The 103563-nt window shown below is 32.7% G+C and overlaps 21 protein-coding genes across 29 annotated transcripts; 8 read left to right on the top strand and 13 right to left on the bottom strand.

The window, feature by feature from the left end:
* Positions 1-3915: 3915 nt before the first annotated feature.
* Positions 3916-6937, bottom strand: LOC130512541 (uncharacterized). Of its 2 annotated transcripts, XM_057010636.1 has the most exons (11): positions 6827-6928; positions 6520-6601; positions 5794-6067; positions 5621-5711; positions 5384-5508; positions 5222-5303; positions 5031-5148; positions 4780-4937; positions 4566-4680; positions 4300-4485; positions 3916-4222 (listed from the first exon to the last, which is right to left on the bottom strand). In XM_057010636.1, exons 2-11 carry the CDS (start codon positions 6550-6552, stop codon positions 4043-4045), a joined length of 1362 nt encoding a protein of 453 aa, XP_056866616.1. In that variant the 5' UTR covers positions 6553-6601; positions 6827-6928; the 3' UTR covers positions 3916-4042. The 2 variants fall into 2 exon arrangements, with proteins under 2 accessions (XP_056866616.1, XP_056866615.1); XM_057010635.1 differs by having other exon boundaries at positions 6520-6937.
* An 8482-nt stretch (positions 6938-15419) lies between these two features.
* On the top strand, positions 15420-18300 carry LOC108857424 (uncharacterized). Its single transcript, XM_057010921.1, has 10 exons — positions 15420-15438; positions 15783-15870; positions 16081-16192; positions 16869-16905; positions 16988-17057; positions 17179-17283; positions 17377-17527; positions 17637-17719; positions 17829-17922; positions 18018-18300. The coding sequence occupies exons 2-10, from the start codon at positions 15840-15842 to the stop codon at positions 18100-18102; spliced, it is 768 nt and encodes a 255-aa protein (XP_056866901.1). The 5' UTR covers positions 15420-15438; positions 15783-15839; the 3' UTR covers positions 18103-18300.
* Positions 18301-18721: 421 nt separating this feature from the next.
* LOC108860972 (late embryogenesis abundant protein 7) lies at positions 18722-23726 on the top strand. The gene is made up of 3 exons (XM_018634803.2): positions 18722-18936; positions 23135-23278; positions 23379-23726. The coding sequence occupies exons 1-3, from the start codon at positions 18880-18882 to the stop codon at positions 23589-23591; spliced, it is 414 nt and encodes a 137-aa protein (XP_018490305.1). The 5' UTR covers positions 18722-18879; the 3' UTR covers positions 23592-23726.
* A 661-nt stretch (positions 23727-24387) lies between these two features.
* On the bottom strand, positions 24388-26031 carry LOC108859151 (uncharacterized). Its single transcript, XM_018633009.2, has 8 exons — positions 25752-26031; positions 25448-25560; positions 25297-25368; positions 25173-25208; positions 25054-25099; positions 24889-24976; positions 24746-24803; positions 24388-24635 (listed from the first exon to the last, which is right to left on the bottom strand). The coding sequence occupies exons 1-8, from the start codon at positions 26014-26016 to the stop codon at positions 24585-24587; spliced, it is 729 nt and encodes a 242-aa protein (XP_018488511.2). The 5' UTR covers positions 26017-26031; the 3' UTR covers positions 24388-24584.
* Positions 26032-26904: 873 nt separating this feature from the next.
* LOC108860669 (RHOMBOID-like protein 5) lies at positions 26905-28676 on the bottom strand. The gene is made up of 5 exons (XM_018634530.2): positions 28289-28676; positions 28045-28205; positions 27790-27959; positions 27268-27527; positions 26905-27187 (listed from the first exon to the last, which is right to left on the bottom strand). The coding sequence occupies exons 1-5, from the start codon at positions 28561-28563 to the stop codon at positions 27115-27117; spliced, it is 939 nt and encodes a 312-aa protein (XP_018490032.1). The 5' UTR covers positions 28564-28676; the 3' UTR covers positions 26905-27114.
* An 887-nt stretch (positions 28677-29563) lies between these two features.
* Positions 29564-32689, top strand: LOC108861740 (phospholipase D alpha 2). Its single transcript, XM_018635686.2, has 3 exons — positions 29564-29662; positions 29871-31776; positions 32093-32689. Exons 1-3 carry the CDS (start codon positions 29564-29566, stop codon positions 32524-32526), a joined length of 2439 nt encoding a protein of 812 aa, XP_018491188.1. The 3' UTR covers positions 32527-32689.
* Positions 32690-35754: 3065 nt separating this feature from the next.
* On the top strand, positions 35755-36788 carry LOC108860793 (uncharacterized). Its single transcript, XM_018634646.2, has 2 exons — positions 35755-36251; positions 36330-36788. The coding sequence occupies exons 1-2, from the start codon at positions 36104-36106 to the stop codon at positions 36569-36571; spliced, it is 390 nt and encodes a 129-aa protein (XP_018490148.1). The 5' UTR covers positions 35755-36103; the 3' UTR covers positions 36572-36788.
* A 4001-nt stretch (positions 36789-40789) lies between these two features.
* On the bottom strand, positions 40790-42208 carry LOC108858739 (F-box protein DOR-like). Of its 2 annotated transcripts, none has more exons than XM_057010996.1 (2): positions 41418-42208; positions 40790-41335 (listed from the first exon to the last, which is right to left on the bottom strand). In XM_057010996.1, the coding sequence occupies exons 1-2, from the start codon at positions 42178-42180 to the stop codon at positions 41325-41327; spliced, it is 774 nt and encodes a 257-aa protein (XP_056866976.1). In that variant the 5' UTR covers positions 42181-42208; the 3' UTR covers positions 40790-41324. The 2 variants fall into 2 exon arrangements, with proteins under 2 accessions (XP_056866976.1, XP_056866975.1); XM_057010995.1 differs by having other exon boundaries at positions 40800-40955; positions 41154-42208.
* Positions 42209-45735: 3527 nt separating this feature from the next.
* LOC108856978 (PTI1-like tyrosine-protein kinase At3g15890) lies at positions 45736-47625 on the top strand. The gene is made up of 4 exons (XM_018630895.2): positions 45736-46050; positions 46302-46449; positions 46539-46801; positions 46871-47625. Exons 1-4 carry the CDS (start codon positions 46007-46009, stop codon positions 47475-47477), a joined length of 1062 nt encoding a protein of 353 aa, XP_018486397.2. The 5' UTR covers positions 45736-46006; the 3' UTR covers positions 47478-47625.
* LOC108856979 (uncharacterized) lies at positions 47579-49287 on the bottom strand. Of its 2 annotated transcripts, XM_018630896.2 has the most exons (3): positions 49189-49258; positions 49033-49086; positions 47579-48618 (listed from the first exon to the last, which is right to left on the bottom strand). In XM_018630896.2, exon 3 carries the CDS (start codon positions 48614-48616, stop codon positions 47657-47659), a length of 960 nt encoding a protein of 319 aa, XP_018486398.1. In that variant the 5' UTR covers positions 48617-48618; positions 49033-49086; positions 49189-49258; the 3' UTR covers positions 47579-47656. The 2 variants fall into 2 exon arrangements, with proteins under 2 accessions (XP_018486398.1, XP_018486399.1); XM_018630897.2 differs by lacking the exon at positions 49033-49086 and having other exon boundaries at positions 49189-49287.
* A 307-nt stretch (positions 49288-49594) lies between these two features.
* LOC108857497 (protein FAR1-RELATED SEQUENCE 6) lies at positions 49595-52318 on the bottom strand. The gene is made up of 2 exons (XM_018631487.2): positions 52046-52318; positions 49595-51869 (listed from the first exon to the last, which is right to left on the bottom strand). The coding sequence occupies exons 1-2, from the start codon at positions 52073-52075 to the stop codon at positions 49821-49823; spliced, it is 2079 nt and encodes a 692-aa protein (XP_018486989.1). The 5' UTR covers positions 52076-52318; the 3' UTR covers positions 49595-49820.
* Positions 52319-52450: 132 nt separating this feature from the next.
* Positions 52451-55931, top strand: LOC108805153 (uncharacterized). Its single transcript, XM_018577126.2, has 11 exons — positions 52451-52757; positions 52920-52995; positions 53080-53165; positions 53274-53367; positions 53439-53515; positions 53607-53734; positions 53843-53914; positions 54019-54089; positions 54174-54393; positions 54475-54541; positions 55696-55931. The coding sequence occupies exons 1-10, from the start codon at positions 52488-52490 to the stop codon at positions 54512-54514; spliced, it is 1134 nt and encodes a 377-aa protein (XP_018432628.1). The 5' UTR covers positions 52451-52487; the 3' UTR covers positions 54515-54541; positions 55696-55931.
* Positions 54486-57116, bottom strand: LOC108805152 (formamidopyrimidine-DNA glycosylase). Of its 3 annotated transcripts, XR_008946285.1 has the most exons (11): positions 56811-57116; positions 56637-56688; positions 56500-56557; positions 56344-56412; positions 56126-56251; positions 55964-56014; positions 55717-55794; positions 55488-55587; positions 55324-55426; positions 55144-55178; positions 54942-55046 (listed from the first exon to the last, which is right to left on the bottom strand). XR_008946285.1 is itself a non-coding variant. In XM_018577124.2 (10 exons), the coding sequence occupies exons 1-10, from the start codon at positions 57037-57039 to the stop codon at positions 54675-54677; spliced, it is 1170 nt and encodes a 389-aa protein (XP_018432626.2). In that variant the 5' UTR covers positions 57040-57115; the 3' UTR covers positions 54486-54674. The 3 variants fall into 3 exon arrangements, 2 of the variants coding, with proteins under 2 accessions (XP_018432626.2, XP_018432625.2); XM_018577124.2 differs by lacking the exon at positions 55324-55426 and having other exon boundaries at positions 54486-55046; positions 56811-57115; XM_018577123.2 differs by lacking the exon at positions 55488-55587 and having other exon boundaries at positions 54486-55046; positions 56811-57115.
* Positions 57117-58065: 949 nt separating this feature from the next.
* On the bottom strand, positions 58066-61307 carry LOC108861899 (uncharacterized). The gene is made up of 5 exons (XM_018635882.2): positions 61179-61307; positions 60990-61084; positions 59653-60682; positions 58793-59556; positions 58066-58514 (listed from the first exon to the last, which is right to left on the bottom strand). Exons 3-5 carry the CDS (start codon positions 60614-60616, stop codon positions 58215-58217), a joined length of 2028 nt encoding a protein of 675 aa, XP_018491384.2. The 5' UTR covers positions 60617-60682; positions 60990-61084; positions 61179-61307; the 3' UTR covers positions 58066-58214.
* Positions 61308-62030: 723 nt separating this feature from the next.
* LOC108861898 (TSK-associating protein 1) lies at positions 62031-66438 on the bottom strand. The gene is made up of 22 exons (XM_018635877.2): positions 66209-66438; positions 66072-66129; positions 65953-65994; positions 65741-65865; positions 65570-65639; positions 65329-65400; positions 65168-65215; positions 65021-65077; positions 64886-64933; positions 64699-64767; positions 64563-64610; positions 64399-64467; positions 64275-64322; positions 64114-64182; positions 63994-64041; positions 63861-63920; positions 63732-63779; positions 63509-63556; positions 63364-63423; positions 63241-63288; positions 62979-63163; positions 62031-62909 (listed from the first exon to the last, which is right to left on the bottom strand). Exons 1-22 carry the CDS (start codon positions 66296-66298, stop codon positions 62220-62222), a joined length of 2100 nt encoding a protein of 699 aa, XP_018491379.1. The 5' UTR covers positions 66299-66438; the 3' UTR covers positions 62031-62219.
* Positions 66439-70801: 4363 nt separating this feature from the next.
* On the bottom strand, positions 70802-73748 carry LOC108856394 (beta-D-glucopyranosyl abscisate beta-glucosidase). Its single transcript, XM_018630175.2, has 12 exons — positions 73478-73748; positions 73305-73374; positions 73158-73213; positions 72940-73015; positions 72772-72849; positions 72604-72691; positions 72251-72515; positions 72047-72156; positions 71706-71958; positions 71488-71590; positions 71293-71404; positions 70802-71210 (listed from the first exon to the last, which is right to left on the bottom strand). The coding sequence occupies exons 1-12, from the start codon at positions 73637-73639 to the stop codon at positions 71003-71005; spliced, it is 1581 nt and encodes a 526-aa protein (XP_018485677.1). The 5' UTR covers positions 73640-73748; the 3' UTR covers positions 70802-71002.
* Positions 73749-76515: 2767 nt separating this feature from the next.
* On the bottom strand, positions 76516-78811 carry LOC108856245 (nuclear pore complex protein NUP50A). Its single transcript, XM_018630009.2, has 2 exons — positions 78660-78811; positions 76516-78094 (listed from the first exon to the last, which is right to left on the bottom strand). The coding sequence occupies exon 2, from the start codon at positions 78056-78058 to the stop codon at positions 76751-76753; it is 1308 nt and encodes a 435-aa protein (XP_018485511.2). The 5' UTR covers positions 78059-78094; positions 78660-78811; the 3' UTR covers positions 76516-76750.
* Positions 78812-78991: 180 nt separating this feature from the next.
* LOC108862889 (coatomer subunit beta'-2) lies at positions 78992-85505 on the bottom strand. 3 transcript variants are annotated; one of them, XM_057010252.1, is made up of 25 exons: positions 85375-85505; positions 85179-85199; positions 85012-85073; positions 84802-84856; positions 84552-84588; positions 84101-84426; positions 83879-84010; positions 83638-83786; positions 83390-83458; positions 82947-83097; positions 82785-82850; positions 82422-82610; positions 82158-82298; positions 81953-82027; positions 81674-81850; positions 81510-81601; positions 81308-81424; positions 80921-81035; positions 80764-80835; positions 80372-80568; positions 80201-80294; positions 80008-80114; positions 79780-79909; positions 79502-79700; positions 78992-79354 (listed from the first exon to the last, which is right to left on the bottom strand). In XM_057010252.1, exons 1-24 carry the CDS (start codon positions 85375-85377, stop codon positions 79548-79550), a joined length of 2730 nt encoding a protein of 909 aa, XP_056866232.1. In that variant the 5' UTR covers positions 85378-85505; the 3' UTR covers positions 78992-79354; positions 79502-79547. The 3 variants fall into 3 exon arrangements, with proteins under 3 accessions (XP_056866232.1, XP_056866233.1, XP_056866234.1); XM_057010253.1 differs by having other exon boundaries at positions 79502-79697; XM_057010254.1 differs by having other exon boundaries at positions 79502-79694.
* A 1141-nt stretch (positions 85506-86646) lies between these two features.
* Positions 86647-87684, top strand: LOC108857022 (uncharacterized). The gene is made up of 2 exons (XM_018630940.2): positions 86647-86927; positions 87173-87684. The coding sequence occupies exons 1-2, from the start codon at positions 86705-86707 to the stop codon at positions 87682-87684; spliced, it is 735 nt and encodes a 244-aa protein (XP_018486442.2). The 5' UTR covers positions 86647-86704.
* Positions 87685-91315: 3631 nt separating this feature from the next.
* On the bottom strand, positions 91316-98003 carry LOC108857023 (uncharacterized). Of its 2 annotated transcripts, none has more exons than XM_018630945.2 (3): positions 97322-98003; positions 97105-97204; positions 91316-91674 (listed from the first exon to the last, which is right to left on the bottom strand). In XM_018630945.2, the coding sequence occupies exons 1-2, from the start codon at positions 97883-97885 to the stop codon at positions 97130-97132; spliced, it is 639 nt and encodes a 212-aa protein (XP_018486447.1). In that variant the 5' UTR covers positions 97886-98003; the 3' UTR covers positions 91316-91674; positions 97105-97129. The 2 variants fall into 2 exon arrangements, with proteins under 2 accessions (XP_018486447.1, XP_018486443.1); XM_018630941.2 differs by having other exon boundaries at positions 91316-91713; positions 97322-98002.
* On the top strand, positions 91440-91858 carry LOC108857024 (uncharacterized). Its single transcript, XM_056986450.1, has one exon. The coding sequence runs from the start codon at positions 91440-91442 to the stop codon at positions 91689-91691; it is 252 nt and encodes an 83-aa protein (XP_056842430.1). The 3' UTR covers positions 91692-91858.
* Positions 98004-103563: the final 5560 nt, after the last annotated feature.

Here is a 103563-nt window from a genome sequence, read left to right as displayed (position 1 = left end):
TAATCCAATTTTGGAATTCCATACAAACATCGCTAGAACATACTTCATACGACTTCCATTTTTTTTTTTTTATTCTTTGTTTAAATATGCATGAAGACGACTTATAGTTTTATCCAAACACAGTTGACGGCCATGGTGAGAGATAAGTATTTAAAGACAAAGGCAAACTTGGGTTTTTTTTTGGTTGGGCAATTAAAATTGCCTCTTTTTGTTTTTTTTTTTAATTTTTTTAAAAGAGAAAAACATGGAACATTGTTTATGGGGATGAACCCATCAACAACGCATTTAGGGAAATTTAAAGAGAAACATCAAGATGAAACAAAGAACACAATTAGGAGTCTAAACCCACTGCTGTGACTCAATCGGCTGGTTGATACCCATCATCATCTCAAAGAACTCAGACATCAGGTAGAAGTGGAAGCACTGGTAGCAAGCCGTGCCTGGCTCAGGAGGATGACATCCATGAGGAGGCTGCATCTGCACATATGACTGAATGAACACGTCTCTCATGTTGGGTGTGAAACGCCTAAGCGAGATCTGGACGTTGTTCCAGCAATCTTCAACAACTTCAACCCCCTTATCATCGGCCAGTTTGTTGAGCACCTTCTTCCCTTTCACGAAGTTCCCCATTGCCATCGAGAGGACACCATAGATGTATGTCCCCTCCTTATGACCACTTTTGTGAGCAAGGCGGAAGTGGTGCATACCTAGGAACTGGTTCCGGTGGTGGAAAAACTCGAGAACGCCCTTGACATAGTTTGCCATTGGGTTATTGGCACGTAGGCAGCTGTCCATCACTTTCTGGTATCTGCGAGACCGGAGAGGCTCCTTAACAAACGGTGCTAGGTTGAGCTCCCTCGCAATGAGGTAAGTATCGCAACCAAAGCCGAGGCTCTTGCAGGAGACAACTGTGTTGAAATAGTCAATTGGAGAGCTTGCCCCAACCTTGGCAACAATACACATTAGCATGTCATCAGGCAGATCCACCAAGCTCGACATCTTTGGCTCAACTGGATCCATGAGAGGAGAAGAGTAGAACGTGTTTTGTTTTTTTTTGCTTTCTGTTTTTTTTTTCTTTTGCTTTTTCTTGTTTCTGTAAGCTTGCAGCCTAGTTGATGATGTATTCTATATGTATATATACTGGGCAGCTCCTATGAAAGAGAACGACTTAACTTCCCACTCCACACCTCACGACGCTTAGAGTAATAACGTAGTAATAATGATGCTGCATTAATGTCAATTGTGATAATTGCAAGAACTACGCTTTTACGTGCAACATAACATGGGACTTTTTAGATCCATGAAAACCGAGGTAAACCAACAACCAAACCGAGCCAATTCAAAAGGTTCTCAGCTATATTTAAAACTGTTATTTGAACAAATGGGTTGATAGGAACAAATCAGTCCGATATTCCATTTTTAAATTGCATGGGTAGTCTTATTATTAGATGTAATAATGGTTTTGGTAATCTTAATCAGGTAATTGAAATTATATTCAGTTATAATTTTTTTTTTAAACGTATACTTGATAGCATTTACTGTTTTTTTTTTAAACGTATACTTGATAGCATTTACAGTTTTTTAACTTGTTAATATTTTCTGACGTATACTTGATATCATTTAATCTTTTTTTTTGGCCGTCATCTACATGAATATAATTCAAGTTTGTTTACATCTATGTGTCCAAGATCTATCTATATATGTATAAATAAATAATTATTACCAGGAAAAAGGTGTAAAAGTATATGGTAAAAATGTATATTTATTTGGAGACTAAGTATATATCCCTCACCAACCTATTTAGACAAAAAAAAGGGTTGAAGTTGGACAGACGTTACGGATCCGGAAAATGTATATGCATGTTTTGTTTTTTTTGTAATATATTTATTATTGTTTCAATTGCATTGCATGTCACTTTTACCAAGTCATAACGCCGTTATGTATTTGCGTGTGTCCGACGCAACGCAAATAATTTTATACCGGCAATATTATCGAACCAAACTTACAATTTTCTGAAACCGGTTTACTATTTTTATTTTTTCTACCAAAACAACCGAGTAACAATATACGTCATATATCGTCAATGATTGTAATTTATACGTGATTTACCATATTCAGAGTATGGATGGACCGTATATTCATTTTAACTAATTATCTTAGTATGAGTTAACCGACCAATTACATATGTTTTCTATAGAAACATAAACAGCAAGCTCTGAGAGTAAAATTCAACGTAATATTCAAAAACTCATGAAACCGGTCTCAACAGAAATAATAGAAGCAGAAACAAAACCAAAAAAAACAAAGAGGAAATCGAAAACAGAAACAGAAAGCAAAGGCACTCAGTAGACCGGTCTCAACATATAGATTCTGAGCGATTATTAGAATCAGACGGTTTATCATAATCTCACCCAACACGCCCTTTCTTCACCATCTCAGGCGACGCCACGAAAACAAAACGGAAATCACTTTCGATAAGCAATATAGTCCACAAACATTTGGACCCTTATAAAGTAGTAACATTTTTTGCACAAATGCGTTTTCTTATGGAGATCGCAGGTTGGGGGGGGCTTGAGCTTGGCCAGGTTGGTCAGATACGTGTCCTCTAGCATAATACCGTAAACGCTTAGTACCTTCTTAATCTCTCGCCAGCATCTGTTTGTGGTGATCAGTGTATGTTTCCATTTTAGGGTGTCTAGAACCTTTCTTCCCCTTTTCATCTTTCCGTTGCACAGCAGCAGTATCCCATAAAGGTAAGTACCCTTATCATATTTCCCAACAGCTGAAAGTCTTAGATGTTCTAATGCGGTGCTCGTGCTCTTATGGAAAAAATACTGGTTTATACCTTCAATAAACTGCGATTCGGGGTTATTGCTCTCCAGACATGACTGGATTAAGTCTCGGTAGCCATACACCATCCGTAGTGGTTCGGATGCAAAGTACTCCAGGGTCAGGGTTTTGAAATATGACGCCGGTGATATGTCAGGAGTTTCTTCGTCGTCGGAGGTGTTCATGCTGCTGTTAACCGCCGGGTCAGGGCCAATAGCATCCGTGACGTCATTTGAATCCTGCTGAGATGAGACGGCCGGGAGACCCTGGGGGCTATTCATGTTGATGTGCTTATTTTATTTTTGAATCAGTGTTTGGTAGTGTGGTATTCGTATGCAGCATCAATTGGGTCAAATTTATACAGCAAGGATCTTTAACATTTGAATATACGGTTCGATATGCATTTATGAGATATACTTGTGTACTTATGTAACGTCGTAATGTCCGTAATCATGGATTGTGTATCACCACATTTGATTTCATATTCTTGAATAGTAATTTTATGTATTGAATGAATAATACCAAATCCATCATGTTATACGCTAATTGAATGTTTTATATGGGAAGAGTATTTATTCGTGAAAGGTTGTAGGCGAAACAGAGATTGCGAGATGTAAAATAAAAAAATAACAAAAGAATAATCTATACAAAATAACAAAAAAAAGTTTTTATACATAAAGACATATATATCTTTATATAAAATGAAGCAAAACTATTTTATTTTTTTTTTTATTTTTTTTTTTTAAAACAAACACACCATTTTCATCATCATTTGTATATATATAAAAAAATAAGACAGTATAACAATCAAAATTAATGGAATCTGTTTATAAATTGGTTCTAGATGTATAAACAATTTCTTGCAAAATTGGTTCTAGATGTATAAACAATTTCTAGCCTATTCTAAACAGGAAATTAATAGATTATTTCTAAAGCTTTATTAGCAAGCTAAACACTATAAGGACTCGAACCAAAATGAATAAACAAAGCAAAATGAATATTCCGGATCTATTCTAAATAACCGTATGTAATAGGGATTCACTAAACCAAAGCAAAATGACTAAACCAGAATGATAGAAAATCGGAATTAAAGTTCAAACTGAAATGCATTAACGGGGATGACCCAATAAAATATCCGAATCCGCGGGAATTTCAAACAAACATCCATAATAATAATAATAATAATATGAGCCTTATTAGGAGCTCATACATCTCAGACAACACGTGACTTCTTCACACCCTCGGAGGGTCCTGCACCAGTGTTCCTACGCGCCTTGCCGGACGAACCCGTACCACCAGCAGACGCTGAATCGCCAGCATCCTCATCACCATCAGGAGCTTTACCCCCAGTCTCGTCAGACGGATCATCATCGTCCTCGTCATCATTACCTCCCTATACATTGAACTTGCGTTATAAGTACAGAGATTTGCACGCGGACAGATAGATACCATTTTTCACATTATACTTACATTATTGATCACGGCATCGACTGGCAGACGACCATGCTCCTCAGCAACTCGTGTTATGGTGAAGGTCCTGTGATGCTCGGTGAAATTAAACGCAGTGACTCTCACTTGGAAAGTGTACGTTTTACCCTCCATCTCTGCAATGAAGGGAGGAAGGCCAGTGTCTTCAGGGTTCACCCCGTCCTCAGCCTATTTGACAAAAGATGAGGTGAGTAAGCAGACGCCGCTCAACGGGTGATATCACACATGTAGTCAAATATTTATCATACCAGCATCTGCGCAGCTTCACTTGCCCTGAGACTATGCAATTTCGCCATCACACCATCGAACCAAACAAAGGTTGCTTCTCCAGTATCATCACATATTGCCATCTCCACGCGGTAACTATAATTAGTAAACATTAAGTCAGCCAAACAACGGTCTACGATCTTCATATAGCAAAACACGAAGTCGGACAAACAACATCCTAAAAGTGCAACCTACCGAAGGGCCCCAACAGCATGTGAATTGTTGCATCTAACACATGTAAACGCAGAAGCAGACCGTTCCAGTTTCTTACTGCATTTCGAGCAGGCAACATAGCACCACCCCCGCCCTGCGTCTACGTGAACAACCCTTCCAGTGCACAAAAAATCAATCTCCTGCATCCAACAACGCTCGTATGAAATCCAGAGATATCAAACCTAAGTCGACAACGAAGAAATAAATAGTAACAAAGTAACCATAAATATGACCTGGGTTGCAGCTGAAACGATGAAACTGGTAAGCTCGGCAATGGACATCGTCTCCACCTTCGCATACGATCTTAATAGCGGAGCGACTGACGGCAGTCCAGTATCTCGAGTGACCAACCTACACATGATTTACCGATTAGCCAGACAAATATAAAATATTACACAATCGTGCTCAGTGACGTCAGACATACTGGTAGAACAGGACTTCTCCTGCTCTTGTCGCCTTATCAAAATACACATGGGTGCCCGACGTTGCATTGAGAAACAGCCGCCCTACATTGAGCAATACAAATAATAAGGATCGAGTTGCTATGACAGTACGCGATGGTGCAACAGTGAAAGATATAACAGACCTCCAACCATCTTCGGGTTGATGCTAGTAGCAACCATGACCTTCGGATCAACCTGCATGGCCTCAAGTTGCTTGTGGAAAGCAACAGCTTGCGAATCAAATAAGCTCAAAGTGATGGTCTCGTCACTGCACACATCCAAAAAGGAGAAAAAAGGAGAAAAGGAATTATATCAGATTCACGCAACACGGTCAGAGCATATGACGAACAAACTACAGATCAACCAGACACGACATCTACCTATCCAGCTTCATAGTCACCATGACTCTGTTCTTCTCCTCTGGAGGATCACTAACTGTGCTTTTCACACAAAGTATCTCACCTACAACGTCTTTACAAAAAAGCAAGCTCATCAGAATTCAGTACACATACTATAACAATATAATAAACATGACTCATTGTTACAGTTATACCTGGTAACTGGGTGCTCGTATTAGCTAGCCCAACCAGCTCCGACTGGTTACGAAACCTGAACGCTTCCTCTGGCAAAGGTGAGACCGGCGCAGGTAGCTCCTTAAAGGAGGTCATATCGCTGAAACGGATCATCAACGACGAATCTGTGAGCCTGAAGTTTTGTGCTGCTCTGGAGACATCAAATCCGGAAAGTGTGAACATTGATCCGGCAATGAGTCTTCCCCGGTACTCTGGCAGACGTCCAGCACTGATGGTAGCTTGCATCATGGTCCCCTGTCACATGTTTACGAAATTATCATTAACATAACATTAACATAACACATACATCCAACATTCCTCGATGGGGGAAAGCTAATAACGGTTGCAAAATAATCTGTATACAGCTAACCGGAATAGCATCAAGGCGACTAACATATCGCATTGCCAAAAAAAAAAAAAAATAAATAAAGAAAAAAAATCAAACCAATCGAAACACCTATAACCAAAGATTAAGAAAAATCTAGGGTGGGAAAACAAATCACGGTTGCAAAAAAAAAAAAAAAAAAAAAAACCTGTATACATCTAACCGGAATAATACCCAAGACGATTAACAGATCGCATTACCAAATATAAAAAAAACAATCAAAACAACTATAACCAAAGCTATGTGGAAAACCAAACAACGGTTGCAAGAGTAATATGTATACAGCAGACCGGAATCGAGGGTTCGAATGGAGAACACTCACATTGACATCAACCATGAGTAAGTCCATCCACATGAGCTCACCACCACGCTTGACGTTCCGAGCCTCCCAGAAACGGAGCAATCTGGCCTCCACAACAGACGTGCAACGGCCGGATTTCAGATCAGAGAAAAAAACGATTGAATTAGCCATAGATAGAGATAAACACAAACAGAAGATGAGAGAGACGTGAAAGCTGAGATTGTAAAGCGAAACCGACTGTGAGAAGTATATGCGTATATATATAGGAATACACAGACGAATATCACCGAATTGAAGTGAATTAAAGACATTAAAGAGGTAACCTCACCGTTACAGATCTTAATCGCCTCCACCGCATCAGCGCTCAGTTGAATCGAAGAGGAAGAGATGTGAAACGACTTGACTGATTAGGTTTGGGTTTGGACGTGATAATAATTTCCTCACTACAATAAAGCCCACAAACAAAGCCCACAACGATGAATATGACGTGTCAACACAGAATGAGATGAATTTCCTAGGTGGCATCCTAGGTGGCATCATGGGAGAGATTAGAACTCTTCTTTATATAAATAGATGTGCCATAATTTGACACGCAACACACGTCTGAAATTTTTATACACATTCAGTTTTCCGTAATGTGCAGTGCTAATTTCTTGGAATACCAGAACTTTTTAGCCTAGTGTTTTTTTTTTTTGTAAAAGATTTTTTTTTAACCTAGTGTTATTGGTTCTGTAATAGCATAGAGTAGAAAAAAAAGAAAATAAAGTAAAGGGGGTTGAATCGGTATTGTACTTTTATATATTTTTAGCTTACCAAAAGTCAAATATTTTATTAATAAATAATTTATAAAAGACAAATTATATATAAAATTAAGAAATAGAAACATTAGCTTTTGTGATAATCTTAAATTACTGTAAAATTAATTAGTATACATATTTTAATTAAAATTAATTATAGTATATATATTCAGAATTCAAATATTTTGTAGAATTCTCTTAAACTTATTACATATTAAATCATCAAAATCATTGGTCAAGTCTCCTCTGTTCTGGAGTAAATTATCTTGGTTTGAAGTAGATGAAAATACTTTATTTGACTGGTCTTCCATATTTTCAGTAAATATACTGAAATTTTTACTACCTCTTTTACCCTAATTAACTGAAACTAAGAAAGAACCATTTTTTTCAGTCATGTTCTAGGCCTACAGTTATTAACCAAAACTGAACCGAAAATTTTGGTTTTTAGTTTAGTTCGATTAGAAGGTTCGGTTCAAGTTACCAACTAAAAATGTGACTTTTGGTTCAGTTGGTTTGGTAATCAGTTAGTTTGGTTTTCTAAAAAGTGTTTTTTCCCAAACTTTACTAATTAAAACCTGAAATCCAAACCAAACTAATCAAAATTGAAACCATATATGATCGAAATTAACCTATTTTAAATTTTATTCAATTTAAACCAAAAATTTAACCGAAAACCAAAAAAATTATGTAGAAAATTTTAAACCAAATTAACGAAATGTTTTTTCGGTTCATTTTAGTGAGATTTTGAGTGACCTGAATTAAACGAATTCCGAACTAACCAACCCGAACGAACCAAAGAAATCGAACCCGCATACCTACCATGATCTTTTACCTAATCATAACAAACAATTAGACCCCTAGTAATTTCTTTGGAAATATTGCATCTTTGTATTTATATAATGTTTTATTAACATTTATATAATATTTTGTTATTTTTATACATTTCTTGTATTTTTAAATTTCTAAGTATTCTGAACTTATGAAAAAGTTTAAACCAATTTCCAAGAAAATATACATCCTACGGATATACTCTCTTTTTGAGTGTTCAATATCAGTATAACTTAATTTAGCGTATCAGATGGATCTAACCTTAAATGAATTGACATCCATATCCATTTTTTACCATTCGACCATAAAATCCCAGATTATATTTACATTTTCATAAACAAATTTGAACGAAGAGTCAGAAAACAAAACATAGCGATGCCGATGCAGATATAAGTTCACCGTATACTTTGTATTGAAGTTTTTGTTATATAGAAAAAGAGAGTCCATGAGATTATAGAAATCAGAGGAGTGTCATTCGAAAACGCATAAACATATAATGGCTTTTAATTTGCCCTTCAGTCCTATGAACAAACAAACACTATGCACCTTTTCAATACCATTAAGGAGTTAAACACTATGCCGAAAGCATCACTTATTCTCAAATTTCATGCAATTCTAACAAAATATTAATATTACTATAAATCAAGTTAAAAGATAAACTAAAATAAAATTTACTTTTCTAGTTTCGGCTGATTCTTCACTCCAACTGAAGTTTTATAAAGAAAAGAGTTGACCAACAAAAGCTAATACGAAAAAATTCACTGTACAAATATATTTAAATTGCAAATTGCTTGACTTTTGTAAGGAAATTCCATTAATTAATCTAATATGATACCGCCATTTGAAATTAAATGATAATGTCATATTCTGCTAATGTTTTTTTTTGCTCCCGATAATTTTGTCAACCATTTCCATAATTATTTCCAGCTATCAATTAGTCCAAACATACCAGTATCATATACAGTAGTAATCTATTTATTACCATATGTTCAGATAGTAACCAATCCATAAATATATGCTTGGAAAGAGATATTAAGGAAATATTAAAAATGCAATCATTTGGTTTATCTATAGTATATCTATCCTATTAAAAGTGAAGTACAAATGGGAATTAACCCTCACTTCATTTCATTATTTACAACTGACTGCCACTGCTTTAAATTAAAAATCTTTTGAGTATTTTTAAGCCCATCACATTTTTTTTGTTCTAATTTTTAATGGGCTAGACATTTTTAATTTAACTTACTTTTAACTGGACCTAATTGTATTTTATCTAACCATTTTAACCAGTTCACATGTCTAATTCTAACCATCTCTAACCATAAATTGGACTTATAATCATATTTCACATGAGCACAAATCTAAACTATTATAACAACTGTTTTCTACCAAAAGAGATATTAAAACGATGGTCAGAGATTTACCACAAATCTAAATAACTATATATATCAATATTTTTGGTTTCTTACATAATATACTTCGATGCAAAACCATTTTTTTTTCCGATGCAAAACCAGTTGGTTTGTCAAATTCAGTTTGGAGTAAAAACCATTCGGTTTTCTTATTTATTTAATAATTGCAATATTGCTCGAGAATAAATCTAATCTTTCAAACATAAGATCAAGCTCTAATTCTATATTATTAAAATTGAAGTACTAATTATATTTGTTTGGAAACATGGATAACAGTCTAAAAACAAGTTTGTTTGGAAATATGAATATCAATTAAAAAATAGGTTTGTTTGGAAACATGATTAGCATTATAAAAATATATTGTTGTTTGGAAACATAGATAGCAATATACTAATAAAAATAATGGGTTTATGTTATTAACAAAAATTAGAAGACTTTATATTATGAAAAACTATCTATTTGAGTCAACTTTAAAATATACGAAAATGGACTACTCTAATTACTTAAAAACATTTTTTGTCTAATATAATCATAAAATAAAATTTAAACTTTATATACATATTTCAAATCAAAATAATAATTTAAAGTTGATTTGTATCAGAAATTTATTTAAAATATGCATACATTCAAAATTTTATTTTTACTAAAATATTTTACAATAACCATAATTAAAAATGTTTTCAATATATATCAAAAAAATAATAAAAACCCCAATTTAATGTACCGACTTAAGTTATGGTTTTTATATTTCACATTAAATTTTAAAAATATAATATATGTAAGTATTTATATGATAGTATATATAAAATACTATTAATTATATGACTATTTATGATATATAATAGTGACTTCATAAATAATAGTGACTAGAGGTGGGCGTTAGAGTATCCATTCGGATTTGGTTCGGATCTATTTGGGTTTCGGGTTTCCGGGATCAAAGATTTGAGTCCATTCAGATATTTCTAAATTTCAGTTTGAATTCTATTCGAAACTTTGTGGGTTCGGTTTGGGTTCATATAATCTATTTAAATTAATTTTAAAATTTTAAAATTCATTATATATACTTTAAATTTCTCAAAATCTATAAATAAATAATATATTACATATAAATTTGAATAACAAATGTCTGAATACCTAAACTTAACATATAAATTGGTTTGATTTAAATATTTGGATCGAGAATCAATACTTATTTTGTATTTTTGGTGTTATGAGTATGCTAACTATTTTAGATATTTATTTTTGAATATTTTTATATATTTTAAGCATTTAAACCAACTTAAAAGTATCATATATATTCTGGATATTTTGATATACATTAAATCTAATATATATAGTATATAAATCTTTTTTTCGGATACATTTTGGTATCTGAAATACTTCACTTGGGATCGGATCCGGTTTCGATTCTCTAAAACATCAAATTTTGAATAATTATATATTTAATCATTTTGGTTCGAGTTTGGTACTATTCTTTTGGATCGGAATCAGTTTAGTTCTTCAGATTTATTCAGCCTTAATAATATAAAAATATAAATAGCAACATAATTTTGAAAATACACCCGCACGGGCGTGCGGGTCAAGATCTAGTTACTAGGTTAATATCGACGCCTTGTGCGGGATAAATATTATATATATATATATATATATATATATATATATATATATATATATATATATTACTTTTGTGTATTATATATTTTTACATGTTATGAAATAATAAATATATATTGTAGAATTAAAATTTTAGTAACTGATACGTATGTAATTAAATGGGTGTAAACATATAAATAAAATTCATTAATCCAAACAAATACTTCTTCTATTTTTTCGTCATTTGTGTTTTTATAACACAAACTTTAAATCACTGATAACAAAAAAGTTTGTGGGATGTTTAAAAGTTTAGTAATTTAATTTATAATTTTTAAAATATTCAATGAAAAGTTTAAAATATAAATATTAAGTTGTCAATATTTGTTCAAATCTTTCTCAAAAAAATCAAAGCAAATTTTGAAATTAAAATAATTATGTATTTTATATGGTATATATTTCTTCAAACAATATTAATATATATACATATATATATAATATTATATATATATATATTACTTTTGTGTATTATATATTTTTACATGTTATGAAATAATAAATATATATAGTAGAATTAAAATTTTAGTAACTGATACGTATGTAATTAAATGGGTGTAAACATATAAATAAAATTCATTAATCCAAACAAATACTTCTTCTATTTTTCGTCATTTGTGTTTTTATAACACAAACTTTAAATCACTGATAACAAAAAAGTTTGTGGGATGTTTAAAAGTTTAGTAATTTAATTTATAATTTTTAAAATATTCAATGAAAAGTTTAAAATATAAATATTAAGTTGTCAATATTTGTTCAAAATCTTTCTCAAAAAAATCAAAGCAAATTTTGAAATTAAAATAATTATGTATTTTATATGGTATATATTTCTTCAAACAATATTAATATATACATATATATATTATATATATATATATATATATATATATATATATATTAAAATTTATTAAATAAGACTTCCTACTTATATAAATTTGTATCTTGTTATAACATAAATTTTAAACCGTGGATTACAAAAATTTCAATGTGAGATTTTAACAACTTTAGTTATCTATAGTCGGCTTTAAAATTCAAAATATAATATATACAGAAAAATATAAAATTTTATTATATAGTTTATGTGGTTGTTCAATTTATTTTAATAAGTTATAATTTTAAGAAATGATAGAGAATTGACTAACTTTTATGAAATCTTTATAATTCAAAATCATTAATAGTCATATATACTTAAACCATATTAGATAGTTCCGTTATTTTTATATATGAAAACAAAGAAAATATTAATAATTAATTTATGGTTAGTTTAATAAAAAGCTTATTGTATATTTAGATGAATCAACATATTTTTATAAGGATTTTAAGAATGATTGTGGTGATGACACGTGATTACCAAAATATTGTAATGTTTCTCTTTTAATATATAAAGGATATATTTTGCGCCTGTTATTAGTAAACATTATGTTATTTTTATTTGATTTCACACATTTATTTAAATGTTTAACAACTAAGTTCTTAACTGATTAAACAAACCTTTTGATTATTCTGATTGCAATAGGTACAAATTCTTGTACTATCAATTTCATTTTTTAAAATAAAATCAGGGAAAATGGAAGTAATAGGTGATTGGGCCATGAAGAGTGGAGACTATAGGTGACACATGCATTGTGGTGGCATGTGCTCAGACCCACTCACCTTTCACATTATTCCCTTTTCAGGTCACCTCCACAGTACTTCTCTTCTCTTGAAAAAATGTAGGCTATGAATGGGTAGCAGGAGAGATGCTGGAGAAATGCAGAAGAGATATTAATGCAGGAGAGACTGCAATTAACATCCATTCACAACAAAAATGCAGAACTAAAGTTAATTAATAAAATTTTAAAGTTCTGCATACAGATCAGTAATGTGTTTATTTTTTGGACTGCAGAAAAAAGGAAGGGAAGCAAAGTTGGCGATAGGCAGATGCCCAATAGCATGTCTAGTTTTTTTTTTCTCATGTTTAGCCTTTTTTTTTGTAACTGATGTCTAGCTTTTTTTTTATGGTCTACTATCTATATTTCTTATCATATTTTATTTCTGTTGATTATATTCAATAATTCTTAGTAGGAAATTTACTTATTTTTTAAAATTATATTATGATATATTCAATTATTCTTAGTAGAAAATATATGTATTCTCTATATTTCTTATAATATTTTATTTCTATTGATTTAAATAAATTAAAACTTATATTAAAATGGATTTACTTTGTAGAATATAAGTAGTTTTATAAAACATTTACAAAAATATGTATAGAATATACTAATATAATTAAATAAATTAATACTTTTTAATAATATATTATAATAGTTTGAATAACTTATTATAATGAATATATATGTCGTTTGGTCATTTATATTTCATTTTTATAAATAAAAATTTGTATGTTTTGTTTAAATATTTAATTTTGTTTAAATATTTATACATAAAGTTAGTTTTGTAATCGTATATTCTAATCTTTTAATATTATATACATCTTAATTTCAACTAAAATAATTTTAACATTTATTTTAAATATATTATTTTATTAATTTAGCTTGATCTGTATTTGTTCTGCTTAATCTGCATGTTCTGCATTTGTTCTGCGTGATCTGCTTGATCTGCATGATCTGCATTTTTTTATCTGCTTTACCCATTTAATAAATAACTTATCAGTTTTGCATAGAAGTGTGTTAACTTAATTCTTTCAAGACCTAGATTTCCTAAACATTGTTTTTCCAAATTCAGGTTTCACACGTATAAATCAAAGTACATCTAATCTAACCAACCGTTATTTGACACAATTTGAAATTCAAAAGCCTTAAGTCTCTTACATCTATGTTTTGTCATATACTTTCTTTTTTTTTTTGAAAAAAGAAAAAAATCATATACTTTCATAAACTCTAAAAAAATCATATACTTTCATAAACTCTAAAAATTACTAGTATTTAGCCAAAATAAAAATCTAAAATTAGTATTTAACTAATTATAAACCATTTTCCATTCATTAAAAAGACACAACTAATGTAGAAAAAGTTTTGGAATGAATAAATTGTATATCCAATTTAACAAAATTTTGTAAAAGAAAGTAAATTAAAATTTTCCTTTTGGTTTGATGATTTTTGTTTGTCAACTATTATCACAGACCACTGTTAATATATTAAAACTAATTTAACTAATGTAAATTACATTTTATCATTCGAAATACTTTTCTTATCAGTTTCCTACGCACCAAACTTTGTTATGTTCTACAGTTTTGCAGTTTGATTAAAATCAGAAGCTATCGCAATATTGTTTTTACTGAATTTTTAGCGACACAGTATATTTCCATATATATAATACGTCGATCTACGATAAGTAGGTGTACATAAACGATGGCTATCATAAATTTTATTTGTAATACATGACATCATGAAAGAAAGCGATGTATGGCATGATGAAAAATCCATATAACAAGATTTATCCATAACCTATAAGAAAATTGCATTTTTCAGAAACCGGATTCCGGTGAAAATGAATTTAACACATATGACCACTAGACTAAAGCATTCCACTTCATATATCAGAAAGATTTAGTCATAAGAAGAACTTAAATATTTGTTGATTACAGATAAACAAATAAATAAAAGAGTTAGACGAATTCTAGATTTATTATTTTAAAAACTCTAACTAAAAATTTGGGAGAAATGGGCTCCTCAGTCCTCACTCACTCTTACGGGAAACCCAGAAGATTTGAACCTAATGGTGGGCACTGGACAATAACCATTAACAATGGCAAACAGAACACAGCAATGATCAATGCGTTGAAATTGATGAAAAAGATTTGTGTCTTTTTCATCAATATCTTGTTCACCCCACCTGAAAATCCAGGTTGGTCGCTTATGTTTTTTCCATACTTGTAATCATTACAATACATCAAGATCTCATGGAGTATATATCAAAGTACTCTTAGATAAAACAAAACCCTTAATCGCAATCAAAATCTCTAAACTTATTCTTTTTCTTTTTTTGCTGAACTTTCTGGCAAGCTTTCTAGTTAATGGGTATCCATCGATCACATCATTTTTCATAAAATAAATGATTGAAGAATGGGATTTGTCTTCTTTTTCATTTTCAGATTATGCCTTAATGTTTCGAGTAAATATACATTTTGGTATATATAGAATTAATATTCTTGTAGGAAGAAAAGTTTGTTTGTTTTTCTTTCTCCTTTATTTTTTCCTCCACCACTGCACACAAAGCATTGATTCTCTGTCTATATCGCCTGTGTGTTAAAACCAGTAGCTCTCTCCTCGTTTTTTTTTTTTAATAATTCCGGTGCTTCTCAAAATATATATTTCTTGTTGTATTAAGAAAAAAGCTTATGTTATTTTTTTATATATCTGATTCTCTTTTTATACCATCTTTTTCAATAGACGCATCTTCTATAGCTATGTCCTTCCATTCCCTTTCTAGTAGTTTTGGTTAGCTGTTGTGCACATTGAGCATCCCATAGTGAATGATTCAGATTCACATATTTTCTTTTATTCCACATTTTCGACATCATCCCTTTAATTTGGTTATATAAACACATCACCTTCTCATATATTTATCATCAGTCGTTGTTTGTCTTTGAAACTTGAAGGCTCTCACAAGAAAATCTACACAACCTGTAGAGTGTTCGGATTACCTTTCAGCAACAATGAGTTATTCTCATCAAAGCATGGCTTCTGGTTTGTTTTCTCCGTTCTTGATTATTGTTCATGTTATATGTTTTCTTGAAATCTAAGTGATGCTTCTTATGATCATGTTTCTCTCTGAGATCATTTCTAGAGAGATTATTTTCGGTACCGGACTGAAAATTCTCGAGTTATCATAAAGAACGAAACAAATTATCTGCTTGAAACTGGTTATTGACTTTGTATTTGGTAAAATTATTGAAGGTAGTCGAAATGCAAGGGGATATGAATTTGGAAGGACTTATGTTGTGAGGCCTAAAGGAAAGCATCAAGCCACTCTAGTATGGCTTCATGGTCTTGGTGACAATGGTTCTAGGTAACATTCTTCAGATTGTTTGTTTGTACTATAATGATTTCCGTCTGATGGGCTCAGAGCAATTCTTGAAACCTAAACTCATGCTTGATAATTTCCCTTCATGGTCTCAAGTTTTAATACTTGTAAAAAGCTTCAATTTTTGGATGTATTTAAATGGACGGAAAAAAGTTGGTTAAAGTTGAATTTTGGCATGTTCTCTAATAACAGTTTTTAACTACAAAATTTGTTTGTGCTTCTTCTTTTTTATTTTATTTTCATGAAGATTTATATGTATATAAATGTTTTGCCGCCGCAAAGAACTAATAGATTTTCCATTATACCTTTCCTTTCAAATGTCTTCTCTAATCGGAATATTGAGTTAAGTTCATTAAAGCTTGTAACAAAATACGTTGTACGTATCTTATTTCACAGTGGGTGGACCACTAGCTGACTTTAGTTATATTGCTGGTAAAATGTTAAGACAATTTTCTGGTCTCACATGAGAAACATTATTCTATGTTTTATTTATTAAATATTAATCTAAACAAAAAATCTATTGGAACGTCCATGTGTAAGAGATAGTAATAGAAAGGCCTCTAAGATAGAAAAAAACAGCGAATTCAATACAAGTAACGAAAGTTGTGTTCTAAGAAAGAAACGTCCATGCATTTCTCACATTGTCTCTGTTTCATCGCAGCTCATCTCAGCTCATGGAAAGCTTGCATCTTCCAAATGTAAGAATCCATTAAACATATTTTATAAGGAATCCACCAAAACCACTTTGAGAATGATTTAATCATGTCGTGCTATTCACAGATAAAATGGATTTGCCCGACTGCTCCTACGCGTCCTGTTTCAAGTCTTGGTGGATATACCTGCACTGCTTGTAAGATGATTTGGCTTTCTTTTAGTCGTATTTTGATTGAAATCTTCAATAAACATCCTTTGATGTATCTATATGTAATACTAGAATTGCAAACTTAGAAAAGTTGTTGAATATTTTTCAGGGTTTGATGTTGGGGAAATTTCTGAAGACAGTCATGATGATTTGGAAGGTTTAGATGCCTCAGCTTCACATATTGCTAACCTTTTGTCCTCTGAACCAGCAGATGGTAAGCAAGAGACATAACCTACTTTTCGATTATAAAATACCAACCATTATATTAGACTCAAATCTATAGTTTTTTTCTTTCTGATATTTATAGTTAAAGTGGGGATAGGAGGTTTTAGCATGGGAGCAGCGATATCTCTTTACTCTGCCACTTGCTATGCTCTTGGACGTTATGGAGCTGGCCACACATACCCTATTAACTTACGAGCTGTTGTAGGACTCAGCGGCTGGCTTCCTGGTTGGAAGTAATTATTCTTCAACCCCTCTTGTTGTGTGAACTTTCCTTTGTTTTAACTTAATGTACGTATATTTCTTTTTTTCCACACTGATAGAAGCCTGAACTTAACTTTGTAGGAGCTTAAGGAACAAAATAGAATGCTCGTATGACGCTGCAAGACGTGCTGCATCGTTACCAATCATACTTACACATGGAACTGGTATATATGTGTAAAAAAGTCCTTTTGTCATCTACATGTACTCTCTTTTTTTCTTTAACTAATTAATGACTGCGAGAAGCTGATCTTTACTTATTGTTTCGTGTCACAGCCGATGATTTGGTTCCCTATAGGTTTGGAGAGAAATCTGCGAATTCTCTTGGCATGGCTGGATTTCGACAAACTGTCTTTAAGCCATACGAAGGGTATTCACATTATATAAGAGTTGCAAAAATAATTCGATTTTATCATTTGTTTGAACATACTTGTAAAGAGTTTTTGGGTTTATGCTAATGTGCAGACTTGGTCACTACACTGTTCCAAAAGAACTGGATGAAGTCGTTCAGTGGCTCACAACAAGGCTCGGGCTAGAAGGCTCGCGCTAAACAGTACAGACTGCCATGCATCTAGCAATATAGGCCCTATGGTCGACCACAAATAACTTGAGATAGTATAATGTATAATGGGTGGGTTTCTTTGGCGGGGGGTTATATAGTTCGTTGTTTTTGGGATTTATTTTGTCGCTTGTTCTTTTGTTTGTCCATGTTGGAATATTGATCATGAATAAAGTAATTTTGTCACCACTTTAGCTTGTTTTTAAAGTATTCACCATCTTTGCTCTTATCGGACAGAGCATAAACGGCAGCAGAAGAGGAAAGGGATGCTATGCTCCCAATTGGATTAATCTGGATTAGTAGTGAGGAATAAGTTGGGACTGGGATTGCCCAAAGCAATCAGACTTTGTCATCTCTCTGAAGCCTCGTTAGACCATCTTCAATTGTACCAAATTTTATTTTGATTTCGTTGATGTTTTATGCTCTGATACCCTGTTTTGGAGTTAAATTATTATTAATAATATAAGAATATTTATGAAAATTTGATTACATTTTTTTTTAAAAGAGAGAACAACTAGACATCATCCTCCACTCCTTGACCAAGCAACGTTAGGGTAATATGTCCGAAGTCCGATAAGTAATCATCTCCACAAAATTTAGCCATATCAATCGTCAAATTCTTTCGACGTGTCAGGGAAATGCTTAGATCCAGGATTCTACTAAAAAAACTTTTGAATTGTATAAACACAATTTTGATGCATATCAATCCGCTCACGTATTCTACAATTTACAATCTTAATTAAAGACATTAACAGATCCAGAAAGAAGATGTCGCCAAACCAAGAATTAATCTACAAGGCCGGAGAAGCCACCGGTCAAGTTCAGGTACATACAAAAACACAAAAGGACATTGTCGAAGAATATTATATCTTTTTCTTTTGTATGAATATTAAATTTATTCAAACAAAAAAAAACGTTTTTGCATCAAAAAGATGCGGACAAGAGTTATAGTTCTATTTTTTATAGTGTATGTAACCAAAAACAACCTCAATTACAAACCGAGTGTCTCCCAACTGCCTCAGTGAATTGACTCTGTTTTTCAACATTACTTTTACTTTTTTTTACATTACTTTTTCTTGGCTTGTGTTGTTGTAAGGAGATATGTAAATTTTTTGGTCTTGCGTTTGTTTTTTGATCTGGCAGTTGATCCTAATTTAGGTGGTTAGGTTTGGAGCTTTTGTAAACTTTTTCCGCTGGGGTCTTTAAGCTTGGCTTGTTTCACGAGTTCAGATAATTACTGGAAGTTTTATTAGAAAAAAATGAAGAACAAAAACAAAATGAATAGTAGCGTTTCGATATCGTATTAACATTTTCCATATGTTTTTTTAACTAGGTGTTTTGCCCGCACATGCGGGCATAAATTTCTTATAATTACTTATTAGTTTATGTCTTATTAATCTAAAACCAGCATAATAAATTATTATTTATGTTTTTAAATAGTTAAATCAAACATCAAAATATTTATATATGTCAAATAATTTTAATCAAAATATATACTTATTATTGCGTTAAGTTTTTTTAAAACACTCATATCTTAGAGATAGTTTAGAAAATATATTTATATTTTTTGGTTGACTAATATTTAATAATAAATTGTTTTGTATCTTAATTTTTTTTAACTTTTATAATAAAAATATTTTTTTCAGATAGACACAAAAAAAGAATATATATAGAAGAATTATCTTTTTGAAAATTCTAAAATATTATTTTGTAATCAATTATTTAATATAGCATATAACATATAAACTTTATATCATTAAAATAAATTAGTGAATAGTTAGAAACTAATAATAAATTAATAACCTATCTAAAAGTCTAAAACCTAATAAAATATGACAAATAAGAAAAGTTAATATAACATATTAATTTAATATTAATAAAATAAAATTCGTTTTTATTTATATAGAATATTCATCAAGGCTATTATTTTATAAATTTAATATTAATAAAATTAAATTCGTTTTTATTTTTATAAAATATTCATCAAAGCTATTATATTAAATTAATGATTTAGTGACTCAACTCAATACAAATAATACATCAATGATAATTTAGCTTAAACTTAATAAAAATATGATAAATAAGCAAAATTAGCTAAAATCATGGAGAACATGACAAGTAAGCAAAATCACTTCATAAATAATAGTATAGATATAGATAGAAGGCTATTATTTTAAATTAATGATTTAGTGACTCAGTTCAAAACAAATAATACATCAATGATAATCTATACAATTATTTATGAAGTGATTTTGCTTACTTGTCATGTTCTCCATGATTTTAGCTATTTTTACTTATTTTTTCATATTTTTATTAAGTTTAAGCTAAATTATCATTGATGTATTATTTGTTTTGAGCTGAGTCACTAAATTATTAATTTAAAATAATAGCCTTGATGAATATTCTATATAAATAAAAACGAATTTTATTTTATTAATATTAAATTTATATGTTATATTAGCTTTTCTTATTTGTCATATTTTTATTAGGTTTTAGACTTTTAGATAGGTTATTAATTTATTATTAGTTTCTAATTATTCACTAATTTATTTTAATGATATAAAGTTTATATGTTATATGCTATATTAAATCATTGATTACAAAATAATATTTTAGAATTATCAAAAAAAGATAATTCTTCTATATATATTCTTTTTTGTGCCTATCTGAAAACAATATTTTTATTATAAAAGTTAAAAAAATTAAGATACAAAACAATTTATTATTAAATATTAGTCAACCAAAAAGTATAAATATATGTTCTAAACTATCTCTAAGATATAAGTATTTTAAAAAAACTTAACACAATAATAAGTATATATTTTGATTAAAAGTATTTGACATATAAAAATATTTTGATGTTTGATTTAACTATTTAAAAATATAAATAATAATTTATTATGCTGGTTTTAGATTAATAAGACATAAACTAATAAGCATTTATAAGAAATTTATGCCCGCATAAGTAATTTTGCTTATTTGTCATGTTATCCATGATTTTAGGCTGAGTCGTAATTTAATAAAGGTTTTTAATTTAGCTAAACTAATTAAAGTTTTGATATCTTTCATGAATAATTATATAATAGTATAGATTATAGAAATTATCTCAAAATAAATTAAAAACCGTTTTGGAAAAAGAAAAGTTAATTATTACATGTGTTTATCTACATCTTTCTTTCTTATTTGTTATTTTTTATAATTAATAGTATATATATACACATATAATAATTATTTATCTCTATAATATTATTTGCGAAGTAAATTTTCGCAACGGAGCTCCCACGTTAAAAGTTAGAGCGGTTAATGTCTTTGTTACCCTTAGTGATTTTATATAAAATTTATTATATAATTAAAAACGAATTTTAAGTTAATAATATTATTATTTATATGTTATATTGGATTATAAATTAATATTTTCAAAAATATAAAGATAATGCTTATATATATATATTATGTTGTTATCTGAAAATAATATTTTTTAGTTTAAAAGTTAAAAACGAATTTTAAGTTAATATATAATATTATTATTAATATGTTATAATAGATTATAAATTAATATTTTCAAAAATATAAAGTTAATTCTTATATATATTATGTTGTTATCTGAAAATAATGTCTTTGTTACCCTTAATAATTTTATATATAATTTCTTATATGATAAAAAGAATTTTAAGTTTATAATATTATTATTTATATGTTATATTAGATTATAAATTAATATTTTCAAAAATATAAAGATAATTCTTATATATATTATGTTGTTATCTGAAAATAATATTTTTTATTTTAAAAGTTAAAAACGAATTTCAAGTTAGTAATATTATTATTTATATGTTATATTAGATTATAAATTAATATTTTCAAAAATATAAAGATAATTCTTATATATATTATGTTGTCATCTGAAAATAATATTTTTAATTTAAAAGTTAAAAACGAATTTAAAGTTAATAATAATATATTTAAATGTTATATTACATTATAAATTAATATTGTAAAATAAAAATAATAATTCTTATATATATATATATTTTATTTTCAACAATAATTCTTATATATATAGTGTTGTATCTGGAAATATTTTTTTCAATTTTAAAACTTAAAAAACGAATTTTACTTTAATAATATTATTATTAATATGTTATAATAGATTATAAATTAATATTGTCAGAAATAAAAAGATAATTCTTATATATTGTATTGTTATTTGAAAATTTATCTTTTAATTATAGAAGTTAAAAATTAAGATATACACCAATTTACAATTAAATATTAATCAATGAAAAACATTTGTATAAATATATTTTCTAAAATATTTCAAGTATGTGAGTGTTTTAAAAATTCTAATACAATAATAAATATATATTTTTATCAAAATATTTGATCATATACAGTATAACCTCTTTAAATTAATAATCTATAAATTAATATAATTTCATAGTCTCATACTGAGTTTTTGGTTCAATTAGTATTTCGATAAATTAATATTCTCTATAAATTAATAAAAAATTATAGTTTTGGTGTAGTCCCAACATTATTAATTTATACAAGTTTCACTGTATAAAAGTTTGATGTTTAATTTAGATTTTTTGAAAACATAAATAATAACTTATTATAATGATTTTTTGAATTAATAAATATACATCAATAAATATTTGAAAGAAAATTATGCCCGCATGTGCGGGCAAACCACCTAATTTAGCTTAAACTTAATAAAAATAGAACAAATAAGCAAAATTAGCTAAAATCATGGAGAACGTGACAATGACAAGTAAGCAAAATCACTTTATAAATAATAATAAATAAATAAATAGTATAGATATATAGAAAACTTTAGAAATTTTTGACTAAATATATTTGAAACCCGAAGACTATGGTTTCATTTGCATATGTTTCGGACCATGACTGAAGTACACCTTATTTATTTATGTATCTATTTATTTGTTTTAGTTTCTTGAATTTTGACCATCAATCACTTTTCTACATCGGATTTTGTGAGGAATTATACATTTTTTAATTACAGCTGAAGAAGGAAGAGTACTTGAACAAAGTATCACATGCAATGAATCAGAATGCTGATCATCATCACACTCACTCACAGTCACACGCAGAACATGATCAGAACAATCCTTCCCTAATCTCACAGGCCTCTTCTGTCATTCAACAGGTTTATTCTCTTCTTTTTTCACTATAATTAATGAATGATGTTGACATGGTTTGTTGGTTTATATCCCATTGACATATTTATTGTCACTTTTGGAGTGTAGACAGGTGGTCAAGTGAAGAATATGGCACAAGGAGCAGCCGACGCTGTGAAAAATACTCTTGGGATGAGCCCGGCCACCAACAATCCTAGCAGCCCGGCCGGCAGGACTCACCCGAGCAATCCTAGCAGCCCGGCCGGCAGGACTCACCCGAGCAATCCTAGCAGCCCAGCCGGTACGAACCGCCCGAGCAACCCTAGCTCAAGGAATATATAAACGGAATAATTGAAGGAACGTTGGCTGACTTCTCAATATAAACAAAACTCATTAATGTTGTGTTTTAACTTTTTTTAATGCTTTGTTTGTTCAACTTTCTGATTTTCTGGCATTTTTGTTATGACTTAATCGTATAATAATATCATCCACTTCTTATTTAATTTATATAAATAAAATCAAAAGCCTATATGCTAAAAAATTGCCTCAACAATGAACCATGGTGGGAAGAGATTGTCAGGTTCTTGACTCTTTTTTGAGTAATGTAAAAAGAGATGAAGAAATGATTTCTCTCTCAGAGTGCTCCCCGCTATGGTGGCCTCATTCAAATGAGACGCGATGCTTCAGTCATTTGACATACCAACAAGCACAAACATATACTTAGTAGCTCGAGACGGTCTAATGGAGATGGAAGGATTCACATCCGTCTATACAAATGTCATGTGTTCACAAAGTCTGCTTTACTTAACCAATAGGATTTTCACCAGGAACTTGGAAACACAAAAGCTGCATTGGATTATCATGTGTCCATCAACAGTGACGCGTATGTGGCTACTTACTTTGGAAACACGGATAAACTAGTTGCAGCAATGTATTAACAGAGGCATAATACTCTGTTCCTGAGCAGCAAAGCATTTGCAGAACTCACTACTCAGGGGTTTGAAGGCGCTGGGCTGAAGAATGCTCTCTGGAACATTTTTTTTTTCTTTTTTGAAGAATTGGTAGAGGTATTGATTTGCTTGAATGCTTCTGTGAATTTGAGCTTACCGCTGACTCTATTCTTACTTCTACTCTTGAGTTGAGACACAACATTTGTTCATGCACTATTACATTTTGAGGTGGTCAATATCAATAAAAATTAGCTTGTGATTCTACTGTTTAAAAGTGGTCTAAACCACAAAATGACCAGTCTTTTAAATTGTATTTTCTTCTTAAAACAACATGACCATAAGGGTGTGACAAAACGAGAGTCCCATGCCTCTCCAAAGAAGTCAATCAATCTTTGGACGTTATAACGAGTAAACCCAATGCTCCTATGAGAATGTACTGCAACAAGAAAGAGAAAAGATGCAAAATGTCTCAAGTCACATAACCAAACAGACTAAAAAAAAATTCATTTTAGGTTTCGATCAAAGAGTGAGTTTGTGTTGTAGTACCTTGATGATAGGCTTTTCTGTCATAATGATAGTCACCCATCCAACGTAAGGCAAGAACCTGAAACAAGACCAAACCATTTATGAGTCACACGATAGAGCTTTCAATTTAAAACACATAACGAGTTGTGTAATGGAATTATTACCCAACCGCGCGACCCATTATATGATGTCGATGAAGCCACTGCTGCCCTTCAGCATAGAGAAGTCTATCATCTCCATAGTTATTGTCACCTAGAAAACAATAATAATAAAACTTAAAAGAAAAGCAATCAAAAGGTGAAATTTCAAATCAACAGAAGCAGTAGTACCTTTAGTCAAAACATCGACTTCTCCTGTATTCTCCCTTTCGTGAACCTATAATGTGAATCAAGCTCACTTCACAGTATAAATAACCGAGAGAATTGATGATAATGAGGAAGTCATTTACCTTAATGACACGATGTACAATGGGAATATCACGACCCTGTGGAGTGGAGAAGCAAAATTGGTTAAAGACACCAAGAAACAAACATAATCATGAGACAAAAAAAAACAAGAAGATGGAAACTTACATCAACATTGAAAACAACAATCTCTCCTGCTCGAATAGGGTCCTTACTCATGTGCAAGAAGAGTATATCTCCCTACAGAACCATACACTATGATTTTAGACTATGATCAAAAAGCACAATGTAATAATGCATAGTAAGGACAAGTTAGTACCCTCTTGAAGCCAGGTTCCATACTTCCAGAGAGAACAACAACCACAGGAGATTCGCTGCCGGTGACACACATCAAAGCTTTCCATATGATCAAAGCAGATGTAACAATCATCCCTAAAACACACACAACAACACTTTGTCATATTAGTGCGAAACAAAATATAAAGTCTCCAACTTTAACAATAACGTTTTATCAAATTTGCCCTCAAGATCTACCACTAGTGTAACCCTTTATGCTAATTAATCAAATTAAGGTAAAAAAGAATCTGAATTGGAGCCCAGTTTGAAGGAAGCGAAGAACTAACCAAGACTGATGGCCTGAGTGAGATGCTGACGGATCTGAATTGATTTGATTGAATCTATGGTTTCTCCGACCAAACCCATCTTTTGACTTTCTGATTCTCGACGGGATAGTTCAGATAGCAGACACCAACCTTGTTTCAAGCGAAGCAGAGGAGGAGGAGAAGAAAGAACTCTCAGTGTCAAGGAAGGTCTTGTAATAAAGGCACGATTGAGTTGATTACTCCAAGGCGTTTTCCCAGAATCAGAGAACCGGTTTACAAACGACATCCGGTTCAGTGACGTGGTTTAAATCTTTGGTTGGCTACATTTTGATGACGTGGTTGATTACACATTATTATGACATGGCAATACTTTACCCCTCCCTAGACTGGGACTGAGTCGACTCGGCTGTTTTCAAAATCTCGTTGATTAAAGAACCAATATCAATAGATGAATACATGTAGGCTGGAGAAAAAAAAATGTAGAACCAAATCAAAATATTTAAAACTGTGCCGTAACTCTCAGATATCTAAATGATTTCTATATTTCTATATTTGAAAGAATTAGAACCGAACCCATATCTGAATATATAAATTTATTATACATGTAAATAACTAAATATATTAATTTAAAAATCTATAAAATAATATCAAAAATATTTGAAAAACCTAAATTATTATAAAGGTGCTAGAAAATATTTATTTCTGAAACTTTATCAAATCATAATTTTTTTTTTATCAACATCGGCTTCCAAATTGTAATCTTACAAGAAAGATGCTTACTTCGTGAATATTTTAAAATGTATTTCATTTGGACATGTATATATATCATGTTCAATATATATACACACAAACAGCTCCGGCTGAGTTACGGGGTCAGTGAGTGTGGCCGCCTTGGACCAATGGTCGACCGGTTCAAAGGTTTAAAATGATGTTAAAAATGAAGTAGAGTGGACTTTTTAATTCTAAAATCTATTTTGGAATAAAGATTTAATGTTTTAGAGATGCTCTTGTAAACACTTGTGCAGATGTATGAAGGGATTTTCAGTATGAATATATATATTGCAAACAACCGGTACGCGCTGTATGTTTGGTCGGCCTGATTAATGTGAGATCTAAGAATACATCATTTATTGTGATCATGGTTTGCTACAAGCCTACAACAGAAACTAGATATGAAAAATGTTTCCTACAGTTAATATATGCTTTTCTCATAGAGATTGTATAGTTACAACAGCCTTTGAACATGTATGATACATATTTTTGAATCGTAAAATATATGAACCTTTCTGATGATGATATTTGTATCCAATATGGAAAAATCTTGGGATCTTGTGAAATGATCTTTTACAGGGAATGTGTCATCAGTGGTGCTGGCTACAAGATGCTAATTGACATCCCTGAATGGATCGCTCCCTCTAGTATGTTCTCTGAGAAGCTTAGCATATCCCGCAATGAATCTGCAGAGATTTTAAACGCAAAGGTTTATCATTTACGAATTTCTTGGACGATGGTTCATTGAGTCTTTATGTGAACTTACCCCGCAAGAAGGATGGCTAGAGATGTAAACATGAAGATGTGTTGATAACACTTATGTTTCGATTTCTTGTGTTTCATGTCATAACCAGGAGGAATGTGCTTGGGGCTCACGTATCCGTACTGCGGACGGAGAAGAAGGACAAACCCTAGTAAGAAACCTGCTAGGAACCCTCCACAGTGAGCAGAGTTGTCTACACGTGGTAAGAATCCAACGCTTAGGTTCAGTGCAATGATCAGGATCAATGTCATAAGTGCCGTACACTGCAAAAGTCATTAAGATCAGCTTTCAATAATGTACAATAAACCAAACCGGTCCTGAAATTTGGGAGAAGGGGGAGGGGGTTTAAACAATTTAGTAAGAATTTTAATTAAAAAAATTAAAACAATTTGGCGACCTATATATATATTAACTTGAAAATTTTTTGAGTATCCATTCACAAAGTTTCACTTGGCTATAGTAATGACCGGCTATGACATGGACCGGCTCTGACCATTAAGGTTGAAGATGATAAACTTTATTAACCTTATTTTCATAGATTGTCCAGTTTGTGATCAGCTCTGAGAGCATTGCACCTAGTAACCCGAACAAGGCGCCAGATGCTCCTACTGATACCCTTTCTCCTCGTGAATCTGTCAAGCAAGACATAAGGCTTCCACCAAGACCGGAGAGAACATACAAAGCTCCGATTCTCACTGTAGTTTCCATCAAAAAACTTCAATCAAAATAAAGCAAACTTAACAAAAAAAAAATATATAGAGGGGTTTTAAAGATTCTTACAGAATCCAAATTCTTGTTCAAGACGCATTCCTATACAGAGAAGGCTGATCATGTTAGCCAGAAGATGGAGGAGTCCACCGTGAAGCCAGATGCAAGATATGAGACGCCATCTCTCACCTTCCTCCACAAGTCTCCTCTCGAGTGCTCCAAGTCTTCTCAGCCTAAAAAATCAACAACAAGGATGCTTCCATTATGTATATATAAACCCTAACAGATTCTTGTCCTAATTGTTCATTTTTCCTACGTGGGAATAGAAGGACCGATAAGAATATTCTCCTTCATCGGTTGAAAAGAAAGCCTTCCAAGGACATCAAACAAGAGACACTCATCTGATCTCGCGGGGCAATCGTTCACATACATTGTAATGGCGAATGTGATGAAGTTGGCTGCGAAGATGAGAGGCACGAGCCATGCGTACCATGGCACGGGAAGGGGAGGGCGAAACGGAGGTCGAGCTGGTGGTGGTAATGGTGGTAGTCCGTTTTCGATGTCTGATGGATTCGGCGGTCTCTTCCCCATTTCTGGAAAAGAGTATAACGCGCCTTTGATCGCTGGTCTTGTGGTTGAGATTTGAGGATTAGAATGGTTTCCGACAAATCAGGAAAAATGGGAAGCTGAGAGAGAGTTTCGGAAAACTTGTGGCCCAAGTAAGGGTTCTGACTTTTTATTACATTAGGCAGTTATGTTCGGTAAATTGGTTTGGTCTAAACCAAACGGATGCCAATCAGAACTAGCTTGGAGAAGAATAATTAACCAAACCGAGTCAAACTGAACTTTGTAAAGTACCACCCGAAATTAATATATAAATTGTCATAGAAATATAATTTTTAGAATATGTTATGTAAAATTCTGCAATAATTAAACGAAAATCATGTGTCACAAAAAAAGAAGGTTAATTATCTTACCGATCAAATTAATTGAATAAGAAAAGCGCTTAGTTTCATTGTTTATCGGTAAATCACTTTGATTTGGCCCATGTCTTTAAACTCACAACGCGTAGTTTTTGGAGCTGAATAGTCACAAACCGTTATGTTTAAAAAAATATATATATTTAGTAATTTATTTATTTGTAAAGCTCGTTTTGTCTTTGCTTCAAGTTCTATTAATATCGCACAATATATTCAGCAGCTCCATGCACACAAAGTAGCTCTCGTTCAAAGAGCTTTCTAATCGGATCAAAATCTGTAATTCTTAACAAACCATTTTCTCTCATCTCTCTCTCAGTCTCTGAAAGTTTTGAAAGGTAACACCCCTTCTTGATTCCTTATGGATCTTTGTCTAACTTCAAGATTTATTCACCTTCTTGAATGTCTCTCTGATCAGATCTTGTTTTCATCAATATCCTCTGTTTCTTCAGATTTGAATATCAATCAGTTAAGTTTAAAACAGTTGATGTATTGACTCTGATCTTGAAGCATGTTGTCTAATATCCAACATTTTGTTTTAACTACTTATGTATAAGGAAACAAATACTATCTTTTACTGATGTGAGGTTAGAATTGTTTATAGGTGAAAAACAATGGAAGAGTTCTTGTTACATGGAAGGTTACACGCTACAATCTATGAAATTGATGCTCTCCATGCTACTCTAGGAGGCAGATCAGGTTTCTTAGGAAAGGTATTGTCTCAATTTATAAGATTCTTTTGTCCACAAAAAAAAAAAACCTAGAACAATTTAAATAACCAAATCAATGGTGCATAATCTACATGAACAATACGTGACAGTTTGTATGCAAACATTCTGTGCAATTTATAAGTTTTTAATTTCTTCTTCATTTTTTTAATTCTTGATTTACAATTTTTTTAACTTTATTTTATGTTTTCAGATGCTAGCAAATGTAGAAGAAAAGATCGGTGTTGGCAAAGGAGAAACTCAGCTATATGCTACAATCGATCTAGAGAAAGCTAGAGTTGGAAGAACAAGAAAGATAACAAACGAACCAAAAAGCCCAAAATGGCACGAGTCATTTCATATCTACTGTGGTCACATGGCTAAGCATGTTATCTTCACTGTCAAAGACGATAATCCCATCGGTGCAACGTTGATAGGAAGAGGCTACGTTCCTGTTGAGGATATTCTCCATGGGGAGGAAGTTGATAGATGGGTTGAGATCCTAGATACTGAGAAGAAACCTATTGAAGGAGGGTCAAAGATCCATGTGAAGCTTCAGTACTTTGGTGTTGAAAAAGACAAAAACTGGAACCGTGGCATCAAAAGTGCTAAGTTCCCTGGAGTTCCTTACACTTTCTTCTCTCAGAGAAGAGGATGCAAAGTTTCTTTGTATCAAGATGCTCATATTCCTGGAAACTTTGTCCCCAAGATTCCTTTAGCTGGAGGGAAACACTATGAGGCAGGCCGATGTTGGGAGGATATATTTGATGCCATTACTAATGCAAAGCATTTGATTTACATCACTGGTTGGTCTGTTTACACTGAGATCTCTTTGGTGAGGGACTCAAGGAGGCCTAAAGAAGGAGGAGATGTGACTATTGGTGAGATACTCAAGAAAAAGGCAAGCGAAGGTGTTAAAGTGATCTTGCTTGTTTGGGATGATAGAACATCAGTTGATCTGCTTAAACAAGGTGGACTTATGGCTACTCATGATGAAGAAACTGCTAATTTCTTCAGAGGAACCGACGTGAACTGTGTCCTGTGTCCTCGTAACCCTGATGACGGTGGAAGCATTGTTCAAAACTTGCAAGTCTCTACTATGTTCACTCACCACCAAAAGATCGTGGTTGTGGACAGTGAAATGCCTGGATCAGCGAGAACGAAATCAAGAAGGATTGTGAGTTTTGTTGGTGGTCTTGATCTTTGTGATGGAAGGTACGACACACCGTTCCACTCCTTGTTCAGGACATTGGACACTGCGCATCACGATGACTTCCATCAACCGAACTTCACCGGCGCAGCGATAACCAAAGGTGGTCCTAGAGAGCCGTGGCATGACATCCACTGTCGCCTTGAAGGACCTATTGCATGGGATGTCTTGTATAACTTTGAGCAGAGATGGAGTAGACAAGGTGGCAAAGACATTCTTGTTAAAATAAGAGACCTTGACGATATCATCGTCCCTCCTTCTCCTGTTCTGTTCTCAGAAGATCATGACACGTGGAACGTTCAGCTCTTTAGATCAATCGACGGTGGCGCAGCAGCTGCGTTTCCTGAATCCCCTGAAGCTGCAGCAGAGGCAGGTCTTGTGAGTGGTAAAGATAATATAATCGATAGGAGTATACAAGATGCATACATTCACGCGATTAGACGAGCTAAAGACTTCATCTACATCGAGAACCAGTACTTCCTAGGAAGCTCCTTTGCATGGAGTGCAGATGGAATCAAACCTGAGGAGATCAATGCTCTGCATTTGATTCCAAAGGAGCTGTCGTTGAAGATTGTTAGCAAGATCAAAGCTGGAGAGAAGTTTAAGGTTTATGCTGTTGTTCCAATGTGGCCTGAAGGGCTTCCTGAGAGTGGTTCGGTACAAGCTATATTAGATTGGCAGAGGAGAACGATGGAGATGATGTACAAAGATGTGATCAAGGCACTTAGAGAGAAGGGACTTGAGGGAGAAGATCCAAGAGATTATCTAACGTTCTTCTGTCTCGGTAACCGAGAGGTCAAGAAAGATGGAGAGTATGTGCCTACAGAGAAACCTGAACCGGGCTCAGACTATATGCGAGCACAAGAAGCACGGCGCTTCATGATCTATGTTCACACCAAAATGATGATCGGTTAGTGTTTTAACTCTTACAAGAACTTATAATTTTTTTTATTTGGTAAATCCCTTGGATAGTAGAAAAAGAAATTATGACAAAAAATGGCATACGGAAAACTCAAAATACCATTAAATAAAAACTAAAATAATTAAATTACTCAAAATCCTAAATGTATTTTTTTTTTCAAAATCCTAAATGTATACTTTATCCTAATCACACACCATAAATATTAAACTCCAAATCCTAAACATTAAACCCAAAACCAAATATATTATTTGTATATTTTGAATAAAAACTATAAACAAGATGCTTTTAACATCTCATTTTGCAGTTGATGATGAGTACATTATTATTGGATCTGCAAATATCAACCAGAGATCAATGGATGGTGCAAGAGACTCAGAGATAGCCATGGGAGGCTATCAGCCATATCATCTCTCAATAAGACAACCAGCTCGGGGTCATATCCATGGATTCCGCATGTCATTATGGTATGAACATTTAGGAATGCTTGATGAAACTTTCCTCGATCCATCGAGCCAAGAATGTGTCCAGAAAGTTAACCGTATTGCTGATAAGTATTGGGATCTTTACTCAAGTGAGTCACTCGAACATGATCTTCCTGGCCATCTACTTCGCTACCCGATTGGTATCGCTAGTCAAGGAGACATCACTGAGCTTCCTGGATGCGAATGCTTCCCCGACACGAAAGCTCGTATCCTCGGCACTAAATCTGATTACCTGCCTCCAATTCTTACAACCTAAGGCTCTGTGGCAGAATCTATAGGTACTAAATAACTTTCTCTCCTCTTTTCTTCTGCTGCAATAGCTTTATTAATAAAACCACTAGCTTATAATATCGTTTGGTGTGATGTTTCACCACTATGCTTTTGATTTTCGTTCGCACTCTTTAGGTTTTTGGAGAGAATGTAGGCTTGTGCCTTTTGGTACTTAATTATTTTGATGCTAATTTCTTATGAATTTATATATTATGTCTTTTAACTTTCTGGACTATTTTTTTATTATAATCATTGTTTATGTTTAGTGTTTGATTAAATTTGTTAAAATCATAAGAATTATCTAGTATTTGGTTTTAGATGTTGTGAGGAGTTAGATCACTCTTCCCCACAGTTTAAAATCTTTAGAGACTGTAAAATCATCATAGAGTACTTATTAGTCGTTTCATATACTGTAAAATTATATTCACACTTATCAACGAAATTCATATAGTACCAACCATACTAAAAACGACTGAATCCATAAAACATTTTGTAGACTTTGATGATTTTATTATGTACTCTCTTTTTTTTTGCAAAAAAACAAGAGCACTTAGTAAAATTATCATAGTCAACAAATGCAACCCAAGAAAGCATGTTTAATAGATTCAGTCCTTCTAGTAGGATTTGTACTGTATAAACTGGTGGTGGATAAGTGTGAATATAAGTGGGAAAGAATGAAGTAAACTTGTGCGGTTGATTTTATTTAGGACATCAAAGTCAGTCAACCCATGTGAGAATGTCTTTCGCTCTTTAGGTTCTCTAAAACTTCTTAAAAGACACTTAACTTCTGGTGATCTCTCTCTCTCAAGTACTTAATGTCCAAAAGACAAGTTGCCGTACGATAACGATAGATGCTAAAAATTTTATCTCTTGCTAAATCTATTTGTTATAGGTATATAATTATTGAATTCACAAATGTTTCACTCCAATCATATGGATTTTTAGATATAAATTAATTGAGTTCCAACATCTTGACCACAAATGGCTTCACTGAAAGTTATGTAGAACACGGAAACAAGTACTATAAAGCACAAGAATGAAGAGAAGTTGGTCTAGTCTTTCTATTACTACCAAGAAGTTTCGAAAGAAATACACTTTGACTAGTAGTCTTTATACGCGGCAAAATTAGGTTTTGAAATGAGAAACGTGGCAACAGCCTGTGCCAGGTTCTCCTTTGGCTAATGATAGAGAGATGGAACCAAAACTGAGTGGAAGAGATTCATTGAACTCTTTAGAATCTTTCTCCATCAATAATGTTTTTGTCTTCGTATATCTCTCTTCAACCTATTTTCTCTTGATTTTTAGTTATTTTGAAGTTGCTTGTTTTAAACGTATAAAATGTCTCTAGTAACTAAATAAAGCATATGACAGACCTATATATTTGTAATGATCCAAAGACAAAAACGTGATTCCTCTATATTTATATTCAAAAACTTAAAAATAATACTTTGCAAAATGTCCATATATTTGATAAACCATAAATTTTTCAGTTATATTTTTAATGTTTGTGGTTCTACAAAAAAAGTATCATAGAACAAAAATATGGTTCTCAAATTATTAAAAATGCCAGTGTTTCAAACTATATAGTTTTATCCGCTAGTTTCATGGGCTAAATCTGGCTAGATTTCTGTCTAAATTTGTAACAATTAACTAGTAACATTTTCTAATACATCGTAATAGACTAATTAACACGGCTGAGAAAAATAGCCAATCCGAAAAACCAAACTAAATCCAATCTGAAAAAGTTATGAGAAATTGTTGAAATTCTATAAATTGGATATTAATTTAAAAATACACTTAGTTAAAAAAATATCATAAATTTTGAGTTTAAAATTTAGTGATTATTATTTAGATTTTATATTTAGAGGTGGGGTTAAAATAGTTTATAAATTTATATAAATAATTCTTAAAGTATTTATAAAGTGGTTATTTTTAAAAATAAATTTGAAAAGTGATATAAACTTTAAAGTAAGATTAAAAAATTTCCAAAAATTATACCAAACCCGAATTAAAGATGGTAAAATATTCGAATGAATTTAACAAATTTAGTATCTGAAGAATCACAATCAAACTGAATACAAACTATATCTAGTTTTAACCAAAACATATCGAGTATTAGAAAATATCAAATCACAATTATATGCTTAAAATATATCAGTTATTTTAGATTTTAAAAATATCAAAATATTATAAAATATTCTGATTTTTAAGTTAATTAAAATATTAAAAACTAAAAATAAATCTACAAAAATAGCAAATACTCAAAACACCGGAAATATCCAGAATACTTGCTTGTTCTCCACCCAAATATCTAAACCAAACTAATTTTTATTTTAATTTTAGGTATTTAATTATACATTCTTCAATTTATAAATTTTAACATAATATAAATAGGTAATTTAACCTAAACTGAATCTAAACCAAAATTTATCGTTACTCAAATGGACATACAGTAAAACCTCTATAAATTAATAATGTTGGGACTTTAAGATTTTATTAATTTATAGAGATATTAATTTACCAAAGTTTCCTTTTTTAGTTTTTTCTTCTATTTATGAAATATTTTATTTATAAAATAAGAAAATATTTTATTTTACCGTATATAACATTATTTACATTTGAAAATTTTGACTTTCATTTTTTTATTATATTATATGGTGTATATTTTTATGTTTCATATAATTGTTATGTGGTTTTCGATATAGCTTTACTAAATATTATCAAATATATTAAAATGTTAAGAAAAAAATAGAGGTATTTTTATTGTGAATATAAAACGAACAATATAATGCTTAGTTTGTACCTATATAAAAATATATATAGATAAATTATTAATTTATAATTTTAATGGGACTATATATTTAAATGGAAGTTTTAAAAATATTATTATCTTACTATTTTATTGATTTATGTCATATTTTATACCAGCCCAAATTGGGACTGGTAAAATTTATTAATTTACAGCGATTATAAATTTATAAAGTATCAATTTATAGAAGTTCTACTGTATGGCGAAATTTACTCCCTTCTTCCTGATAATGTGGCACAAGGAAAAGAGAGACAATATGATACGTTTCATTAACCATCACCACAGCCCCCTCCCCCACCCCAAAATGTAACATTTAAATAAGTTCAATCATTTTATAATATATTTCACCTTATAAAGTTATAAGTGAATACATGCAGTGAATCTAATTATAAGCTCATTTTCACTTGATTTTGAGCCTGTGAACCAAACACCAATCTCTCACACTCTTTCTACTTTTTCCAACAGCACACAAAGAAACTCCAAACTTATGATTATTGTCAGAACTTTTTCCCCTTAATTTATTTCAAACCCAAGAAGAGATCTCTCACCGTTCAATTTCACGCAGTACTTTTTGTGTGACGTTGTTGGTACGACCAATCTCTGTGCAACACACACATGCTCTCATTTTAAACTCACTCATTGATCAACAACCTCTCTACTACTCTACCTCTTCTCAGAAGAAAAATAAAGTTAAAAAGTGCAAATTCAAAACTTCATCTCTCTCTCTTTCTTCTCTGATCCCATCTTAATACACATGGCTTGTATACTGAGCTGCTCTCACGGCGTCGTGATCGCTACAGCCATGGTTTTCTCAACCACTGCTCTGTTTCTGACGATTTCCCGCCAATTCTCTAATAACCAAACATCAGATCAACAGATACTCCGTTCATGTCTTTCTTCAGGTACCCTTTTGTCTTCTCCAATCATCCTCCGACAACAATTTTTTTTTCTTTTCTGAACTTCTTGTTCTGTCGATGCAGAGGAAAAGAAGAAACTGAGGAAGAAGAGGAAGAAGGTGAAATTTGCAGAGGACGTGAAGGAGCCGAAAGGGAACGGTGAAGAGTATCGGAAGAGAGAACATCTCCGGAGAATCGTACCGGAAGGGGGGACTAAACCGGAGAAAACCAGTTTGGTTTGTAGAAACGACATGCCTGCTAACAGGATGGCTTTGTACAATGGGATTCTTAGAGACAGAGATCATAGACTTCAGTGTTCCTATTGACTTTTTTTTTTACATCTTTTAGTCAAGAAAAATGCTGAAAATATTGTAAAAATAGTTTTCTTTTAATTCCGGGAGAAACATGTCTGTATGGCAATTATTGTAGTAGCTCACTTTTCCCTTTTACTTTTTTTTTCTGTGTAATTTTCTTCTAAGAACCAGTGTAAATACTGTAAATGATTAATATCTAAAATAGGGGTTTTTTAAAACCTTTGACCCATCTTTTGGTTTATAAATAGTAAGATTCCATGTTTCGCTTATTAATAAAAATATTAAATTTTAATTATAAATATTTTATCACTATTTCAGATAACTGAAAGCCAATAATAATTTAATAAATTCATTTTTATGATTTCAAACTATCACTATAAATTAATAAAATGTTTATATTAAAATGGAGGAGTACTGTTTTAGTAAACATGAATGAGTAAAAACAAACAGATTATTTTACTCTCACATTCTTGGAAAAAAAAGAATGATGCACCAAATTTTAGACCAGAAAAAAAATATGTTTTTCAACAAAATTCATTTAGAAATAAAAAGTTAGTGAGATATGTTTTCGAAAGAAAAAAGAAGAAGATATGGTTTGGATCAACTGTTGGTAAGAGTTAGGAAAAATAAAAGACACACTACTGTTAAAAAGAAAGGGGTTAAACCTCTGTTCAAAAATGCGGGTGCCTAGTCGATTAATCTGCCGCCTAGGCGTTCGGCGTAAGGCAAGCGCGGCGATTTTGACACAGATAATGAACTCGTTGGGACACAGATAATGTTTCTAGAGCGATTGTGAAGACTACAGAATTCTATTTCGGAATTCCAAGTTCAGAAAACTGTTTTTTTTTGTCGTCAAATGTTAAAAACATATATAAATTCAGTAAAGTCCAATCACTCAATCGTTTGCATAAAGTGAAGAGTATAGTGCAAGCATGAGTGTGAATATATATTCCGAATATTCGGCCAACGAATAATCAATGACATAACTCTTGTCTTTAGCATTACCGTATAAAAAGTTTAGGGTCTACAACAGATCAGTCATTTGAATTGATCGATTGTTAGTTAGCATCTTTTCAAAATGGAATGACGTGCCATGACAAATACTATGTACAATTTGAAAGCCAGATCTCCACATGTGGGGGTTTGATGAACCGAAACAAACCATAAGGGCCATACTGTCAACGAAACACAGGCGGTCCGAATCGCAAACTTTGCTGGTAGAGCTAAAACCGAGACCACGTGATGGTCCACCAAAAACACCACCTTTCGTGTCTACTAATTTTTTTTCAGATTAAACTATTGCAATTATATATGAAAATTTATAAAATATGTTGCATGCAATTAATACCACTAACTCAATAGTTTACAACTAATCATTCGCTTTATTTCACCCAGAAGATTTACCCTCTAACCGTTACCTAACATACATACCTTTAGCTTTTGCAAAAGCAGTCAATTTTGCTTTCATTTGGCAACAGTATTTAATTTTGTTTAGTAGTATTGTATTGTAAAGGAGAATAAAACAAAAGTACTCCAAGGCACTAATAAGCCAACGGTGAAAAGGTTGATAAATCGGTCCAAAAGCAAATAATACGACAATACTCTGGACACATGGCTTTCAAGGTCGTTTACCAACCCCATTGTGTTTTATTGGAGAAGAAAAACATAAACGGTTGCAAACCGGAGCATGGATCATGCCTTTGCACACTACGTCTCTTCATTTTATCCCCGTTAAGATGAAACAAACTTAGGTGATGATTGTTTTCTAGGTTTTAGATTTTGGTTTTTCGATTTTTGGTTTTTAGATTTTGGTTTCTAGATTTTAATTTTTGGTTTTTGATTTTTGATTTGTAGTAGAATCCGGTTATTAAAGAAGCATAAATGGTTATTTTAGATTTTGATTTTTAGTTTTTAATTTTTGCATTTAAATTAATAAAATGAAAGTAATTTTTTCATTTTCAAAATAATAAAATATAAAAACTATCATCAAAACACACATAAAAATATTTTAATACAATTTTTATAAAAATATATATTAATACAAAAATAAATATACAAAATAAAACTAACAAAATCACATATTAGTGCAGAAATTTGATAATATTTTTTTAATAGTTAACTAATATGATTTAATTGTATGTGTAAAATTTTACTATATATGCATTACTTGCATATAAAATTTAGAATAAAATAAAAGTACATAAATAATAGTTGCAAAAAATTAACAATATTTATAAAGTTGCATATTAAAATCTACATATATGGTATAGTATAGTAAATAAATATTTTTTTTTTTCAAAACTAAAAGATTAATTAATAATTATTTTTTTCCAAAACTAACAATCTAGATCTACACATATGGTATGGTAAATAAATAATAATATTTTTTTCAAAACTAAAAGATTGATTATAATTTAAAACAGTGACAAAAGAATAAAATTTATATTATTCAACTATTGTATATACAAAAATAATTATTGTATATACAATTAATAGATAAAATTTTAAAATACAAAACTAAATAAAAGAGTAACAAATTTTTACTATAAAAATTATGTTACAAAATATTGATTAAAGCATAATGAATTAATTTACCTTAACAACTTCAATTAATTGTTTATAAAAGTAGTGTAAGTAAACTTCAAATGATTAGAGAGTGGTTTTGGAGGGTTTTTCTTACTAAAATTCTAAAGCTTATGTGTATTTTGTGTGTTTCTGTAGAATATTACGGTAGGTTTTATATAGAACACTATATAATTAAAGTTATTAATTTTTAAAAAGAAGAAGAACATCAATTTTTTTGGACGTGAGTTGTTGTAGAGAAAACCAACAGAATGTAGATTTTAGTTCTTAGAAGGAAGTAATAAAAAGAGACAAAAACTAGTTCCCTAAAAGAATAGAAAATTTATTTGATTAAAATCGTGATTGGACAGAAATAGTTTTTGGAAAATAAAAAACCAAAAAAAAAATTAAAAATACAAACAATCATTAATAATATAAATATGATTCTGGATCTTTTAGGAATGGCTAGTTTAAGACGGTTGGTCTCGTCAACGTGCCATTAATTTATTTGTTCAGCTATTGATCTTTACACAACTAATATATATACTGTAGCTGGGGGAAACCAAATTGTTGGCTAACAAATATTATATTTACATATCTAAATAACGAAATTAATTACTTTTGTGGCTCTTGTATGCTAATTTTTTTGATTGAGATCTCGGCAAATGATCTTCTAAGATAACCCATAAACAAAAAAAATTATTCAACTGTTATGAAAAAGTTGATTTATCATTAGAATAACAAAATGATCAGGAGAGAGAGTGCGAGAGTTACGATCATGAAGAGATGAAGAAGATCCTGAAAATTGATATGATCACATAAACATAGAGAGATGTTGACATCTCAACCGTCGTGAAATGTCAAAATAGCTACTTGTCGTGAATTTTCAAGGTGTGATCGATAATAATGTATAAGATAGGATCAATGATGAATAACATTTACACATGTCTATATATATATATATATATATACATATCCAGATGGATAACATGTGCAAACATTTACCAAATGAGCATCTTTCTTGTAACATTACAGATATATATATTACTCTGTACAAAGAGTTTCAGAAAGACTAAGAAACTTGTGATTTGATAGAGAGTTTCAGAAAGATAAAGATTGTTTTAGCTCCTTGTAGTGTATAGGGGTGGGCATTTTACCCGATACCCGAACCCGTACCCGAATCCGACCGAAAAAACCCAAACCGAAACCGAACCGAAATAGCAAAATACCCGAACGGGTATTGAATTAGGAGAGATTGGATATCCGAACCCGAACGGGTAATATCCAAACCCGAATGGATATCCGAAGATAACCGAACATATGTATACTTAGGTCTATATTCCTAGTTTACTTCTTTAATTTTATTCAAAATGTTTATTTTTATTATGCACATAGTTCAAAATTAGATAATTTACATATAATTGGAAAAATTGTGAAATTTTTACTCACTTAAAATGCATATCAAGATTTTTATTTCATGCATTAACAAAAGTTACATCCAAAATTTAAAAATAATAATCAATTTATTATCTTTTATTTGTAAAATGTTATCTTCAAATTTATTAATCATTCGATTGTCAGAAAATAAAAAAATCAGTTAAGTAAAATTTATATTTTTTGAATAAAAAAAACTTGAGAAATGAAAATTTTAATATTTTTTTCCAAAATCTAAATATCCGAAAAACCGATCCGAAATACCCGAACCCGAACTAAAAAAACCCGAACCCGACCCGAAGTAAAGAAATACCTGAACGGGTATTACACTCCTATACCGAAATACCCGAAAATCTGAAATACCCGATCCGAACTCGAACGGGTACCCGAACGCCCACCCCTAGTAGTGTACGAACCCATTAGTGAATAACATCAAAAGACAAACCAAAGACAAGTAATATCTAGTAAGCAAAAGAACCCCTAGCTATAGAAAGATCAGGGCTCTATTACAATCCTTTTGATGAGACAACTTAAAATCCCAAAACACTTTAAATAAGCTTCATGTCCTTATGGTCTAGAAAAGTGAAAACTTTCTTACCCTTAAACTTTCGCATTCCTCGGATTTCAGATCTTCTGATTGTTTTCCTCTCGAGATTGTAGTAAAAGACATAAAAAGGGTCGGATACATAGTCTGGGAAAAACAAAATTTCACTTTTACCAGTCACGCCAACAGAGTAAGACTCGTCCTTTCTACCTTCACTCCAAGTCTCTATAGGAAACCTGTAATCAAATTTCAACCATACTTGACTTTCGGGGTCTTGTAGAACCCAAATGTAAAAACTTTTACCTGCTTCATCATTACCATAAAACCCAAGTGAAGCCAATTTACCCCTGTAGTTTATCAGATTTGTAGTAAGATCCACTGCTCCACGAGCTCTAATGAACGTGTACTTCTCAGATCTAACATCAAAGCACACAATCATCGAATCCTCTGTAGCTATGTAGTACAAAACACCATTAATGCATACACCACCGGATATAGGAAAATGAGGTATGCCACAATGAATTGTTCTCCATGACATTTTATCAGTTTCTAACGTCAAAACTTGATGCTGGTCAGAGATGGCATTCCCTTCATGTTCCCCTGTTATTGTCAATACTTTGACTTGTTTCTCAATCGCATCACACCCCAAAAAGGTTCTCATCCAACGCCCGTGTGTCTTAATTTCAGGTAAAGTTAAGCACTGTCCCGTACTAGGGTTAAATATCTTCAACGCAAACGCATTATCTTTAAAACAGACCAAACCATTGACATGTCTAACATTATCGAAACGTGCACATGGAAAATTCATATGATAGTTGGCGGCGGCTATAGAAGAGGACTTCTGAGGTGAGGAGAAGAAGAACAAATTGCCATCATCGTTTCCGCAGGCGAACAAGAGCTGAGGTCGAGCTAAAGATCTTGCCAAGAAGGTATCTGTGAAATCTTGACTACGGAGTATGGAATCCCAAAGCTTAGATAAGCAACGAAATCTTGCTATTGGTGTCGACGTTAATCTCGAGAGTATCTCGATAATGAGATCAACTGGGATCGGTTGATGTTCCTTCTGCTGCAGTGATTCCATGGCGGCTAGACTCTTGCGTTAAACCTAGCTTGTGTTCCAAACGTATATATATATATATATTAATATATATATATATTATATATTATATATATATATATAATATATATATATATATAGTAATTATTCATGATATGGAAACAAATGCATATATCCTATAAAAAACTGGAATAATGGAATTAACAAGCTCATGATTGGTTGGACCTATTATGTTATATATGAAAATATATGTCAATACACAAATATTGTCCATAAGTACTTCGAATATGTGATATTTAAGTTGCAAAAATGTAGATTAATATAGAAAACCAATTTCAAAAAAAAAGTAGATTAATTAACCTCAGTATAAATATTAAAAACTAGATTAATTATCTCTATAATATTATTTGAAAAGTCAGTTTCCTATGTGTCACGTTCACGTTAACTCTCACGATGGTTGATAACATGGATACCCTTTATGAAATAAAATTATTACACTTAAATATTTTTATTGATTTTTTATTTAGTTTCTTTTAAAATTTTTGCAAATAACATATATAATAAAAAGGAAACATTTATAAAGTATAAAAGCAAATTTAAAATCGAAAATATATACCTATATAATATGATTTCATTAAAAAGGAAAGTTTACAAAATAGTAATATTCTATTTAAAAAAAGATAAATATACTTTTGAAGTAATCAAATACTTTATTTATATCTATATTTTCTTAAATGAAAATATATATTTGTATATAATGTGATTTCATAAAAGCAAATTTCACATAGATAATCCTAATATTAGAAAAATAAATATTATTTATTTTAAAACATGATTTTAAACAATACAATTTCAAAGTAATAGAAATATTTTTATATAGCTATATATTTCTTAGATGATTACATAAGATAATGATTACATAAAATAGTTAAGTAACATAAAAAATATATGTTTAATTGACTAAAATGGTTTATAATAAGTATTATTGAAATGTTTTAGTTATTTTCATATATTTATTTGACTACAGTATCTTTCAATTACAACATAAAATATCTATAAATTATATTTTACTTATATAATATAATTTATCAAATACAATCACAACTTTTTTACTGTTTATGTTAAAGAGATATTAGAAAATGAAAAATAGATTTTAACCGTAAACATCTTTTGATCAAATAATTATAAAATATTTTTAATTAAATAACATGATATACTTTAACAAGGTAGATATATTATATTTTATTATTACTAAAATTATATGTTTTCTTAATATAAATTTCCTTTTAAATTTTATGTTTTTATGTTTGTGGAACTTAACATAACTATAATCAAAATAAAAAAGCAAATCTGAATTCAGATTTTTAAGATTATTTAAAATAAATTTCAGTTTAGCATTCAATAAATCTAAGGCATAAAATATTTTAATTACTGTAGATATTGATATGTGTTCATAAGCTTCCAATAATATATCAGTTAGTTATGTATGTAACTTCCTCTTGATCATTGATAAATATATGAAAATACATGCACATTAATGGGTAAATAAAAATAATTTGATATGACTTAACTATAGTAAAAATAATTATATTTCAGTATGAATTTGAAACAATATATGAAACTTAATATACTCACAACATGAATAACTCAACTAATCCAACTTATATAAACTCAATAAGAATATATACTTCTATGGTAATAATTAGTTTTATAAATATAAATTATAGGATGATTCAAAATGTATTAACAAATGAAAATAAAATATTAACCAATTGTTACAATTTATTTCTTTTGTAAAATTTATATATGTAGGCATGAGACTTCATAATATCATCGTTATATAAATTTATTTGATTTGGAATCCGACACTTCAGTTTATCTTTTATTTCATTCTAAGCACAATATATCTTAATTTATGAATGATCATCCTAAAATATATTTACATCTATAAGACAACCAACCAACCAACCTAAATGCAAATAAGAAAATTAATCAAATTTTTAATATATTTAGAATAAAAAATATTATAACTAAATTCCAAGAAATTAATGTAAATCAATATATTCGAATGATAACTTAATCGATTGTAAAAACAATAAAACTGATAACCTATAATATATCTAAAATCGTATGTCTAATTAAAGCAATATGATATTATGAATAAAAATTATGCATACAAATATAAATTAATATAAAATTAAAAGTAAATAGCAATTAATTATTATAGTATATTTACTTTATAAATATTTATACCCGTGCATGAGCACGGGAAAATCACCTAGTTATAATTACTAGATAACATTTTTAAACAGTAAAAACTTTTTTTCGGCAAAATCAAGTTTATTTGCCAAATGATAAAATTCAGTCATTTTGCCGAAACCATAAAATTAGGATTTCCTACCAAACTTAAAAATTGAGTTTTTCGTCAAAATAATTTTTTTCAGCCAAAAAACTAAATTTTTTTGTCAAAACTGCAAAATTGAAAATTTTCACAAAAATTCTCAGAATTATATGTTCCTACAGAACCGTAAAATAAAATTAGTTTGTTCTCGCCAAAACTGCAAAATCAAAATTTTATGTCGAAATAGCAACTTAACTTTTTCTGCTAAAACAAAAAATTAGATTTTCTCGCCAGTATAAAATCAAATTTTCTTGTTAAAACAGAAAAAATCGGATTTCTCCAACCATAACCACAAAATTGTTTTTTTCTCTTAAAACAACAAGATTGATTTTCTCGCCTAAATTGTTTTCTGCCAAAATTAAACAATCAGTTTTTTTTTTTCAAAACCCCACAATCGGTTTTTCTTTTAAATTTGGAAAATTATGTTTTTTGATCAAAATTGTAAAATCATATTTTTCGTAAAAATAACAAAATCGTCTTTTGCTATTAATAATTCAATTTGAAACTATTTTATATAATATTAGTTTGTGAGAAATATAAATGATAACATATTTGTTCAAATATACTTATTAGTTCATTATTAATAGTATAAATCATATTTTTAGTTTTTATAACTAGTAGCATTTAAATGTTATTATAAAATAAAAACAAACAATTTAGCATCCAAATATTGTATCATGATATAAATAATATTTGCAAATACAAAAACTAACCTGCTAGCTAAATTGTATATTTTTAAATTGATTAATAATAAACAAATTTACCCATTCCTTGGGATTTTCACTTACAAAAAAGGGACAAAAAAAGGACAAATTTTGTTGATTATGTCATGGGTCATTATTATCTACAGGTCATAAAAAGCAAAGCTTTAAAATTCCAAATAATAATTTTAATATATAAATAACACGTACATGTATAACCTTTATAAATTAATAATCTATAAATTAATATTTCTATAAATTAATATAATTTCATAATCCTTAATTAATTTTTTAGTTCAATTAGTATCTCGATAAATTAATAATCTTTATAAATTAATAAAAGTTATAGGTTTGGTGTAGTCCCAACATTATTAATTTATAGAGGTTTCACTGTATTTTAGTTTAAACAACACGATATTTATTAAAATTTGAATGATACATACAATCATTCAAATTAAAACAGCTCGACACATTCAAATTCAAAGGCGACAAAAGCCAAAAGGTTTTTTAAGAGAGAGAGAGAGAGAGATTAATTACCAAATATTCGCTTCTCTTCTTCAAAAAGTAAAAAAGTCCATTAAAACGAGATTTGAGTACCAAAGGAGTTTCGTTTGCTTTACTGTTACATTCTCCGGGCAAGAAGAGGCGATACCTTTTTGCTTTAACCCTCTCTCTCTCTCTCTGGCATCAACGAGGAAGAGTCTCTACACGAAAAGAGCTGTTTTTTTGTGTGTGGGTTTGTTCAAAGATGCAGCTTTTTTGTTGCTTCTGTTGTGGAAAAGGATCTAATGGGTAAGTATGGGTTTTTATCTTGAGTCAACTGATTTGTTGGTTTATGGGTTCTTCCCAAGTCTTTCATCGGTTTTGAGATTCCTTATATCAGTCTTTCTAGGTTCTCGGATGCTTGAGTTTAGATGCATGTTCAAAATCTCTTCTTTTAGTGTTGGTATTTTCGGACAAGAACACACTGTTTGACTAGCTTCAGTTTCAGATTTGGTAACATAAGGAAGAACTAATGTTTTGTTTGTTTTGATGTCGCACAGGAAAAAGAAGGTGAAGACTGAACCATCATGGAGGATTTTCACACTCAAGGAACTTCACGCAGCCACGAACAGTTTTAACTATGATAACAAACTCGGCGAAGGTCGATTTGGTAGTGTGTATTGGGGTCAGCTATCGTCTGGATCTCAAGTAATGCTCTTTAGAATTCTTATCCTAGAACTTGGTCTGCTTTTGCTATTTCATTTCTAATAATGAGTTCTTGTTGTTCTTGTCTGTAGATTGCAGTCAAGAGACTCAAGGCATGGAGTAGCGGAGAAGAGACAGATTTTGCTGTAGAAGTCGAGATTCTCGCGCGTATTCGGCACAAGAGTCTATTGAGTCTACGTGGCTACTGTGCAGAAGGACAAGAGCGACTCTTTGTTTATGAGTACATGCCGAATCTGAGCTTGGTTTCACATCTTCATGGTCTGCATTCCTCTGAGTCGCTTCTTGATTGGACCAGGCGGATGAATATCGCAGTATCCTCTGCTCAGGCCATTGCGTAAGCCTCCAAGATCAAGATACTTTCTTTTAAATATGGAAAATGATTATTCGTTTTCGTTTTGTACAGATACTTACACCATCATGCAACACCTCGGATAGTCCATGGAGATGTGAGAGCAAGCAATGTGCTGCTAGACTCTGAGTTTGAAGCTCGGGTTACTGATTTTGGATATGGTAAGCTGATGCAAGATGAAGATGGAGCTACTAAAACCACCAAGGGGAGTAAAAACATTGGGTATCTCTCACCAGAATGTATTGAATCAGGAAGAGAGTCATATATGGGAGATGTGTATAGTTTCGGTGTTGTTTTGCTTGAGCTTGTTACTGGTAAGAGACCTATAGAAAGGCTAAACCAAACAACAAACCGGGGTATTACCGAATGGGTTTTACCTCTGGTTTACGAGAAGAAGTATGGTGACATTGTGGATCAAAGGCTGAATGGGAAGTATGTAGAAGAGGAGCTGAAAAGGGTAGTGTTGGTTTCGCTTATGTGTGCTCAGAGTGAGCCTGAGAAGAGACCAACCATGTCTGAGGTTGTGGAGATGCTGATGAATGAATCTAAGGAGAAGATGGCGTATCTTGAAGGTACTCCACTCTTCAATAGAAACAAAGGAGGGGAAGCTATAGATGAAATCTCTGAAGAGAAGGAACATCAAAAACAAGAACAAGAGTAGATAAAAGTCTCTTTGTTCGGTTTCTCACATTCTTTGTTTCTTTTGTAAGAATCTGATTTTGCTTTTGCTTTTTTTTAATCATTTGATTGACAGCTTGTAAGGAAGTGTAATGTAGTACAATAATGGTCTTCACGGAAAGTCTTTCTGATAAAAGCAAACTACTATCACTCATTTAAGATTTAGTTGGAGCCTGGATCCAAGACAGGAAGCCTGCAATGCAAACTGATTGATTTGTCGGTTTGGCGAGTCCCTGGAACCATGAACTGGAAGATGACAGTCAAGCAAGCACCTTGAGGAGCAATCCCATAGAAAGCTGAGTCTGGTTTGGTCAAGTGACACTGAAGGCTCTTTGAAAAGTGCTTAACACTCACCTGCACAGACTGAGCATCTCCTCTTGCAATCGCTCTCTCTGACCGAGCCTGAGCGCTCAAGTTCCTATCCTCAGCAGGAGCCTGAGACTTCTCTCCAATAACCGAAAGCCTCTGGAACTCAGAGCCGAGCCTAACCAAAGTCGTCGAGATCTGCACCTGAAGATCACCATGCTTGCTTATGGTGACGTTAAGAACATCGCCCACATGTTTCATACGATCCACAAAGTTCTGTAACTGACTCGGGTCCTGAACCTGAACAAGAGTGGGAGGCAGGTCTTGAGCGGAGTCAAGAGCCGTCTGAAGCTCAACAACTTGAGACCGAGACAGCGGTTTGGAGATGGGAACATCTTGGATAACCGCAGACTTATACCCCTTGGTCTCAAACGTGAGGAAAGGCATGGGTTGGGTACAGTTAGGAGGCAGCTTCTTCACAAGCTTGATCTGCAATCTATTAGAAGCCAGCCCGCCGCTGAACTCAGTGCAGATGCTGACACTGCTCTTGACAGCTCGGTAGAGAAGAGAGACATCCAAGGAGAAGGCGATACGGTCGTCGTTCTGGCTGGAGACACGGTAGTCGTCGAAGAGGAGGTCGATGCGGAACTGAGCAATGCATTGGACACCGTCGCCGTTGAGAAGGTTGTGGAGGAAGAACAAGTGGTCTTTGGTGAGGAAGAGGTGGCATGTCTTGCCCATTTTGTCAAATGCTGGAAGGAACCTCTTCTCTAAGAGATTCACTCCGTTCTCAGTCAGAAACGCCTTGAACTTCATCTCTGTTACAGTGAAACAAAGACGAAATCGATAATGTGAATCCATAAACATATTAAAGAAAGAATAGCATCTTCTCCTAACTACAACTCAGATTCTATCTAATCTAGGTTAAGATGCCAAGGTAAGCAAAGACCATCCTCAAATAAAATCGAGATCAATTAGTTGAAAACGATTACACCAATAGTAGTTTCCTCAATAGCTACATGAATACATAAACATCTCCTGTGAAATTCCATCTAAAACGCAATAGATTCTCCACACTACAAGCTTAGATTCTATAGAAACAAGGTTAAAATGCCAAGGCAAGCAAAGACCAGTCAAAATCGTGTTTCCCTACAGTGACGTAATCGACCGATTATCATCGGAGATCAATCAGTTGAAAACGATTTAAGCAAAGAGTAACTTCATTAGCCTACCAGAATCTAGAGTTGGTTAGATCTGTTGCTTCTGATCGGATATTTTCCCGGAAACTGAAGAGATAATCGATGAAAATTAAAGAAATCAAACACTAGGTATCACAATCCGCGAGAGAAGATGGTTTCAGAGAAACTTGTGAGTTTTGCCCAACTCACCTCACCGTCACCAGCGAACAAAATATCTGGGATTTTGCGCCAAAAGTGAAGTTGAATTTTATCTCAATTCTGCAAGTGAGAGGGAACCGTCAATTTATTTTAGAGACGTTTTTTATTTTATTTTTTTTATTTTGGTTTTGCAGTTTCGTAAATTATTTTGATATAGGCCCATTAGTCTCGTAAGCTCACAGGCCTATAGCGATAAAGGTCATAAAGTTTTGGATCAACCAGCTAAATCTATCTTATAGAAACATAAACCTTTTGAAAATAACTTTATGGTATATTATAAGAATCATGTCACTAAAATTTTAAAACATGAAAACATAATCCATGCTTTGAACAAAATAACATGTTGCTTTCTCAAAAGCGGTGTCACATTATCCAAAAAGATTATGGTTATATATTTAAATATTCATAAACATTTAGTCTAACTCACAATATTAACAAAATCATGATATGTTCAATACCTTAAAAGGCAACTAGTTCAGTGTTACAACAAATCTATACCTTTTTGGTGGCTTCATGCCTCTTGGCTTATATTATTATTACAGCTCTCTTACAACAAAAGAAAGAACAAAATAGTTTTCTATATACAGATATACAAGTTTCACAAACCCCTTCTTCTATAAACACTACACTTGCTTTTCTTCTACACTATGAACTCTATCTAAAGCCTGTTCAAGAACTTGCATCGCCACTTTATAACGATCCAAAGAAACCGCTCCTTCTTCAACTACCTCAAGAGCCCCTTTATACAACTGATCAAACCTTTGAACCCGGTCCGTGCCATCCACAAAGCCATTATCAGATGCGTGGACACGTTTGTAGTCTTTTCTCCACCGTGGCAGAACATACCTCAGAGGGATCTCCTCAACGCCACTGAAGTTGAGAACACTTAGAGCATGCCTGCACAAGTATCCGTAGAAGCTGAAGCAGCTGCAAATGCACCGTACTTCACCCACCGATCTATTGTACAGAACCTCGAAATCTCGGACTTCTCTTCTGTTGGATTCTCCTTGGACGCGTTCTTTCACGAGGAAGATCACCAAAGGCCCGTCCACGTGGACCTGCGTCGTGCTGAAACACGAGTACATCTCTTCCACCTCTACTTGGAACTTCCTGAACACGTCTCTCGTGTAGACTCTCGAGAGCTGCGTCTCGAAAGAACACTTGGTTTTAAGCTCCGTGGTGCTCAAGGCGAGAGACTCTATGTCAGCTAGAGTCTCTTCCCTGTGCTTCCTATGAAGAGCTAACTCGTACTTATCGAGAAACTCTTTCAACGGTGTTTGTTTATGAACGTACCTCTCGAAAAACGGACTCAACGTCTCTCCAAGACGACAAGTAGCGAGTCCAGCGAAGAAAGTGTCTATGAGATAAACAGGAGCCCACCTAGCTCGGTCTTCGTACAAGGAACGTAGCCACTCATTGTCGATAACACCGAAACTGTGAACCATAAACCCCCAAGCCGCTTCAAAGTCAACAACCTTCAACGTCTCATACACTGCTTTCGTCAAAGCCTTCCTCACGCCATCGTAGTTACCCAACCCACCTAGCTTCTCAGGGACTTTCCTCATTATATGCGCCAGACTAAACCTGTGGTGACACCTCGGGAACACTTGGGAGACCGCAGCCTCCAGAGGCTTGCATCTGTCTGTAACAACGGTTTGAGGAGAACACTTCATCAGACCGGACCATACTTTGAGTAGCCAATGGTAAGACTCTACCGTCTCTCCAGCGAGAAGGCCGCACCCAAGCAACGTAGTCTGTCCATGGTGATTCACTCCCACTAATGTCACCAGAGGAATCTCGAACTTTCCGGAGATATAAGCATTGTCTACGAAGATAACGTCGTTGAAGTAACTGCAAGAAACTCTAGAGAAAGCATCTGCCCAGAACACGTTCCTTAACCGACCTTCGTCGTTTATATCCATCAGGTAAAAGAAGTTCGGGTTCGTCAACTGCATACGGCAAAAGTAGTTGTAGACAGCTGATGGATCTCCTCTTCTAAGGTTGAGCACATCAGGTGATGAAGAAGAAGAGTTCTGAAACTGTTTCTTCTTCAGAGTCGAGTTTGTTGTGTTCGTCACACTGTTCTCAATATCCATCACACGAGCCCTGTACACCTTAACAGTCTTGGAATCTTCTGCTGAGTCTGTGTTGCACTTCCTCTTGGTCCCTGTCCTTTTATACATGGAAGAACCTCCTCCAAGCGAATGGTTATGGTCGAGTGCGACTTCGACCACCCTCCACCTCTTGTTATCAACCTGCCTCATTCTCACCATCGCAGGACAACCGGTTCGCGTCTCTTTCCTCACGCGGTTCACGTCGTTAGCCCTCTTGAACCCTTGGCTGCTGCAGCAGAGCACCGCACCGTACTTCTCTTTGCTGCGCCGCTTGAACCACGAGTTCTTGACTCTCACTCTGAACCCAGCTTCGTTGGCGTAGCAGTTGTAGTAGTTGTAAGCGTCGTCGTAGGACTCGAACTCCATACCAACAGCTGGTGCATCGAACTCTTTCCCCTCGACAACAAGGTGTTCTTCTTCTTCTTCTTGTTCGCTCTTTCTTTGTTCGTTTTGAGTAATGAAAACAACATCGTCGATCTCATGGTCGCTAGTACAAACAAGAGCTTCTCCACCATCATCGTGGGTCTCGTCGTTTTGTAAATAAGCAGATGCTTGTACCTGTTTAAGACCAACATTAATGATGGTAAAAATATTAAACTACAAACTTTATCAATAAATCATAAAACCAAGCTTGTTAAAAAAACACGATCCTAAAAAAAAAAAAGAAAAAAAAAAAAAACACGATCCGTGATGCATAATCTTCACAAACAAAAGAAAGGGTTTAAGACACATACATCGACATCGCCAGAATCACTTCTCTCCATCGAAAATTGTTGTCTTTATTTGATTTGTCCGAGGACAATCGGGAGACTTGATCAGTCCGGGATGGATCCGGTTGGGGTTAGAAAGGGAGATCCGACCCGGGAGTGAGGTTTGCGCGGGTATTGACCGTTTTGTAAGGCGGTTGGGTAGTTAAGTCTTCTGACGGTGAAGGTGTGTTTTGGGGCTCGACTGGTGACTCTAGCATCTCCATAGAACAAGACATCTTAGGGTTTTCGTACAGGTTGGAACGCACGTGCTGTTTAAAACGTTGCCGTTTCGTTTCACCGAAAGAAAAAATTTATATTTTTTACTATCCATGTGGCAAAAACGATGTCGTTTAAAAGATAACGGACATATAAATAGAGAAAATACGCTTTGTCCCACACTTGACGAATAACAAAAAAAAAGAAGAAAATGCCTTTGTCTCTGCTCTCTCCTCTTCCTCTGCTCCACTCGTTCTCTCCGACAAAATCCACCGCCTCTAGAATCAGAGCCACGCCGTATAGACTCCGCTTGTCCGTCGTGAAAGCGACGTCTGATAAGGGAAGCAGCGGAAATGTTCCCGAGGACGATGATCCATCTTTCAACCCGTTTGGCTTCGTCACGGACAATCCATCTAGCCGGAGCGCAATCCAGCTGCCGGAGTCTCCTGCCGAAGACGGTAACGTCGGTCAGATGCTCTACGTGAGTTCCACGAACCTATCGAATTTTTTTGAATACTTTGAGACGATCGAGTTCTTGAGAGTTGCTTTCTCTCTCTCTCTCTCTCTCTCTCTCTCTCTCTCTCTCTCTCTCTCTCTCTCTCTCTCTCTCTATGTGTTTGTTGTTGGTTGGTTCTGTTTTTAGAGGACAGAAGATAAGGGAAGGGAGTTTGGTTCCACCATCAGATCAGGGAAGCTTAGATGGTTTGTGAGAGAAACTGGTACAAAAAACAAGCTACCTTAATGTCATGTCTTTTGCTTCAACAAGAGTTTGAAAATGATCAAATCTTGTTTTTTTCGAACAGGATCAAAGGAGAGTCATAGAGGAACAGTTGTGTTTCTTCATGGAGCTCCAACTCAGTCTTTTAGTTACCGTACTGTCATGTCTGAGGTGCTGCTACATATACACTCAATCTCTACTTCTTTAAAAAATATTAAAATATATTATAAGTAAGCTGAATCTTTTATGGGTGTTTCTCAACAATGTGATGGATGATAGATGACAAAAGCTGGGTTTCATTGCTATGCACCTGATTGGATAGGATTCGGATTCAGTGACAAACCTCAGCCAGGATATGGTTTTAATTACACAGGTTTGTTTCTTGTTATTTTTACCATGTTATATACATGGCCTCATTGTTTTCTAATAAGTTTCTTTGGTCAGAGAAAGAGTATCATGAGGCGTTTGATAAACTGCTGGACACGTTGGAGATCAAATCTCCTTTCTTTCTCGTTGTTCAGGTTTGTATCTCTGTGTACTTCATATCATTTCTGCAATGTCAGAGACTGTTACGTGTGACTTAATGCTTTGCATTCGCTGTGGTCTCCCAAGGGCTTTCTTGTGGGTTCTTACGGTTTAACATGGGCGTTAAAGAATCCAAGCAAGGTTGAGAAAATCGCCATCCTTAATACTCCGTTGACTGTTTCATCCCCAGTTCCTGGATTGTTTAAGCAGCTGAGGTTCGACTCTAAAATGCTAGTAGCTAGTTCTTTGTGTCAGCCTCGTGCTACATATAATGAATATGATTGCGTGTCTCACAGTCATTACTCGTGTGTCCTGTGATGCAGGATCCCCCTCTTTGGTGAATTCACGTGCCAAAATGCTATATTGGCAGAGCGGTTCATTGAAGGAGGTAGCCCGTATGTATCAAAACTTTAAACCATTATCTTTTCTGTGGAGTGTGTTCTCTTACCTCGGCTTCATATGGACAATGGTCTTTACCTTGTATATGTTTAATTTATAGCTACGTCTTGAAGAATGAGAAAGCTGATGTCTATCGTCTACCATATTTGTCAAGCGGAGGGCCTGGTTTTGGTAGCTTTCTCGTTTCTTTTGATGATGATTCAATGAGAGTTTTATCTAAGAGAGACGTCTCATTGTGAGTTTCTGGTGTATCAGCCTTGCTAGAGACTGCTAAAAAGATCAACTTCGGAGACACCTTGGGTCAAATTGCAAATGGGTTTTCATCAGGCAGCTGGGACAAACCCACGCTTCTGGCTTGGGGTATAGCTGATAAGTACCTGTCTCAGTCTATAGCAGAGGAGTTTGAGAAACAGAACCCTCAAAATGTTAAGCTTCGACTCATCGAAGGTGCTGGCCATTTGCCTCAGGAAGACTGGTATTGCAACGATACTACTCTTCTTCACATTCTCATTTATTCCAATTAATATCTTTTACGTTTTGAAACTTTTGTCTACAGGCCAGAGAAAGTAGTTGCTGCCCTCCGATCATTTTTCTAACTTCCAAAGTTAAAACCAAGGTCAAAGGTAAGAGACAACGCCTTACTACACCTAAAGTAGCTAGCAGTAGCAGATCATCACAAACATAGAAGCAACAAGTTATTATGTTTGTGAAGAAAACAGAAAAACAAAAAAAAAACATCTTCTAGTCAGTGGGCTCTTAGCTTTTCCTTCCCTTCGGCTTCTTGTTACCAGCTTTCTCTTCAGGTTTCTTCTTAATCACAGCCTTTGTACCACGCCCTCTGGGTTTCACAACTTTCTCTTCAGCGTCACTATCATCTTCTCCACCATCAGCATCGTCGTCCTCATCCTCACTATCTTTTATTTTTCTCTTCAGTGCAGGCTTCTTACCACGACCTTTAGGTTTTTGATTCTTCGGTTTAGCACTATCATCTTCTTTCTCCAATTCTTGTTCTTCTTCTTCTTCATCGTCTTCTTTTGATTTTCCACCTCTTTTAGCCGGTTTAGCCTTGGCTGCTTTCTCCGCATCTTTCCCAGAGAGTTTCTGCAGCTCTGGTACATAAGCTGTTGTCTACAGGAAAAAAACAAACAAAAATAAACGATTCTTCAGTTCACCACATGAATCAAACACCCAACAGTGGACTAACAATGCATAGATACACACTTACCCTTCCACCAGCAGTGATGAAATCAATCTTCTTCCCTGCAATAACCAAAACAGACTTCATTACCAATCACATAATTGCATCACAAATCACTGTCATGGCATTTATGTGGATTATCAACTAAAGTTGAGAGGTTTCGAAAGATCAAAACAGATCAAACATTATAATGAACCGGGTTCAAACCATCAACAAAAGCTTTTCCTGGCTTCTCTTCCCTAGCATGAAAAATCCAGTTACTAGGAAACTGACTACTGTCTGCATCAACTTCCACAGCTTTTTCTATCACCTGCAAAAACCCAGTTTGACTCTTCATCAAAACTATGCATATGTGGATGAAAAAAGCTTACCATTAACTTTCCCAGGTTTCTTCCCCCACCGAAAATGAAATAACCATTCAACAGGAAACTCTTTGCTATCAGCATTGACTTGAACCGCATGTTTAATGACCTACAAATGTGTGTTTTTTTTTTCTATTTTTGTTTGCTCTCTAAATCTCAAATACACAATGCATCATTTTTAAGTTAACAGATAGTTCTTGATTCCCATGTTTTGTAGGTATTGGTGTCAGAGCCTTACCTCTTTGATGGATGTGTGCAAGGCTTCACATTGCTCTTTGGAGAGGCTAGAAGCAGTCTGCAACGGGTGGATTCTTGCCTGTGAAAGAGGAAGACAAGCAGAGCATTAATCCTACAACATGTAAATTGAGTCGTAAAATGTACAAAATTTCCAAAGAAAAGAGAACACTTTGCGAGTCAAATGAGTGGTTGCAAAAATGATTCGTTTGATCCCAAGTTTTTAAATTAGCTTAAAAGCAAAAACTTACTTGGTACAGCACTTCATCAGCGATCCAGTTCCCAATACCTGAAATGAAACACTGCAAAAGAAGAGGAAAACCCTTAATCAAACTCTGCCATGAAACAAGAAAGCGCTGAAAGAAGCATAAAGGTCAAGAGGAAAGTGAGAAAAAACGAAGTAAGCTCTGAACCTGGTCAAGTAGGAGAGGTTTGATGGTTATTTTCTTTTTAGCTAAGCTTTTGGCAAATTCATCAACTGTCATAGGCTCCAACAACGCATCAGGACCAAGCTCAGATATTGGACGCACAGAAACCGGCTGCAATGGCACACACAAACATCAACACTGAGCAAACGCAAGATCAAACTTAGTGAAAAAAAAGCAAGATATGGGGTTAATGCATGTTATACATTATCTAAAAGTCGAACTTTGGCAAATCTCCTCTTGTCAGTAAATGAAAGCTCTAAACCATCATCAAGCTGTAAAAATCAAAATTAAGAAAGTAGTGAGTAATCAATTAAAAAAAAACAAAGACTTTTTTTTTCTTTTTCCAAATTTATCAAAACCTCAACAAAGAACTTTGAGTACTTAGAAGGCCACTCCTCTGATTCCTTAACAGCAGACCTATATACAAATCAAATACATAATCAACTCCTTTGATACTTTGAGTACTAAGACAATGTATACAGCAAAACCCCTTCACCTTTTATATTTAGTAACAGCAACACCTTTGATATAGATAGCACCAGCCATACCTGAACAAACACCATCAATAAAAGGCTAACACTTTCACTCATTTCTTATGCATCAAAAGTCATAAAGGTCAAAACTTTTTAACCCTAAATTGTAAAGTAAAAAAAAAAACCCTTTAAATTACCGAATTGGAAAGAAGGGAAGGGCGGAGAATCCAACTCGAGCCAGAGGTTTTTGCCCTTCCTGCGAGCAGAGACGATGGTTTTGCCGAGGACTGAGTTCTGGAAATCTGACGGCGAGATTCCATCGATCACTTTGTTGTCGTCGGCGATGATGACTCGGTTGATCTTCTTCCCGAGACAGTTATCCTCTATCGCTCTCCTCGCCGCCTCTACCTCCGGGAGCTCTGGCATGTTCGGCGATATTAGGGTTTTTGGTCTTCGCGCGCTTTTGGTTCCGATTTTAGTGTATGCTCTCAAAAAAAAATTATTGTACTTTTTTCATGTAAAGCCAATTCTCAAATTGATTATTTTTATTTAATCTTTTTTTTTTGTCAAGATGAGTTATGGAAAATTTTGATTTTTCGGGGATTGAAAATTCAGACTTAGTGAGAGTATAATTTCAGGTACTGGGAAGAATAGATTCGTTGAATTTCTAAAGAGTTGCAAAAAAAAAAATTCATATTTAAAAGTTTATCAGAATTTGTTAGTGTAATGATTTTAAGAATTTAATAGTTATATGCAAGATTTTAATTTGAAGTTTTGTTTTATGAATAAAATTGTTTAGAATTCAAGTCCCAACAATAATACTAGGTTTGACAAAATTATAAAATTATTAAAGATTAAACTTTTAAAATAATAAAAAAAATGTAAGTTATTACATAATCATAAAATAAATAACACTAGATTTTTTTTTTGCTAAAATCAGTATATGCTAAATAACACTAGATTTTGGTAAGAATCTTGGAATCAACTAACCAATAACACTAGAATTTAAGAATTTTAATAATCACCGGAAATTCACATCCCTAAATTTCTGATAAATATAAGTCCAACTTTTAAATTAAAGAGATGTTTTAATTACACTATTATTGAAAAACTACTTTTCCAGTAACTCTTAAATTATCTACGACCTTTTCTTTTTGTAACTTGATAAATTGGTTTTTTCCGGTTCACAGGTGATACATAAATTGACCATAAAGTTCTTCAGTCTCTTGCGTTGAACGTTGACACTGAGGTCGATAAGAACAATCCATTTATTTATTTCTTCGTTCAACATGTTAGAGCATCCTCAATAGGAAGTTCTATCTTTGGAAATCTCAAAATACATATATACATACACATATATGTATTTTTAGAATTCTAAGAGGAGAACTTTCCATTGGACATATGCTCTTATGATCTTGTTACTAAGAAGATGTAATTGTGGTCATGACCATATAAACATCACTATGATTTCGATTCGAAGATCAGTGCATGAAATATTATTATAAGAGAGAATTTAATTCAGAGCCTCGGAATAATAACTCCTAAAAAATCCAAGTTGGTAAAAGAATCAATGGGCTGTGATATTAAGATGAAAGTTGTGTTTATGGTCTCATGCATTTGACAAGAACGTCGACGAATCGCTTGTACATATGTTGCTTCATGTACATCTTCTCAACCTTTCTTCGTCCTTCGATCCCCATTCGTAGCCTTGCCTCTTTGTTTCTAAGTAGAAACAAGAGATTGTGAGCCAAATCTTTGTTACCCAATCGTCCCATTGGGTGAAGTAGACCGGTCACGTTATGTTCCACAATCTCTTTTGTTCCTCCTGCATCTGTTCCCACCACTGCAAGTCCATAAGCCATTGCTTCTATCGTCACTCTCCCAAATGTTTCACCAACTCCCTGAACCAAAGATGTGGGCAAAGTGAACATTCCAAGTAACAAGAACCAAACCGAAATTGCTAAAAATCCAAAACCAAACATACATTTGTCAATAAACCAAAACCAATTTGAAATCAGAACCTAAATTTTGAGCAGAAACAAAAACCAAACCGAAATCAAACCGGATTACAAATTGCTCTACTTGGTTTCAGTTCCAAATCGATAAACCAGAAAATCTAAATCATAAACCGGATACTGGAAAAGAATAATGTTAGTGAGGTCTTAGGAGGATTAGTTACCTGGGAGTTTGTGACGTAGACATCTGCAGCAGAGTATAATGAAGCAACACGAGTGGTTGCTGGAGTCCAAATGATTGACTTAGATAAGTTTCCGTTGCTAGATAAGAAGCTTATCATCTCTTTAACGTATTCAACTTTGTTGCTCTTTGAACCCACTGATCCCAAAAGAAGTCTAAGCTCTTGTTTCCGTCTTCCCACCGCATTATCAAGTGTGAGAGGAACACTTTGCACCTGCCGAGATGAGCCTCTTAGACGATGTTTCTTAGAGGGGTTAACTTTCTCTTTCCTAGCGGCGCCCTTGTGATTCCTCTGATGAGCTTCTTGCTCTCTCTCAGCAAGTGCCAAGGCAACAGATTCAAGGAGGAGAAGTTGTCCCTTTCCTGGGTTTATGCTGCTAAGCGACATCACGAGCATATCTGCATCTGTTAATCCTAACTCCGTTCTGACTGATTCGCGTAGTGTTTGCCTCTTCTCCCTCATTTTCTCTGGAGAGAGTGTTGGTGTGTTGAGTGAGGAAGGAATCCCAGCTACAAAGGCCAGCTCATCGTTAACAGATAGAGGAACAATCACTGGTTGTGACCTGAGCCTTATATGCTCCTCTTCGCACCATGTTAACCACTGTTTGCTCTGTGATTCCGATAGAAAAATCAGCATTTTCACTCGGTCAAGCACTGGTTTAGCTCGGTCAAAGTATTCTCTTCGGTTCTCCATTATCCACCAAGCTATTTGACTTCCACCAGCTGGATGATGATTCATGTATTGATCTGCAAGAAAATTGAAAAACAATTAATAAAGAATCTGCTTTTCGTTTGATTGGTTAATTAATAATAGTCGTAACGAATAATGAAATCCTTTATTACCTATCCATGAGGTACATACTGCTGATCCTGCGATGATCAAATCTGCTTTCATGGCAGTCTTGAAGCTGAGTTCTCCTTTGTCTTCAACCACTTTGATCCTTCTCCTATTGAGCTCTTGCATCAATCCACCTCTCCTGCTGAGAACCACCGCACTGACGGTTGCACCACAGCTCAAAAGCTCCGAAGCCATCTCCATCATCGAAATAGGAGCGCCAGTCATGGAGAGCTCGTGAAAAAGCAAGACGAATCTCCTCGACCAAACAAGGCGTTTAAAATCTGATTTCCTGTCGCAAGTCCCAGACCGTCTATGCGGGCTCCACTCAAGAACTTTATCCTCCAGAGATCCGAAAGGACCAAGAAGGTTACCATAAGTAGCGTTTGTCATCGGAAGCTGTGGATCTTGCTCATCCTCCAAAACCTTACTCTCAGCAACCACTTTGGTCGCCTTCTGCTTACCACGTGAACTCCGGCTAGCTTTCCTCGGCTTCCGCCTAGAACTCAAGCTCCGCCGAGAAGCCACGTCATCTTTCTTGCTCAGGCTAACATCCGTCCTCTTACTCACACCAGCATCATCTTTAACAGCAACACTCGACAAAGCATCGGAAGTCTCGTTAGCAACGGAACCCATCATCATCCCTTTGCTCTTCTCCACATTTACGGCAACAACATCCTTTCTCAGCTTGCCTCCAAACCGTAAAAACTCAACCTTGTTTTCGTTATCATGCGCCCACCTAGACTGGACGTAGAAGCCAAGATAGGTCCAAAGAGTAATCAAAAGCAGCCAGTAGACGAGGCGGCTACTACGAAACCACTGGACCGCACCACCACCACCACCAGATCTGGCCTCTCTACGAGGAGTTCTAGCGGAATGAACTCTAGGTGAACCCCTTGGAGTAGACCTCCCAGAGAGTGAAGAAGACTTAACGCTTATCTGCCTCAGCGGCGACAAACGAACCTCGTCCATGATGTAAAGTAAGGGTTACAATCCCATAAAAGACAATGAAAACAATCAAATCCGCGAGCCAGCAACCTATAAGAAGACAATGATGCAATAATCAGTAACTGAATTAATATTATTCACTTGATATTTGTAGATATATATAGGAACTTCTAGATATACGATTTAGCAAAGATTGATATAATAGAAGTAAGTCTACTCTTCTAAATCAAGATCATCAAACTCTCTAATACTAGAAGAAGGTTAAAAGCAGTTGACAATTTAGATCTAAACCCGCTCCGTTGAGCTGCATTTAGGTATCTCTCAAAACTAAATCTGGAGAAAACTCAGCACAAATTCTCAGATAATTAATTAGGATCGATTGTCAGTTAAAACTTACCAGAAGCTGAGTATGGATCCGATGAATACACACGCTAATTGTATGAGAGCTTCCCAAGTTGGATAAACGCAGAGAGCTAATTGACGCGCAGCAATCTGTGATTATAAACACGAAGCAAGCCTGAAGTCAATGATCGGAAGAGTAGTGAAGACGAAGTAGAAAGAGACGAGAACAGAGAGAGAAGCTTACCTTTTCTACTAGTCTTGGTCCTCGTCTTCGGAGCTGAGAGATTTACCGCAGAAGAGGAAGCAGAGAGAGCGGAGGAGTGGTCTGCTTCTAATTTGTTTACTATGTCTATATATAATTAGCCACTTGTTGTTTCCTTTTTCAATTACTTACCTTTATCTCCTTAATTATTATTTTTTATTAATAACCATCGGGATTGGGTCTTTCTTTTTTTTTTTGTTCCTTTCTCCTCCGTTGGTTGGATACTTAAAAAGAATTTCTCTTTTTGTCCAAAAATAAAAGAATTTCTCAATATAAATTGTTATTATTTAATTATGATTAGTATAGGTTATTAAATTTTAGGTTTCTTTTAAATACTAAACTAATTACAACTGGTTAAATTTTTAGGACATCCTCATCAATGAATTTTTTAAAATTAACATAATGAAATAAACAGAAAAGGTATTAATAAAGACGAAAAATAAGATAAATGTATTCATAAGATATATATATATATATATATATATTTAGTGTATAATCAATAATAGTTATCGATTTTGATTAGGGTTCTTTGAATTATTTTGGGGTATGAATTTGAAATATATATCAGGAGTATGGATTTTTTTATGGATTTTTGGAAACTTATTTTTAATAGAAATCAGAAGAAAAAAAAACATTACTTGTTTTCGTTTCTATCTCCAACCATATCCAAAAAGAAGTATAAATTTGAGTTACATATCAGGATCTAATATATTTTTAATTTTTTGAAAAGCTAATTTATTAGAAATCTTAAGACATTATTTGTTTTCCTCTCTATCTCCAATCCTGTTAGGAGTATGAATTAGACTTATGTATCATTATCTAATTTACATATGATTTATTGAAATCTTATTTTATTTGAAAATCTGAAAAGAAACATTATTTATTTTAGTGTCTATCTCCAATCTCTCTCCTGACATAACCAACACACAAAGTCTGAAACAAAACATCAACACAAAATACAGAACAAGAACAAACAAGACCTCCACATTGTCTCTAAACACAACCAAGAATCTCAACTGTTCTCTAAAGAGAACTAAGAAACTTAACCCATATGATCTGTGCACTCTCCATCGCCTCTCTCGCAAACTCCTCAGCCGCTTGCTCCTCTTTCGCCTTCCTCACAGCTCCATGATACTCCTCATAAGCCTCTGAAGCATCAACAAGAAAATGAGAAAGACCTTTCACAACCTTCTTAAACTCCACATCGACAGCTTCTCTCTCTGTCTCAAGCTTCTTCAACAGTTTCTTGATCGCAAAGATTCTAACGTACAACGCGTCTCCTCTCTGCGCAAGCCTTTTAGCCTCCTCGAAGTTAGCGTCCACGAAGGTCTGCTTCTCGGTGGCCGTCTCTTTGAGCATCGTAGCCCGTGCCTTTGCGATGTGGACTCTCTCGGAAGCCTCGAGTCCTTGTGTTATGACGTTTCTGTACTTAGCTAACCTAGAAATGTAACTGATGGGAGCTGAGCTTAGCTCTTCGAAAGCTGCAGCCATGACGAGAATCTTATCAAAGTCTTGACGTGTCACGAGCTGACGAGCGGTTAAGCCACGAAACTCTTTCAGTTTAGCCCTAAGGCTCTCTACAGTCTCTGACGTGGCTGCTGATTCACTTGTGGATGATGAAGTGACAACACTTCTATGAGATTCCTTCTCCTTCCTGTGGTTCTCAACTAGTTGAGTCAAAGACTTAGTGAGACTAGAAGAAGTCTCTGTTCCCTGCAAAGACTTTTGAGATTAGGTTGTGATTTGTTTCTTGCTGCTCAAGAAAGGTCAGTGAATTAAAACCTGGAGTTCGGATTCTTCTGATAAGATATCTTCTATGCTATATTTTGTTGATATAGAGATTGAAGCAACTTCGTCTTGCTTTAAACCAGCATTGTCTTGATTAAAACAGCCACAGACACCTGACTGTCCTAGTCCAAGAAACTCTGGTGTAATGGAACTGCTCTGTTTCATTCCACTCTTAGCTTCTGCAGAGAACAAGAGAGGTGAAATCAGACATTGTCAAACTATTATATTGCTTAATTAGTAGAATCTTGAAGTTTACCTTCAAATTCGCGTTCGATCTCCTCCAACATTATCTTTCTCTTAGCAGCTGTAACAAGAATTTATAAATTAGGGTTTGAATGTTTTGCATGAGAAGATTGTGGAAGAGAAGAAGAGAGTTTACATTGTTCTTCATTGTTTCTGGAATCATCAGATTTTATCTGTTGAAGACCTTGAATAGCATCTGCAAGTAAAATATTGAACATGTTCAAGATTTTTCATGTGAAGAAAATGAGCTAAATTAGACAAATAATGATATGTTGAGATACCTTCAAACTCACGTTCCATCTCTTCAACCATACTCTTTCTCTTTGCATCTGTGACAAAAACATAAAGAAACACAAGTTTATGAGTATATTACATTGATCATCATGAGTGAACTCATTTAGTTGTTTAAGATCACGTGTAGCAGCTGCAAGTAAACATAGATAGACACATTCTTAAAATGATGTTCACCATGTTTGGTTGTATTGCATTTGATCATAAGATTACCTTCAAAGTCACGTTCAATTTCATCAAGCATACTTTGTCTCTTTGCAGCTGTAAAAATACATCAAAACTTGTCTCAGACTGTTACCCTAGAGGGAAAGAAAAGAAGATGAGAAGAGAAGAGTGTTTTACTTTGTTCTGTGTCTTGGCTGGAGCTTTCAACTTGAAGTTGCTTAAGGCTATCTGTAGCAGCTGTAAAGAGAAAAAGCTCTCAGAGATGTAATATGAACTAAGTTAAGACCAGTAAACGTTAAGTGGAAGATACCTTGGAAATCACGTTCGATCTCTTCTAATATACTCTGTCTCTTTGCATCTGTTTAACAGCAAGATCAAGAAAACCATATGCAGGAAAAAGGGTAAATGTAAAGAAGATGGGACAGTGTACCTTGTTCTTCTTCAACTTTGACCCCGGTTGAATCATTAACCATGAGTTGTTCAAGACCTTTTGTAGCAGCTATGAAAAAACAGAACACAGAAACATACACTTTTTAAGTAACATGGAACTTTTCTTGGTGAAAGATAAAACCTGTTTAAGACAGTTAGTACCTTCAAACTCTTTTTCTATCTCTTCAAGCATACTTAGTCGTTTTGCAGCTGTAGCAACAAGAAGTAGAAGCAGCTTCAGAGACAATGGATGAGAGAAATACATAAAAAGATCATGAGACTTTACATTGTTCTTCATCATCCTTGCTTCCGGTAGAATCAGAAACCTTCAGTTCTTCAAGGCCTTCAATAGCGGCTGTAAACAGAAAATGAATAATTACACTCATTTTACCATTACTCACATTTTGTTTAACTAATAGGAACAGAGAGTAACGGTGTGTCGACTCATACCTTCAAACTCGCGTTCGATCTCTTCAAGCATACTTTTTCTCTTTGCAGCTGTAACAAAGAGACACAAAACCATTTACAAAATGCTAAAGCCAAGACAAAGGTTAAGAGCGAATCTAAGAGGGAAGATGTTTAGTACATTGTTCTTCATTATCTTTGTCCCCAGTAAAGTCATTAACCTTTAGTTGTTCAAGATGTTTTGTAGCAGCTACAAGTTACAAGTGAAACAGAGGACAAAACAAACTCTTTTTAGATTCAAGATTCCATAGCAGAGGAATTACTCAAAAAGACAGGAACACAAAGGGTAGGTATGTTGAGAATAATACTTTCAAATTCGCGTTCAATCTCTTCCAGCAAACTTTGTCTCTGTGCAGCTGTGACAAGGACACATATGCTTGCTGCATCAGTGAAGGTTTACAACTGAATCACAAAAACAAAGTAAGAGAGGAAGAGGTTTTTACATTGTTCTTCATCATTTCCTTCATCAGTCTTTAGTTGTTTCAAACTAGTTGAAGCAGCTGCAAGTAAGAGAAGCAAAAGAAGAGAGTTTTATAAGTGAGGTTCATAGAAACTAAACTATAACCATATGGATTGAAGCTATGAGATACCTTCAAAATCTTGTTCAATTTCTTCCAACATCTTCTGTCTTTCAGCAGCTGAAACAAGAGGCAGATAACAATCACCTCAGCAAAAATCAATTCATGAAAAAACAAAGTATTTATATTATTTTTTTTAAAAAAAAAAGAGTAAAAGGAAAAGCTATTCATACATAATTCTTCACTGTCCTTGGATTCATCCTTGAGACCATCAGATGCAGCTTGGTTAAGACCATTGAGATGGGCTGCAATTAATCAAGAAACAATCACTTTTACTAAACACCAACTTCTAACTATTTATGGACTCTAACAAAGATTTGAGTTTCTATCTTTAGAAGGACCTTTCCTGATTCAACCTATAAAACCATAAACACAATCACTATAAGATATAGAGATATTAAGATCTAAACACACCTTCAAATTCAAGTTCTATTTCATCCAGCAGACTCGAACGTTCAACACTTTCATCACTTACAGCTCCAACCTAAACACAAAAGAAGACAAAAGGCCCTTTTAATTCTACAATGAAACTAACTTTGCAGAAGCCTTTTAGGCAAGATTCATCATTCAAATCTGAATCCTAACCTGGGGTGAGTTATCAACTGAATCACTGAGAGCAGTACCCTCAGATTCATCAGACAGAGACAGAGAAATAGTCTTCTGATCAGTCACTGTAGTGTTCTTCTGGTTCTCAGTCACTATATCTGACGCTGAAGACACAAGGAAACACAGAAGCTTAAGAAAACAGAACTGAGAAAGAAACAATAAAGAGGCAGAGAGAGAGAAAGAGATTTTACACTGATCTTTATCTTCCTTTCCTTGAAGAGCATTGACACTATCTGCAATTCAAAAACAAATCAGTCCAAGAAAACAAAAATAGAGGGAGAATCTTGATAATTCTAGGTATTATCTTTACCTTGGTATTCACGTTCTATTAGGTCCAAGTGATTCAATCTACTAGCAGCACCATCATCCTAAGAAAACACCAAATGAATCATTTTTTTCTTTTTTGAAAGAAGCAGAAAAAATAAAGGTACATGGTTTGTGTGTTACCTGACAAGAAACGTCATGGAAGCTTGAAAGAACAAGACACAGAGACAAACTCAGAACAAGAAAATTCATTCTCATGGCCGATATCTTCATTACAGGTCGAAATCGTTTAGCTTGAAGAAAGCATATGGGCAGTGGAAACGTTTTTTTAATATATACAAAATAGTTGTAACTAACTCAAACGTGTGTTTTTTTTCTTTCTCATGGCTCTTCTAGAGAACTCATATGGTGTGTTGGGTGTGCGGTAAGTTGTAAAACTAAACAGATGCATAAAATAATCTAAACTCACTAGAGCTAAACGAATCTATTCACTCACCCTATTGGGATTGAACTTAGAACTTTTTATTCATTTTTAATATTTACATTCAATTTGATATGATAGTTATATTATAAAGTTATTATAACTGTTATAATAACTTTATAAAATTTACACCATGTTCAGGTTTTATGTGATAGTTATAATAACTTTATAAAATTTACACCATGTTCAGGTTTTATGTGATAGTTATATAACTTTATTATTTTATACCTACCGTGTTCTCTGGCATTCAAGAGTGAACAATTAACTAATACCGGTAGAGGATCGTTTCAACGTGGAAAATGTGTCATGTTGTGATACGTATGCATTACTAATTTTACTGGTATATTCCTTGGACATATATGAGACAGAGACAACGCGCGCGTACGTGAGTTTATCACCGCACTCTAATCAACTTGGGTTTTAATCGCGACATCATTAGAATGAATTAAATTTGATGTGATGTCCATAACTAGGAGAAGCTATTGGTAGATTAAATTCTTAGAGGTTTTTAGAATTCTAATGAATTCTTATGTACTTAATTCATGTTGCATCAAAAATATGTTTTTATACTTCTGCCATTTAAATTAACGATCTTATTGTTTAGAGATTTTCATATTATTACTGAAATATTAAAATAAATACTAGTTGGAAAAAATAAACACTAAAAACAAGTGTGTTTTTAACCAAGTATTTTTATAACATGTTTTATAGTACTTATAGAGTGTATCTTAAACGTATAACGAAAAGTTTTATTGTTGATCAACTTATTAGAACATGTATTACTATACCTTTTGAAATAGTGTAGTTTATTTTATAATATTTTTACAACGTGAGTTTTTTGGTTAAACAATATGCTTACTACGTAATATTAAGTAATTTGTGTGCTTGTATGTTGCAGGTCAGATTCAAACCTTTTAAAAAATATTGTAGGTTAGATTGCGCACAAAACATGCTGTCATAGTCCCAGTACTATATATGCAATGATGCAAAAAAATCTATATATCTAAGAAAAACGATAAACCACTCTCCGGCGAGAGAATACTAAATCACCGGTGGCCATATATAGAAATATATGAGTGTAGGCGGATCCAAACTCATCTTACTTAGTAACGCTGGAACGTTATGATACCACCCGACCACTAACACGTGATTAAAAACCTATATATCTAGTTAAAATATCGTGTTTATAAATTTAAAAGGCGGAAAATGATAGAAATTTTGAAACATAAGCCATAGTAAAAATACATTAAAAAGCATAGTACAATTCACCACCGTTCATAAAACGATTTTGTTGTGATTTTAAAAAGAATATTTTAAAATCTTATCAATGATACAAAGAACATTATAAATTATTTTCTGGTCTAAATTTTAACATTATAAATTCTTAGTCTGAACAAATTCATATTTTATCATATCGAGTGGATTAATGTGGATTTGATTTTCGTAATCTTTTTTTTATTAAAAGTCAATTGGTTTGAAACCCAAAAATAATCAAATTAATAAACTGTCCATGATGGAACAAGTTTGGTAACTATTAACCAAAGTATGGTATAAGTTGTGTGTAGAGCATGCAATTTCTATTTTACTAAAACATAATTTCTTAATTATTTGGTTTCTACCATTCTATGGTGTAACAACAGTACACTCGGAATGAAACAGTTGTAATGTCCCACTATGATTCAGATCGACCAAAATCTATACTATTAAAAAAAAATCCTATTGTGTTTTTTACTAAAAATATCATTTTCTTAACAAACATTACATATTTCATTAAGAGCAATTAAGTAATATTAATAACACATCTATATTGGATCATTTTTTTTTATTTAGCCCACTACCGACATCAGATCTTTCTTGGACCGATTAAGAAATCAGCCCACTGCCTTTTTTTTTAAAATCATTCTTAATATTTTGTGTAGTGAACAAAAATTAATCACTTAATTATTATGTTTTTTCTTTTCTTTAACATAATTTAAGCATTCATAAAAAATTTTGAATTTTTCATTGAAAAGTATAAATCTTTATTAAAAGTATATAAATTTTTTATTTAAAAAATTAACCACATAAAATTAATTTATCAGAGTTATACCATTAGGGTACGGATCGGTTCTTTCGAGTATCGGGTTTTTTGGATTTTGAAATTAAATCCCATTCGGGTATTATAAAATTTCGAGTCGGGTTCGAGTCGGATCTTTCCGGGTCCGGATGGGTTCAGTTCTCATGCATAAGAATCTGAAAATTAACCAGATAACCAAAGTATCTAAAACGGGTTCGGTTATTTTACTCAAAGTAACCAAAGTATCTGATTCGGTTCAAATTTTTGTATCCAAATTACTCAAAAGTAACCAAAAATATCTATTCTATACAGTTTTTTGGGTAAACTTTTATTCAAACTATCATATTTTACACAAAAATACTCAAAAGTACCGAAAATAACTACTATAGTTAACTTATAATATTAATTTAAAAATATTAAAATAATTATAAATATAATTAAAACATATATTTTAAGATATATATTCACATTTCGGATATCTTCGGATACTCATTCGGTTCTCGGTTCGAGTCGGATTTGGGACCGGTTCTTCGGATACAACAATTTAGAACTCATTCGAATATCTACCCCGGGTCTAATCGGGTTCGGGATCCTGATTTTTGGGTCGGTTTCGGATTGTTTCTTCGGGTCCGAATATTTTACTCAGGCCTATACTCATTTAAAATGAAACACGATAAAGAAAGATAAAAAACTTAAGTCTTTTATAAAAAACAAATATATGAAAATATGACATTTACTAAATATTTGTCAATTTAGAAAAAATAAAGGAAAATAAATCCGCGCTTTAAAAACGCGGATCAAAATCTAGTATAAACTTAATAATTGAGCTCTCCGCTAGTCATAAAAGAAACGTCCCTATATATATGATGGTTTATTTGACCCTTTTAAGTGGTTGCTTTATTTTTTTTTTTTGACAAACTAAGTGGTTGCTTTATTTGTTTCACAAAAAGAAGTGGTTGCTTTATTTTATTTTTTTGAAAGCTAAGTGGTTGCTTTATTTTGTTCCAAAAAATGTAATGCATTTTATCCAGAAGTCGTGTATAGTGTTTTTTTTTTTGTGTATAGTTCATAATATTAAAATCTTTAAACATATTATTATATCATGCATAATAACAACCACACACTTAAATTAAAACAATTCTCATAAAGGTTATCCAATTAGGATAACGAAGTTTTTTTTTTTTTGTAAAAGAATAACGAAGTTTACACTTGAATATCATGCATTTGTCCAAGTGTTTTTAGTTTCTGGTTCTCTAAAACTAGGGAAATGTAATTTCTTGTAAATAAAAATTAAAAGCTTAAACAATTTTTCTAAAAATCAAAAATATAAAAGTTTCGTAGCAGAATTTAAGTTTTTTTTGTAGTCACCTTCGATTTTCACGAATTTCAACATCGTAGTAGATCCACGTTCACAAGAAAAGATTTACAACCATAAATCAAAATATTATTGCTGGTCAGCTTTTACAGTTGAATTAATTGTTACTGATTTTAGTAAGCAAAAGTATTGTAATATGGTAATTTAAACTAGTAAATAAATACTTTATCTGTTTCAAAAAGATAGATGTTTTAGAATTTTCACATTTTTTAATAAAACATATTAAAATTTAGCTATAAATGCATTGTTTTCTGTAATTTTATATTTCCTATACTTTTAAACCAATAAGATTTTACAAATTATAATTAATATTTTTGAACTTCACAATTTTTCATTATTAATTAACAAAAATTGTATTGAAAATATAAAATATCTATTTTTTTGAAACAAATTTTTTCTAGAACATCTATTTTTTAGGAACGGAGGGAGTATAAGCTATTGATTCACCTTTTGCATTGTAGCCAACTTTGTACTATGAAGGAAATCAGAGATTAATTTACTTTTTAACCTTTCTATATAGCAACACAAGTTGATATATTTTCAATAGTTCTTGAAAGGAATATATAGTATCAGGGGGAGTATTGGATATTGGTATGTAGTGGCTCCATGGAGATCAGGCGATGTGGTTCTATTCGAGATAAACAGCTTCAGTTTCAGCTTGCGAGAGCCATGGAGTTTCAGCATTCATGTTTCTCAACAAAAAAAATCATATACAAGCTTCAATTTTTTCTTTCTTTTCACGATGAGAATTTTGATATTACTTGAAAATAGAGTCACATATCTTGTACATCAGCTTTCTTCTTTGAATTAATTTAAGATTTAAGTTATTATTATAAAACGAACTAAAAAGGAGGCAACACCATATTATTTTGTTGACGTAAACAACATCTTATTAATACGATGACTACTACAGAACCTCAAGCCTGGCTAACATGAAAGAAAACATAGATAAAAACGATAAAGATGATCCATAATACACACAAAACAGATAGTAATCCTCAATAACAAGACCCTTGCAATACGTTAACTTATTCTTCAGAGGATTCAGGATTTGGATTCTTGATCTTAGAGTTCTTCCCTCAATATCTTGGATGTTGGAAATCCCGGCTTAAGAAAATCAGCATACCATTTGCCGGAAACTTTCTGATGACGGGTCAAATTGTTTTGGAAATCGATGTAGTAAAGCCCGAACCTAGCCTTGTAACCATCTTGCCACTCAAAGTTGTCCATCAAAGACCACACGTAGTATCCAGTAACTTTAACCTTGTCGTCGCTACAAAAAGCAATAATGTTCATCTTATTAATTATTTATTTAGTGTGTGACGTTTCTACTAGTTTGCTTTTTTTTTACTTACCATATGGCTTCATGCAAACTCAAAAGATGCCTCTGGAGATAATATTTCCTGTTGTGATCATTTGTTCCAACTGCGACGTCATTGTGTAAGTCTCCAAGATCCTCTCCATATCCTTTAAAGAAAGAAAAAAGAACAAATTAAGTTTTATTAAGGTAAAATGAAATATAGTATTGGGTTTAAGATTTTTTCGCTAACCATTCTCAGTAATCATAATTTCTGGGTCTCCATAGTTGTCCTTGATATACTTCAAAAGCTTCCTCATTCCTCTTGAATACACATCCAGTTTCCCACCGGCAGGCTGATTAATGAAACAATTCAATTAGTGTTATTTATTAGAAATCTATATTATTATAAATTTACAAAGTAGAAAAAAAGGCAAGTGTGAGAAGAACAACAAAAAAAGATCCAGTTACCTTGCTACCAATCTTGTATCCATCCACAGTCTTACTTTCCCACTGAACAAGGGAGTCGGTCGTCCAACTCGGGTTCTTGGAATCACCTGTCTTCATATTAGCACCAAACAATGATGTATAATAATTCATTCCGACAAAATCTGCAGAGTTCTTTAGGATTCTCTTTTCAGCTTCAGTGAACTTTGGCAATCTATGACCAATGCGATCCTTCATCGACTGTGGATAGTCTCCGTAAGTTGTTGGATGCAAATGCCTGTTTTATGTTCAAAAATAATAGTGACATAAGCTTATATTAGAAATTAACTAGTGTAAGTTTATACCAAGGTATTTAATTATTTTACCATCCCAGGATGAAATCAAGCACACGTTCAATGGGAGCTCCAATACTCTCAAGGTCGGCTGGTTCAAACCAAGCTGGACTGTGTGCAATTCCTATTTTACCCCCAGCGCACTATAAATTTTTACAAAAAAAAAAAGAGAATGATATATATTTAGATTAAAAAGTTTGAAAGTAAAATATAATACTCTTGTAATTTAAAATGAACCTGTTCGCATGCTCTGAAGGCTTCAACGGAATGAGCATGAGCTAAGAGTAAGTTGTGACTGACTTGATAAGCTTCAAATCCTGACCGTCCATCTTCACAATGCTTTCCCCATTCTTCAATGTATGGTGAACAACGTCCCGGAGCTTTCTTCCCGACGTCATAACCGGCACGACTAAACACCCATGGCTCATTGAATGTGATCCAGTTCTTCACTTTGTGCCCGTATTCATGGAAAGTAAAGTTTGCATACTCCGTAAAATCCTTCCTGTATTTTTATCAGTAACATATAATAATTTTCATTTAGTTACTATAAATATAAACAATAATATTAATCAAGAAAATAAAGTACTTACACAATGTTACCACTCAAGAAACCACCGTATTCATCTTCTAAGTCCTGAGGAGTATCCCAGTGAAATACAGTGACTAGTGGAGTTATCTCTATATTCACAAAGACAAACAAAATAATTGTTAGCATTAACATGTTTTTATCAATTTTCAGGGAGGTGAATAAAAATTACTGTTTTTAAGAAGCTCATCGATGAGGTCGTGGTAGAATTGGACTCCTTGTTTGCTTATTCCCTTAGACATTCTTCCATCTGTTATTCATTTTGCATTTCACCTTCTTATTTTAATTTTTTTAACCAAAGTAAAATGTTGACTAACAAATTAAAATTAAAAAAACTTACGAGGAAAAATTCGAGGCCACGCAAGAGAAAGTCTAAAAGCATCAGTGTTGAGGTCTCTCATCAACTTGATATCTTCCTGTTAAACATAATAAAATAATAATAACCATTAGAAATAGAAAATAATATAACTAATAATAAAACCTATGAGCGACAAAAAAAAAACTGTTAGCCATAAAAGTAAAATTAAAACAAAAGTTAAATTGGTAATTTTATATTACCTTGTAACGATGGTAGAAATCAACAGCTACGTCAGCGTTATGATTTTGGCATCTATCTGGAAATTTATTTCAGTATTGTTTAAATAAACTATGTGTATTAGTGTATAGTATCAAATATAGACAAAGGGAGAAAAACAATGTACAGACGTGGATATTTCTTAGTGAAAGTGTCCCACATGCTTGGACCTCTGCAGCCTTCATCAACAGCTCCTTCAACCTATATTACAAACATTAAATAGCAAAATGAAACAATTAATAATCATAGAACCCATTAAAAACACAAAACATATTTTGAAAGAAAAATAATGTCAAAGTTGGACCTGAAACGCTGCGGTTGCGGTTCCCCAAAGGAAACCTTCAGGAAAGCTAGCTCTGCTAAACTTCTCAGCTTGACGACAGACAGGTTCACTGGCTTTGGCTCCGACCAGAAGTAGAACCAGAACTAACCCTAACAGTAAAGGAACCCTCTCGAACTTCACCATTTTGTGTTTCTCTCCTTCTCTTTCACTCTAAACACTGGTTGAGTTAATTGGTGAAGATGAAGTGAAGGAGTGATGGTGTTTATATACAGTGTTCTGTAAGTGCTACTAGTGTTGTGTATTCAATGTGATTTCAGTACCGTCATCATAAGTGCGTGTCGAAATTTAAGTTAGGTTCAATTTTAAATTAAACAAAAAAAACGTGTTTCTTCGTTACAAGGGTCCGGAAACAAAAAGAAACCGTTTTCTATTATTATTTACGAGTGCCAGTCATTATAAGTCTAGTTTTGCTTTTCATTATAAGTCTTGTTACTTGCTTATAATACGGTAATTTACTTTTGACTCATATACTATAAGATTTTTAAATGAGACTGTAGCACCTATATATTGGAAGCTTTCACATTGCATGTATAGTTTCTTTTGTGATAGTCATTGGAATGGGAAGTCCCGCGGACCGAGTCCGGACCGATTAATCTATGTGGATTTGCTAACCCGCATTAAATAGATCCGGTTGTTCATAGTTTGAATTAGACACTCTTATCTGTTCATACAAGCGGACATACATCGCATGTATAGTTATTTGCTATATTATTCTGATTTAATCATACCAATCACCACAAGTTCACAAGCACAAGTGCGTTAACTTACTATAACCACGAGGGGTTCTTCGTATACTCAGGAACCAGTTTGGTATTATTTCCAAGTTCCTGATTCAGGAACTATGGCTCCTCTTTTGAAGACTAGATTTTAACCGGATCTATCAGGTTATTGTGACTCACTCTAGTCTCATTTAATTTGATTTAAGTGTTCTAACCAGATCCACTCAAGATGTTGTAATTAAACCCATGTAAAACCAAAAAAAAAACTAAGTTTACGCAAAAGGTCAAAAATACTCCCTTTTTTAATCAACGTCAAAAATACTCCCACAATCTGTAGTTACATGATATCTTGATAACAACTAAACAAATAATTATTTGGCAATTGAATATCCTCGTATAAAAAATCTGGTATGTTTTTGGAACTTTGTCCGACGGTCCAAGAGGTAGAGAGTACATTTGTGAAATAAGAAATAATGTGACAAAATCATTGGTTAGTTACATTGTATTAACCACCACGAGAAGAGGAAAAAAACGTGCCCAAACAAAAGCTCTACTCTCTTTTTAGTTAGAAGAGCAATGTAGTCATTTCACAAACTTTGTATTTTCATATGTATTTATAAATTATATTATATGATGGATGGATGTATCTAAAAGTTTGGTGGAATAAATGATTCCAAAGTGATATATCTGTAACCTTATCTAACACTGCATATCAAAATAAAGTGTTACACGAAGCATGGAGACATGAGTTTCCTTTTCTTCAAATAGATAAGTGTTGCCTTCTTAAATAATTTGGGATACTAATAAGACATAAATTCACCATATGCACGCAGGGCCGGCTTAACACTGACGGAGGACCTTGGGCAAATTTTTTTGGTCTCTATAACTAGTTAGTTTTGTCAAAATATTTTGCTTTTGTGAGTTCTTTTTAACTCAAGCAGCAGATAATTATTTCTATTTGAATTTTAGCTAGAAATTATGTGATATTATGTGTTTAATACTGTCCAAATCTAAACCCCGACACGCTAATTAAAGCCTTTAATATAATTAAATTTGGAGCGGATCCCGGACTGGTTGCACTGACCGTCCTCCCTCATAAACCGGCCATATATGCACGATTGAAATTTATTTATTTATTTTGTTGTTAACTAGGAGGTTAAGGCATTCTGGACAGAAATTCAATTTACAAATGAAATTCTAGAAACTTAGCGCCAACTTTTTATATAGAAAATGTATTATAAATATTTCGTAGAAGTATTATTTTGCAAATTTTATTAAATTAGATGATGCGATCTTGGTACTAAAACGTAATTTACAATTGACACACCAAATCAAAATATCTAATTATTTATCATAATGAAAATTCAGAAATATATATGTATATAATATGACATCATTTTATAATTGTAATTAAGTGATGATAGCTTATACTTTGCAGTCTAATTTTTTAGTTTTGGATGTACTTGGTGGCTTGGTGCCTCCAAAGTATATTTCTACTTTCTATCTATTGCGTCTAAAAATAATAGATATTTTTATGCAATTTGCTTCTTCTTCTTTTTACATCTGAACTTACATATTCAATATGAAAAAAGCAAATAAAATTCGGATGTTAAAAATATAAAAAGTATGCTAGAGAACAAAATCTTTTATAATAATAATAAGGTGTCGTAGAGATGTTCTAACAAAATACTCAAAAACTAAAATCTATTGTGTGCAGTGTTTTTCATTTTGGAGTTATTTCATTTTAGAACAAATGGAGTTAATGATGGGACCGGTCCACCAAAGGGAATTTTGCATTATTGTAGACAATGAGAAAAAAACAATTCACTTGCCATGTTGTAAATGTCATTGAAAAAGATCAATAAAATCATTAATGATTTTCCTCTCTGAAGGATATAAAGCTAGAAAATATTTGTTGTCTAGAGAATCATTAGCCCCACTGTTCCGATGGAGACACCCACACCTATCACTGAGATTTTTTGGAACCAACCAACTTCTAAATTCTACAGATATTATTTAATATGTTAAACGTAGAAAGAGAAAAAAAATAAATTTCTAAAGTGAAATAAAATTTCTTTAAAAAAAAATATTGTTCAATTTGAAGAAAACCCACAACATTATCCCAGGTTAATGAAACAATGTAATTGAGGCGTTCGTGGAACAACTATAACTGAACCTTTGTGTACCAACTACAAATTTTGAAAGATGCTATAGTCTTCATTCGAAACACTCAAGAATCCAACTGAATCATTTGGGAGCCTCATACAAAACCAGATCAAATTGTGAAACCGGAAGCAGATATATATATATATATATATGAAACAAATGGTTCATATAAAGAGGTTTTAAGTCTTATGCCAACCAGAAAGTCTCAACAACTCTTGAAAATGAAAACAACAACAACAAACTTCTTCAAATCTCTAGTTTTCTCTGCCTCAAAATTCAACTACTTGAAAGTAAAGACACAAAAGGCAAAGAGGAAGTGTTTCTTAATGTTTTTCTTTTACCTTTCTCTTCAGGCAGCATCTGTAGCTGTTGGAGAGTTCTCAGGTGTCTTCAGTAGAGGAACCGTTTCTACCGGCTTACTGTCTTTATGTTTGTCAACAGCTACACGAAACTCCTCAACGATTGTCGGATCTTTGAACTTGAGTGCAAACGTAGAGAGACCTTCTCTGCCTTCACTATTCACACAGGCGAATGTGATTCCTTTCTTGTCCATGCTTGCAAGTTTCATCTCCGGGTAAAGACTCGCGTTTAAGATCAACCTGTAGTTTCCTTTAGTTCTCATGACCAGCCTTGCTTTACCGCCATTGCTTGAAACGTTCACCTTGACTTCTCCTTTGCCGCGCTCTCTCCACCCTCCGTCAAGATATTCAAACATAATCGAGTCGGCTGAGAAGGCGACTTTCTCGTTCTCTTCTCCTGTTTCTGTGGAAACCTCTTGCTTTGGAGGAAACCCAGTACCTTCGCTCTTGTTGATAATGGAAGATCCAGATGCACCGAAAAGGGAAGAAGGTGGGTTGCTGTTGGAGCTGTTTGAGAGGCCGAAGCCGAAGAGAGATCCAGAACCACCAGTTGAACCATCCTGAGACACAACACCAAATGAGAAGGAAGATCCAGAAGACTGTGTACTGGCGAGTCCGGTGAAGGCGTTTTTGCTACTTGAATGCTGCTGGAAAGAACTCAAGGAGCCATTATTATTATTATTATCACCGTTCTTATCTGCTGATTCTGCTTCAACGCTTGCTTCGCCTTCTTTTTCTTTTCTCTCAGTCTGATCACCACCTCCTGATTCCACCTTCTCAAGAGGATCCTCAGTTTGATCAGTTCCTTCCACAGCGTTGCTAACACCCGAGACGGTCTGGTCTACACCAGCATCAGATGTCTTTCCACACTCATTTTCATCATCCTTGTCTTTAGTCTTTTCAGGCTCTTCCCCAGCAGTAGAATCTTTGACATCAACCTTCTTCTCACTATCAACTTCATCACCGTCTTCGGTATCAGCTGCCTTTTGATTGTCCTCAACTACGGCTTCAGCTGGAGCCACTTTAGACTCAGGCACAGCGGTAGGAGGGAGCAATTGAATTCCAGCGAAAGGGTTGGAAGTTGCGGCTGCTGGTGGTGCAGCAGATGATGGGTCTTTGCGCTTGATTTTGACAATTCTTCTAGTTGCCAAGACCTCATCAGGGGCCTTCTTGAAAGTTCCACTCTCAAGTTCAGCTGAACCAATGTCGTCATCATCATCGTCTGGATTCTCACGGGACAGCTGCTTCAAGGCACCTCTCTTCTTTGAAGGTTGGTTAGCGTTTTCTGAGTCCCCCATTCGAGAAATGATTCACAGACAATTAATAAAGTAGACCTACAAAAAAAAGCATCAATATATATTAAAAACAGATAACAAAAATACAGTTCTTGGATATACATATGTCAATCTAAAGATAATAACAATGCATAAGACATAATAAAAGTAAATGAAAATGCCAAACCAAAAAAAAAAAAGAAAAAAGAAAGATCACAAGAGATGACAATGCAATGGAAACATGAGAAAACTCCTACACATCTAGGCTTTGATGTAACTAGAGGAATCTAACAGCCAAATAATGAGTAAAAATTCGAACAATAGTGATACTGTTCAATCTATAAAACTGTTTCTAACCCTAGATGAACCGTCCAATCGAAATCAGTTTTGGATTCAAAACTAAACACAAAAAAAAATCAAAGGTGGGTTTACATTCAAAGCTCCTACTGGTTTCCGCTTAATCCCAACGCCCAATCAATAACAGAAAATAAATTAACGAGGATGTGAAAACCCTAGAATCACAGAAGCTAAAACCCTGAGAATAAAATAAGATATCATTTCCGAGAGACCGCCTCAGATTAGACGAAAGTGAGTCGCGAAGAAGAGAAAGATGAGAAGGAGTTACCTATTGCCCGAGGAGCGAAGTGGTCAGAGACGAAGAGACGAAGAGCTTAACAACACTTTAGAAAAAGAAGAGAAGAAGTTGTTCTTCCTCTATATTTTTTTTTATTTTACCGATGTGTGAGAATTTTATTATTATTTGCACTTTAGGTACATACTTTCCCCTTTTTTCCAGAAAATACATTTAAATCGATTTTTTTTAAGATTTTAGTTATCTTTACTGAAAAAATGAAAGTTTTGGTTTCTATTGCTTCACCTTCTACTCAACTCAATCCTAGGTTCAAAATTGCTAGTACAACATGAAACCACTACAACAAAACAGTGAGAAAACGACAATAGAAAAAAACAATAAATTTTGGACAAAAATAAAACAAATCATTTTACAGGCAAGATAATAAAATTAAAAGTAGTTTGTAAGGAAAAAAACAAAACCATGTGTAATAATAATACTAAAGAATCTCTCTCAGTGCAAAAGAGACGAACAAAAGGAACACTACTACCATTTTTCCTTTGAGCAACTCTCTCTCTCTCTCTCTCTCTTTTCATCTAAATCCTCAAAAACTTCTTATTACAATGGGTATCAAACACTCTTCAATGAATGTGGGGTTCCATGCTCCTCGAATACTTGAGCCATGTTGTTCAGAAAGAAACTTAGTCTCACCTCACCACCATTGTTGCTTCAACTTTGGCCATTGCTCACTGCATAACAACACAAAAAAAGAAGCCAGAAAAGATCCTCAGTCCAGGTCACGTTTTAAAAAACAACAACTTGGTATTATGTTCCTAAAGGTTTTGCTATGAAGGATGCAAATGAGATTTATCTGTGCGGGGATCAAAATGAAGCACCTCAAGACAAAATATTCAGAGATTGGCCTTGCAACTACTTTTGCTATTAAGCTGATGGGTTTCCTTCATTATTCGTATCCCACTCTTCTTCAGCCTCACTTCCGTTTACAAGCACTGCTCCATCGGTTGAGTCACCATCAACAACCACTTCATTCTTTTCTTCATCTCCATTTTCTTCTTCTGCTACTACCTCCTCCTGCTAAGCCAAGAAAAAAACAAAAAAGAAGCTCAGGTAACTCAACGCTGGAAGTATATTTGGAGGGGACGAAAAGGGTCACCTCATGATCCATGTCTCCATTTTCAAATGATTCCTCTTCCTCAACTTGCAAGTTTCTAAAGGCTTCCACTAGGGTCATGGATGATCTATCAGCATGGCTAGGATAGTTTTCGGCAGCTGAATAAACTCCCCTGCAAACAAAGAATAGTCCAATCAAGAGAGGTCTAGCATCTCACTGAGTAATCATGCGGATGATGCACTAGGTATTAATGATACACTCCGTGATTACCTTGTCTCTGCAGCTTTTGCTTCGACGGAAAGAGCAACTTGCCAATCATCAAAAAGATTTGAGTACTCCTCAGGATCAGCCAAAGATTCTGCTGCTTTTGAATTAATCTGTATACAAGGGAAACTCAAACTTTAAACCATATTCCTTGACCACAAATCCACTTTACAGTAGAAACAAAGATAAAAAGAATAACCTTGCTCAAATCTTTCCTCCACAGAGCTACTATCTCAGATACTTTGCTTGGAAGATATGATCTTGCCATCAAAGCAGCTTCTGGTATCCGGTTACTGTGGAAAGAATCATTGTCACACAGATAACCAAAGGTGCACGAATTTGATTCTCCAAAACTCTACTAATGAATTACCTCTCCACTAATAAGTCCAAACAATCTTCCAATTTACCCAGCATGAACAGGCAAAGAAAGGCGACATTGTTCTTCCCTTGTTCTCTAGCAAGTGTTGCAAGTTTTGACACGCCTTCAGCATCTCCCAGAGAAGAATAAAGCAGTAACAAACCACTCAAATCCATCGCATACTTCATGCATTCCTCTGCCAATTCAAGCTGTCATGATGACATAAACGAAAAGAGTTAGATGCAAATCTGCACATCAGAGGACAAGAAACATGTAACTTGCTATTGTAGGATAATATTGTTCTCTGCTCTCACTTCATCGAAAAAAATATCAGAATCCTAATGTAACCAATTGATATATCATTACAAAACGCTAGGAAGAAATGTGTAAAAGAAAAGATATACCTTCCCAGAGGACATGGCTAACTCTCCTAATTGCTTCCACTTAGACTCGCTCTGTACTTCTACAGCGATTTCCTACAAGCATTTAATCGAAAATACATTATATATCGCCAACAAAAGAAAAGAAGAAGTAAAAAACACATTTTATTCAGCAACACACCTGCGCGATTTCAAGTCTTCCCAGTTGTATGGCCAACTCAAATCTGTAGTCAGGGTCGGTTGCAATGTCCAGAGCATCTTCAATCATTCCCCGTGACTCCAGGAAATGAGCAACACTGACAAGTATAAACATCCTCAAAATAAATAAAGAGAAACATTCATGAAACAACCATTGATAGGTGTAGCATGTTAAACATTCGAGTGAGCAGATCTAGACACGACAATTCTCTAAGAGTAAGTGATCGTATTACTTCATCAATAAATAAATAAAATGAGCATAGGAATGATTAAACTAACAAATACATCACGCAGCACGAGGTTAAGTGCGCTAAAGAATGAACCGCATTAACACATCGAAGCTTAGATACTAATTGACGACAACAGTTACCTGTTATGCTGATCTTTAGGAATAGTAGGTAAGATTTCACTAGCTTTGTCTAGATCACCTCGCATCACAAGAGTCTTGTACTCAATCAGGCTTAGCAGCAAGGTGTATCCTATAACACTGCATCCCCAAAAAAGAACAGGAGGTTAGACATAACAAACTTCTAAACCAATCTGAAATATAAACACCAAATCTAGGCACTTACTTGAATTCTTTGTCAACCAGGAACACCCGACTTTGACTTGCGAGATAGCCCAACAAATACATTGGGCGGTCCAAATGATACATTGTGGTTACCTAATGTAAGGATGTTAGCAACTACCATCAAAGTCTGTTCATAACAAAGTAACCAAGAGATATGCACAATACCTCGCCTCCGACACAATAGTTAAGCTTTGAAGAAGAGTTGTTGTAAATGAAACAGTCACCAACCCATAGACCTGTCCTAACACGTTCATCATTCTCATGGAGAACCTCAAATGCATCCTCAACACCTTCTTCCTCAGTTGACCTTCCACTATCAAAATGTGCGGAAACTAAGTCGCGCTGTAAAACAGGAACACAATAGTAAGAGATTGAACAGTCCAAGAATTGTATCGAGGATTCACAGATTAAGAGTGTTGTTGCCTTGTTGGACAGGATACTCACGTTGTATTTCAAGATGTAGAATGACGTGTCACTAGCAATAGCTAGTAAATCTCCACTGTCAGCCCAATAAAGATTCTGCAAACGTTACATGGCAACAATAAGAATTGGGCAGAAATAAACGAGGATAACCTCCATCTGAATGTGATATCAAATATGTGTTGAATTAAACTTCTCATAACAAACTGAGAAAAGTTAACCAGGATACCTTTACAGTGACGTCAATACGTTGAATCAGCCTACATTCAGCCCAATCATAAAAGCAAATGAAATCACTTGAACATATAGCTAACAAGGTTCCCCCAAAGATCTTCTCAGCTGAGAAAGTAGGGCGGACACTCTTTTTCTCCTGAATTTTTTTTTTTAAATGAGTCAGATCCAAAAGTAGCTATCTCCATGAGAAGTAACAGTAATAACCATTGAATCATCTTCTAACAAAACGTCTTAGAACAGACACAAGGAGAATACGAACCTGGAAATTTTTGCTAAATGTCTTAATCTTTGATGAGCTTTCTCTAACCGCACACTCCCCCTCAGACGACCAAACGAATTCAAGTCCAGAACCAAATGACCTATTTCTCCAAGCCAAGGCCGTGTAGATTATATACTCCCCGTCTCCACAGACTACGACAAACCTCCCATTCGGATTGTGCTTCAAGCTCTGAGAGTCAGAATACCCACATATGAGACTGAGATAAGGCGAGAACAGATATATATATATAATCAGAAATTGAAACTTCTTAACGATACCCAAAACTTTTGAGGCACGTGCCAATCATACCAGCTATGCAGAAATATTTTCCCAAATAAACTAATTGCTGCTAGTAACACTCACTTGTGGATAAAGATCACAAGTCCCCAGCTCTTTAACAGCCAAGGGCAACCTCTCTCCATCAGTAACCTAACATAGAGAAAAGGGGATAACAACATCAGGCAAACAAATGAACATATAGGTCATCCTGTGGCACAGTGTTAGAGTTACAAGTACGGCCTATACCTCGTAACCTGCACCGATACTTTTGATGTTCGCAGTTTGAATTTCATTATGCTTAGCCCATATGATTTTTCCGGTACTATCCATGCTAGCGACAGGAATTTCTCTTCCAAGTTTAACCATGATTGTTCCTTCATCATATCCGATCACAACCCTGTGAAGTGAAAACAATACGGTTTATGGTTTCGCAGGACAACTCAATGGAGTACTAAAACAAGTAAACTCTCAGTATCTAAGAACTTTTATCTTTACATATAGTCGAAGTTAGAAAGAGAAAAAACAACCACAAGTGTGTCAATAAATTGAACGCCAGAGGCACAGATTCAATGAATGTTGTTTCAGTATCAACTGAGAGAGAAAATCTACTCTAGTTATTAGTAAGGTCAACTTCTCGTCTTAAGTGAAAGGAATGCATTAGATGAGGGAACAAAAATCAAAAAACTTACCGGCGTGAACTTTTAATGTAGCCAATGGCCCAAACTCTCTCGAGGCCATAATTTAATGTGTTCTCTAGCCTGAAAGAAAAAAGCAGACATTAGGAAGTTTGGACTACAAACGGAAGGACAATATAAGAAATTGGTAATGAAGGCAAGGTAAATAAAGTCCAACTGAAAATGGTATAGGTACGCTGGAGGCATACAAGAAGAATTAAATTGTTAAATTCCAACAAAAAAAAATGTTCATATTATAATACCTGTACGTAGTTGCATGCCAAATTCGAACGGTACCATCTTCCGAACCTGTGATTATAATTGGAAGCTCTGGATGGAAACATACGGCAGAAACATTGTGTGTGTGCCCGTCAAGGGTCTGGACACAACTCTTTGTTTGATAGTCCCAGACCTGATTTCGAAACTCAACTTGTAAATAACCTGAACGCACATAATGTCCAGTAGAAATGTAGCATCTATCAGAGTACTGAACATGACGCAGACCTTAGCAGTGTGATCATCAGAGCCGGTAATCAAATAGGGCTTGTCACCACCAGTGAAATAGTCTACGCAGTTCACTCCTTTCTGATGGGCATCCAATGTAAAATTTGGGTCTGGAGAACCAAGATTCCAGATCTGAAGAGGAGCAAGCAAGTAAACATAGAATGTCAGAAACTTATGCGGACTAAGCCATAATCAAATTAAAAGCTTAGACCATTTCAGCACCTTTATGGTACGATCGAGTGATGCACTGGCAAAAGTGTTGGTGTCTTTTGGATTAAATGTGACTTGCATCACGTAGTGCGAGTGTCCCTCGAATATCTGAGTGCAAGCCCAACCCTTTTCCCAGTCCCAGAGCTTAATGAGCATATCATCAGAAGATGACAGCACATACGGAAGGGTTGGATGAACAGCAACGCATCTAATGTAGTCAGAGTGAGCCTCAAACACTTTAACCTTATCCATGGTATTGTAATTGTATACACGGATATGCATATCATCAGCTCCTGCCACAACCCATTGCTTCCGTGCTATAAACTTGGCTGACCGAACTGAAAAGTCATAATAATAATAATAATTAAAAAAAAATCAGTATAAGCAACAAACCCGAGAAGACTACATAGTACATACAACAAAAAAAAACTAAATAAAGAAGCAAAGAAAGAAAGATGTATACCTGGTAAATCGGTCACCTCGAAAGACTTTGCCATCACCTATGGATTATCAAGCAAGATTCAGATTCTAATAAGTCCCGTGAATCATAAAAGCGGCCTAAAAAATTCTATGAGAAGAAAGTGAAAGCTCATAGAATACAGAGGGAAAATAATCTTTGGGTTGCACTTTTGGTCATTCCTTATCATAAATTAGTTCATTGAAAAACTACGTTCATAAGAAAAGAGAAAAAGAAAATCAAATTATTCACCGACCTGTGTCTGGTAGTTCCAAATACACAAGGTTCCAGAGTACAAACTCGCTAGAATCCTGCAAGATAAATGTTGTGATATCAGGTTCACAGTCGGTGAATAGCAGAAAACAAAGGTAAAAAGACTAAAATGTACTGTAGGATTATATGAATATAAATAAATAAACATGAAACTAAGATGCGGAAAAGCAGAACCAGAGCTTGAAAAAAATACCATGGTTCTGTAGGATGCAGATCCACACATTTGACTCTCTCAGACCTTTGAGCTAATTTTTTCTGATCCAAAAAAAAAAAAACAAAGGAAAATCGAATTATATCATCAAACACAGTCTGGAACAAGAGATAATGTTCTAAAATGAATCCCCAGTGGAAATAGTGTACCTTGATCTCGAGTCTTAGAGGCTGTTTCAACAAAAATAAAACAGAACCCAATAGTCAGTACTCCACTTCAAATAATAACATCATTAAACTAAAATCAAATTTTACACAAAACGAGCGATCTGAGATTACACGATCTCTCTCACTCGAATCGAATGACAGATTCACTCGAGATCTGAAAGAGTTTTACACTACTCACCATGTTTAAAGATTAAGCGCGGAAGGGAGATGCGCCCCCTTCGGATGGATCTCGAATCAATCGCTTAAATCTGCAAATCGGAGGAGATCCAAGGACGAACAGAACAACAACGTTTTTAGCTCATAAAAATGAATCTCATGTTTTGCTGAACAAATTACGAGTGAGTTGAGCGGGTTAGTCAGATATTACGAAATTGCCACTACTTGTTGGGCTCTTCAAAGGCCTATTATATTTATTAGTAAACTTAATCGAGGAAAACCCATTTATAAAGGTGATTTTATCCGATATACTATAGAGCCCGTTTTATAAAATACGCTAAACAAGTTTAAGTTTTGAACATATGTATTTTTGATGATATTTCATTTGTAAAAGTTTAAAATTTAAAAAATAATTTTATTTAAATACTTTTTATATGTATATAATAGATTATTTATAAAAGTTAAATATTTATTTTAATTTTTCACAAAATCATCATTATACATATCTTTTAAATTATATTTACTTAATTAAAAATAAAAATAGTCTCAAAATAAAATTGGTTAACGAGACTTGGCATAATAGTAAAGGAGTCACAAAACAGCTGTGAATTTTGTTACCTAGGTTCGAATCTCGTGTTCACTCGTGGATTACAGACATAAACGATTCAATCATATCCGACAAGATTAAAGATAAACATATGCACATAGACATAAACAGTAGCTTAACCGGATCAAGGTTTAAATTGATAGAAACTTAAACGAAGACTAATACCGTTTAAGTTAACGTTTTAGATAATTTTTCTGATTAACTCTGTAATAATTTTACCCTTAACCTAAAAAGATAATTTAAAAATTTCGAATATAATTCAGCTTCTTGACTACAAAACTAGTGAAAAGTATGCGAGACTCAAACGAGAGAGTTAGACTAGACTCCCATTGTAGTCGTTCTTGTTTTCATTTCCTATTTTAGTATACTGGATATCAGTCCTAAAAATTAGAGAACCATAATATTTTGAGGTAAATTTTGATTAAAAATATTTATACAATTTGAGAACCACATGATTTATTTATATTAATTCTTTGAAGTTTAGAAAATAATAGAGCAAATGTTTCACTGAGCTATGAGCTATCTCCATGACCGACCAACCAGATTTGTTATTATTTTAAAATAGGAGTAATTCATCTTTGTAGTTTCTAAATTTAGACGTAAGAGACCTATTCTTTAGCATTTCTTTCTACTATAAGAAAACCTAACTTTGGAGGGTATCAAAAGCTAAACATATAGTAAAACACAACTTTTTTGGAACCAAACATAACACAGCTTGTGTTTTCGACGTTTTCTGACAGTGAAGATGGTGATGGATAGAGAAGAGAGGAGAAAAAGAATAATGGAAAGAGGATCAGATCGTTTAGCTCTAATCACTGGCCAAGTACATAACTTTGATCCTTCCTCACCGTCGTCTTCTTCCTCATCATCAGATTCACACCAACGTACATTCAGCGAATCTTTCATGCCACAGGCTCAATCTCGTCATCTGATTCAAGAAAGCCCGTCTCTTAAGTATCATTTCAAAGGTAAACAAATTTACATGTTATAAATAATGTTTTATTAGCAATTGAAATTGTAATAATGTTGTTGTTTTAGTTTTGTAATTTGTAAACTCAAAGCCAAACATAAACAAAACAAAAACTTCATTTTGCATTTTACAAATCATATATTTTAATTTAGTGCTTAGTAGTAAACATCATTAAATAATTGCACTCAATAGCTGAATTGATCAATAGTTATTGTACCTAATGTATATTCATGATGAATGCAGAGGAAGTAAAGGCAAGAGAAGAACCAAAACTCTCGACCATAGTTCACAAACCAATAAAAAGTGAACCAACAGAACCAGAAGAAGCAAGATCAGTGAAGAGTCAGCGACCTAGGAGTTCCTTCAGCTCCAAGAAACTCAATGCTAGCATCATAAGCTCAGAAAGAAGTCGGAGTTTAAGCTCCCTCACAATAGCTGCGTTTGTGATTTTACTCCCGGGATTTAACATCATAAGATCAGACACGATCTTAACTATGAAACCTCTTTGGTTGCTTCTGCTTACTGATTGTGCTATAGTAGTGTCTCATCTCACCATGGAAGTTTCTGGAGGAGGATCGAGTCATGAAATTGAAGAAGAAGAAGTTAAGAGTAAAAATGGTAATAATGGAGAGAAATGGTCTGATGCAGAGAAGCTTCTAGAAAGAGGAGTTGTTCTGTATCGAGCTCTTCGTGGAATGTTAATAGATTGTAGTCTTTATATGGTGGTTGTTATCTGTGGAGCCTATCTTACATGATTTTTTTCCCAGTTTTTTTCTTTTTGATTTTTTTTTCATAAAATAAATATAGTGTTTCTAAAAGACCTAATATTTGCTTACGCAATTTTCGATTTGGAACTTGTTTGAGCACTTAGTTTTGACTTGTAACTATTTTTAAATCAATTCACTCAGCTTTTTGGGGATATTTTCTTCATATTCATTTCGGTTTCTTGTAGTTCCAGCTCATTTTCTGCTAGAGCGCCAACAATGATTTAGATTCTAGAGTTGTACCTACTGCGGGGGCGATTGGTTCGACTGTGGTTATGAAAATTTAGCTGTAATAGTTTAGCTGTAGGTAAGTTTGTTGTAGCTGCAAGGTTGTTGCTGTAGATTTTTTTATAGAGATTTTTGTTGTAGTTAAATTTGTTGTAGTTGTAGATTATATGTTGTAGATATTTCAAAATAAAATATATGATATAAATATAAAATAATTATTTTTATCAACTAAAATAGTTTATATTAATGATTTTTATAAATTATCAAAGTTTACTGTTATTTAAAATATGATATAGAAATAATAGTTTATGTTATTTAAAATATTTAAAAGTTTTGAAAACACCTAGAATTGAAGTAAAATATTTATAAATGTTTTTATTATGATTATCTAATTTATTTGATATCATAAATAGTTTTTTTCATTTTAAAGCTTCTACAGTCTATAAAACAAGGATGTAGGTTTTTTGCCTAAAAATCATAAGAAAAAAATTTGCTTTAGATTTTTTTGCTGTAGCTTTAAAAATAAATCTAAAGCATGATTGGTAAAAGTTAGTAGTAATTTGTTGTACGCTTTGACTAACAAAAATAAAGCTAAAACATGATTGGTAAAGTTTAGTGCTTTAAAAATAAATAAAGCTAAAGTAGGAAGATAAAGCTGAACCAATCACCCACTGCATTCCTACTCGTTCTATATTTTCTCTGATTAATTAGTTTTACTACAAAGTAGTATAGCGATAAAAAAATTATCTTTAGTAAATTATTGAAAAGTAGGCCAAAACTTATAAAACCATATCCAAAACTAAGAAAGAAAAAGCTAAACTAGATTACTACCCGCCCCAAAAGACGGAAATTGATTTGTCAAATTTCAATTAATAATATATGGTATATATAATATGTGTATATAATATTATATATATTTTGTGTAACATTTATATATATATATATATATATATATATATATATATATTAGACATATATATAATATTTTATTAATATATATATAGAATTTAATAGTGTTATAATTTGTGTTGTACTTGTTATTAGTTTGTATTTAATCTTATTTTATTTTTAGTATAATAATTTGCCTTGTCACACCTTTTACCTTTTAACTTATACACATAGTTATACCTTTTTTCAAAAAAAAACTTATATACATAGTCTCGTAAAATGTAATATATAAAAATACATATTTAAAAAAATCTATTGACCATATGCCACTATTATTTGTTGTTTGAACAAAAAAATCATGTTCTTGTATAACTGTGTATGTTGTTTGTATAACTGTGTATGTTGTGATATGATGTAGGTGAAGAGTAAATATATGGAAGTAAAGTTAGTGATACGAACATGAGTCTATGTTGGTCTATGCCACAATTATTTGGTTTTTGGAAGATCAATGAGCATAAGCATACACGGTCTTTGTATGCTTACGTTGTAAATGAGTCGGATATTATAGAACTCGTTGATTTAAGAGTGATTCAGTTTTATATGATCTAATTAGGGCTGGGCAAAAAATCCGAACCCGAAAACCGAACTGAACCCGATCCAAAAAAGTAGCACTGAACCCGAACCAAAATTGATTAAATATCCGAACGGATTCAAAATTTCGGTATTTAAAGAACCGAAACCGAACCCGATCCGAACCGAAATATTTTGGGTACCCGAATGTATCCGAAATAAATTTATATACTTGAATATATACATTATTTTTATATATAATGTATATTAAAAATATTAAAAATATATAAGATACCTTTTTAATTTTCCAAAATACTCGGAAAATATATGGAAATAGTCAAAAGTAAATGTTTAAAATAGCTAAAATATACTTAAAACATCAAAATAGTTAAATATCTATTGATTATTTATCCAAATATTCAAAGAAAACTAATTTATGTGTTAAATTAAGGTATTTTGGCATATATATTATGAAAATTTATATGTAATATATTATTTTTCTTATAGATTTTGAAAATTTAAAGTATATAATAAATTTTGAAAATTTAAAAACATTTTAAATGGGTTATCCGAACCCGAACCGAACTCGTAAAGATCCGAATCGAACCCGAACCGAAATTTAAAAATATCCGACTGGAGCTGAAATCTTTGACCCCAAAAACCCGAAACCCGAATGGACTGAACCGAAACCCGAATGGGTACCTGAACGCCCAGTTACTGGTTAGGTTTAACTAATTTATGTTAGTTAAGATTTGGTTTAATTTAAGTTGGTAAGTTGCATTGTATAGGAGACATCATATATTTTAGCAATAATTATGAAAAAGTCCAAAATTTAAGTGAGAACTTCAAATAGTAGATAATTCCTAAATTAATAGATCAGATGCTCCTTTTAATCTTGAGATAAAACTCGACATCACATTTAAGACACACATAATATAACAATACGAAAAAGTTCAATCGAACCTTAAAAGTTTTATTCTTATTAATAAAAGCTTGTATACTACGAATAAATCAGCTTCTCGTTGGATTTTGTTCTTTACCAAAACTAAAATCTTAATTCTCACGGCTGAACTCGAATATATTGCGTAAATCAGTTTATGAATAAATGTTATGTTTTTTTGACTGAAAATAATAAATGTTATGTTCGTATATCATACACGTATTCTAGAGAAGAATTACTTATAGCAGTCCCGAAAACCGTAAAACGAACAATATCATCAGAAGATAAATTAAAAGAAAGTAGATCAAAATAAGAAGTCCCCAAGTAAAATACTATAAATAGTTATTGCCGTTGTGATATATAACCTCAGAAGTCAGAAAGGTAAGTTTATCTAAAGAAGATGTGTGACAAAGAGAAGATCAAAGGGAGATGAAGTGATGTCGTAGTCGGCCCACTCCCACCGCTAATCGTCTCCAATCACTTCTCTCTCAATTCATCTTTATCATATGATTCTACAATCCCTTTTTGTTTCATATAAGAGTATGGTCCACCATTTCATATGGGCTCACATTTTTCAGCTAAAAAACATTTATCTTTATAATCGAGAATCTCGAACCAAAACTCGTGAATGGTCGAGTATTTTTCTGTCATTCATTAGTATCTACAATGCTTAATCATATGTACTGATATCGTAATAGAAGCATTTATGACCAGTTAATGATCATATAAATACGAATTCAAGCCCTGGATTGCTTTTTTCAAAAGATATACTCCATCTAATTCTTTATAATATCAAAACAAATACGTAATTCCTTTAAATTTTACTACTATTAATAATAAAGATCAGGATATTATCCTAGAATAAATTTCTGACCTCATGGTTTTGTACAAATATCAAGACGTGCACCAAAACCATTAACCACGTGTGACGTTTCAAGTTTTTTTGTCTGGCGACGTATCATCTACACAATACCAAAGGATACATATGTAATTAAATATTTTAAGCATGACTAGTATTTATAGCCGACTTCTCATTTATTTTGGTAAACCACAAATACAAAATCTTCAACAAGAACAAGAAGAATCTTTAGTTTTAACTAAAAGTTTGAAACGAACAAAAATGTGCTACAAAAAGATTCTCCAACCTGTTATTCCACCGCCAAAGTTACCGGCGGCAGAAGTGACGGTGACGACGGAGGTGGTAGCCACCGCGAGTGTCCGCGACGATGGCGGTGAAAAGAAGGTGTGTGTGTGTTCACCGTCGAAGCATCCAAGATCGTTCAAGTGTAGGTATCATCATCATGAATATCAATGGCTTCCTTCTTCTTCTTCTTCGTCCTCTTCGTCTTCTTCTTCTTCCCTCCAAAAATGACATATCCATATGTAATCTATAACTATAGTTATATATTCATGGGTATTAGTTAATTTAATAAAAGTATAAATCGTGCATGTTGTGATTTTTATTTATAATCAATAACCATAGTTTATATTCATGGCTATTTGTTAATTCAATCAAGGAATAAATCGTGCATTCTGTGATTTTTAACTTAGAGCATATCCAACTCATTGCTATTTTCACCTCTATAATATCATTTAGAAGTGAAATTGTTCCAACCCACTTCTATTTCTTCCTCTATAATTAAGATTTCTATTTTTTCTCTATTTATAGAGTAAGAAATAGCATTCTTCTATTATTTACTCTATAAAATAGAGATTGCTATTTTAGAGAAATACATTGGATCATATCCCACTTCTATTATACAGTTCCTCTATTTTAGAGATGAAAATAGCAAAATACATTGGAGATGATTTTATAATCAATAAATATAGTTTTATATTCGTGGGTATTGGTTAATTTAATCAAAGTATAAATCATGCATGTTGTGATATTATATAATTTATAAACCATAATCATCGAATCATTACAGAAGAGGATGCTGTTTGATCCCAAAGATTTACAAGCCGACAACAGGAATACGAAATAAGTGGTTACTATGGCTTCTGCTAATTAGCTTATTATTATTACTACTAGGACCGGCCCGCCCTACGGGCGGGATGTAAGAAATGTTGATTGTATGTGAGGATTTTCGAAACGGAAATAAACATATGATCTAATATACCAGAGCACTCCAAGAATGTTTGTGTTGTTGCAGGACACGCAAGTAAAAGATCAGCAGTTCTTTGGAGAGTTGACAAAAAAAAAATAGTTCTTTGGAACTTATTGTGCACAGGAGCAGGAAATGTAACACCAGTTTTTGTCTATCTTTGATTCTATTATGTATTTACCTATATTGTAGATGGTTATTTGTTTATGTTTTATTTTGTTTTATATTTTTAAAATTTTATGTTTTGATTATTTATTTAGTTTTCATTAACTGTTAACTGTTAGCGGTTAGAAATTATTCTACATGAAAAACATATAATATATCATTTTCTCATAAAACTCAAACGTCAACGTAAACTTGATATTTAGAATGTTTTGGCGTAAGTAAAATAATACAATCGATGGTAAAAAGACTATATTGTCAAATATTCCAAGTCCGTAAGAAGGTATTTTGTATTCAAGATGTTCTTTAGTATTTTTATTATTTTGATATGTTTTTGTTTTTATTTATGGTTAAATATTATGAGATACTGTACTATTTTAATTATTATTTCTCTTTCTGTTGTGATTTTAAATTCTAGAAAATATATCTAAAACTATTGTTGTTATTATTCTTAGATCATAAATTTATGTAATCATTTAAAACTATTATTTATATATAGTTGTGATGGTTATACAATTTTAAAATGTTTATTGGATTATATATAGTAAGCAGAGTATAGTTCTTATTGCTCGTGTGGTCTTTAGACTCGAACTATATTTGAATTTCTTGGTATTTTTATTATTATTATAAATTTTATTATTTTAAAAATTAATGAAAAAGTGAATAGTTAAATCTTTATAATTAGACAATTATTTTATATATGGCAAACGTAATGGCTATGCATTGCAAAGCTATGGGTAATCCTATAAATTGTCGATCATTGCCAAAGAAAAATAGTGGATCTGCAATCCATATTAAGTCCATGGCCTCAAGAGCAATTGAAAGATATTATTTTAGTTAAGGTGAGTTCTTACGTAGACCTATTGTTTCAGAAGCATCATGAACTATTTTTCCTTTGAACTGTCTTTAACACCTCATTACTTCTCTAACCACGTAGCAAGTAAGACGCTTTTAGTTAAGAGTTTATAGAGCAACATTTCTACATTTGGTTACTCTATAAAGGTGGGGATTGATATATTACACACACATATCTGACTATATACATTTAGTATATTACACACACATATCTCCTCATTGTTTTATTATATGTTATTTTATTTTAATATATTACACACACATATCTGACTATATACTACATATTAAAAATTAGCAAAAGTATTACGCACAATACAATAACACGTTTATCTATCTCACCAACCGGTTTGGTTCATGAATACACATCTGAACAGCGATGTGTTTGGTTGGCTTTTAGTCAAAGTTGCTCACTTTGCCTATAAAGAAGCAAATCTCCCACCTTTTCATGGCTTCTTCTTGTTTCCTTCGTCAGATTCTTTTCTCTTCTTTTCATGACTTCCATATCGATCAGATCATCTATGACCTATAGACCTTTCTTCCCGCAGAATCTGACTTGCTTGCTCCTTCAGAACTAATGGCCCAGAAGTGGATCCAGGTACAATAACGTCCCATCCCTCAGAACCAAGTGTATGTTTTACCATTCTCTTCCCCTGCATGAAAAAAATAATAATGATCAGGAAGATTTACATAGAAAAGAGTTGACATAAGTGAGAGAAGGAAGTAACCTTCTGTTTCAAGTAGGTCTCTCTCTCGCCACGGTAGTAGTTCATTTCCAATGGCTAAACATTCTTCCTGCTTCCAACCCGATAGACCTACTTGATGAACACCCAAGACCAAAGCATCTAGAGGATAATTCCAGGAGGAAACATTTTATGATTTCACATCTTTCGCCAGTTGAAAAGCTCCTCCCATAGTTTCAAGAGCGTTGAGGAATCTACTCAAAACCATTGTCAAGAGAAGTGAAGCGGAGAAATAAAGCTCAAAAATAAATAAAAAATCTTAGGCAGACCTGCTTAGTAGAACAAAAAAAGCAGTCCTCGAGGCCAATCTCACAAAGGCGCCACTATTCAAAGGTAGCAAACTATATAAATTAAACAAACATCTACATTGATAATGCTGGAATTGAGTTTTTTTTTTAAAGCTCACCTTCTGGCGCATTGCAATGGCAGTATCAGGAGCATCATTTCTTAAGCCACTATTGAGTTCCTTAACAATTGTTTCTCTTAGAGAAGCCAGAGAATGCATAGTTTTAATCAACTCCAAAACATTGGTTGATTCTCCTGTTGCGTCAAGGCGCTGGTAAATATAAAATTTATGCAGTCAAGACTCACGAAAGAGACTGCAATATAACAAACTTTACAATGATGTGATCTATGGACCCATACAGTGAGAGAGCTTACCTCTTTACATTCAAAAAACAGACTGAGAGAAGAAAGACCTCTCTCATCCATAGATATTTTCATAGAATCAAGTTGTTCAGTGAGGCTGCAACAAAAGACACAATGGCGCTATTACCTTCTATTGATAAAAAAAAATAGAGTTGGCTTCAGAAAGTTCCGATGCTACCTTCCAGCATTCAAGAAATCCTTAAGCTCATTATGGAATATTTTGAACTGCTACACAAAGTCTCCACTGTATTTTCCTGGATTTTCAGTGATTCCATTTCTTCTGTTGCAATTAGATCTTCTGGACCCGCATTCCAGTGAAGCTTGTTTTCTATGGTATGCTTGATCTCTTGCTGTAACAAAGATGTGTTAACATGAATACTAATATAGTAACAGGTGAAAGGAGTATTAGTACCTTTCGATTGCATCATCCTAGCCTAAATTCTCTATTATCAGATGCGGAGAAGCTTTCCGTTGGAGATTTAACCGGCACTGCCTCTACAGAAGCCGAAGCAGGCTTCGAAATTCTCTTTGGTGGTTGCAGAATCAGGATCAGAATCGAGAAGCGGGTTTTGACGTACCATTGTCGGAGGAAGGATATGTTTGAATACGTCAGGATGATTTCAAGAGAACAGCGTTCTAAGGAAGAAGATGCAGTAAATTGAGATAGTGTATAATGGAATCAATGAGCACTTTAAGAAGATGATTGTGTAACAGGTGAAAATCAGGCTCTGAGGAAGAAGATGAATCGAAACCCTAGAGTTGGAGCTTCATCGTAACGGCGGAGAAGAGCAGTGCTTCAACAGAAAATGAAACGCTGAGTTTCATGAATGGGACACGTGTCGACGTCTGGATACTCGAATTAGTGACATGGATGCTGATGTGTCAGCAGGAGAGATCCAACCTTACTTTATATAAATAGATTCCAAAAGAAAGATGAAAAATTGATGTTACGTGACTGATTAATGAACTCTAGGTAAGCATCGAGTTATCGAGCGAGTTATGGAAAAAGAACAATTATATTGGATTTACATACTACTTTATGTGTTTCTAAATAAATGTCATTTTAAAGTTGTGCACACGGATTAAAAAATCATTAAATTTTGCATATTTTTCATACAAAAATATTATTATCCATACATCTCGACTAATAGAAAAATAAAATGCAAAATAAAATTAACAAATTTTGCATTGAATTACTAAAACGACACTTATTTTATAACGGAAAAAATCTCTACAACGACACTTAATATTAAACGAAGGGAGTATCATTTAGTTTAGGAAGCACATGGACGTTGATGTAGTATCGGAATTAAATTTTACTATAAGTCGGTCCAAACTAAACAAATCTTTTTTTTCTAAAAAATGATCCTATAAAATGTAGACTGATTGACACAAAATTCAACATTTCTCGAGGCTTAGTAACGGTGGAGTCGGTTTGTTTCATGCATGGTGATGTTAGAGCAGAATAAGACATTAGCAATGCGGTTGACTTTGTAGTCGATTCGTGAAGCTTGGCATACTTGTCAACTATGCGGGGACTAAGCGGACCATAGAGTTGCAATATCCATCAGAATTCAGAACAGTTCTCAAATGTTCTTTGTTGTGAACATGAAAGGAGCTTTCGTAGGCACGAAACACGCGGCTCGGGGCTAACGACCCTGGTGAAGAAATGGTCAATAGCGTCGTTGGAGACTTTGAGCCATTGGTCCACTGTCCACATTCATATGTTGGTTCCAACTTCCAAGCAGTCTTTTCTAGGCTTGACTAGGATCTGCAGGCTTGTAGCTGGGCTTGGACACTAATTCTCATAAAACTTTTTTTTCAAAATAAAAATCGATGTGCCTATTTTATGGAGTAAATCAAATTCTATTCACAAATTAAAATAAAAGTTAAAAACAGATTTTTTAAAAACAAAAAATCGACGTGCCTATTTTATGGAGTAAATAAAATTATACTCGCAAATTAAAATAAAAGTATTATCTTTTTGTTAGTTTGTCTTTCGTATTTTTCTTCACTTTCACTACTAAATGTCTATTTTATGCACACTAAGAAAACCTTTTAATTTTGTTTTATCTCTAATTTCATTATTTCAGGTGATCATTTTTTTCTTTGCTAGTGAATGTTGCTTATTGTGTTAAAGTGTCATGTCACTTAAATAGTTTTTCTCAAAAATACGCTGAGCGTCTAAGATTATAATACTTTAGAATTCTGGTTGATTACTCTTTTGTTGCATTGTAAATTAAATTATTAAGGTGAAAGAAATAAAAAATCTTACAATATAGCAGATGATGTCTCTTGAATCAGACAGGTCTACAGCTCTGACGGGAAATTGTCTGATTAACTGTATTTACTAGAATCCCACATGCCACTTTCGCCTGTTTATCAATCGAAGAATCCATTAATGAAAATAATCAATTAAATGGTGGGTATAATATAAAGTCCTACTTGTCATTAATAAACCGAATAATTGCGTAAAACATGAGTTGAAGTACCTTTAAAGGGAAACGGAAGAACAAAACGCCAAGTTTCCCGTTAGTCTCCGTAACGGTGTCAAATTCGATGTAGCCCTTGGCCAAATCGTGAATCAGGCTAATGACGTCAGCAAACACCGTGACGCCGTCAAGCTGCGTCTCCGCTTCAAGATAAGACGAACCCATAGCCCTCACGTGCCCGCCATCAGAACTCACGTGACCTAACGTCTTCCCTCTGTAACCAATCGCAACGTCAAGCGCCGTGAAGTCAAAAGAGTACACGTCAGCATTGGATACTTTGAGCGTAACGAGCATCGTCATGTCTATAGACGGCACCGGTCGACGGTGGACGTGCACGTGGGAAACTTTGACCCGTTCGATTTTGATGCGTGGATCGGACGGCCAGAAGATGTAGATGAGGATCGAGGCAAAAGATATGAGAAATATAGAGATGATGAAACGGCGTCGTCTGATCGAGGAAGGATGTGATACCTGAACGGCAACGTTTAGATCACGACTGGATGAAGGTAAGGGCTTATATTCCGGTGACGACGGAGTTGTTTCAGGATCTTCATCTCCGGCCATGGCTCATGAGAGATGAGATGTTTGGTAAGGTTCGATGTATAATATATAGTTCCCATGTAACGTGGCCCATGTTGTTTACTTTTTAGTTGTGTGTATAATTAAACTCTATTATTAAATTAGTTAATCATTTGTTATGTGACTTATGTCGAAGAAGAAGAACTCCTTCCTATTTGACTTTGTATTATAGATGTTCTACCTACTCTTTTGTATGATTTGATATTTGTGAATTAATAGAAATCTTAGAAAAAAATCAAACGATGATAAGTAGGAAGTTTTATAGAAAACGGATACAAAAAACTAAACTTTTGTACAAATATCTGAATATGATTTAAATTCTCTGTAAAAACTCGACTAAATCTTACCTAAATGAGTGGTCAAGTGCTCATGCTTATCTATAGTGATATGATGTAAATATGAATAAAAAACGATTACTCAACAAAATATAATGACAGTGTTAGATGTTACTAATATATGGTATATTATGTATTTGAAGTTTAGTAGATTATTGTATCTTTTATTAATATACTATTTGGTGTTGTAAATGGTAAATTTACTTGACTGACATTTGTAGAATAATTTAAAAGTGTTATTTAATCAAAATTTTCCCAACGTTTTATTTAAATATTATCTGTAAAGTGATCTGACATGTGTTTTTAGCACATTTAATTTTTAAAAATAACATGACTTAGAAAAATATAATATAACATTAACTTAATTGTGATATGTATAATTTTCGTTATAAAAATTTATAATTTTTGACATGCTGTGTTTTAAATATAACAATGGCTATTAATTCATATAAATGTTATAATTTAAAAAATTTAAACATGGCAATGACTATAACTATCCTTATAGAAATTTTTATTTTGGTAAGATGTTTTAATGTAAATATCTATACAAGTATTGATTTTTGGTAAGATTTTAAAATATATTAATAACTCATATATAAATAATAAATTATATATAAAAAAAAATAAGTTAGATATAACTAAAAATATAAGCCTTATATATCATATTTCTAAATATGTATGTTTTATCAAAATTAATTGTAAGTATACATCAACAAATACAACAAAAACAACATTAATCAAATATTTTTCTGATAGTTAAATAATTTAAGTTTTCCATCAGGTTAATTAAAAGATTAATTTCCAAGTTTAACATATTTAACTAAAACAAACAAAATTCAAACGTTTTTACTAAAAAAATATTTATTTATTTAAAATTAGATGACAAGAGAGAGATATTTAAATAAATGATTATTAAATATATAATATTTATTTTATAACATGTAATACTAACTTTATTAAAATTTAAATAAAATTATATTGAAATACTTAAGCCAAACAAAAGAAATAAGATTACAATAATATGTTTATGATTTACTCACAATGTTAATATTAAAATATAATAATGTCAAATATAACTAAAATTTTCTTATAAAATCAATATATTATATTTAAAATTAATTTTTGCGAGTATATTAACTATTTGTATATGCATGTTAATGTTGTTTTTTCTGGGTTTTCAATGAAAAAAAAATTGCACGGATATATAGTAAATCGATTAAAAATAATTCTTTGGCAAATAGACAATAGTTAATTGATTTCTTTTAGCAAAATTCTCTTCAATGCTTAAATACTTAATGGATGTGTCCTTATATTTTAGAGCATTTCCATCAGAAAAAATTCCAAATGGACATTAAAGAAACAAAATATCAATATTTTAATGTGTTGATTAAAGTATTTTTTAAAAATCAAAAATTGTAAAAGAGACAGTGGCTAACGGGTGTCTTATGATTTATTTAAGAACTAGTGTTCGGTCCCGTACTACGTACGGGAAAAAAATCTTAAATATTTGTATGTTTAACATATATTTTGAACCTATATTAACAATACATTTTGGATTAAAAATATACTAACACCACATATGTCGTCTCTACTATTTTTGGGTGTCAAGTGATACCGAAAATGTTAATTTGTATTTGCATAATATAACCATCAAAATTTACTGCAGTAATAAACTAAAATTCTTATATTGAAAATATTACTTCTATCTCGTTCCAATAGAGAAACACCAATATGTCATCTTCACATTTTTTATGGCAACATGAGCTGTTTTTCTTTTGCCTCATATAAATCTATGATAAACAAAGAAAAACTCAATAACAATGAAACAACGGAAAGAAAAGTGGTAAAATAATTATTTAATAGTATTTTCGTGCAGGGTCTGAATTCTTAATATATATTTGTGCAACCTTGTGCCTGAAAATTAGGAATATGAAAAAGTAGAAATCCGAAAAATAGAAATTTACCTACACTTATAGGAAACTACAAATGGCAGAGTTCATTTTAGTTATAGAAAGTTTATTTATAATTTTATAATTTTTTGATTTGCTTAAGTTTTATGAAGTCAATAACTAATTAGCTTTAATTATGTTTTGAAAAGCATAAATTATGTGTCATAAATTGTTACTTGTGTCATAAATTATGTGTCATAAATTTTTTATATAAGTAGGATAACAGGAAACGCACATGCACTTTTTCACACAATTTAAATACAGATATATGTAATGTAATTTGCTGAAAAAAGAATTAGATAAAGTATATCTTAGTCACTGATGAGTTTTTTATTTTTCATTCTGTTACAAAAGACGTAAGCTCTGATTCAAGTGCCATCTTTAATCCTAGATATACAGAACAAAATCAGAGATTATTTGTTATAGAATAAGAGAACACTAAATCTAAATAAAGAGTAGTTTAAATTTGCATAAGTTTTTGATGTGACTGTTGAATATCTAAGAAAACAAAAAAAAACAAAGAAGATTTGACAATGAAGAAGATAGAGAAGGAAAAAAAAGAGAATCAATTAGTCGATAAAACTTTATATAGGAAAAAAAATAACAGTTTGAAGTTTGTGAACGTGGGATTGATTTTTTGAGAAAATCCAGGAATTTAGTTAGTTGGAGGTTTAGAAAAAATAGAAATCGCTTGATATGTTTTTTAATTATTTTTAATTTATATTTTATAAAATATGACATGTGGCAGAATTTGATTTGTAAAGCGACTTGCACTTTATTATATAAAAGACTAGATATGAGCCCGTTGCGTTGCAACGGTTTTGTTTGATGTTTTAGTTTAATAAAAATATAAAATAATAGTCATTTTATTATAGTTTTATGATTTATTTGCATACGTTGTGTAAGATTTATTTTATAACTAAAAATAATTTTCATACATAAGTTCAAGTTAAATTTGTATTTTATAATAATGACACATAGATGAATTGTTATCAACTTACTACTTGGATTATAAAAAAACATTATACCTAAATGTTTGAATTGAACCCAACCTAAAATAAGAAATTGAATGAAAAATAAGAAAAATTGAAAGTCGAATAACGTCAATCAAGTAAATGATAACATTATACATTTCCTTATGTACTAATCTAATGATTTATTAAATAAGTTTTTAAAATTTTATTTTGCTTGAATTGTTTTTAAAAAGGAAAATGATCTATTTTATAAATATCCTTTTATTTACAATAAAAATAAAAATAATATTAAATACTCTTTTACATTTTTGATTAGGATAAAATAAAAGTAATCTATGATTTTAGCTAAATCATATATTTATTATTAAACAGTTTGGTGTATTATTAGGATTTTATCATTCATTTTAAATATTATTTAACTACAATTTTTGTTTTATAATTCTCTTTTTCATGATTTTCTTAAAAAAGGAAAATTATTGTTCATATAGCTTTTACTATTTTCATTTTAGATTTATAAAGGAAAATTACTATTAATTTACTATTTTATGGAAATATTTTTTATTTACAATAATTTGTTTCACAGAAAAAAAAATTACTATTAATTAATTATAAATGTGTAAAAACATTAATCTTATTAAAAAAATATTTTTATTTTATAATTCTATTTGTTCACGATTTTTTTGAAAAAGGAAAATTAGAATTTTTTTAAAGGAAATATTATTTTCATATAGCTTTTACAATTTTCATTTTGGATATAAAAAGGAAATTTATTATTAATTTACATTTTGTATGTGAATTTTTTACTTACAATAATTTTTCACAAAAAAGGAAAAATACTATTAAATAATTTATTATATGAAAATTTTTATTTAACACAAAAAGGAAAATTAGAATTTTCTGGAAAGAAAAGTGATTTTCATATAGCTTTTACAATTTTCATTTGGATTTAAAAAAGGAATTACTATTAATTTACTATTTGTATGGAAATTATTTTACTTACAATACCTTTTCTAAGAAAAAGAAAATTACTATTAAATAATTATTTATAATAAGATTTTATCTAACACATATTATAATCTTAAATATAAAATTGCCATGTGTCACAATTATGTTAATTACTAACAAAAAGAATAAAATTACTATTAGATAATTATTTATAATAAGATTTTATTTAAAAAGTTTAACAATCTTAAATATAAAATTGTCATGTGTCATAGTCATGTTAATTATTAACTTTGAATAACCAAGCTTTATATAATAAAAAATCTTTACAAAAAAAAATTGTATCATATTTTAACGCATATCATAATCTTAAAAATTTATTGATACATATCGCAATCAAAAAATTAAAATTACTATCAAATATTTTTAACAATATATAATATAAAATGGTAATTTTGTAAATTTTCCTTTTTAAAAAATACTAATTCATAAATTGAACTTTAAAAGACTATTTTTGTAAGACTATTTATTATGTTAGGATTTCTTTCAAATGGAACACATTCTATTTTATAAATCTATTTTTATTTACAATTTAAATCTCAGGTTTTTATAATTAGTTTAGAAAATTTTTAAACTACTATTTCTTTCATTGTTATGATTTTCATTATTTTTTAAAAAATCAAAATTAGAATTTATTAAAAAAGAAAATTATTTTCATATAGTTTATACAATTTTATATTTATTATTTAAAAAAGGAAGCTTACTATTAAATAATTATTAGTATAGAATTTTTTTTGTTAACAATGATTTTGTATAAACCTTAAAAAGGAAAAATACTATTAAATAAATATTATAATTATATTTGTTCATAATTAAGGAAAATTATTTTCGTATAACGTTTAAATTTTCTATTTCTTGGACATAAAAAGGAAAATAATATTAAATAATTGTTTGTATGAACTTATTATTTATTTACAATATTTTGTTTAAAACTTAAAAAGAAAAAATACTATTAATTAACTATTTATATAAAAGTTATAACTTAACACATGTCATAATCTTAAATATACAATTTCCATGTGTCACGATCATATTAATTAGTAACTTTGAAGAACCAAGCTTTATATAATAAGATTAGAAAAATATAGTAAAAGAAATATTGCACAATTTAGATTTTATACTTCGTTGATCAAAATATGAGATAGTATACTACTGATTCAATATATGAACATATTCAACTAATAACTATTTTATATTATTTTACTTTCTTTTTAACTAAATTCAAAATTTCCTCAAGCATATACGATATACGAAGCCTATAATATTTTTATAATAAATAACTTTAATAATAGGCATTTGAGTCTTGCACAGATACGATATTAACAATTTGTCAAGCATAAAATGTTATCAGCATTAGTTATTGTTTAAAGAGAGGAAGAGAAATTATTGATCAATATATTTTA

The sequence above is a fragment of the Raphanus sativus genome, chromosome 5, assembly GCF_000801105.2.
Source record: "Raphanus sativus cultivar WK10039 chromosome 5, ASM80110v3, whole genome shotgun sequence".
Taxonomy (NCBI): Eukaryota; Viridiplantae; Streptophyta; class Magnoliopsida; order Brassicales; family Brassicaceae; genus Raphanus; species Raphanus sativus.
The sequence above is the reverse complement of the archived record's forward strand: the minus strand, read 5'-3'. Positions and strand labels throughout refer to the sequence as shown.

Coding starts and splice junctions, on each gene's coding strand:
- LOC130512541 (XM_057010635.1), bottom strand. CDS start 6,669: ATGGCTAATTCAATCGTTTTTTTCTCTGATCTGAAATCCGGCCGTTGC. Junction 6,068..6,519: donor TACTCATGGTTGATGTCAAT/GTGAGTGTTCTC, acceptor AACATGTGACAG/GGGACCATGATGCAAGCTAC. Junction 4,938..5,030: donor TCGTTTCAGCTGCAACCCAG/GTCATATTTATG, acceptor TGTTGGATGCAG/GAGATTGATTTTTTGTGCAC.
- LOC108857424 (XM_057010921.1), top strand. CDS start 15,840: ATGAGTTATTCTCATCAAAGCATGGCTTCTG. Junction 15,871..16,080: donor TCATCAAAGCATGGCTTCTG/GTTTGTTTTCTC, acceptor AAATTATTGAAG/GTAGTCGAAATGCAAGGGGA. Junction 16,906..16,987: donor AAAGCTTGCATCTTCCAAAT/GTAAGAATCCAT, acceptor TGCTATTCACAG/ATAAAATGGATTTGCCCGAC.
- LOC108860972 (XM_018634803.2), top strand. CDS start 18,880: ATGTCGCCAAACCAAGAATTAATCTACAAGGCCGGAGAAGCCACCGGT. Junction 18,937..23,134: donor AAGCCACCGGTCAAGTTCAG/GTACATACAAAA, acceptor TTTTAATTACAG/CTGAAGAAGGAAGAGTACTT. Junction 23,279..23,378: donor CCTCTTCTGTCATTCAACAG/GTTTATTCTCTT, acceptor TTTGGAGTGTAG/ACAGGTGGTCAAGTGAAGAA.
- LOC108859151 (XM_018633009.2), bottom strand. CDS start 26,016: ATGTCGTTTGTAAACCGGTTCTCTGATTCTGGGAAAACGCCTTGGAGT. Junction 25,209..25,296: donor TTGTTGTTTTCAATGTTGAT/GTAAGTTTCCAT, acceptor TCCACTCCACAG/GGTCGTGATATTCCCATTGT. Junction 24,636..24,745: donor CAGAAAAGCCTATCATCAAG/GTACTACAACAC, acceptor TTCTTGTTGCAG/TACATTCTCATAGGAGCATT.
- LOC108860669 (XM_018634530.2), bottom strand. CDS start 28,563: ATGGGGAAGAGACCGCCGAATCCATCAGACATCGAAAACGGACTACCA. Junction 27,960..28,044: donor TGAACAAGAATTTGGATTCT/GTAAGAATCTTT, acceptor TGGAAACTACAG/TGAGAATCGGAGCTTTGTAT. Junction 27,188..27,267: donor CTAGCCATCCTTCTTGCGGG/GTAAGTTCACAT, acceptor AAATCTCTGCAG/ATTCATTGCGGGATATGCTA.
- LOC108861740 (XM_018635686.2), top strand. CDS start 29,564: ATGGAAGAGTTCTTGTTACATGGAAGGTTACACGCTACAATCTATGAA. Junction 29,663..29,870: donor GATCAGGTTTCTTAGGAAAG/GTATTGTCTCAA, acceptor TTATGTTTTCAG/ATGCTAGCAAATGTAGAAGA. Junction 31,777..32,092: donor TCACACCAAAATGATGATCG/GTTAGTGTTTTA, acceptor CTCATTTTGCAG/TTGATGATGAGTACATTATT.
- LOC108860793 (XM_018634646.2), top strand. CDS start 36,104: ATGGCTTGTATACTGAGCTGCTCTCACGGCGTCGTGATCGCTACAGCC. Junction 36,252..36,329: donor CCGTTCATGTCTTTCTTCAG/GTACCCTTTTGT, acceptor CTGTCGATGCAG/AGGAAAAGAAGAAACTGAGG.
- LOC108858739 (XM_057010995.1), bottom strand. CDS start 42,180: ATGGAATCACTGCAGCAGAAGGAACATCAACCGATCCCAGTTGATCTC. Junction 40,956..41,153: donor AGGAATGCGAAAGTTTAAGG/GTAAGAAAGTTT, acceptor GTACACTACTAG/GGGTGGGCGTTCGGGTACCC.
- LOC108856978 (XM_018630895.2), top strand. CDS start 46,007: ATGCAGCTTTTTTGTTGCTTCTGTTGTGGAAAAGGATCTAATGG. Junction 46,051..46,301: donor TGTGGAAAAGGATCTAATGG/GTAAGTATGGGT, acceptor GATGTCGCACAG/GAAAAAGAAGGTGAAGACTG. Junction 46,450..46,538: donor AGCTATCGTCTGGATCTCAA/GTAATGCTCTTT, acceptor TCTTGTCTGTAG/ATTGCAGTCAAGAGACTCAA.
- LOC108856979 (XM_018630897.2), bottom strand. CDS start 48,616: ATGAAGTTCAAGGCGTTTCTGACTGAGAACGGAGTGAATCTCTTAGAG.
- LOC108857497 (XM_018631487.2), bottom strand. CDS start 52,075: ATGGAGAGAAGTGATTCTGGCGATGTCGAT. Junction 51,870..52,045: donor GTGATTCTGGCGATGTCGAT/GTATGTGTCTTA, acceptor GGTCTTAAACAG/GTACAAGCATCTGCTTATTT.
- LOC108805153 (XM_018577126.2), top strand. CDS start 52,488: ATGCCTTTGTCTCTGCTCTCTCCTCTTCCTCTGCTCCACTCGTTCTCT. Junction 52,996..53,079: donor ATGGTTTGTGAGAGAAACTG/GTACAAAAAACA, acceptor TTTTTCGAACAG/GATCAAAGGAGAGTCATAGA. Junction 54,090..54,173: donor AAGCGGAGGGCCTGGTTTTG/GTAGCTTTCTCG, acceptor CTGGTGTATCAG/CCTTGCTAGAGACTGCTAAA.
- LOC108805152 (XM_018577123.2), bottom strand. CDS start 57,039: ATGCCAGAGCTCCCGGAGGTAGAGGCGGCGAGGAGAGCGATAGAGGAT. Junction 56,413..56,499: donor ACTCAAAGTTCTTTGTTGAG/GTTTTGATAAAT, acceptor TGATTTTTACAG/CTTGATGATGGTTTAGAGCT. Junction 56,252..56,343: donor AAGTTCGACTTTTAGATAAT/GTATAACATGCA, acceptor GTGCCATTGCAG/CCGGTTTCTGTGCGTCCAAT.
- LOC108861899 (XM_018635882.2), bottom strand. CDS start 60,616: ATGGACGAGGTTCGTTTGTCGCCGCTGAGGCAGATAAGCGTTAAGTCT. Junction 59,557..59,652: donor AGTATGTACCTCATGGATAG/GTAATAAAGGAT, acceptor ATTTTCTTGCAG/ATCAATACATGAATCATCAT. Junction 58,515..58,792: donor TCTACGTCACAAACTCCCAG/GTAACTAATCCT, acceptor TCTTTGGTTCAG/GGAGTTGGTGAAACATTTGG.
- LOC108861898 (XM_018635877.2), bottom strand. CDS start 66,298: ATGAAGATATCGGCCATGAGAATGAATTTTCTTGTTCTGAGTTTGTCT. Junction 64,768..64,885: donor GATTGAACGCGAATTTGAAA/GTATTATTCTCA, acceptor TGTAACTTGTAG/CTGCTACAAAACATCTTGAA. Junction 64,323..64,398: donor CAAGGATGATGAAGAACAAT/GTAAAGTCTCAT, acceptor TTGTTGCTACAG/CTGCAAAACGACTAAGTATG.
- LOC108856394 (XM_018630175.2), bottom strand. CDS start 73,639: ATGGTGAAGTTCGAGAGGGTTCCTTTACTGTTAGGGTTAGTTCTGGTT. Junction 73,375..73,477: donor CCGCAACCGCAGCGTTTCAG/GTCCAACTTTGA, acceptor TTTGTAATATAG/GTTGAAGGAGCTGTTGATGA. Junction 73,016..73,157: donor ATTTCTACCATCGTTACAAG/GTAATATAAAAT, acceptor TATGTTTAACAG/GAAGATATCAAGTTGATGAG.
- LOC108856245 (XM_018630009.2), bottom strand. CDS start 78,058: ATGGGGGACTCAGAAAACGCTAACCAACCTTCAAAGAAGAGAGGTGCC.
- LOC108862889 (XM_057010252.1), bottom strand. Junction 81,602..81,673: donor ACTATTGTGTCGGAGGCGAG/GTATTGTGCATA, acceptor TCCTTACATTAG/GTAACCACAATGTATCATTT. Junction 80,295..80,371: donor TTGGACTTATTAGTGGAGAG/GTAATTCATTAG, acceptor TTCTTTCCACAG/TAACCGGATACCAGAAGCTG.
- LOC108857022 (XM_018630940.2), top strand. CDS start 86,705: ATGGTGATGGATAGAGAAGAGAGGAGAAAAAGAATAATGGAAAGAGGA. Junction 86,928..87,172: donor TCTTAAGTATCATTTCAAAG/GTAAACAAATTT, acceptor TGATGAATGCAG/AGGAAGTAAAGGCAAGAGAA.
- LOC108857024 (XM_056986450.1), top strand. CDS start 91,440: ATGTGCTACAAAAAGATTCTCCAACCTGTTATTCCACCGCCAAAGTTA.
- LOC108857023 (XM_018630945.2), bottom strand. CDS start 97,885: ATGGCCGGAGATGAAGATCCTGAAACAACTCCGTCGTCACCGGAATAT. Junction 97,205..97,321: donor TCTTCCGTTTCCCTTTAAAG/GTACTTCAACTC, acceptor ATTGATAAACAG/GCGAAAGTGGCATGTGGGAT.